The sequence below is a fragment of the Argopecten irradians genome, chromosome 11 (assembly GCF_041381155.1).
Source record: "Argopecten irradians isolate NY chromosome 11, Ai_NY, whole genome shotgun sequence".
In the NCBI taxonomy this organism is placed as follows: Eukaryota; Metazoa; Mollusca; class Bivalvia; order Pectinida; family Pectinidae; genus Argopecten; species Argopecten irradians.
Window position 1 is genome coordinate 34,209,445 of NC_091144.1, and position 121,896 is coordinate 34,331,340.

General features: G+C 34.9%; 3 protein-coding genes and 1 long non-coding RNA gene across 4 annotated transcripts; 2 read left to right on the forward strand and 2 right to left on the reverse strand.

The window, feature by feature from the left end:
* The first annotated feature begins 30,634 nt into the window (after nt 1-30,634).
* Nucleotides 30,635-33,108, forward strand: LOC138335809 (uncharacterized). Its single transcript, XM_069284971.1, has one exon. It carries the CDS (start codon nt 30,635-30,637, stop codon nt 31,565-31,567), a length of 933 nt encoding a protein of 310 aa, XP_069141072.1. The 3' UTR covers nt 31,568-33,108.
* Nucleotides 33,109-60,101: 26,993 nt separating this feature from the next.
* Nucleotides 60,102-70,586, forward strand: LOC138335381 (uncharacterized). The gene is made up of 4 exons (XM_069284439.1): nt 60,102-60,283; nt 62,564-63,269; nt 66,171-67,763; nt 69,330-70,586. The coding sequence occupies exons 1-4, from the start codon at nt 60,116-60,118 to the stop codon at nt 69,539-69,541; spliced, it is 2,679 nt and encodes an 892-aa protein (XP_069140540.1). The 5' UTR covers nt 60,102-60,115; the 3' UTR covers nt 69,542-70,586.
* Nucleotides 70,587-81,497: 10,911 nt separating this feature from the next.
* Nucleotides 81,498-85,488, reverse strand: LOC138335382 (uncharacterized). Its single transcript, XR_011210272.1, has 2 exons — nt 85,055-85,488; nt 81,498-84,968 (listed from the first exon to the last, which is right to left on the reverse strand). It is a non-coding gene; the product is annotated as an uncharacterized lncRNA (long non-coding RNA).
* A 153-nt stretch (nt 85,489-85,641) lies between these two features.
* On the reverse strand, nt 85,642-104,350 carry LOC138335383 (disintegrin and metalloproteinase domain-containing protein 10-like). The gene is made up of 13 exons (XM_069284440.1): nt 104,235-104,350; nt 101,650-101,794; nt 101,111-101,415; nt 98,756-99,015; nt 97,776-97,904; nt 97,024-97,204; nt 96,311-96,467; nt 95,170-95,274; nt 94,305-94,386; nt 93,133-93,257; nt 88,484-88,586; nt 86,734-86,868; nt 85,642-85,812 (listed from the first exon to the last, which is right to left on the reverse strand). Exons 3-13 carry the CDS (start codon nt 101,349-101,351, stop codon nt 85,684-85,686), a joined length of 1,647 nt encoding a protein of 548 aa, XP_069140541.1. The 5' UTR covers nt 101,352-101,415; nt 101,650-101,794; nt 104,235-104,350; the 3' UTR covers nt 85,642-85,683.
* Nucleotides 104,351-121,896: the final 17,546 nt, after the last annotated feature.

A 121,896-nucleotide genomic window follows, 5' to 3' on the forward strand; every position in this document is an offset into this window, starting at 1 on the left:
TCCGTTGTTTGCATCTTTTATACTAAAACCAGTCAAGTTAGTGGGGGAAAAATTACCGAGGAAACTGAAAATTTGTTGACGCCGTGACGTCACGAGGTTTAATTTTATAGGTAGCCATGCAATACAGTCTCGGGCGGCATGAGTGTATTGCCCTAGACCAGCCAGTATTACACCCGTAGGTATGAAAGAAAAATTATTATCATTATAGACTACTAAGATATAAGTAAAAAGCAAATATTGTTTCGAAGCCCAGGTGACAGAATATGTCAGAACATATGAGAGTGAGAAACAGAGAGGAGAAAGAAAATAAATTAATTATACATTAATTATAGCAAAACAAGTATTTCCAATTTTGCCATTCCTTTCGAAATTTCACTACATAAACATTACCTTTGTTATAAGCCAAACATTTTTTAACATTATGATAGTCTTGAATAGCAATAATAAGATAATCTAAATTTAAAGATTTGTGAAGACAACACATTTTACCACACTTTATATGATTTTTTCCCAATTCAAACCAACCGTCTTAATTGTTTGGCATGTCTCTACTGTACGTATATGTTGCATCGTGTCAAGACAATGGTCGTTTTCGCTAACCTCGGCTTTGAACATACCAAGTTACTGCTTCTGGTTCTATTGCAGTTGTCTTTATCACATGAGTTATTTACTATCATTTTGTGGTAGCATTTAAATAATCGGGCGCTTTGCCTGTCTTGTTGTTGGGATTTCATCTGGTTATAAATAATCTGTTCACTTTGATTGGTTCGCCATAATGATGCAGCATTCGGCAAACCTCGGCCGATTCCGGTACCCTCCACAAGAGTACCGGAATCTATCGAGGTTTGCCGAATGAATGATCCAGCTGAAACTAGTATATCTAATTCTCAGATCCCTGTGATCAATAGTGACGGGAACAGCTATACGGATGAAGAAAGATAACTCGCACACCTTTCGAATCTTGATATTCGATTGGCATATATTTGTACCAGAAACATTTATCAGAAACATGTATTAGAGACATTGGCAACTCCGCTAGGCACGTAGCTACCAATGTACCATATACACCTGTATTGCCGTGTATCCACATCATTTTCATATTGAAAAAAAGATAAGATTTCTAACACATAATCTATGATAAATAATCTTTTCACCTACATCGCAATTTCTAGTGCCATTTTATTGAGAATTCGTATATATCAAATATAATGCAGCGACAAAAAACAAATTGAATGAACCCGCTAAAACTTAAACGCCGCCATAATCGCAAAAAAATGTCTCCAAAGAATGGGTATAGGGTGTATAATTCCCCGCTGATTCTTTTCTTGACTTCGTCCATTAAATTCCATTAAATATAAATATAAAAGTGTGCATGAAAAAGTGTTTTTGAAGAATGTAATGCATTACATGTTTTTGTGTTTTTGAAGAATGTAATGCATTACATGATTTGAAAATCAAGAATTTTCTAGACTTTGGAGATTACAGAAAGAGCGACGGCCAAATCCAAAGCCGCACAGTCAACCACAATGGACCGTTATAAAATTCAAATGATCAAATGACCTGTGTCTTCCGGCGCCTTCATTTTTACTATGAGATATTCCAAGGATGTATATGGCGTCAGTGATAGTAACCCCTTGAGTATCGAGGATGACATAAGATGAGGTGTTGCACCTGTCATTTTGATCTCATAAATATACTTATTTTTGGTAGCTGATCTATCTTATATGGCGTCAGTGATAGTAACCCCTTGAGTATCGAGGATGACATAAGATGAGGTGCTGCACCTGTCATTTTGATCTCATAAATATACTTATTTTTGGTAGCTGATCTATCTTATCTTGTCTGTGTTGAAGTTCTGCTGTTGTGAAATTCTTGTGTTGAATAATTTTGAATCGATTAAAGGGAGATAATATTCCTGATATACTAAAATTCCAATGGTATTATGCTCAATATTCCTGTTCTGTGCTGAATATCACAATAGTGTTCAATATGCTTTGTTGCTGTGTTCTATATTCCTATTTGTGTTCATTATTCTGCTGTGTTGTATTTTAGTCCTGTTTTTGTGCTCAAAATACCTATGCTATCGTGAATAATGCACTTCTGTTTGTTGCTCAACATTCCTGTTTAGTAATAGTGTCCAAGAAATATTTGTTCTAGAACTCACTATTCTTATAATAGCGCTCAATACTACCACGGAATCTTATTCTACTAAATATTCCTATGCTTTGAACAGTTGTATGTAAGAGTTACGTCCCTTCGTTTCACACAGGCAATATTGAGATATTAATGTATCTTATGGCGAATTGAAAGATCTTGTTTCGATTTCTGTAGTTTAACTCGTTAAAACGTGTGCACATATATACATACAAAGTGTGTGTTTTTTTTTTATCTTAGACAAAAACCGTATCTCTTTAAGTTATCTATTTAAATTATCTATTTAAAATTGTTTTCTCAGTAAAAATATCAGGTTAAAATAAAACGTTTTAGTGAATAAGAACAATATGTATCGTGAATATGTTTGTAACGAACCATCCTGTCTCTTAATATTTCATGTTCAATAATGTCACCTCTTGCTACAATGTAATTGTCTCAGAGTGTAAATAACACTCTTAAAATCTTGAAAATCTTAGAAAAGATTGACACCCATATTTAAATAAATATGTTTAACATGGACTGGCGCTTAAAGAGCTTTATGTATGCAATGCTTCAATAGTTGATGTGACCTCAGTCTAAAAAATGAATAAATAAAGTGTGAATCGGAAGTTGAATCATATGCATGTTTCACAACGGGGATAACGTCGTTGTGATGTATCTCGATTGAAAGTAGGAATTCCAAATATGCTGAATAAATTTCCAAATATGAATTTATTAAATATAACTATTCCTAGAAATCGGAAGGTGATTTTCGGAGTTTCTGGACATCGACCCGAACCGTTCGAGCTCTAGACCCTAACTGATTACAAAGTATAATACATATTAATATTATATTAGGAATTGACACAAAAGACCAACAGATGACATTTAAAACTTTCGATCGCCTCACTGATCAGTGTTCTGGCAGGTGAACTCAATAGCGTGTTCTGAACACTTGCTAATATTATACCATAAATATAATTACTACAGAGTTGAGCCGACAACAATAAATAAAAGAATTACGAATAAAAATGTCAAAGGTAAAATGAATTGATCATGTGATTCCAGTACATTAATATTACATATTAAATGATTTAGCGAAAGTTTGTTAAAAGGGACAATTCAGTCTAAGAGAACATTAAAATTTGTACATATATCGGAAAAAACCCAGTTCTAATTGAAATAAGATCAGTCGGTTTTACTGTGATATGCCAGAAAAGCCCATGGTGGTGAAATGGATGTGAAATGTTCAAACTCGCTCGCTGTTGTCCGCCATTATATATTGTGGTCGAAAACTTGTTTGCCGAACTCTGTCCCATGCTCGTTGAGTAATGCAACTTTTGTCTAGAACTGCTCAAATCGCTCTGACAGTAGTATGTTTACCTTATTAGGTGAATTGTCTTGCCTAAAAAAATCACCTTCTCTTTTATCACCTTCTCAGTTATTATGTAGTTCATTTGTTTAACGTGTGTGACTTTGGCTCGGGTATAGGTATAGCGCACATATTATACAGGTTTAATCGTATTGATCAACGATTTGTAATTTCAACGGTATCAATTAAAATACTAAACAATATATCCATTCTACTTTCAGTTTACCGTTTGATCTATGTTAAACCAGATGGGCAATATCACGCTATGAACTCCAATCTGGTCAAACGTATGAATATTTAACGTTTCCGCCGCGTCACTGACAATATATACAGTGTATACTTACGCCTATACATAACGGTCAAATAATTTAAAAAGTGGTTTTAAAATTGTGCGGTCTTTGAAATCTAATAGTATTATCGTGTTGACAAAATAGCATTTATTAAAAAATATCATCGCATAATTTTCATTTGTTCGCTTGTTTTAAAACGTTTTGTGTTGAACTATATTCAGAATCTGATGCTATGGCTGTTCCGTTTATTAAACTTAGTGACGTCAACACTAGCACAAGCGGGAAATTCAAAGGATATACATGCACAGTTTTGAATTTGAATGATCGTAATGGAAATATAAGTAATAAACTGTTACCAGATTGAACATACAATTGATATGAAGCCCATCCGTCCGAAAGATAAATATTCGTTAGGGCGCCATTCTATTTATCTTCCTTCCGGATGGGCTTCATATCAGCTGTATGTCGAATCTGGTAACAGTTTATTGCTTAAATGACGTGGAATTTTTCAATATTTTTGCTATATGTTTTGATATGCGTGTGAAATGTTCAAACTCGCTCGTTGTCCGCCATTACATATTGTGGTCGAAAATTTGTTTGCCGAACTCTGTCCCATGCTCGTTGAGTAATGCAACTTTTGTCCAGAACTGTTCTTGAAAATCGCTCTGACAGTAGTGTGTTAACCTTATTAGGTGAATTCTCTTGCCTGAAAATCATTTTATCACCTTCTCAGTGGTTATGTAGTTCATTTGTTTAAAGGGACAATTCAGTCTAAGAGAACATCAAAATTTGTAAAAAATATCAGGGAAAATTAGATCAGTCGGTTTTACTGTGATATGCCAGAAAACCCCATGGTGGTGAAATGCGTGTGAAATGTGCAAACTCGCTCGCTGTCCGCCATAACATATTGTTGTCAAACATCTTGTATGCCGAACCCTGTCCCTTGCTTATAGAGTAAAGCAACTTTAGTCTAGGACTGCTCAAATCGCTCTGACAGTAGTATGTTTACCTTATTAGGTGAATTGTCTTGTCTAAAAATCATTTTATCACCTTCTCAGTGGTTTTGTAGTTTATTTGTTTAACGTGCGTGTCACTGGCTCGGGTATTGGTACAGCGTCCATATGGATATTAATTAAAATACTTAACATTGTCGTGGAATTTGTCAATGTTTTACGTTATATGTTTCATAAGAAATATAGAACAATACATTTATGCTATATTTTGCTTCTTGGTTACGTAAAAGAATTAGCCTAAGTGAATTGTCCCTTTAAAGGAATTCTGTATGACATTTAGACGAAAAATGAAATTACTTTGAAGATCACTTAATAAGGAAAATAAGTTCTTCTACTATGACGCGGTGAAACTGTCTCCATACATTGACATTTAAATGGCTTCGGTGAGTCACAATTTGAAGTAGACTCTAGTTATTTTGTGTTTGACTTGCATACAATGTACATATATTTTCAAAAATAAAATATTTGACATTGAATTGGAAAAAGGAAAAGACAAACTTCTATGTACATGTTTGTTTAATTTGTATTTTCGTTCTCAGTACACATGTAGTCAAGGACAATATTTGTTGTGATAGTCACGTGGTAATGTAATAATGAAACTGCTGTCAGCAAAGAAATGTATTTCACCAATTTCTTCATAGTCTGAATGATATAACATTGGAGTGTTCCACCAATAAACGGCCGCCACACCAATCTGCAATTTGAATACCAAATATCGTTAAAATATGATTTAAAATATCCATATATGAAACAAAAAAACTTGGAAAATACATCAAAGCAGAATAATGAAAAAAACCCATCATAGTCATCATTCAATGTTGTCATTGTAACTATACTATCTTGTGATAATAAAATAGAAGACATATCGTGGAATAAATAGATAAATAAATGTGCTTGGACGTATTGATGCGTATATGAAAAAGGAGAGTATTATATAACAAGTAACTTGAAATGCCTTACAATAAAATGATGATCAAATAGTTAACATTAAGTTCCATGCTGATCTTTCAGTTAGAACGTATACACGTTTCCCGCGACACCATTATCTGTCTTTAAAGTTACAGTTTCAGTATGCGTTAGATTGTGGTTATTATGTACATGCACTTAATACCAGGGTTTTCTGTCCCACTCAAGTTAAAAACGTGACCAGACAATACGACAAGAAGACATGACACAATATATATACTGTTACCTCTAAATGTCCAATAGGTCCCGGGGGATTTTCTGCTCGTCGCATGTCTTCAGCCTTTTTAGTTCGTGCTGAAAACAAATTTGTGAATTTAATTGTCATTTCTTCGTGACATCAGACAATTATTTCGTTTTATCAAAACTGGGTATTTTCCACAATCCTTTCTTCAGTATAACAACTCTCCCTGTTTAATTGATCCAATTATAAAGGAAGAGTGCAACAGGTTTGGTCCGTCTTTCGTTCAAAAAGTTTTATTCACGTTTTTGATGATTAAAAATATCAATATCATGAATCAGGCGAAAGTGGTTACATGTAACACGTCTAAATGTATAAATGTACTAAAAGTGTGTACTATGACGTATATTAAAAGTGTGTACTATGACGTCTAACAAAAGTGTGTACTATGACATCTGCCAAAAGTGTACTATGACGTGTAACAAAAGTGTGTACTATGACGTCTAACGAAAGTGCGTACAATGACGTCAAACAAAAGTGTGTAGTATGACGTCTAACAAAAGTGTGTACTATGACGTCTAACAAAAGTGTGTACTATGACATCTGCCAAAAGTGTACTATGACGTGTAACAAAAGTGTGTACTATGACGTCTAACGAAAGTGCGTACTATGACGTCTAACAAAAGTGTGTACTATGACGTCTAACAAAAATGTGTACTATGATATTTACCAAAAGTGTGTACTAAATGCATGGCAACTACGTATACGTTTATAGCGAAAGCAATGCATACGCAGGTATGACATCATCAATGCATGATGCACTTCGATATAAAACCTACATTCATTGGGAGGTAAATGTACTTTACATTAATTGATGGACTTTAACTGCATGTTTTATATACAATAGAACTTTAATGTCCGTCTCTGTTTGTGCTATTCCTTTTATTAAAGCCACACTATACGTAACTATCAACAAAATTTCAAGTTAAATTCGACTCCGATATTGTTAGTATTTGTAGATGTAGTTGAAATTAAGATATATTAAAGAATATTTGTAATGATTTTTTAATAACTTTAGTACAGCAGTTGTTGAAAGTCGATACATGTAAACATGCCTTCATTTTAAACTGGTCGCCATATAAGTTACGATTATTACCGAACGGAAGTCGGAAAGTTCATGACCCGTTTTCGGAAGAGTTCGGACAGACGTTACGTAGTAACGGTAGTCACATGACGTTCTCGGCAACGACGTTACAATGTCGGCTAACTTCGGCTTGTTTGACTAAGTGGGACCCACCTAGCGATGTTTAAGATTTTTATCAAAGTATTCCGAATCATAATCGCTCATCTTGACTTTGATTTAGTCCTGTCTCTGCGTGATTTACAACAGGATTTTTTTTTCAACATTCTCCTAAATCATGAAAAAAATAAGAAAGATGCGGATATTGGGCCTTTAAACGTTCAATTTTAGAAATCTTCAACAGTACGAAATACACGTTGAACCGGCGGTAGTAGTTTTCTTTCGATCGATGATATTTGCTTGGGAACTTATGTTTTTAGCATACAGTTTCTGACACAAAAGATTTTTTGTGCATTATACTAGATGTTTTTATAACAATTTTGGCGGTACGAATTATTTCAGGTATTTCATTATTAGAATTATAGTAATCAACCAGCTGTATAGTCTATTTCACGACCTGTTTATTATTGTGACAATCTCAAGGTTGATCAACCTTCTAGAATATTCAAAATGTTAATTCAAGTTTACCTCATCCTCCGTTTTTTGTTTGAAGGTTAGAACGTATTGCACATGTGTAAGTGTTGAACATATGTGTAGGCTTACATAGACTAGTCCTTCTGTCATTAGTATCATAAAAATGAATTTAACTATTTTTTTTTTTTTGCAAAACTGTTGCATATATCGACATCTGCTTACTTACATGTAAGTCGATATCGACATCTTAAATAGTTTTGTTATGATATTTTGTCACAAATAGTTTAGATTTCAATCATACCTTTAGCTCAGCTCATTCTTTTTACACTTCGAAATCATTTTATTTTAAGTGTCTTACGGAACTAACAAAGACTTACATTGAATATATTTTTTACCGAGATTATACAGACTAATTATCGCACCGATATGTTTGTTTGAAATGACTCATTTAGACAAAACATTCCCTTCCGTTATGTACTGTGTTCCACAATATCTGCTGTTATATAACTTGATCGAAGTTGCGTAAATGATTTAGTTCAATAACAAAGCGGATACTCGTAGGCGCCTGTCACAAATCAAAAGGTGTGAATGCACATAAGCAGGTCATATAACAGCCAGGTCGCTAACCGGTATATCATTTGGTCCTGTTACAAGGCTACGTTATCTCAACAGTTTGACTTGACCTCAATTTATGAGAATTCGGTTAATGAAGCAGCGATGTCTATTCTCAATAGTCCAATCGCATTGTGTTGTTCCATAGGAACAATATAAATATGATTTCGTGGTGTTTTTTTATTGTTTTCATTCAATTTCTAATTAAATTAAATATTGCCTCATTATTCTTTATTCTATGCTAAATTTGAAATGGTTGTTTTATGATTTTTTTTAAAGGTAATCTACAGACAAATCTAAAATAATCAACTTATTTATAGATTTCATAGTATGGGGATTAATAACTCCCTGGACTCAGTTTCATGACATTCCTTAACTTTAAGGAATTCCTTAACTTAAAATTCTGCATAGGAAGCCTTACAGATTTTAAGGAAGGCTCCTTAGCTTAAAATATTTTCCTTAACTTCCGTAATGCTTTCATATGGAGAATTTTAAGTAAAGGAATAATTTACAGTTAAGGAATGTTCATGAAACTGGGCCCCGGGAGTTATTCCTTGCAATAGACATAAATTTTAGTGAGTGTCATTTACAACTTTCCAGAAAAAAATCACTTGCGAGTGTAGAATAAGCACCATATTCAACAACTACATACCCAACAACTACTCGTTATAAACCTACTTCTACCACAATGAAGACCCACTTCAATCATTATTCAAAAGTCATCATTTGATAAATATATTGACACTAAACTATTGTAAAGTGGAACAGCTTTTATGATAGAATGTACTTTCCATGTCTTTTTAATTGAAAACTTAATGCTGTTTGCACAATATATTCACTTGTCGGCTTATACACAATCAATGAATAAGCATGCGGAAGGCACGGTATTATATATTCAAGGAATAGATTTTTTATTTTGTTGAGGTTATGAGGGTATAATGATAATGGAGCACGTGTAAACTATATAATTCCAGCGAAGCCGGGTTACATAAAATTTACACGGACAACATTATCATTACACCCTAATAACCTCAACAAAACAAAAATCTATTCCTCATATTTACATTTTTTCACGTAAATGAATATGATTTATTCTCGCGACATTTGCATAATATTTATTAAAACACCCATATTTTTTACTCTCCCGTCATTGTCAACGAATTCGATTGAACAGCTGATTGGAATCGAGTCATTCATATGTTCCCACTAAAAGTGAGGTCATGACCCCACGTTGCTACGCCAGCGACTATTTCCGTAACAATGGAATCGCATTAAACACTGATAATGACAATTGTAGAAAGCATGGTTATTGAGTCAATGTCAGTGCAAACTATAAATTTATGTTATTAAATAGTCATCAACCGTTATGTTAAACGTCTGGTCTAGGTTCGTTAAATCTATTAAACGATTCGGTAGAATCGCCGTACGTTAAGACACACCATTATTTAGTAATAATTCATTTTTGCTTGTTACGAACATTTTTTATTGGCTTAAAAATTTACTTTATGAGCCCATTAAGGAAAAAATGGCGTCGCCGTTTGTAACGTCGCTTCTGATTGGCTGAGATGACGGCGTAATAATTTCATAGACAAAAGAGTCCCAAAATGAATTTTAAATGTTGAAGAGATTATCTTTAGTAAATTGAATTATAAGGATTAATTTGAATAGATTTTTATGTTATGGAGATATAATACAAAAATCTGAGTGTACTCTCATCATAAACCGCTTCGCGGTTTATTTAGAGTACACTCAGATTTTTGTGTTATATCTCCATAACATAAAAAATCTATTCAAGTTAATCCTTAAGTATTTCGGGTGGATTTGATACGAAATATAGATAATGGTACTGATTTCGACACTGTTACACCTTCGATATTGTATATCAAGTGAAAGCTATATTGATTTTGACAGGTTAGCTAATTCCTTTGTATTTTGTTAGCAGAGGCCCTATAAGCTTGTTTTTTTTTATATTAAGATATTGAACGTTATGTTCCAAATTTTAATTGATGTGATGAAAGTAGCCATTCCGATATCTGTTTAAAATTTTGTTCATAGATATTGTTGTAGCAAAACCTCTTTACATAGATACTAATATATATATATTTCCTTTAGGAGTAAAGGATCATGGGTAGAAAACAATTTTCAATGCGCCATTTTGATGAGATAGTACGAGCTCCAATTTTGAATTTTAGCAATTACCCACCCTCTTCCACCCTAAATTTATCGTTTGTGGAAAAAAAAATTCTCTTATATTTCCATCCGAAATTTATCGTTTTCGAAAACAATTTCTCTTAGATAAATTTACATTTCCAGCCATGATATTTTTTATTTTACTGCAGTTAGTTATTTATTTATGCTTTTTTGTTTTGTTTTTATTTTAAGTTTTATGTTCGGCAGAGTTTTGGTAAACCCCACTCAAGCCTTGCTTTATTATACAAAGTGTCTCCTATGTTTGATATGTATAATGCTATGCCTTAGTATGGCTTTTTATTTGTTTGTCTTTATATTTTGTGTAATATTAAATGTCACTATCCGGTGGCCATTTCACACAAAACTATTTTTTTGTTTATGTGAAGAAGGATGCATAAATACTAATATATATTTCCTTTCGATGAGACACCGATTTTTGTTTCACAATCCGAACAAAAATCGTACTTTGCCTTTAATTAATTTATTTCGTCGGATTATGAAAAAGCTGTGAAAATCCGCATTTGCAAGCAAAATTTCAAAATCATAACTCGATGAAATTTAAAAATAGTGACATCAATGTTTACACGAATTCTCAAAACATTTTCTGTCAACAGAGGTTCTATTAGCTTTACTCTGCTGAGATGTTTTACATGATAGATTCCGAATATATTTCTTTCTAAAGTCAGTAAACAAAAAAGACATTTTTATGTGAAGTGGAGCTAATCTTCAATATCTTCTGACTCATATCAGATACACAATTTTAATACTATTCATGTAATCTTTATGTAAAGGTCTGTCTATGGTGTGACAAGGTGACAACACGACAACACGAAAAGGCGAAAACACGAAAATACGACAACACAACTAGGCATCAACACGACAACACGAGATGGCCGTAATCCGCCAACATACTTAATTATTAGTTGATGTGATGAGAGTCGAAATTTCGATATTGTCTAAGATTTTGAGAATGAATTGTTCATAGACATTGTTGTAGCGAAACCTCTTTACATAGATATAAATATATATTTCCCTTTGGAGAAACATTTTTTTGTTTCATAATCCTGAACAAAAATATATCAATTTCAGCATTTACATTTTTTTTATTTCGCCAGGTTATGAAAAACTTTTGTAATCAAAATTTCTTTCATAACTCGTTGAAAAAAATCATTTTACGCGGATTTTCACAAAATTTGGAAACAATTCTTTTTCATAACTCAATAAAATAAAAAATGTCTATAATTACTTTTGCAGACTATAGGTAGAATTCTGTACGTCAACTATTATTTAATTTATTTGCAATGGATATTTCTCCAAATTAATTCCCATCGTCGATGTCTATTGTGCTGTCACGATAACGTCGGTTTTGTTTGTGCCATCCTCAGAATTATTCTTCATAGAAGTATGTTTTTCGCATTCATGTATGTAGATTTTGACCCTCAACCTGGTGCATTTTCCTCCTTAACAGTTGTTAAACACCTTTTATTACTTTCCATCACATCTTCGTAATTAACTTGCAAAATGCAATTATAGGAATTCATCAACAGCCAATATATTTAAAAAATTATTAGAACCTAAGGGTGGTTACAGAAACGCATAGTTTTATTCTTTACACCGAGGAGCATTTTTACAATTTTTATACAGTATATGTATAGTACCTCAATTTCATATGGCCTGTGAAAGCCCCATATGTCTCCACAAGACAAAATATGCTACCGATAAAGGTATCAAAAACAGATATGTGAATTCAAAGTCAATATTCTATTTTATTACATTAATTGGTGATAGCAAAAATTCAAATACTAACAACAAACAAATGTTTTGAAACTGTATATCACCCTAGATTTCATCATTTTGAAATATACCTACCTTGACATACCTGCCTATTTGATATCTTATGTTTTTTATAGAAGAAGTCATGTTGGGTATAATTATGTTCCTGCTCATTTTTCCTTTTCAAGAATGTTAACACATTATTTAATTGTTCGTTGTATCCTTATGCATATGTTTCGGGGCGGATAACTCTTTGTTCCTCTCACCTTTGCCTACATGTACTTACTTTTATAGAAAGTTTATTTTATGATATATAACATCAAAAGCAAACTGTAATTTTGTTGTGTGATTTAAAAAAAAATCAATTCAATGAGGAAGTTATTAGTCAATTATCACCCTCTTCTAACCCGGTAGTTAGAGTGTACACGGAACGGTTTGGCATATAAGGTTTCATAAATGCGTCATTGGATAGAACTTTGAATGGCGAAGGTCCAAGTTTCATAACGATTACGGTATTAGAGATAATGCGACTTTTCTCGAAAACATACCCGAAGCCCAAAGTTATATTTACCCCGATTTGGTGACAAACAGAGCTTCACATCTGCGGAGATACTCGTATGTAAATGCAGTAAGAGGTGAAGCTTAGAGTGCATGACTGACAATTCTTACATTAATTAGTAATTTTGCAAAGAAAACACAATATGATTGGACATATTAGTGATTAAAATACAGATCCTTATTATCAATACGTTTGATAAGAAGATCTAACAACATCTCATTAGGGGTCACGTTCTGGTGACCTTTAAAAATGACCAATCCTATTGCTGCTACCAGAATCTTGACTTGGGACAAAACTGTTTGAAAAAGCTGTCAGAATTATTTTTGTGAACGTAGTCATCTCGTCCAAAGAGCACAACAAAGCTAATTGTATATGTATACTGGGGCGAACTTGGTGTTTACAATTGATATATTGAAGCACAGGTGGTATAAAGGTCACCCGAACAAGTCCCCCTATGGGATTTGTCAGATTCTCTAATTAACGAAGTGGTTAAAACGATATTTATTTCAATTTGATTGGATGATTTGAAAGCAATTCCATAATTCTACCGGAGGAAAAAAGAGCTTTATTTCCTTGAGCAGAAATCTTATGTTAAAAATGACATAGGTACATTGTATATTACCTAATTAAATACTTACCTGTATTAAAGCTGACATAAGTTTTACTAATTGTAGATCCATGTTACAAGCTGTTGGGTCGTTAATGTCACTTCTTTTCCCATTTCCGGCACCTCCCCATCCAAACGTCTGGGCCCACTGCGCATGTCCGAGATTGCAATGACAGAGCAGAAGGACGGACACAGCTATATATGGTAGAACGTTCATTCCCCGCTATAATATAGAAACCAATAATAAAACTTTATGTGTCATTTCCATGTCAATATCATATTTGAAATAATATCTATTACATGGTGATGGTTACTCACTTTTGCAAAAGGGAAAAATAAAAAATAAAATAGATAAAAGATGTTTCGCACACAATAAGGCTTAGCAAAACCCCACACATTCTCGTACATTCTTCATTACAAGACAAAGTCGTTACCAGGCATGTTTTCGTTCAATTTTATTTAGAAATCAGAAAATGATTTTGTTAATTTTCCTTTAGTACTTTGTCGACGTCCAAAGCTCATGCCGGTGAATTCTTTAGACTACTTCCTCGTTAGTTTTGAAATGAATCCTAACGGAAGCCTTGTTCAACTAATGCATAGTGTCCATGGATATATGGTAAGAACTAAAACAAATTTCGTCTACAAAAATACACGCATCAACTGAGAAATTATAAGATCACTTTATAACTACATCTTATTGAAAGGGGCCGAAGATTACGTGATGTAATCCCACCACCTATTTTGTTGCTGTATTTCACTAAAGGAAAACAGATGTACGCTTGAATTTCAGCATGTGTGCCGATTCGACTGACGTGTAAGGCGATGTTTTGTTTGGTAGACGGACGTTGCAACAACCTTTGTGGTCTTTAATCTAAAATATATCGTTTTTGATAATTGTTGCAGGATAAAATGTAATTTTGGGGTGTGCCTTAAAAATATATGCTGTAATTTTGGCTGCGGCCAGAAGAAAAGTATGTGTTGCTCATCAAAGGCTCATTAACTTTGTCTTTCATCACCTTTACTAATACAGAGCTTATTTCTAAGACAATGACCATGTATTTTATATACGATTGCTTTCCTTATTTTTTATTTTCATCATTCTAGATATGATTTCTTAAGTGGAAGGTATGAAGTTCATATTCCATGTAAAGCCTTGTTGGCAGTGTAAGTAATATATATAATGAAATTGAGATGTTTACTCCATTTATTTGTATACATTTTACAATAAAACAAACATCAAACCAACTTATTTGACATTATAGATACATATGTACAGTATTGATGATAATCGTTTCTATTGCATAAAATTGACAGTTTTTGCGTTCCGTACATTTTGTGTTATAAACAGCACGTATTATGTTTTTTTCGATTGATTAACTACATCTAAATTGCAAATACCGTGGTAATCAATTAAAACCTATGTTTGATTGTTGTCATGAACTGATCGATGTTTACATGATTTCGTACTTTTTCGCGTATTTTTTATTATTCCTAAAAATAATTTTAACTTAATTGATATTTAGAGATATTTCAACACAAGTTTATATTGTTGAAGTAGATAATCCAAATAATATAAATCACGATAGTTGAGCAATACTCTTTTAAAAGTCACAACGTTTTAATTGATCTTTCAAGGAAATTATTGATAACAAATGGATGGAAATATGTTAGTGCCGCTAATAGCACGTATGTATGTCTTTATGTATCATTTACACATTGTATTCGATGTCTTGTACGAATTATAAAATAAATATAAGGTTCCTTTGTCTTCAGACTAAATCCGACTTTTTGATTGGCCGATTATTTTCTTTTATACCTCCATGAAGAAAAAAATTCAAAATGGCGCGAAAACCCAACGTTATCGTTACGTCAGAAATAGGGACACTCGCGTTGCCTTCTTGAAGTGGGAAAAAATCTTAAAGGCATTTTATTTCATCAAGACTTTTAGAAAATTCATTTTAAGCAATGTTTCATTATTTTTTTTAAAATTATCGTGTTATAAAATAAAACAAAATGTCGTTCATACCCCGATGAAATTAAAATAATAGTGACATCATTGTCTGAATATAAAGTAGTAATCAAAAACAATTATTATATGACTGGTGTTTTTACTGTATTTTGAATGGCCGATACGTTTCTTAGAAGTATTCATCAACTGCGATAACAACCCCGAAATCGGCGGCGAAAAGCACGCGAGGTTACTGGACTCAATCCAGATACCTTTCGCGAGTCCAGTAACCTGTGTCAAAAATAGATTTAGAACTACCTTTAAATGTGAAGTCATAATCACTCTTAACGTCGAGTCTTACCCAAATATAGCGTAACAGGAGTTTCCTGATATAATGACGTTGGATTAATCTATTGTGACGTCATGTTATATACTCGGAAACATAAATGGCGGAAGGTAGCAAGTTTACTGCAATCAACGATGATCAATTGCAAGAATGCCAGACGGGAAGTTGATGCAGCGATAAATATATTCCGATTCTACCAGTCTTAAACATTAGCAAGAAGCATTTGGATATTTACCATATACTACATTTAATAGATAAACTACTTTTGTAAAAGGAACATTTTCAAATATCATCCTGTTAATTGTAGCAAAGTCTTTTTAAAGAACTAGGTTAATATCCTGTAAATGTCATATAGTAAAACAGTTATCGACCTATTTTCAGGTGGATACGGCGTATACACCTGAAAATAGGTTGATAATTGTATAATATTTAATAAAAAATGTCAATTAAGGTTTCCTAATGTAGTTTCCCCTGCAAGCAATTATATTACTACTATACTGCCGTATACTCATTATTGGTGTATGAACGCCATTTGTTACGTATGCACTCAAGAATAAACACACTCTACTTAGCAATGAAACCCAGTCACCATCATGTTTTGAAATGCATGATATATCAAATGTACATTAGGCACTGTAAATTATACCTGATACTAGAACACGTTCACCGAATACTGAAAGTGAATTTGGAACCCATCTTTTAACAATACTCTTTTAAATGTCACAACGTTTTAATTGATCTTTCAAGGAAATTATTGATAACAAATGGATGGAAATATGTTAGTGCCGCTAATAGCACGTATGTATGTCTTTATGTATCATTTACACATTGTATTCGATGTCTTGTACGAATTATACAATAAATATAAGGTTCCATTGTCTTCATCCTAAATCCGACTTTTTGATTGGCCGATTATTTTCTTTTATACCTCCATGAAGAAAAAAATTCAAAATGGCGCGAAAACCCAACGTTATCGTTACGTCAGAAATAGGGACACTCGCGTTGCCTTCTTGAAGTGGGAAAAAATCTTAAAGGCATTTTATTTCATCAAGACTTTTAGAAAATTCATTTTAAGCAATGTTTCATTATTTTTTTTAAAATTATCGTGTTATAAAATAAAACAAAATGTCGTTCATACCCCGATGAAATTAAAATAATAGTGACATCATTGTCTGAATATAAAGTAGTAATCAAAAACAATTATTATATGACTGGTGTTTTTACTGTATTTTGATTGGCCGATACGTTTCTTAGAAGTATTCATCAACTGCGATAACAACCCCGAAATCGGCGGCGAAAAGCACGCGAGGTTACTGGACTCAATCCAGATACCTTTCGCGAGTCCAGTAACCTGTGTCAAAAATAGATTTAGAACTACCTTTAAATGTGAAGTCATAATCACTCTTAACGTCGAGTCTTACCCAAATATAGCGTAACAGGAGTTTCCTGATATAATGACGTTGGATTAATCTATTGTGACGTCATGTTATATACTCGGAAACATAAATGGCGGAAGGTAGCAAGTTTACTGCAATCAACGATGATCAATTGCAAGAATGCCAGACGGGAAGTTGATGCAGCGATAAATATATTCCGATTCTACCAGTCTTAAACATTAGCAAGAAGCATTTGGATATTTTCCATATACTACATTTAATAGATAAACTACTTTTGTAAAAGGAACATTTTCAAATATCATCCTGTTAATTGTAGCAAAGTCTTTTTAAAGAACTAGGTTAATATCCTGTAAATGTCATATAGTAAAACAGTTATCGACCTATTTTCAGGTGGATACGGCGTATCCACCTGAAAATAGGTTGATAATTGTATAATATTTAATAAAAAATGTCAATTAAGGTTTCCTAATGTAGTTTCCCCTGCAAGCAATTATATTACTACTATACTGCCGTATACTCATTATTGGTGTATGAACGCCATTTGTTACGTATGCACTCAAGAATAAACACACTCTACTTAGCAATGAAACCCAGTCACCATCATGTTTTGAAATGCATGATATATCAAATGTACATTAGGCACTGTAAATTATACCTGATACTAGAACACGTTCACCGAATACTGAAAGTGAATTTGGAACCCATTTTAATCGCGAATAGAGTTTAATGCAAAAACACTTCATTGACCAATGTTTTTCGAATTTTCTTTCGATTTTCCACGACCAATTAGCTAAAAGAATAACTTTATACTATGGAAAATATATTACCAAACGCTTCATTTTACACTCGACGGTGATGACGTAAATAAGGGTATGTGTAGAGAAAAAAGGTAAATATAACACTAAGATAACACTTCTTAGTTTTGCAGAATTCCTTCAGCGTTATAAAATTTAGTGACAAATATTACTTTTACTTTTATGAACACAAAACATGAAACTAAAAGTAGTATTGAAAAACAAATGCAATCGATGCATTTGGGACAAAACACGCAGATTTGTGGAAAAGATTATAAAACTTCATTTAACTTTTTAAATCAACATTAATATCAATATTAATGTTATATAAAATACAATTGTCATATTTATATTCCAAAGTCAAAATATCTCGGTTTGTATGTTTCTGTAACAGCAAACCCAGTCAAACAAACGCTGGTAGTACCTGCTATGAGTAAACATAGCAGCAATATATTAATCGGTCTAATGTAAACATAAGTGTATGGTTATTCGGTGACAGTAATATGTTTCGAATTTTGCGGACTTTCCCTCTGAAATGTGTATTTTTTCATATATTTTGTCAAAATTTACAAGCTATACAATAAGTTACAAGTCAAAAGTAATAGTTGATGTTAGCCACGATGCATACACATTTTTGTTCAATTTAGTTATGTTCAAGTTCATCTAATCGAGATATATCAGCTATAGGCATACGTTAAGCAAGTGTTAATATTCATTAACGAAGATTTGTATCTGTTAACCATTAACACAAAAGAGTCATGGTTTTAATTTAGACCGACCGGGTCTGTAATTATTTCATGCATACGAAATATGTCATAATAATATATTACCTTCAAAGGAAAACAGATATCAATTTCTTCGTTCATATCAAACCACTACAAATATGGCATGGCGCCGTAAATGCTCTATACTATCCACGGAAAATCCTTCTTTCCTAACAAACCACTACTAAAATGACATATCATAATATTCTATTACCAGAGGAAAATCCTTCATTCTTATCAAACCACTACTAACTTGGTATATCATAATACTCTATTATCTATGAAACATTCCTTCTTTCCTATCAATGAAATCACTATTAATATGGTATATCATAATGTTCTATTACCTACGAAAACTTCTTTCTTCCCTAACAGATCACTATTATTACGGCATACCATACTATTCTATTATCTTCTTTTCTATCAAATCATGACTAACTTGGCAAATCAAAATACAAAAAAAATAGATTAATGAAGAAAAAATAACATGTTAAAATGTTCGCCCAGTTATGGCACATATACCTTTAACTATTAACTATGGATTCCTTTTTCCTTATTACTACAAATGTGGTATGTTCACTTACGTTGTATATGTTGCGTTGGTTATACAGATACTGTTCGTCTATATCATGTCCTCTCTGTGTCCTTATCCGAAATATCACCGTACTGCGTCTTATATACCCCGCCTCATACACACGTCAATCAATGACGCCTTTAATTAGCATCGCTGTACAATAGAAGTATCTCCCATGGAGCACTAGCTTAATTTATGGTGTACGTGGAAGCCATTGTTGGCGCGTGAGAGATTCATAAAATGGCCCACTAATTGAGATTATTGCCAGAACAGCAGAAATTATATTTAGATATACATGAACGTACTTTTGATTGTGTTGGCCCCGATAGATCCTCACGGGCAATTACATTCTAATATACGTAATGTTCTATTGTTCAGAACATCTATGATTTTCTATTGTTCATAATATATCTATGATTTTCTATTGTTCAGAATATATTTATGAGTTTCTATTGTTCAGAATGTATTTATGATTTCTAATTGTCCAGAATATATTTATGATTTTCCATTGTCTGGAATATATTCATGAATTTCTATTGGTCATAATATATGTATGATTTCTATTGTTCAGAATATATATTTTGATTTTGTCTAGAATATATTTTCGATTTTCTATTGTTCAGAATAAATATATATGATTTTCTATTGTCCAGAATAATCGTTCATAATATATAAACGAATTTCTATTATTCGAAATATATATATATATGATTTTCTATTATTAAGAATATATATATGATTTTCAATTGTTCAGAATATATTTGTGTTTTTCTATTGTCCAGAATATATTCATTATTTTCTATTGTTCAGAATATATTTATGATTTTCTGTTGTCCAGAATATATATATAAATAAATTTTATTGTTCAGAATTTATTTAAAACTTTCTATTGTTATAATGTTCATAAAACATAAGTATATATTTTTTTTACTGTATCGTTCAGAATATTTTCACTGTGTAAACCTTTGTTACGAAAATGGGCATTAACTTGAAATTATATGACATGATATATTTGGCCTGTCCCCTGTATGAATTAAATATAGCTCAGACGAAAACAAATGTTTGTTTAGGGTTACATTGGCAAAAACATAGGGTCAGTAGGTTAGGGGCACTGTTTTTTTCAGTGTCTTTCATTCTAAAATATGGCCGGAACCGGAGTCTGATATCGAAATCCCGACTTTATTTTTTTTTTCGTAGAAAAAGTGGTAAAAAATTAGGATCGGGGGTAAAAAATTAGGGTCGGTTGGGTAACCCTAAACAGACATTTTTTGGCATCATCATCCATCAGACATCTTCAATTCTAGGTTATGATATGCTGGGTGATGTTGTAACTAGTATTTGTTCAAATTATCTTACATATTACCATAAAAATAATTAAATAAGTAATACTACAAACCGTTATATTCATATTGTATATATTTTCACTGATATAAGTAATTAATTAATTGAAGTTTTATTAATTTTCTCTTTATCATTTAATCTCTTGATGTCATAACATTCAATGAACGTTCAGATAAACGCCTCACCCGTTTCACAAAATGGATTAACTATATGCCCATATAAGCGATTTATTCTAGAATCAAGTCGGTACTAAGTTCGACTTCATCAAGCAGTAGGACTAAAATTGTGATTGGAGATAATCGAGGCGTAAGCATGCGCACTGCTTACTTTTAGTTCAATCGCGTGCGCAATTTTGTTGTTACACACATAATATATATATGGTATAAAGTACGCTGGTAGACTGTAGTGGAACTTTGTCTTAACAGCTTTCCAAATACCTGGTTAGTAGCATTTAGTTTGTCTGCCAAATACAACAGTAGAAGTGAAGAAAGGAAACAATTTTCGACCGCAATAAAGGTTCACTCAGTGGGACTAATCCATGTACCATGTGATACCCGATAACTTTTTCCGGGACTATTTCTCTAATCTTCCCGCTGAAATAACGTTAAAGCGGTAATTCATCTTTTGATTTCAATCAATCACAAATAGAAACAATTGTCCCGCAGGAACGTTTTCAGGTATCACACAGTACATGCATTAGTCTAATTTCCTTGCAAGGATTATAAATGTGATAATTATAACATCAGTCAGAACAGATATCCATAGTCTGAACGTAAGTCGTGTTAGTCTTGACTAAGCTTAGATTCAGACTTAGGCCAGTTAGTGTAATAAAGCTCAGGGAAGGTGTTAACATTCATGTTAGATTTTGTTTTTGTCTTTTCCTGATGATTTTGCGAAGTCTGGGTTTTCTTTGCTGATTTCTTACGTTACATATTCTTCATCTGATTTCTTACGTTACATATTCTTCTTTTTTTATATCGTAAAAACATACTTCTTCCGCTTAACATTTCTAACTAAAGGTTTCAGCTGGTACAGATATCCGTCAGTAGCAGATTATTTCAGCGAATGGAAATTGATTACATCTCTGAATGTTGCTCGAAATCTTAAACTGTTATTTAGAGTCATTACATAATAATATCACTTTTCTGTGAAAATGAAACAAGTTTTTGACACTTCAGGAAGTTTAATTCGAGATGAAAATGGTGGATGTTTACAAAAATAGAAAATAATATTGAAATAAGTATTGGTTTTAAAAATATTCATTTACCTTTAAAACCTTTAAAATGACCGAATAATTCACATACGTGTGTGCCAGCTAGCCACTTTATCTCAATGTGTTGTAACTCCGCGATAATTTTTACAAGTTATTGTTTCCTCCTCAGTAATGCAATGAAACTGATCAGGTTTGATGAATAAATTATATAAAGCATTCAAATGGACTGACAATCATAAACATATATAAACATACGTTACAATACAGAATTAATGCACTGTGAAACTTTTGGTTTTCATACCTTATGTATGTTAAGATGAAAATATACTTGAAAAAAGATCTCTTAACAATTACTATTAATAATATAAAAATGGGAAACGATATGTAGACCGTAATTTGACTTCATGGTTTCACCGTATGTACTCAATTCACTTCAATGTAGATGCGAATACAATGATTTTTTGCAGTAAATGCCGAAAAAAACTTTTTAGACCTACTTATGACCTATGCATTCTAAGTATCAAAATGTTGGTTTTTTAGTGTGAAATGAATTATTAATAACTTTATTCGTGACCATGGAAAACAGCACATATTCAGTAGAGGAAATGTAAACGGAAACATGTTTTATTTAAATAAATATCAATAATATTTATCTTTTATTTGAATAAGTGTCAAGACCATATAACAGTGACATAATAGCTACAGTTTTGTCATTTTCCTTTTTGTTTGAATGAATACATATTTTTATCAGGAGCGATCTGATACTACCGGAATAACTTTAACATATTTTTCTTAACTTTATCTCCGATGATGAAAATCCCAATTCATAGTCAGTCATTGATAACCAAGAGCAACAGCCTTTGCATTTTATTAACTCATTCACCCCCGAAGATACATTTTGACTCTTCTTAATCAAAGATTGGGCCAGTCCATTATGATATTTCAGGGATGAAAGAGTTAACATTTTATTGTACATGAATACATTATTCTTAAGGCTTCAATCACCTGACTAAAAAGCACCAAAATAACATTGTATTATAATTTTAATTAACAAGTCGATAAAATGAATTATTATAGTTCGGGTTTTGGTTGAATACCAAAAGCATTTCGCTTCAATCACCTGACGAAAAGCGTCAAAATAAATATTATCTTAATTAGCATCAAAATAATTATTTTCATTAGCATCAAAATAATTATTATCTTCATTAATAAGTCACCAAAATGAATAGTTATCGTCAGGTTGTGTTATTCTGGTCACAAAGAAATATACACTTACCAAATTTTGGTTGGAAATTCTTGTCATTGACCTGTGGAGACAGACAATGAAGGTGTGTTGGGATAAGTCTATAAGATATTTATAGGTAAATTAATCACACAATCTCCGAGTGTGGTGGAGGTATAAAATGCATTTATGGTAGTTTAAGTGCATTGGTACTCGTGTATATGTCGGCCTATTCAGGGTTGATATGGGAAATTAAGTGAATAGAATGACCAGTCCGTATAATACACAAAACGCCCACATAAAGCTGTCTTAAAAATACACGTACATCAATTATAGATGCCGCATTCACAGTGCAAATAAAACCAGTCTCACAACCTCACAAGTATCAGTCAGTCATGGCCTTAACTCATTATTTCATCATTCAAAGCATTGTGTGAATATGACACATTGATAAATAAATACAGGTTTATGTCTAATAATAGATGTTGACATCAGGTATGTTTAATCAACGGATAAATTGATACAGGTATAGGTCTACTCAGCAATAAGGAACAGTTTTTTTTTATTAATTTCATTTCTCTGTATATTACTTAATTAATTAACAGTTTCTGAAAACCATATGTTGAAAAGCTACCAAGTCTAGGTAATAAATTAATTATAACTTATTTTCGAACAATGAAAGTAATATTATTTTTTATAACAAAATGGTGTATTCCGTGTTAAAAACTGACAAACGTTTTATATTATTATCAAAAACTAATCACAACTTTAAATACAGGAAGCGATTCAAACAATTCACCATACGGTATTACATGAAATGTTTGATTGTGCGGAAATTTTCCACCAATATTTCTATTCGCGAAATAATTTGAACACTCCACACCACCGTGGAAAGAGTCCACGAAAAATTCGCGTTATGCAATAAAAATTTTTTTCATTATTTCAATATATACAAGAAATAGGTTCCATGACTTTGTAAATTAAAGTTGATAATCATCCGTCCAAAAATGTACACATTGGTATAAGGTATACATCTACAGATTGCTTTTCTATAAATCTGTATAGATATTGTTGCTGTGCTCCACCTTAGACCTTGCTAGCGTTTAACGAACTATATCAGGGACACAGATGTAAAATCATTAGTCACAACCCCCCCTTGATTAGAGTTGTTCCGGCTCATATCTACGACATCGATTTCATTAGAACTTCTGGGCTGATTTTCTAATAAGGTACAAGTATGAAACAGAACGTAAATACATGTGGGTCGTATACAATAATTCATTTCCAAGGTTGCCATCCCATGGGTGGTAATCTGCGTCATCAATCGGTGGCATTTTTTGGTGAAAAGGTGGTCATTTTGTATCGTCTCTTTGATATGTATAAATGCTATATTAATCATCTTTAATGTCAATCAGAGTGAAACAGACATGCAACCCAAAAACATGAAAGATTTGAAGCTACGTATAATGATATCAAATTAGATCATTTCGTCCACGCTATATAGCCATGTTCTTGTGCATTATGGAGTCGTGTACCTTTGCATGATGGAGCCGTGTACCTGTGCATTATGGAGCGGTGTACCTGTGCATTATGGAGCCATGTACATGTGCATTATGGAGCCGTGTACCTTTGCATGATGGAGCCGTGTACCTGTGCATTATGGAGCCATGTACCTTTGCATTATGGAGCCGTGTACCTGTGCATCATGGAGTCGTGTACCTATGTATTATGGAGCCGTGTACCTTTGCATGATGGAGCCGTGTACCTGTGCATGATGGAGGCATGTACCTGTGCATTATGGAGCCGTGTACCTGTGCATTATGGAGCCGTGTACCTGTGCATCATGGAGCCGTGTACCTGTGCATTATGGAGCCGTGTACCTGTGCATGATGGAGCCGTTAACCTGTGGATAATGGAGCCGTGTACCTGTGCATTATGGAGCCGTGTACCTGTGCATGATGGAGCCGTGTACCTGTGCATGATGGAGCCGTGTACCTGTGCATTATGGAGCCGTGTACCTGTGCATGATGGATGCGTGTACATGTGCATTATGGAGTCGTGTACCTATGCATTATGGAGCCGTGTACCTGTGCATGATGGATGCGTGTACATGTGCATCATGGAGTCGTGTACCTGTGCATTATGGAGCCATGTACCTTTGCATTATGGAGCCGTGTACCTGTGCATTATGGAGCCGTGTACCTGTGCATCATGGAGCCGTGTACCTGTGCATTATGGAGCCGTGTACCTGTGCATGATGGAGCCGTTAACCTGTGGATAATGGAGCCGTGTACCTATGCATTATAGAGCCGTGTACCTGTGCATTATGGAGCCGTGTACCTTTGCATGATTGAGCCGTGTACCTGTGCATCATGGAGTCGTGTACCTGTGAATTATGGAGCCGTGTACCTGTGCATTATGGAGGCGTGTACCTGTGCATTATGGAGCCGTGTACCTGTGCATTATGGAGCCGTGTACCTGTGCATTATGGAGCCGTGTACCTGTGCATTATGGAGCCGTGTACATGTGCATTATGGAGCCGTGTACCTGTACATTATGGAGCCGTGTACCTGTGCATGATGGATGCGTGTACATGTGCATTATGGAGTCGTGTACCTATGCATTATGGAGGCGTGTACCTGTGCATGATGGAGGCGTGTACCTGTGCATCATGGAGCCGTTTACCTTTGCATTATGGAGCCGTGTACCTTTGCATATGGACCTGTACTGTGCATGATGGATGTACGTGTACCATGTGCATTATGGAGCCGTGTACCTGTGCATTATGGAGCCGTGTACCTGTGCATTATGGAGCCGTGTACCTGTGCATTATGGAGCCGTGTACCTGTGCATTATGGAGCCGTGTACCTGTGCATTATGGAGCCGTGTACCTGTGCATGATGGAGCCGTGTACCTGTGCATTATGGAGCCGTGTACCTGTGCATTATGGATGCCGTGTACCATGTGCATTATGGAGTCGTGTACCTATGCATTATGGAGCCGTGTACCTGTGCATGATGGATGCGTCTACATGTGCATCATGGAGCCGTGTACATGTGCATTATGGAGCCGTGTACCTGTGCATCATAGAATCGTGTACCTGTGCATCATGGAGCCGTGTACCTGTGCATCATGGAGTCGTTTACCTATGCATTATGGAGCCGTGTACCTATGCATTATGGAGCCATTTACCTGTGGATAATGGAGCCATGTACATGTGCATTATGGAGCCATTTACCTGTGGATAATGGAGCCATGTACATGTGCATTATGGAGCCATTTACCTGTGGATAATGGAGCCATGTACATGTGCATTATGGAGCCATGTACCTGTGCATTATGGAGCCGTGTACCTGTGCATTATGGAGCCGTGTACCTGTGCATTATGGAGCCGTGTACCTGTGCATTATGGAGCCGTGTACCTGTGCATTATGGAGCCGTGTACCTGTGCATTATGGAGCCGTGTACCTGTGCATTATGGAGCCGTGTACCTGTGCATTATGGAGCCATGTACCTGTGCATTATGGAGCCGTGTACCTGTGCATTATGGAGCCGTGTACCTGTGCATTATGGAGCCATTTACCTGTGGATAATGGATGTACCTGTGCATTATGGAGCTGTACCTTGCCGTGTACCTGTGTATTATGGAGCCGTGTAGCCCTGTGCGTTTTGGACGAGGCAATCTAACAAATACAGTATTACATTATGATAGGTAACTTCGATATATCTGTCTGAGTTCCGTGATTTCGATCTTTTTTTTTACACCAATGGCCACTAAAGATGATGAATATGAGACAATTATCAACAAGGCGATCCAAATGGCCGACTTTTCAACCAAAATATAACCGATTAATGACGTAGAATGGTACTCCTGCATCCGCAACGGATATCAAGTTGGGAAATCTCGCAGCAAAGCATTGACTAGTGGAAGATGCCACCTGCAATTAAACAATGTCATTAGCACCAAACAAATGACAAAGAACATAACACAGATTGAATCCAAACAATACGGTATAATGAAACAGTTGGTAGTTTTACAGAGGTGGGTGCTGAGTCAGTTATTAGCTAGTTAAATCAATGATTTCATTTACCGACTAACGCGCACTTACTTCTGAACATCAAATATTTAGTATTGTTTAGAACATCTGCTGAACAATGTTTTCCTAAATATATGTATCATTTTTATATACATCATCGTCAAATTACTGAATGAATGATTCATGAATACTAGTAGATTGTGGTTCAATCACGAAAAAAAGTTCATGAATATTCATCAAATGACCCTTTGAACTCTTCATGAAGTTTTATGAATCCATGAAAAGATTGTTCATGATCAATGTGTCAAGAATTATCCATGAAGTTTTAAACATAACTGATATTCATTAAAATTCTTAAAAATGAATGAAACATCTTCATTCATTTTTAAAAATTTTAATGAATGTCAGTCATGCATAAAACATGTTGATGAATTTTAATGAATATCCACTGAAGTCATATGACTTTTCACATGACCACATAAGTCACATGACTTCTATATATATTTCCCGCCAAAACAGTCACAATCCAAAATGGTTGCGGTATCAGCTGGTATGTGGAAGGGAAGCATTATTCATCTTAAAATGGAAGTTTTGGCACATTAGTGAACGGAGTATTTCATTCTTTGATCTCTTTAAGTACAGATGAACACTTTCAGTAAGTTTTGATTTATCTGCAGTTCTTTTTCAGCATGAAATTGTTGCACACTGATATTGCTATAGTGTTTTTGCAAAGATACTGGTTTGTGACATTTTGTCAAATGTTATTGATCATGAATTGCCCATACAAACTATCATGCTTTACAACTATGAGTTTATTTTGGACATATACTAATTTACTTGGAATGTATTATGAAATTGTTTGCTGTGTATCACTGAAAACATATTTTGTTAGCACTTATCTGTGGCAGTATGATGATATAATGGACACAGTGAACTGGTTTTTTTTATTTCATGTTAAACTCTAATATATGGATTATACTTATTGTCATAGGAATTTGTTTCATCAAATATTAAATTGTTTCCAATAGAATTGTCATTGGTTTGATAAAAAAATTCAATTCTGAACCCAGTAGAATTCATGAAATGTAGATGCCGCTGACTCCAACTTCCATTCATTAAACTCTTGAACACGACTCAAGTTCATGAACATTCATGAGTTGCTCCAGTTCATGAAGATTTATGAATATTCATGAATTATTTGTACATACTGCTGCGAGTTGTATTTAACATTCATGACCATTCATGATGGTTTTAAGTTCATGAATATTCTAAAAATATTCATGAACTTTTTATGAATTTTCATGAATGTCTTGTTTATGAATATTCATGATTTTATGAATAAAAGAGATTCATGAAGGTTCATGAATTCATGAATGAAAGGATTCATGAAGTTCATGAATTGCATGAAAATATTCTTGAATAGTAGAAGAATATACATGAATTTTATCCATGAATAATTTATGAATTATTCCTGAATGTTCATGAATTATTCATCAATGTCTCCCAGGAGGAAATACCGCCAAGCTCGATATATTGCCAAAATCTAAGAAAACATAAGGTAACGATATAACGTGGTTAAACTGTATCTTATAAACATTGATTATGTGTTGATAAAAAGTTAGAATTCTGTTTGGTCCATGAGGGATTAAACAGTTGATAAAATGTCAGAATTCTATTTGGTTCATGAGGGATTGTTCAGTTGATAAAATGTCAGAATTATATTTTATATTTGGTCCCCGAGGGATTGTTCCAGGAGGGATAACTCAGTTGATAAAATGTCAGAATTATGTTTGGTCCCCGAGGGATTACTCAGTTGATAAAATATCAGAATTACGTTTGGTCCTCGATGGATTATTCATTTGATAATATATCAGAATTATGGTTGGTCCCCAAAGGGATTGTTCAGTTGATGAAATGTCATAATTGTGTTTGGTCCTTAGAGGGATTGTTCAGTTGATAATAGGTCAGAATTTTGTTTGGTCCCCAAGGGATTACTCAGTTGATAAAATGTAAAAATTGTGTTTGGTCTTTAAGGGTTTCTCAGTTGATAAAATGTAAAAATTGTGTTTGGTCTTTAAGGGTTTCTCAGTTGATAAAATGTCAGAATTATGTTTGGTCCTTATAAGGGTTTCTCAGTTGACAAATATGTCAGAATTCTGTTGGTCCTATGGTTTAACCAGGATAAATTGCACAGAAGTTATTTATATTGTATGCATTTGAAAGAATGATGTCAATGCTTTAACAGAAAAATGTTTACCAAAATCTTCCACTGCATGTGTATTTATTTCTGCGTATTACCCTCACCGGGGTATAGCCCGAGGGAAGCGAAATCGGGTATTTCCTATGATTTTGTAGATTAAATTCCATATAACCGGCACCGACAGATTGCACGTGGGTTGTGCGTTGATGTTATCATTGAAAACACATTTACATTATATATGAAGTGAATCTGCATGGTATAGAGATTTCATTTCGAAGGGGAAATAAGTTTATTCAAATACAAATGTACATGTAGAGTTATCAATAGCATAACTTTTAATGAAAGAAATGTGGCTCATGTGAAAAAACTTAAGCATATTTAGAGGGCTACTAGCTATTCCATGTATATCTGAAATAGCTTACAGCGTATTGACCGCATATTTAGCAAATTTGACAATATTTTCCACATCGGTAGATACCCCGCAGTACGTATCTTCTGATGTAAAATTCATAAAGCCAACGGGTAAGAAGCAGGAAATTATGGTAACCATTATTGTCTAATGGTTCAATATTTAAGTCCATGATAGTAGTTTATGGGAAGTGGTTTACAATCAAATTATTGCTCGGTGATGGTATCGTCGAGGACAAAGAGAACGACAACAACAATGACGATGATGAATATGATGATAATTATGATGATGATGATGATGATGATGATTATGATGATGATGATGATGATGATGATATGATGATGATGATTATGATGATGATTATGCTAATTGGACAATATCCAAACCACACATGGTTGGTATATGACGACTGAAAACTGTTTAAAATGTCTTCTTCAAGTGTTTATTAGCAGCTTTCTTTGAGTACGTCAATTCCATTTTGCGCAAGTTTATAGCGTGTTTCAAGCGTTGTTATTCACGCATACTATGTATATATAAAGTAGTCTGTATGTCCGAAACCTCACACAGGCTTAGGCAGATCCCTGAACACAAGTAAGTAACATTTATCGTTTACAAAAACATATCGAATATGTAATGTTCAGTTTCTTTCAACATCGTTTTTGTTTGTTATACTGACATATTCAGATATGATTCAAAATGTGAAAATATTTTATATTGAATTGTATATTCTCAAAAGTAGCAAAAATTCCACATACGCTGTGAGACCGGTTCAGATCACCAATACATATGCTAAAACACTAAAACACCGTCGGTTTCATTATGCCATTTATTGGAAACAAACCGAACGCATAAACATATTCATACGTTGTAATTACTAATACTTAAACCTTTTAAAATAAGGTTTGTGCACAAAATTGTTTTCGTTGACAAAAGAAAAAGATAAATTAACTTCTATATTACAGGTATCCGTATCTATGTAAATATGGCTAGTCGCGTCTATGTCAACTTGCTGGAGAAAGCACACACTGTATATGTTGAAAAGTATCCTCAGGAATATCAGGATTTAGTCGTGTTTATGCCGGAAAGAGAAGGGAAAACTGGGATCCAACGTCAAGTGAGTTTGGATTGTGATGACCATCGCTACTGTTCAGAGATTCGCAGATCCAAGTCGACGGAAGGTATTGGGGATTCTTCAACCACGATGCAAGGTCATTCTGTGACGTCCGGTAATAGCAATAAATGTTACGTCTATAAGCGAGTAAAAGGTGACATATACATCAAGTGCGACGATGAGACGCGTGGTCATCACACAAGGAGGTCGCATACATTGCTACCAAACAAGGATGGCAATGATAACAAGAGCAAGACTGTAAAAGTTGTTATAGAGAATCTACAAGAACTGCCAACCTCGGGAAAGCTGGAAATCATTCTGGAATTGCCACAAAGTCTTTTTGACAACGGCAAGTCGGATACTCACGAGGATCAGTGTACTGCACATGAAAGTCACTATGAACCTCCACCGGGTCAAAAGACAAAGAACTGCACGTGTCGTAATTTAGCCGCCTCGCTGTTTGACATTAAAGTGCCAGTAGGTAATTCAACAAGTAGTTCACATCATTTAAACATACCAGAAATGCGTCCGCGGTCTTATTCTGATTCTAAAATCCAGGTCCGAAAACCGCTGGACAAGAAAAATGTAGCAGCAATGACAGAACGTCGCAAAATAAGACTGCAATCGCAAATGAGTTGTCCAGTACCACAAATAACAGTGCAGGACTTTTCGGATCGGCGCAAAGATCTGCAATCGCGTCTAAAGGACGAATCTGACGAATTGAAGAGAGACTTAATTGACAGTGCTGGTTTTGTGAATCAGATTAATCATTACAGAAAAAATTCTAATAGTAACGATGCATGATACGTCCACCATTTTTCTGAGGCTTACTGACGTCACATGGGCCTAACAACGGGCCAATGAAAGGCTGCTTCAGCAGGCTATTGATCGGTTTGCTCGGTACGTGTGAAAACTGGTAGCTGGGAAGTGCTAACAACAGAGCATCAAAGCATTATACAAAACACTCAGCTTAGCAGTAGCTGCAGGATGTGACTTTATCATTTCGAGTGTAAGACCTTATTATAAGTTTGACATGAAAGTTTTCCAAAATTATTCAAGAAAATATAATCCGTTATATATTTTAGTTTGATTGAGATTTGCTGAATAGGATTTTCTTAAAATACAATACGCCTTCCAACAAGGTTTATTAACTGTTTATTTTTTCACCAACATTTTGTTTATTAATTTTGAAATTCTGTAGCCATTAACAAACTTAAATAGTGGACCTCCACTGTTACGCCCTACTCGAAACTCCCATCCTCTCGCATACCAAATACCGTACTGCAGAACATATTATCGCAAACACTTTTCTTTCCCGCACTATCCAAGACTGGAATGCGCTTCGTCCAGATCTTGCATCATCAAAATCTCCAGACTATTTTAAATCACATATTTCATCTCCCATTTAAACTTTTTTTCTCCTTTCCATGTAGATAAACGCACATATCCAATATATTGTTGTGAACCGCAGAGTTGATGACGTCACCTATGTGTGCGGAAGCGGTCACGTGGCGCTCTCTCTCTCTCTCAATCCGACTCCCAAACTGTTTCACTACTGTGAGTAAACTTGTCAAATATAACATGTATTGTTGATTATTATTGTAATACTTTGTATGCAGATATATATGTATTGTAGTAAACCAGAGTTTACAATAATATATTGACATGATCTTCAATACGATGAAGTAGGTCAATTACTAGGTAGATGATGGTGGATGTAATTTACATTCATGCATTACAGAAGATTGGGACTTATTTTTACAATTAAAGCGCATTAATGTAAAGAGAAGGCGCTATGTAGAGAAACACTGTTGGAGACAAAAATGACAGAATGGTTTATAAAATGACAATTCATTGGTTTAACAAAATATCTTATCATCCAATAACGGAAAAAATGGCGTTGCCTTTTGTAATCTCTAATTGGCTGACATAACGGCGCAATGATTTCATAGAAAAAAGAATCCCTCAAAAAATTTGTACATTCCCAGGTTTAGATCGAATTATAAGGATTAACGTAAATGTAGTTTTCATGTAATGGAGCTAAAACACAATTTTGGTGTTATATATCCATGATATAAAAACCTATTCCTTAATGCTTCCTTACATATATTTACATAATTAGTATAATTAGTATGTGAGTACTGGTGCGTGTCGATGACTAGTACCATATATATATAATGTTCTGACATAGTGTTTATTACTCAGAAGATTACCTTTGAACCTATGTTTACTTATGCTGCCTTGTCTTTTGTCTGATGAAGGTGACATCGTACTAGTCATTTGTCTGATGAAGGTGACATCGTACTAGTCATTTGTCTGATGAAGGTGACATCGTACTAGTCATTTGTCTGATGAAGGTGACATCGTACTAGTCATTTGTCTGATGAAGGTGACATCGTACTAGTCATTTGTCTGATGAAGGTGACAGGGTACTAGTCATTTGTCTGATGAAGGTGACAGGGTACTAGTCATTTGTCTGATGAAGGTGACATCGTACTAGTCATTTGTCTGATGAAGGTGACAGGGTACTAGTCATTTGTCTGATGAAGGTGACATCGTACTAGTCATTTGTCTGATGAAGGTGACAGGGTACTAGTATTTCTGTCTGATGAAGGTGACATCGTACTAGTCATTTGTCTGATGAAGATGACATCGTATTAGGCATATGTCTGATGAAGGTGATATCGTACTAGTCATTTGTCTGATGAAGGTGACATCGTACTAGTCATTTGTCTGATGAAGGTGACAGGGTACAAGTCATTTGTCTGATGAAGGTGGCATCGTACTAGTCATTTGTATGATGAATATGACAGGGTACTAGAGTTGTCTGTCTGATGAAGGTGACATCGTACTAGTCATTTGTCTGATGAAGATGACATCGTATTAGGCATATGTCTGATGAAGGTGATATCGTACTAGTCATTTGTCTGATGAAGGTGATATCGTACTAGTCATTTGTCTGATGAAGGTGACATCGTACTAGTCATTTGTCTGATGAAGGTGACATCGTACTAGTCATTTGTCTGATGAAGGTGACATCGTACTAGTCATTTGTCTGATGAAGGTGACATCGTACTAGTCATTTGTCTGATGAAGGTGACATCGTACTAGTCATTTGTCTGATGAAGGTGACAGGGTACTAGTCATTTGTCTGATGAAGGTGGACATCGTACTAGTCATTTGTATGATGAATGTGACAGGGTACTAGAGTTGTCTGTCTGATGAAGGTGACATCGTACTAGTCATTTGTCTGATGAAGATGACATCGTACTAGGCATTTTGTCTGATGAAGGTGACATCGTACTAGTCATTTGTCTGATGAAGGTGACATCGTACTAGTCATTTGTCTGATGAAGGTGACATCGTACTAGTCATTTGTCTGATGAAGGTGATATCGTACTAGTCATTTGTCTGATGAAGGTGACATCGTACTAGTCATTTGTCTGATGAAGGTGACAGGGTACAAGTCATTTGTCTGATGAAGGTGACATCGTACTAGTCATTTGTATGATGAAATGACAGGGTACTAGTCATTGTCTGTCTGATGAAGGTGACATCGTACTAGTCATTTGTCTGATGAAGATGACATCGTACTAGTCATTTGTCTGATGAAGGTGACATCGTACTAGTCATTTGTCTGATGAAGGTGACAGGGTACAAGTCATTTGTCTGATGAAGGTGGCATCGTACTAGTCATTTGTATGATGAATGTGACAGGGTACTAGAGTTGTCTGTCTGATGAAGGTGACATCGTACTAGTCATTTGTCTGATGAAGATGACATCGTATTAGGCATATGTCTGATGAAGGTGATATCGTACTAGTCATTTGTCTGATGAAGGTGACATCGTACTAGTCATTTGTCTGATGAAGGTGACAGGGTACAAGTCATTTGTCTGATGAAGGTGGCATCGTACTAGTCATTTGTATGATGAATATGACAGGGTACTAGAGTTGTCTGTCTGATGAAGGTGACATCGTACTAGTCATTTGTCTGATGAAGATGACATCGTATTAGGCATATGTCTGATGAAGGTGATATCGTACTAGTCATTTGTCTGATGAAGGTGATATCGTACTAGTCATTTGTCTGATGAAGGTGATATCGTACTAGTCATTTGTCTGATGAAGGTGACATCGTACTAGTCATTTGTCTGATGAAGATGACATCGTATTAGGCATATGTCTGATGAAGGTGATATCGTACTAGTCATTTGTCTGATGAAGGTGACATCGTACTAGTCATTTGTCTGATGAAGGTGACAGGGTACAAGTCATTTGTCTGATGAAGGTGGCATCGTACTAGTCATTTGTATGATGAATGTGACAGGGTACTAGAGTTGTCTGTCTGATGAAGGTGACATCGTACTAGTCATTTGTCTGATGAAGATGACATCGTATTAGGCATATGTCTGATGAAGGTGATATCGTACTAGTCATTTGTCTGATGAAGGTGATATCGTACTAGTCATTTGTCTGATGAAGGTGATATCGTACTAGTCATTTGTCTGATGAAGGTGATATCGTACTAGTCATTTGTCTGATGAAGGTGATATCGTACTAGTCATTTGTCTGATGAAGGTGATATCGTACTAGTCATTTGTCTGATGAAGGTGATATCGTACTAGTCATTGTCTGATGAAGGTGATATCGTACTAGAGTCATTTGTCTGATGAAGATGACAGGGTACTAGAGTCATTTGTCTGATGAAGGTGATATCGTACTAGTCATTTGTCTAATGAAGGTGACATCGTACTAGTCATTTGTCTGATAAAGGTGATAGGGTACTAGTCATTTGTCTGATGAAGATGACATCGTACTAGTCATTTGTCTGATGAAGGTGACATCGTACTAGTCATTTGTTTGATGTAGATGACATCGTACTAGGCATATGTCTGATGAAGGTGACAGGATACTAGTCATTTGTATGAGGAATGTGACAGGGTACTAGAGTCATTTGTCTGATGAAGGTGACAGGGTACTAGAGTCATTTGTCTGATGAAGGTGACATCGTACTAGTAATATACCTGATGAAGGTGACAGGGTACTAGAGTCATTTGTCTGATGAAGGTGACATCGCACTAGTCATTTGTCTGATGAAGGTGACATCGTACTAGGCATATGTCTGTTGAAGGTGACATCGTACTAGTCATTTGTCTGATGAAGGTGATATCGTACTAGTCATTTGTCTGATGAAGGTGGCATCGTACTAGTCATTTGTCTGATGAAGGTGATATCGTACTAGTCATTGTCTGATGAAGGTGATATCGTACTAGAGTCATTTGTCTGATGAAGGTGACATCGTACTAGTCATTTGTCTGATGAAGGTGACAGGGTACTAGTCATTTGTCTGATGAAGGTGACATCGTACTAGTCATTTGTCTGATGAAGGTGACATCGTACTAGTCATTTGTCTGATGAAGGTGACATCGTACTAGTCATTTGTCTGATGAAGGTGACATCGTACTAGTCATTTGTCTGATGAAGGTGACATCGTACTAGTCATTTGTCTGATGAAGGTGACAGGGTACTAGTCATTTGTCTGATGAAGGTGACATCGTACTAGTCATTTGTCTGATGAAGGTGACAGGGTACTAGTCATTTGTCTGATGAAGGTGACATCGTACCAGTCATTTGTCTGATGAAGGTGACAGGGTACTAGTCATTTGTCTGATGAAGGTGACATCGTACTAGTCATTTGTCTGATGAAGGTGATATCGTACTAGTCATTTGTCTGATGAAGGTGACAGGGTATAACATATAACCCGTTGATATTTTCACTTGTTCCACATTCCATATCATCGATAGTGCCCAGTGATTTTTCTCGTACGAAGTCCTTTAGAATATTAACTGCTGTTTTAACAACTTGCTGTGTATTTCCACTGTCCCTACCGGTCAACAATTTTTCGAGAGATTCCTCGTCTAGGTTGATGAATCTGGAGACCATGTTGTAAACAAGTTGTCGTCTGCAGCGTCAAATCTAGATCACCTAAGCGCTTTGTGTTTTTTCCTTGGAAGTGAGATACAGTCAGAGAGGTTCCGAATGAAGTACTCCCATCAAATTCATGATTAAGCAAAAGTCCGCGAAAACTTGAATGCAGGTAAATAGCTCATTTTCAGGTAAATAGTTCGAATGACTATTTACCCGGTAAATAGCGGTTTTAAACGACTGGATTACAATTGGATTTGAATAGCATTTCTATTCTCTACTCTTTATATAGTGAAAAGGAAGCAAAGGTATAATAATAACAAATATAAAAAACACTGGTTGTAATGTGTAACAGTATTATCACTGTAACCTGTTACCTACACGTTTAGCGATCACATAATGGTGTAGATTCATACGATATATAATAATTTAATAATTCGTTGTATCTATGTTTTTTTTACAAATCACTCACACTCTGTGTAAAATAGTAAGATTATGATTTCATCTCCCTTGGTTGTCTAAATTTACCCACATTGTGATGATGTGTTGTCGGTAGTTAAACCATGTGTAAGTAGAGCGATTATTGGTTTTGAAAAAGTGTTATTACACACGTGTCTTACGATATTTATGACAAGGCCGTATGACATGGCGGTTATATAATAAAATGTATTGATATCAAAACTTTATTCTTATCGTCAATCATGTCGCGTTCACTGTCGTCGTACTTTTTATGAGTGAAAATATTATATATTAAAATTGCAAGTCTATGAAGTGTAGTTTTCATCATATAATTTATGAGCTTTAGTGTCGGAAGAATTGTATATTTTTGTCTTGTAAATATAATACCAGTCGTTACTGCCTTCATACATTTTATGAATGAAAATATAAAATATTTACATTGGAAGTCCAGATAGTATAATTTTCTTCATAATATATATATAATTTGTTAGCTTTAAAGTCGTCAGAATTGTACATTTCTGTCTTGTAAACATAATGGTTGACGTTTATTATTATACGAACATCTTAAAGTATTTAAAAGTGGTCCATCTCACATTTGTATATATGTAAAATACAAATTTATATAGACTATCACAATGCCCTGTCTGTATTGTGTGTTTGTGTCATATTGATTTTCTTAATCATAAAATAAATCTTTTCGCAATAAAAACGAGTTTGATTAATAGATAAAAAGTCCGCCTCGCCCATCTAAAGAACAGCATATTATTTCCACCAATCCATATATGGATTGAACAGTGTTTTTATTGCGTGAAAGGTGGTATGAACGCAATTGGATACAGACATATTCAATATAGCGCGTTAGCGCAATGCATGTAGAATATGTCTGACTCCAATTGCGTTCATGCCACCTTTAACACGATCAAAATACAGTTCAATCCATACACATAATTTGTGTACCTCTACTTGTTCGTCGTCAAATTCAAAACGTTATTGGTTGCTAAGTTGGGAAACTACTGTAGTCAGAATGACCAAAGACACTTATTTTTGACCTTGCTTTCCATTTGCACCTGTTGTACTATATTCATACGGCACCGCCAAATGGAACGCGTTTAGATTTTTTCCATGATGGTGGTATCCATATGAAAGATACGTTTCGAATATAAAAGCTACAAATTGTCGATGTTACCAAAAAATGGATATCCTTTGGACGCGCAGTCCCACGCGCAGGTTTCTCCCTCCCATGACCCGTGCGTGGTGACCTTTAGGGGACTTCCGGTGACTGTTTTTGCTTGTTTGTAGTGTGTCCTGTTTGTTATCATCGTGAAAATGGCATCAAACCGAAATCTAGATGCAAACTGTTTTCATAGATGGCATTTGTTATAGCCTACTATCAAAATTGAGTCAAGTTCGAATCCTGCCGGCCGTCGAAAGGATATAGAATTAATAACAAAACAGTGTCAGTATACATTGAAATAAATCATCCGTGTAATTTCATTAGATATTAATACTCTATGTATTGCTTCCGTCTGATTCGTATTGATACAATGGTACGAATCTGCAAATGGAACGCAAGGTTATATTATAGTTCCGCTTGTTGAACGTCAGATAACTGTCAGATGTTTTAAAAATCAGTTTTGTCATTTTTTTCAAAATTTGATCATATATTTAATGGGACAATTCAGTCTAAAAGTACATATAAAATGTGCACATATTTCGGAAATAAACTAGTTCTAATTTAGTTGGTTTTGCTGTGATATGCCAGAAAAGCCCACAGTAGTGAAATTATGTGAAATATTCAAACTCCCTTAGAGTCCGCCAATATACATAGTGGTCGGATGTCTTGTATGCCAAACCCTGGCCTGATGTCATATATTGTTGTTTCTGTACTTTTACTCCCGGATTATGGGACCATTACCTGTAACTGTCCTATATGTTACCTTTTACTGTCTTACATGTGACTCTAATATAAGACAGTCACTTATAAGACAGTAAATTTACATTTTTTATGTTACACACAACACACAACCTGCTGGAATATTCCATAATTTTTAATCCAAATTACGAAAAAAACCACACAATGAATATGAAGAGAATTTAATCCTCTATTGATGCAGAATTAAACGCATTCACTGAATTTCTGTATATATCCCAGATCGAGTTTTCCTCCTTAATATGAATTCACCATTTAACACTTACAATGTATCTACAGAATTAACTTTGTTTCCGCTTTCTGAAAACCTTGTTGTTTTTGTACACCAGTTTTTGATTTTAAATTTCCAAATCATCTACACAGTAGTTTTACAGTTATTTTGATATTGTTTCAACAATATTTCAGAATTTCACCTAGATCCCATTGGCTTGTTGAATGAAATTACACATGGTATAAATAAATCCAACATTGTCCATAGAGAGATCGAAATTTTAAATCCTCTTAATTCAATGTAACCGTTCTGTGGGCCCCGACTGTTTTTGGATTAGCCTGGATTCTTCTATATGCCCATGTTGCTAATTTTCTTGTTACTCCACCTTTGACTGTATGCTAGATTGTGACATTCCTGGGTAAGAACCAGAACTGAAACCAACACTTTCTATCATTTCTATATAGCTTCTGTAGGTAAGGCGCCCATACGGGGCAAGCATAGTCCAAATGAGACCGAACTAAGCATTTATATAGCTTGATTTGATGTCTAAAATGAAAAGTTCTTTCAAAAGTCCACATGGAATGCTTTTTTTACTTTCTCTGATATATGGGTGTCGAATAACGTGGAATCTAAATCCTATATCCTTTTTCATATGTTGCACATTGATGATTGTATATGAAGAGTGAGAAATTCGTGTCTGTCTCTTTACACTTTAAACACCACGCGAGACGCTTATCCGTTTTTTTCTCAAACAAATATTGATGCATATGTAAAGAACGTTTTAAACTTGCTTTAAAGATGGTAAGATTTAGAAGAAAATGTCACTGTTAAAAAATACGAATGAAATTCTGTATAGACGGTAACATCGCACCCCCAGATCGGTGGATATCAAAGAAATCAGTTTCCTCCTTAATGCGCCTGCGCTGTCTTTAGTGTGACTTATCCTTGACGTCCTTGCCCTCTGTGTTCATTTATCTGGGTGCATTTTTAAGAAGCCATTTAATTTCGACATTGTATCTAACACTTATCTAAAGCAATGTGCCATAGCCTTGAATATTTTAGTATCACAGAATTAACTTTGTTTCCGCTGGAATTTCTGAAAACGGAATTTTTGCCTTTGTTGTTTTTGTCATCTCTGCTGGTTGAAATTATATGAGTTTAACACCAGTTTTTGAGCCTTTTTGATAATCCATGTATATTCCAAATCAGCAGTTGTCCTACACTTCAGTGTAATGTTGTTGTTTTACAGTACTTGTTTTTTCCTTATTTTGATATTGTTTTTTCAACAATCCACACTTATTCAGACTCGAGCCCTTTTTCATCCAGTTCCCTTCGTTATTGGATAGATACCCCGGGTGGATTGGCATATGTCATTTCTTTACGCCTAAAATTGCAAGTGTTAGTTTCATTGTCATTTTCTACCACATCAGACATTGGAAAGAAATGTCCTTTTAGCAATAAAAGTCACTAAAGTCACCTTATTATATCGCTTAAATTAAGGAAGTAATATCCCTCCATCACTGTCGGTGGACATGATGAAAGTGAATTTACAGATAGTTGTCCAACCCAAAAACATGCTTCATGCATTCCGTTCATGAATGTTATTCATCACATGTAACAAGGGCAAAGGTAATTCTATGTTGCAATTATCTATATCGGATTTGTTATGGTTGAATATACATTGGTAGAGTTACCTGAGCTCATAGACAATGGCAAAAAACTGACTTGTATTAAAAATAAAAGTGTACTTTATTAACACAAAGACTTGCTATGTTTTAGAAAGAGAGAAACCTCAAACTGTACAATATGTTGGAGAGAGAACAGATCTCGGTCTGACGGGCCTCGATGGAGTTCTCTCTCCAACATATTGCACATTTTTTTTATTTATCTCCATGACATATAAAGTAAGTACATGTACAAAGTTTATTTGGATTATCCTATTTGTTTGTTAAATTGTATGTTTGGTTGAAGTAGAAACAGTCCGGTTTTGGCACTGGATTGTATTCATGCGCGTACTCAGAAACGATAGCGTGACGGCACGTAAAACTCTTCACTTCACTTTGTATTCATACGACACTGCAATTACGCTAATTTGAACGCAACACCTCTTCCACGGACTATACCACTCGAATGTTAATGGTAACCATAACACCCGTATACAGCACTGTGTTGAATCATTTTAGATTAATGCTGACCAAAGATGGTGACTATAGATCAGACTTCATCTTCTATATTCCAGGGGTTGCTATCACTGTCGTTATATCCACCAGTGGAACATGTCACGGAAAAACTGAAGGTAACAGATCTAGATGAATCTGTTTCCATTTCATCCCTCACTGGAGTTGCTGCTCCCGAAGACATATTTGATTTTTATGTAGCCTGGATTCTTAATGCTTTTTTTCAGTTTTTCGTTGGTTTGGAAACGTGTTTTGCAAGTGGTACACTAGGATTCCGATAGTTCCCAAGATAAGTGTGTCTCTATATCTCGCCTTAATCCTTGTTTGGTGGTTAACTTCTTTTCACAAACTTCACAGCTGAAGGTCTTGCTCATACTGGTGAAAGTTCGGAATGGTCGCTTGGTTTTATAGTTAAAGATGCTCCACCGCCGACAGAGCATTAATGATATTCATTATTTGAACAATTTTTGGTGTTCAATCGTGTGTATTTATGTCTAATTAACACAAAAAATAATATAAATATTTTTATTTTGCCCTTGGTGCATGCGCAATCAGTACTTCATTCCATAAAGGATATAGTGCGTCGGAATTTTTTCGGGATGCAATTAATTATTGTTCATATTTTTAACTTTACGTTGAATTAGAAGCTCAAACTTTTCAATAGTGGTAATAGTGTAAAGTAAGTAACTTTTGTAACTAAAGAAAAATACTAAATCGTCTGCTCCTGTTTTTGGTAGTGAAAATATACCATTTGTCAGCGGTGGAGCATCTTTAATCAACAATTTTGTCCATTTTCCTACATTGCTCATACAGGAATACAGTTCTACAGAATATGCTAATTACTACACACTTATATATAATGACTATTGATTAAAAATTCTACACTATCACAGTCGTAACATCTACCAGTGGAACATATCATAGAAAAACTGAAGGTAGCAGATCTAGATGATTCAGGTAATTTGTGCTTTTGTTGTAAATCAAAAGAATCTAATAACTGAACAGTGAGGTTGAGTGTATGGCGTTGAAGTTGTGCGTCGCTCTCTTCATAATATTCAAAGGAATTCTTTGCAGGCTAATGATTTGTCTAGTTTTTTGCCTGAAATGCCGTCAGTTTTACTATGACATATTCTATGGTTGGATATTACGACAATAATAACACAACCACACCCACCCACATATACCCATCCTGGAATATCGGGAATGTTGGGCCAGAAGACAAAACTTAACGGGTACATGAAGGACCTGTGTTATGTAGCCAAAGAAGTTCAAGACGCACCCATATGTTTGTTACGTGATGTCCACAAGTAGTTTGTGACACAAAACGTGTTACAGTATTTAATTAAGTACCCAGGAGGAGTACAATTATTGAGCGTACCTCGTAAACTTGCTAGGTGGAATTTTAATAAAAATAAACATCAAACGTATTAACTATTCAATGGCTCCAGATGCTTAATGAATGTTATTCAATTATTCCTACTCTCCAACCGTGTTTATGTTGAAAATTTAAAAAAAAGTTTAAACTGTAGTTACAGCTGGAAGTCATCATCTTTAATAGAAACCGAAACAATCAACGTCGTCGTCGTCTGTCACATTTTGTGCTTACGCTTCAAACTCAGGTCATCAAAGCGTTTGTTTCAAAACGCCAGGAACACGAAGCATTTTGGTAACGTAGACGATAACGTTATCTAAAAATAACCGTGCAATATACTTTTTGTATAAACTACTTCCGGGATAATCGTGCAATATAGTTTTTTATCGATGATCACGTGGCGTGTTTTTGACCAATGAGAAGTGACAAAAAATCAAGAAAAAATAATAAATATAAATATAGATGATTATATAAAATCACAGTGTTCGCATATTTGTTGCATATGTCAGGTGTTTATATTACAGTGAAAGGCATACATATGATGTGTTTCAGTATTGTGTTTTCAGTATTACTCGTGTAAATTTACACTATTGACACTAGAACGAATATACGCACCCGGCCTACAATACCTTTCGGCCGTCTCCGATTTGATACAAGCTCTCTGATTGACTCCTCGGAGCGAGTGGACCAATCAGAGAGCTTGTATCAAATCGGAGACGACAGACAAACAATGGCCGAGATCGGTGATCATCTGTTCTACATGACAATAAATGGAGCGTGGGGATCGCTGAGGAATACCGATGTGCAATTTTTATAAGTAAGTGAGTTTATATAGAGGATCTGCACTTCAGGATGCATTCGTTGAATGGATGGCGATTTTATTCGGTCTGTGCTCATTAGGGAATCGTGACCTGGGGATGTAGCGTGTACTTTTCCGACTAACGATTTTTACACGAATCCTCGTAATTCAACTTTCGATATGAAATAAAATTCGCCCATAATCCCATCATATCATATACCATAGTGACCAGTAAGAAATGGTCTTTAATGTAAGCTAAACAGTATTCAGATCGGATGTTTTTTGTGGTGTCCAGAGCATTTTAAAATTAATTACCCCATTTTCTGGAAATGGGATACAGGACTAAGTAAATAATTAACTTTTCAGTACTTTTAGTTTTTTTTTTTTTTTTTTTTTTTTTTGCGCGTCGTAAACCTGTGCTTGACCTGATCATTCTCTCTGACGCGTGCACTTTTAGTTTCGCTGACAGTGATATTTCTGATCATAAAGCGACAACGTTTGAATTGACTATTAGAACCAATTTTAGAACTTCATATGAAAGAAAAGTTAGCTGTTATAACGAGGCAAATTATGACTTATTCAACACTAAATTAGATGATACGGACTGGGTAGACTTATTTTAACTGTGCACAAATGATCCAAATGACATGTGTGAAATTTTTACATCACGATATTTAGAGATAGCTGACGAATGTATACCGACTCGGACAATAACAATTAGACCAAATGACAAGCCATGGTTTGACTCAAATTTAAGACGAGAAATTCGGAAAAGAAATAGACTTTTGAAATTATACAAAACAAACAGAACCGACAGAAATTTGTCAAACTTCCATAAACAACGTAATCATGTGAACAATGTAAAGAAAAGAACTAAAGAAATATTCTATGCTGATATTAATTGAATTTTAGACCGGTTTTCAAATTCTAATCCCCGTATTTTTTGGAAAATAGTTCGTAAATTAATTAAAACATCAGATGGTTCTAATAGTATACCTCCTATTAGAAATATACATGGCAATATTGAAATGACTGATAATGGTAAAGCTAATGTTCTCAATGATTACTTTGTTTCCATTTCTACGATTGACGACAATAATACTGAGTTACCGAGGATAGAACTGCGAACACAATCTACTATTTCTGACATACAGTTTGAATTAAATGACGTAATCGATATTTTAAAATCATTGAATATAAATAAAGCTGTAGGCATAGATACTATTAGTCATAACATGTTAAAAAATACAGCATTATTTGTATCTTTCCCTCTGTCTCTCAAATTTAGGTCTTCTCTGGAAACTGGAGTTTTTCCAAAACTATGGAAACATGCTCTTGTAACACCATTATTCAAAAAAGGGGATAAACATGAGTTTACTAACTATAGACCAATTCCATTACTTAGTACAGTCGGGAAATTTTTTGAAAGATTATTTGTAAAATATCTGAATAATTATTTAATTCAAAACTCATTAATATACCAATTTCAGTCTGGTTTTCAGTTTGGTCACTCTACAGTTCATCAACTCATAGAAATGTATCACACATTATGTGAAAACCTTGAAAATACGCATCCTACATGTTTAGTTTTTTGTGATATTTCGAAAGCGTTTGATCGTGTGTGGCACAGTGGACTGGAAGTGAAATTAGCAAACAATGGTATATGTTGAAATCTATTGAATTGGTTAGTTAATTACATAAGTGATAGAAAACAACAGGTTTGTGTTGGAAATTCTAAATCGCGTGTTAAAAGTATAAGTGCCGGTGTTCCACAAGGCTTTGTTTTAGGTCCTATATTATTTATCTTGTACATAAATAATATATCCGATAATCTTCGAAGTCTCTCAAAATTATTTGCAGATGATACATCGTTGATATATTCTAATCCATCCCCCTTTAAATATCGAAACTGTAATTAATAATTATTTGTTACACATTCAACAACGGGCGCAAAAATGGTTAGTTAAGTTCAATCCTTCAAAAACTGAGGCATTACATATTTATAATTCTGAATTAGATTATGCTATAGATCTTAAATTTGATAACGTTAGTGTAAATTTTGTTGATAATCATAAACACTTGAGAGTCATATTAGACGGACAATGTAAATGGACAAGTCATATTGAAGATATTTGTAAAAAAGTTTCAAGGCAGATTAGTATTCTGCGATAGCTAAAATTCATTTTAAATCGAGGCGGGAAGGGTAAAAAAGATTCTCCGTTCTCTGCGGTAATTCAAATTTTGTGAAGAAATTGAGGATGAAACCCACTTCATTTTTAAGTGTTCCGTTAACTCTACAGTGAGAACGATTTTCTTTAATATTCATAAAGATGTAATTAACCACCATTTAACAGATTTTTAAAATTTTCAGATACGACTCTTGTCTTCTTATGATCTAAAACTTCTGCAGGATTTAGGCCTCTTTGTTAAAAAGTCATTTGAAATGTTTAAGCTGATGTTTTGATCTACTGTGTGTTATGTACATGTATGTTTTGTAATCTATCCCTTTTGTATGGATGTAAGGAAGCAATAAAGTTTAATTGAATTGAATTGATATCTAAATGGTGTCCTAATGATGAATTTCTGTATAAGCAATATGATGTAATATTCAGAAAGTTTTAATTATATCTGACTTATTTCTGAAAGATCTGAATTGATTTGAATGGTGGATTGATTGTTTGTTGATTGTTTTAAGTTAAGATTTAGTTTACAAACTCTACTCGAGACATCCCCTCCTCCTTTCTCAACACGGGCTTGGGACCGGCTAAAATATGGCATGATGGAATTGCACAAAGTGTCTTTCATGCGTCGGCCCATCCTCGATACTTCAGGGTTCCCTTCACTTACGATCTCTACACCCCTGGGCCATCACATAGTAAAACTGGGGCAACAGAACAGAATAGGTAATTTAGTCCTTTGATGTACATCAAAAGAGCTGTACAACGGTACACTGTGGTCGACTGTGTGGCTTTGATGTTAGTCTCCAAGGGAAATTTTTGCTGGCCTGTGATTGGTCAAATGTTTTTCGCTGAGCTGCCTTCAATTTTACAATGAGATAATCCATGGGTGTAGAGATTGTAACCATCTTTCTTTCTTTAGTTGTATAAAGCCAGAAAAATATGTCTGTTTAGGCCGACCCTAATTTTTTATCCTCGACCCTATTTCTTCAACTTTTCTACAAAAAAATAATAAATAAAAGTCGGGATTTCGATCTCAGACGCCGGTTCCGACCATTACTTTAATTTAGAGTAAAAGACACTTAAAAAAAAAAAAAAAAAAAAAGATCGCGACCTACCGACCCTATTTCACCCACGGTTGATTAGTCCGTAGTGTATAGTGCAATCAACCGAGGGTCATCGACGATGAAGGAGCTTTAACCTTTACTATATTCAATAATTACATATACATGTTTATTAAATTAAATTTGCTCTGATTTTCCGCAACATACCTTATAAAGAAATAATAAGTACCTTTGATTCGATCCATATGGTGTTGTATCGTCCGCTAGAATTCAATTTTAATAAGACATGTACATATGGTAATTTTATTTTACCAGAGATTTAATTTATAGACACTGTATATATATCTAAGTCTCTACCGGGGTTTTATAACACCATATTGACCTTAACAAAAGTCCTAATGATAATTACGTACAAAATGTGCCCCCCCCCCCCCCCATTTTCGCCGAGTGAAATGTTCTAAAAATGTACATTTGAAAGAAAAAAGGGTTCCCATGCACATTTTTGTACTTAATTTTAGAAAATTTTCCGCTGCGCGACGCGTTTCCTAAAACGTTCAAGCACGTAATGTTCATACCTTTAATAATGAAAATTCAATACACAGGAACTAGACTTAAAATGTCCATTAAGGGATTATACTATTTAAAAATGCTTCTTAAAAGATTAATTTGTTTATATGTCTTCAATTCATTATTACTTTGAGTTACACAACAATGTGCCGATGGTGTGAATCCGGTATGTTCAGATCGAGCAGGGTTGCATAATGATATGACGAACTCACAATTATCATTTCTAAATGCAGGTAACTTTAAATCGAAAAATTACCGTGTTAAGAACGCTTTAAAATCAGCAAAATACATTGTAAAATTCATCTCAGCCATTCCAAATCGTAATATTTTATCCCGGGGGAGACCCTCGGACCCCTCAAACAACAAAATCTCGCGCCTTCGGAGCTCGCACATTCATCAAAACACACCGTAAAACTCATCTCAGCCATTCTAAATCTTAATTTTTTCCCCGGGGGGAGACCCCCGGACCCCAAAACACCAAAATACCGCGCCTTCGGCCCTCGCAAATTCAACAAAATGCGTCGTAAAACTCATCTGTGCCATTCTAAATCGTAATTTTTTTCCCGGACTCCCCATACTCCAAAATCTCGCGCCTTCGGCGCTCACAAAATCCTCAAATTCCATCGTAAAACTCATATCAGTCGTTCTTAATCATAATATTTCCAGGTGATACCCTTTATTTGCGTATTCATTAATTTCCTGTTAGTGACACCACTGTTTATAGTAACGTACAAGGATTATAGGTAATGATATATGGAAAAAAGTATATCAATTACCTCCTGTGGGTGCGGGGCGCCCGAGGGGGGGGGGGGGGGTTGTTAACGAAATATTGAGGACCTTGGCCCCCCCCCCCCTCCCATTCAGGGGTGTACAATTCCACTAGCCTGACGACCGGGGCTAGTGAATTTCATGTCAGGGCTAGTGGCTTCATAATCATTACTAGCCCGTGGGCTAGTGAAATTTTCTGTTAAAATCCTATATCAGCAGTTTAGCCTTTTATTGCCGTTCAGAATTCTACTAGCAGTAAATGTGTCGTCAAAACTGAAGCAAACGATATCTATGCATACCACAGGTGGTTCCCAAACGTAAAAAACATTCTACATCTAGATGCATCAAATGTTTTGTTATGTAATTAATGAAAGTTAAGCGCTTGAGTGACCCAGATGGCTATGTATTTGCCGAGGTTGCCGACAACCAGGGAATGGGAAAATCTAGATTTCTTGACTCTAGATAAGAATCAATTATGATTTGACATTTTTATTATCTAGCATCTTTATCATTTTATTGTTATAAATTTTGAGTATATGGGGGTTGGATTCAGAAAGTACTACTGCTGTGAGATGGATAGCGGATAATTTTGAAGTAATTAAAATACACGGTAAAATTTTGTCATGTACACTTGCAGATACATAGGTATGCTTAGTTAACACAGCTGACACAAATAAACCCACTGAATGTTTTTCAAAATAACTTTAATGGAGGTTTCATAATTATAGGTACAATATTTTTGCATATTTTTCATCTTATCTTTCGCATATTTTTATGATATATTGAAAACTTGTAAATGAAAATCAGCAGTGCTAATTAATAATCATTTACAAAATATTTTTATTATAATAAATTGTAAAATTGATTTTGTGTAGTTCTTGGAATAAATCTATATGAAATTTGCATCATTTTATTCAAATACGAATGTATCATTCAAAAGTTACTAGATAAAGTTTTTTTTCAATGCTCAGAAAATTAGGGAAAATAAGTGAGTGTTCAGTAAAACAGTTAAAGATTTTTTACATAATTTTGATGAACTGTACTATTTATTAAATTCATCATACCTATAAAATGAAAACAGCAGGTAATAAATACTGATTGTTCACTTTACATTTTCCTTCTGACTTTTAATATCAAAGTTAAACTTTAATAAATATACTGATTATGTGTTCTTTCTAATAATAGTTTTAAAGGAAATATCTGAGTAAAATAAGAACCATAATTTCAAATCTAAAGTATTTTGCATGCGATGGCATTGTTGCATTATCAATAAAGACTCAAGAATGTTTTTACTAAATGAAAACCTGGTACCTATGAACAATCGGTGCGATATCTTTATTAGCAGATATGGTATTTAACACACTGTTTAGACATGTACTTGTTCTGTACAGGTTTGTAAAAAATTCAGATCGAGTAAAATGCACATATAAAAACGAAAAAAAAATGGGGCTAGTAGACTTCTGATCAGGGCTAGTGAAAAATTGATGCTACTAGCCCTTGGGCTAGTGCAAAATTTTCAGAATTGTACACCCTGCCATTACGTTTTTTCTTCCTACGCCACTGACCAGTCAATGCAAGTTCGGCAATGAAATCAAAATAACATGATTAATTGATCTCGTAAATTGGTCAGGTGGATACGGTGAGTGATCAACCCGAGTAAGTGATATATCCCGAGGCTGGGAGGCCGAGGGTTATATCATTTTCGAGGGTTGATAACTCACCGTATCCACCTGAAAAGAGGTAGATAACTGTTTTATTATATGACATTTACAGGATATTAACCCGGTTCTTCAAAAAGACTTAACTACAATAAACAGGATATTTGTAAATGTTCCTTTTTACAAAAGTAGTTTATCTATTACATGTAGTATATGGTAAATATACAAATGCTTCTTGCTAATGTTTTAGACTAGTTCAACTTCCCGTCTGGCATTCTTTGAACGTTTTCCATAAATTGAAGTTAGCAGTCGATCAACGTTGATCGCATTTAAACTTGCTGCCTTCCGCTATATATGTTGCCGACTATGTAAAATGACGCCAGAAATATATTAATCCGACGTCTTTGAATAAGGAAACTTCCATTACGCTATATTTGGGTAGGACTCGACGTCAAAAGTGATTATAACGTCACATCTAAAGGAAGTTTTACTCAATCTATTTTTGAGTAAAACTTCAATCTATTTTTTTTTGTCTTTTTTTTGGCCGCGGTGGCCGAGTGGTTAAGATGTCTCGACATATTACCACAAGCCCTCCACCTCTGGGATGCGGGTTCGAATCCCATGTGGGGCAGTTGCCAGGTACTGACCGTTGGCCGGTGGTTTTTCTTCGGATACTCCGGCTTTTCTCCACCAAGAAACCTGGCACGTCCTTACATGACCCTGGCTGTTAATAGGACGTAAAAATAAACAAAAAAAATAAACAAACAAATCAATCTATTTTTGGCACAGGTTACTGGACTCGCGAGAGGTATCTGGCCTCAGGATCATGTACAATCACAGGACCATGTATAGTTTCTATATGAAAAAATAGCCAGAAATACATATAAAATTTTATATGTATCATCTGGCTATTTTTCATATAGAAACTATACATGGTCCTGTGGTACAATTGTAGACTTAACCAATCAAAGATGACATTACAAATTGGCTAAGCCAAAACTTAAAGGATTTGTACAGTCAAAAATGATAATTTCAGTTTATGCTGGAAATGGCTTTATTGGCACGTGTAGAAACCTCTCCGTGCCGCGCGCGACCGGAATAACCCGTAAGAAGTCAATATCGAGGTCCAAAATTCTGGCCGCCCGATTATGCATATTTTCTAGCTCTAAACCGTGTGACGTCACAATAGGCCGTGGTTTATAGCTGTACTATAACTGGTGTGCTATCACTTACATCGACGGTCACAGGAAAAGCCGATCAACGATATTTTTATGATTACTTTTGAGTGAAGTTAATCGTACAATAACTATGTAAATAACTAAAAGAGTGAAATTCGATGTTTCAAATACTCTAATTTATGCTCTAATAGCAGGTATCTTCATTTAATTATGAAATAAAATCCACACAGAAATAAAAGTTTCGGATTTTTTGTCGAGGAGTTCAGCAACGAATAAGCTTTAATTAGATAATATTTTCCTATAGTCTGTATCTTTGATACATTGTGAATTACAAAGATTGTGACTGTAAAATGAAATTTTACGTACATGTAGCAATTTAAGAAATCCTTAATTTAAGTATTGATGTACGTACACACCGATGATTGATTACAAACATTGTGTTGTGTGTTGTTAACCGAGGAAATTGAGATACATTTATTACAATACCGTAAAACTTTTCAACATATGGTAAATGATATTATAAAAGATCTAAATATTGAGATATTAAACAAAACAAACTATTTTTTCAGACCGTGCGGTCGCTTTCAATTTTTAATCGATATACGAGTAGATACTCCGATATAGATATATAATTAGCCATGACTTTAGTTTGATGGTTATGTAATACCTGGACCAGGATGTTGTTTACCTGTACGCAACGCCATTCATCGAACTCACCTGTAATTACCTGGCCGCGGGCAATTTGCTATTCGGTGGACTATATCGGGTATTTGCTATTGTCTTACTGTCAATCAGGTTAGGACATCCGTTAATTGGATTGTGATTTGAATTATGGAAACCCCGTACATCTATGCTCTAGGTTTTTTATTGTCACCTCCATTTTTAAAATGAAGATGTGAAAGCAAATGGAAATAAAATATCCCTGATCATACCTAGGATATATATGTCGCACACAGGTAAAACAATAATGGAAGTTGACTTATTCAGAAACAAAAATGGTTCTAAGAACTATTTCAACTAAAGATTAAACTTTAAACATTATTCCAGTCTAATACTGTAATTACGGAATCGTGGCATATCTATATAGCAATCTACTGTATATAATTTCTAAGGTATTAGTAAAACTTCTAAGCATGTATTTTCACCGTTTCGAATCTACATGTATAGTCATACAAGAAGGGTTACAGCATTACCACACTAATCATATATAAATATACTTATTTTAATATCACTTAGTATATTTTTGGAAAGGTACAAGATATTATATCTATTTATAATGTCTGTATACAAGTAATTTCATTTTTCATTTGAACACTATATGTTGTAACTTTTTGGATTATACGATAAATGCTCATATATCATACTATTAAATTTCGGTATGATATACAAAAGGATCGACAATGAATATACTATTTTAACAATTTAGTATGATTTTGAAAAAATGAATTGAAATCTACACTTATACTGTAATTAAGAAACATATATCAGAAATATCTTTGATGTATTTCTACTTTTTAGTAAACGTTTAAGTTTCAAAGGCAACAATATAGATATACATATTATTTTCGGTATAAGTTCGGTACTGTTACTCCAATATCACATAACTGATAACCGTCCAAATTTTATTTTACTCAAAAACTGTGCCGTGTTTGCATCGTTGTGGCAGAAGTTTGAAATAAAAACATGGATTCTAGCTATATTCATGCTAAATTTTGGGATTTTGCTCGTAAAAACATAGCGTTACATTATACTGTTTTTTATTACACAGAAATTTACATAATATGCTATCTAAATCTCAGTACAGACTGATCCGAACATCATATTGATATCGCTATCGAATTGGACTGATTATCTAATCTAAAGTTAGATATATTCTTGTTTGAATGTTTGAAATGGTGTGAATGGAATGTTTTGAAACTGAAAATATCTTCATCCTAAAGCTAGAATAACCATTATTCGAAAAACTCAAATTGTAGATCTAAACGTATACGTGTATGCTGTATAGATGTAGTACCTTGTGTAGCCGCGGACTACTGTGACATCACAAGACCACGTGACCGCCTAGCTCATTATCTCTGAACCGTAGTCGACACTACCCGTAAATCACGACCAAAACCAACCGATAGCGCTAAAAGCTAGGCGATTCGTTGGGTGGGGCTTAATTTTTCATTCATCCAAAGCAATATCCTGACGTATTATCAAAAAAAAATTTTGGCTGCACAAATCCTTTAAGCTAAGATTCTTTCGTGATCCTGGACCCTGGACTGAGTCCAGTAACCTCGCGTGCTTTTCACCGCCGATTTCGGGCCGGGGTTGATATCGCAGTTGATGAATACTTCTGAGAAACGTATCGGCCAATCAAAATACAGCACAAACACCAGCCATATAATAAATGATTATAATAGCTTAGAATTGTGTTTTTTATTCGGCTTACGGCGATAATCCTCTAGACTTCGGAGTTGTTATTAATACCGAATATACACGTACAAAGTTTGTATACATGTCACCTCCAGCAAATTACACTTACCTGTAATTAACGACATCACACCTGTAATTACCAACACTACATTATAGATAATCACGCACCAGCTGATGAGAGACACTTTGATCACCTTCATTTTATTGACAGGTGGCACTTTGATCATTAATGTATAATTAGATAATTACCTATGTATACATGTATATCGCTGTCCTGAAATTTTTTTAATATGGCATATATATATCCCGAGATTCCCAAGGTTGTTTTAGATTAAAAAAAATAAATCCAGAGAAGACTTACGCTTATATTTGGATTTCCCTGGTCAAATTTACTTACCTTAAATTGGTTTACAGATAACGATATACACATGTACATCGAAAAAAATGTCAATGTAATATACTGTTTAATATTTTCTACAACAAGAAATATCTACTAAAAACATCATTTATAATATTTAAAATATTGAAATGGTCATCATGCCGTCGACATGTTACAGATGTGGGTTAAGATTTGGACCAAACCATCTAAGTTACTGCAAGGCTGTTTATGCTATGTGCCACATTTGTCGAAGAATCGGGCATTTTGCTGAAGTCTGCTTCAACGCCAATCGGTTTAGGACTATTATAACAGTTCCTTTAACGAATCCGAGTCAGTTTACTTCTGAATATGAACCGAAAAGACAGACTGAAGAATCGCAAAAACGAGAAGGCAAAAAGAAAAAGAAATCAAACTGGAAACGGAGAAGAGATGCCGAACGGAGGAAAATTTTCTTGGAGAAAAAACAGGTAAACATATTTATGAAATTCTTCGACAATAGTTTGTTTTACAAGTGCATATATAATGTATACTTTTCATTAAATGACAATTCAAGCTTGCTACACGGATTTTTATCACTGGAAAAAAATTACATAACTCTATAAAAAGACGTAGCTAGATTATATATAATTACTTATAATTAAGTTGTGGGTTTTATTAGTTAAACGTCCTTCATATTAACAGCAGTGCCATGTAAGAACATTCCCAGTTTGTTGGTGGAGGAAAACCGGAGTACCCGGAGAAAAACCACCGTCCAACGGTTATTACCTTTACATTATATAATTACTTATAAATAAGTTTTGGGTTTTATTAGTTAAACGTCCTTCATATTAACAGCAGAGTCATGTAAGAACATTCCCTGTTTGTTGGTGGGGGGAAGCCGGAGTACCCGTAGAAAAACCACCGTCCAACGGTCAGTACCTGGCAATTTACTGACTCACATGAGATTGGAACACGCGACCCAGAGTTGGAGGGCCTGTGGTGATATATTAAAAAAGCTGTTATATCGTTATATATGTACAGTCGGTAGATTTTGTATTTACATTTCATCACAGTATTCAAGAAATGTGAAACAGTGCCCTCGTAAACAGCGTCATTAGCAATACTTTTAAGAGTTCAAAAAAGAAGTCGATTCTGATCCACCCAAATTCTTTCCAATCGTTAATTCACACTGGCAGACCAATGATTCTCGTGACTTTTAATTCTTTGTCAGACGGAGATAATACACTGTATGGATGGGGATCATACACTGTATAGACGGGGATCATACACGCCCCCGAATCAGACAAGAAACTTCGGCAAAAAAAAAAAAAAATATATATATATATACATATATATATAAAAAAGCCAGATAATATAGGCAGGTTTAGCGGACTAGTATCAGGTTAGTAGAAATCGTATCAGGTTTGGACGATAGAGTTATCGTTCTTTGCCCCTAACGTCATTAGCAACAAGATGGCGGTCAAGTAACGCTTCGCGACGACGGCACTCAAAAAGATGGAGACAAAATGTTTGAATGATAGCACTGATGACCATTTTCAAAGCAAACCGAAATCGGCAACACTTATTTAGGATTATTTAACAGAAATGGACTATGACAACGTATTCCAGTCTTCAATGAGGTGAAAATTGTTTAAGTTTTGAGTCGTTTTGGTTTCCATACTCAGTACATAATGCATTTTGCAGTTACTTCATTGAAAGGGTCTTCGACAGGATAAATTCGTTACACAGTTTGTTAGTGACCTAATACGGAAAAAAAATATTGGGTCTAAAATAAACTTGTATCGGGCGAGGCGATGTTGCGAAGAGTATGGTCGGAAATCATACACTTTATGGACGGAGATCATACACTGTATGGACGGAGATCATACACTGTATGGACGGAGATCATACACTGTATGGACGGAAATCATACACTGTATGGACGGAGATCATACACTGTATGGACGGAGATCATACACTGTATGGACGGAGATCATACACTTTATGGACGGAAATTATACACTGTATGGACGGAGATCATACACTGTATGGACGGAGATCATACACTTTATGGACGGAATCATACACTGTATGGACGGAGATCATACACTGTATGGACGGAGATCATACACTGTATGGACGGAATCATACACTTATGGACGGAGATCATACACTGTATGGACGGAGATCATACACTGTATGGACGGAGATCATACACTTATGGACGGAGATCATACACTGTATGGACGGAGATCATACACTGTATGGACGGAGATCATACACTGTATGGACGGAGATCATACACTTTATGGACGGAAATTATACACTGTATGGACGGAGATCATACACTGTATGGACGGAGATCATACACTATATATGGACGGAAATTATACACTGTATGGACGGAGATCATACACTGTATGGACGGAGATCATACACTTTATGGACGGAAATTATACACTGTATGGACGGAGATCATACACTGTATGGGCGGAGATTATACACTGTATATATGGACGGATTTCATACACTGTATGGACGGAGATCATACACTGTATGATTATGATTGAGTGCTAATTTCTTTGTTGATGTACAACATAATGATATATGACAGCTCAACTAAAGGATTGGCTTCAACATGACCTCATGATTTCTGTAGATAACCGTTCTGCACATATTAGCCCAATCAAGTGACCATGCGCCATTTTTTATCACATCACAAGGCTAGCTCGCTATTAGTTGGTACTGTACATGGTTATATGAAGAATGTGATTTATGACCGGTATACAGTGTATATCACCCTCGATACTCCATTGGTTCCGATCACTTACCATCTGTACACCCCTGGAATATCTCAAAAGAGCCGTATAACGGTACACTGTGGTTGGCTGTCTGACTTTGATGTTGGTCGTCGCTCTTCCTGTAGTCTTCAAAGGCTTGTGATTGGTCAAAGTGTTCCGCTGAGCTGCCTTCAATTGTTCTATGAGATAGTCCAGGGGTGTAGAGATCGTAAGTGATCGGAACCCCTGGTAGTATCGAGGATGAGTGTGTATGAAGACTCCTATGAAGCCAGAAAGGCCATTGAAAAGAAGTATTGAGTTATCTTTTATATACATATATATGTGTTCTATGTACTCTGAAAATCTCCATCAGAAATAAAACTAATGTGAAAATTTGGAAAAATAAAATTATAACTTTATCCAATCTAATTAAAATTAGACTTGTAATTCCGCTCCACTACGATACTCTACGTTACGCTCCATTGAACTTTATCTGGCACAAACCCCACTAGTATAACTAATTATAAACAATCAAAGCTGTAATTGTGTTATAAGCTTGTTATATATATATATAACCAGAATCACAATGTATCTACATTTTGTACGTCCTGACAGACTTAGCTCGTTGACGAAGCTACAAACGTACGTCCTTGCATATATATCTGATATATGCACCTTCAGAAACATTTCTGTTACCACGGAGAATGTCAAATCAATAACATCAATTACACCGGATTTATATTTAATTTTTTCATAAAACATGGAATACTATACACACTACATTGTATGTACTTGAATAAACATTATTTACATTTGTATGCACTAATATAATTAGATTACAGTAGCTTGTTCAGGGGAAATTAGTTTATAAATCCTTTAAAGCGAAAACAAAACAGAGGAAAATAAGCCAAATTAACAGGCTGCTGACATGTCCGAACAGGGTTATGTCCCTGGATACCAGACGTGGAAATCCCAAAATATTATTTTAGGACATGTTGTAACAACCGGGGAATCCCCCATTTCGCCGACAGAGCAAATAATTAACATATTTTGCTTATTGCTGTCATTTCACGACCCTCAATTGCACCTTTTATACACATAACAATTGTCAAAGCTATGCAATGCATAATCGATATCGATTTTCGCAATATTAGTATGATTTGTCCGTTTTCCATTGGTTGACATTAATATCGGTAAGGGTATATAGTGGGGAAACCCCATCACGTGGTCTAGAGATTTACATTCGGAACTCCTCGTACTTTATACCATATTTACACTTATCAGGAACTCGTCCCAAAGTAGGACCTCACCAATATCTTCCAAAGTCCTTTATATCTCCACTTGCATATATACAAAACATTTCTTCACTTGCATATAGGCCTATAGTTAGGCAATTGTATCTTATAGATAATACACTTAATTTTTGTGTGGTTTCCGAAACAGAAATGAACTGAAAAGTTGTTCACTATGGTATTACATGTAATTATATAAAGCTACAATATTAAGAATTAAAAAAAAATGTATACACATATATATATACATGTTTACATATATATACACATTTTCTTTTTGATGACGCTGTTAGCTAAGCACAAGGACCCGGGACTGTTTCGTCAGTAAACTAAGCATGAACAATTTGATATGCTACTCGCCCAAAGGCTCGTGGCATATCAGATTTTTAACGAGTTTGATAAATTTCATATCACATAGCCAGTCATGTAAGATCCTCTATTTAGTTTGTATATTTTCATATCGTAAAATAAGAAATATTGACTGAAATTTAAAATATTTCATACACCGGTCAACTCCTATTTCCCAACATTCATGGGAAATATGGAACTACTAGAAAACGTCACTTGAAAAAATACATTTAAATTACAACATACATGTACATTTTGTATAAAGCATATCGTCTCGATCGCTATTTCCATATATTTTTTTAAGAAATTTTTTTTTTAGAAACTTCATTACGCACTACTATGTAAAGATTGTCTAGAAGATGTGCTAAGGTATTTTTTAAATACAGTTTTAGTTTTCTTATAAAGTGGTCATTTTCATTCTTTTAAAAAATCATATAAATCATACTAATCGCGATAATAGTTTATAACAAGCCATGCTAAAATGTTTAAACTTTGTATTGATGCAGAAATATCACACGTTCAAACGGAATGTAATTAAAAGTAGTTAGCCAAGGGAAAATACCTATAAATCGTTCCTCTGCCTGTCAACAAAGACAAAGAAGTAGTTTGAAATCTCTGTATATCGCATTTGTTTCTGGTTTTACCTCCAAAGTCGGGAATCACGCTGGATTTAATAAAAATACAAACGAAGTAATTTAAGTCACGTGTGTATACCTCATTCATGCCATTGGCCGAAATATAGAATAGTATTATGGGTAACTAGTGAACACGTGATTGTGTGCTTACTTCTAAATATGGTGATAGTTTGCTTGCCATTTTTCTGGAAAAAAAATATTTATTTCAAAATAATTCAATTTTGCTGTAGCGAGCATTTTCATTGGCTTAAAAATTTACTTTATCAGGCCATAAATGAAAAAATGGCGTCGCCGTTTGTAACGTTGCTTATGATTGGCTGAGATGACGGCGTAATGATTTTATAGACAAAAGTTTTCCCAAAATGAATTTTGAACATTGAAGAGATTATCTTAATAAATTGAATTATAAGGATTAATTTGAATAGATTTTATATGCTATAGAGATATAACACAAAAATCTGAGTGTACTAATCCGAGTACACTCAGATTTTTGTGTTATATCTACATGCATCCTCAATACTCCAGGGGTTCCGATCAGATATGATCTCTACACCCCTGGACAATCTCGTAGTAAAACTTGAGGCAACAGAACAGGTAATTTAGTCCTTTGGTGTACATCAAAATAGCCGTATAACGGTACACTGTGGTTGACTGGGTAGTTTTGAAGTTGGGCGTCGCTCTCTCTGTAGTCTTCAAAGGTAATCTTTTCAGGTCTGTGATTGGTTCAGATCTGTTCACCTGAGCTGCCTTCATTTTTACTATGAGATAGTCCAGGGGTGTAGAGATCGTAAGTGATCGGAACCTCTGGTGTATCGAGGATGATCTACATGTAACATAAAACAAGGACGTATATGAGACTCGATAAGACAAGTATGCATAAAAAAAAAACTATTCAAGTTAATCTATTCAAGTTAATCCTTAAATATTTAACTGTTAGACTCCAAAAAAAGCGAAGATCGGCTACTCCCGGCTGCATTCGTAGAATTCTAAATTTATATTTACTTACTACGTTTAACTACAAAAAACGTGTGTTTTGTACCATTATCGGAGAAAAGCCCCGCGGATCTAGGTTTCATTAGCAACATTTGAAATCGCTAAGTCGCCCGCTAGCTTTTTGGGAAGCTAATACTAATTCGAGTTACCTCCCTTCGTTCACTCGACTATGGCGAGCTGAATGGGTCGAGCTAGTAATAGATACTCCAATTGGGGCGAGCTGACACAGGAGAGTTCCGAATGATCTCACATGCTACAAACAAAATGGACCCTATCATCGTAATATCAGACGATGAATGCACAGAGAGTGAGGAAAATGACGAAGAGAAGCCTGGACGTACAAGTGATACTCAAACACTCGATTTTGAGCGTGATATGGAACTGGCTATCAGACTCAGCTTGATGCAGGTATATTAGCAATCAAACATTGAAGATGAACTTTGAATGATAGATACGTAGATCTCAGGGGGTTACCTACCGAATAGATAGGCCCATCGATACATTAAAAGCCTACTTCAGAATCGTACTTAGACCTTCATAGGATCGGCGTATCGTCATGACCTGGTTTTATGATATTGTTATAAGGACTAACTCCACGCTTTGATGATTGATCTAGACTGCCCAGTCTTGAAATAGTCGATACAAATACCAGGGTTTTTTACAAGAGTACAGTAGCCTAGCAGGTATGACATTACCTATCTGTGTATCTATCAACACCTAGAAACCTACATAATTACCAACCCACTATTGAATTAATATACCTTGTCTGATACGAGTAAGAAAAAGTTGTAACTTTCATAAAACAAATTTCAATACCGATACTGCTTAAAATTATAATGTAAGACCATGATGTAAACTACCATAACATGAGAGTTGACTGGCATGGTCAGCCGTTTTTTTTTATCGGACATTACTTTACTGACTGTCGAAAAAACATGACGTAATGTTCCAATTAAAAAGTGTCTTGTCGTGCTATACCATTAACATTGTTGGAGTAGATGTAAACATGCATCATTGAACAATTACAAGGTACCCCGAACCTATAGATGCTCCACCGCCGACCCAACATAAACAATACTCATCATTTGAAGTACAATAATTGGTGTTTATACACGTAAATATGTCTAATTAACGCAAAATAGAATAATTCATTTTGCTTTTGATGCATGCACAATCAGGGTATAATTTGTAGTGCCACAGAATTTTTTTGGGACACAATTAATTGTTTTTAAATATTTTTTATCTTGAAGTAAAATTAGAAGCTCAAACTTTTCAATGGTGGTAATTATGTAAAGTAATTACATGTAAGTAACTTTTGTAATTGAAGAAAAATATTAAAATACTGATTAGTCTGTTCCTGTTTTTGATAGAGAAAAATATTGTTTGACAGCGGTGAAGCATATCTTACTTAAGCTTTAACATTAGATTTTAGAAAAACTTGTTTCAATTTTGATGTAAATTGTATCGAATTCGAAGATGAGTTATTTCCTGGAGGGGAAGTGCATGTGTACATGTATAACCCTGCATTACAGTGCATGGTCAATGCTTAATTAATTGATATAGCCACAGTATAAATGTATAATAATATTCCTCTCTTCTAGAGAGATTAATGTTGAACATCAGACAAAATATTCATGACCTAGCTACTCTGTGCTAACTCTATGGGTAGCATTTTGGGCATTTTGCTAATGGTAGACACTAATTGCTAAAATAAAAATAATCATTTAAGCATTTTTTGCTAAGCCATTTTTTTCGCTGAAGAAAGAAAATAGATTAGTAATTTCATTTTTTTCATTCTGAATACCTGAGCTATCAAATTCATGATTCAAGATGGAATTTAAAAGCCTGAACATTTGTCATTCCAAGTGTTACGCTGAAAAAATAAGGCCTGGTTATGGCCTTGAGGAATAGGGAGGGATATGTGGAGGAGTATGAAAATATCATGTTCTTTTTTTATTTTCTAAGTTTACTTTTAACAATTAAAAGCATTGCACATTTTGCCCTATGCGCTATTGTAGATATCACTCATATTTTTAGTAATTTTTAAAGGACAAAAAAGTGACTTTGTGGAACACTAGCTTTGTTCTAAAAACATTTCTTTTTTGCTAAAGAAAAAAGAAAGGTTTTAGCAACTTTTGCTAAGGTGTTTTCTGATCTAGAGCTACCAGAGCTACTGTAGTTATCAAGTCAGATCCCTGACCGAGGTCATACTTATAATATGTTTATATGTAAATCCTGCGATTTGTTATACATATTATAATTTACATTTTCATTCCAGTCCCACTATGTAACCTTACCAAGTGCAGCTGGCATTCATCAGTCAATGAACTGCCATTCACTTATTATCATTTTGGCACACATTAATTATTGTGCCAGCGATCACAGCATCTTCTAGATCTGAAATCCACGAGTCACAGCTCTACGTTTGTGACCGGGTCACTGACCGGGTCACAAACATAGAGCTGTGACTCGTGGGTTTCAGACGATGGTGATCACGTAAGATGTCAGTTATGACTTTGACAATAATGAATATCACAGAATGTTTTTATTCATTTTAAATGCAAAATCCCTTGGAATTTCATCACAAAATTGTTATCAATTATATATAAGCATTGAACGTCTTTCAGTCGGTATTCATAACCAATATAGCAAAGTATTAAGTGATAGTTTCATTTTACATTATTACAGCGTAATAATAAGCCTGGGTCATCAAGTTCAGCATCACATTCAGAAAACCCTGGATCATCAAGTTCAGAAGTGCAGTCAGAAAAGCCCTCCAACTCCAAGAAGGCTTCAATGCACAACAGATCATGGTGCAAAATACGTCCAAAATTGAAGAGAATGAAGCAAGGATCAGAGAGCCCCAATCAACAGATTTGTATTGAGGACTCAGACGAGCTGCCAGACCTGAACAGCGATGAGGAATGTATTTATGTAAAAGTGTTTGAGGGAAAAATAAACAAGGATAGTGACTGTAAGGTAGTTGAGGAAGATATGCACAATGATAGCGACTGCAAAGTGGTTGATGGGGAAATAAACAACGATAGTGACTGTATGATCGTTGATGAAACAGATACAGAATCAATTAGTGGCTCAAACACAGTCCAACCAATGAGTATTGAACCAACAACATCCACGTTTAGTTCATCAAACAAACCTGACGGTTCAAAAACATCAGAATCCACTCAAGCTGAGGAAGCCAAAAGCAGTAAAAGTGGAAGAAAAATTCCTTTTCTTTCGTCTGAAGGATGCGCCAGATTGTCACGGATCCTTAAAACTGTCCGTCATAAGAACTTACAGAAATCAAAAAGTGTGGAAGAAAAGAGTAAAGAAGAAAATAGTCCTTCGTGTACTCCTGAGACATGGCCCTTCACAATAGAGCGACATTTCTCTGGTAAGATTTTCACGTCCTTCAGATCATCAAGGAATAATTTTATAATAAATCTTCTAAATTATATTACATACAGGTACAAAAGACTAATCATTATATTTCTCAGAGTAGTTATTAAAGCTGCAACATTTAATTTTTTACCTGGAAATTGAGGGTGTGCAAATGTGCCTTACTTCATCTTTGCATATATTGCAGATTTATCTCCCTTGCAGGAAGTTATCCATTGTGGCGTCATTATTTTATGAGTGAAGTTTTGTTTTCTCTGAAAAGTATGATGTTGCGCTCACAAGCACAGGCCGTTATAATGATCAATACCTACCTACGAGGGCAGATAACAATGTCATGTGGATATATATACAGAATACTGAGATGTGGCATATATACTAGCTATAGTTGGACAGAAACTGAAATCAAGCTTGAGTTTGAAAATTTTTTTAAGTGACAACAAGCTTGAAGAACTGAATGTATTTTCTATATGTTATATTTAGTGCGCTTTCGCGTATGGTCCGTATGACTATTCGCAGGTCTTGAATAAGCAGTGCGACACGATCGTTGGCATGCGCGCGCAGAAAAGGCACATGTGAGTGAGAGCGATGAGCAATGAATGTGACGTAACGTGTATGTCAATCATATTTGTGTCCTTATATGGTATTATTCTATTGTCTACGTCAAGTGAATGTTTGGTAGTTTATTTGGGGTATTGGTCACTTAGGGTTTGGATGACCAAGCGGCAACATCGATCTCTAGATGAACTGATTGCAGAAGCATAGGGGATTATAACCAAATAAATAATTTTGTGTAAAACAATTGGTTCAAGCTCATTGGATGACGGTCCGGTGAAACCCTCTTCACACTGAAGAGTGTATTTCAATGATAAATTGATACTCGACAATAGCATCAATGTCTTCCTTGTGAAACCCAGAGCTACTACAATGTCACCAATAGAATTTATTTGTGTAATTGGCAAAATGTATTTATAAGATAGATCAGCTAAGGAATTATAAAGGGGTTTTGTTTTATCATCTCTTTGGAGAGGCGATACAATTTCAGGGGGTACTTTATAAACAATCTGTATGATATCTAATATGTAATTTAGCCCAAATCAGGCGGTACCACAGCCAGGTTAGAAACCTGCAAAAAGTACTGTGTACCGCCCGATATTGAAACCCTGGGAATAATGTTTTTATATGGAATACTGCAGTATAAAAGCTGAAACTTGATTGCATGTGCCACACATTTACATCTGGCCGTACACTTCTAATCAAAGGTCATTACATATATAATTAACAGAGCTTTCTGTGACATCTTATGAATTGGTTTTGTTTTTAAACCGTTCAAGCTTGTTTAAAAAAAATATAGTTTATTTTTACAGATAGGATTGTCAAGCCATATATGTTTGTATATAATCATATTTGTTGTTTTTTTAATTCAAAATTCAAATAAATATCTACTTTTGAACACACTTTTTAGCTTCAAATGGGGAATTTTTAAATCTTCAGGGGAATTTTAGGACAGAGGGGAATTCATTCCTTGAGGGGAAATTTACCCATAAACGGTAATAAATCAGAGCTAGATTGATCCCAGAAACTTACAACTTCAAATTCTACTGAACAGTTAAATTTCCAGCTTGTATATACAATGCATGCGGAAGAAAAGTTGAGCATTTTCACTTGTTTTCAGTCTATTTGACTCTTTAGTTTTTTGCTGCTACAGTATACTTTGAGTCTTTGACTGTGATAATTATAGGACCTTTAACTAATTAAACTTATTAAACCAAATGTTATTAATTATATAAGCTGTCCTTCATGATCTATAATATGTATCCTAGCTAAAATTACAGTGATTTTTCTCCTTATATAACTGGGGTCGTTTACGGTAAACGACCCCATTCCCAATGCCAAACCCCCCTATATTTTTCCCAATTACAATGAAAAATTCCCAAATTGAATTGCTGAGAATAAAAAAAAAGCTGTCCTGATAAAAGATTTTTTGCTGATGCAATACAGGTCCATGTAAAAACAGCATGTAACATCAAATAAAACAGTTATACAATACCCATGGTATTTCAATACCTATAACAGCTTTTGTTCAGTAATGGGTAACTTTTCCCTAAAACCGCTCTTTTCGCGATTAGTAATTCCCAATTCATGTCAAAAACTTTTTCCCCAAAAATACCCTGATCGATGAAAAATCACTGAATTATATACCCAGAAATGCCGTATTTATACAAGTCCCTTTGTTTTCCTCAAATCACGATATTGAATCATAGTAATATGCTATTTATAGCCCAGTGGGCCGGCCGGGAGTCAGATACAGGATATCCTGTACTGTAGCTAGCAAGGGCCAGGGACAATATCCTACAATAATAGGAAGTTTTTACTTCACTCCATGTATACGTATTTGTAGCGTAGTCTGAGGTATATGGGCCTCTTGTATTATAATAAAGCTGAAGAGTATGTTATATATTTATCAATTATGAACTTTTGTTGTGGCCTATATGGTGTTATAACGCATTGGTAGAATTAAAATTTTAAATAATGACTGAGGGCGTGTAGTCTGAGTTCATTATTTTAGATTCTACCAAGGCGTTACAAACACACCATACAGACCAAATCAAAGGTCCTTAATTTCTATATTAGATATATGTAGTTCTTTGGACAAATTATGTGAAAAGAATTATCTGATTTATATATTGATGACAGGAAGACTGATGGCTACAGGATGTCACCCTGATGAACTCAAAGTGGGTAAGTAATGACGTCATAGAAGGTATATTTACTTGATGTTCTAAAAATGGAAACACCGAGTCAATATGCTTTATATTGAACATCACATGACCATGTATTAGCCAATGAGAAAAGTCAGAGCATATCTAATATTCTAATGTATCAATTTGTTTTACAGACATTCTGAGTGGGAATTCACCAAAGGGAAGAAGTGATGAGAAAAGGTCACCAGAGACAGTTCAGGCTCCGGCTTCCCCGACTCTCTCTGTCAACATTCCTTCTGAGTCATTCCGACCAATCAAATGTAGTCCAATTCTAGAACATCATGGTATTGAGCCACAAAGTGCATTCTCTGATTACTTACCAGCTACATCAACACCTGTAACTTCTAGATCGCCAACACCATCAAAACGGCTCAAGTTATGCAGATCTATTGGTGCTAAACCAACTGAAGTGAAAAACCCTTTTGAAATTGTGAACATGAGGTTAGGAAAATCTGTAGAGTTCACGATTCCAAAACGTCGGACTTTGAGACTATCAGGTGATACTCTGACAGCATCTTCTAATCCGTCAGATATGAGGAGGTTTTTCGAACCCATTCCGTCCTCTAGTCAGGACGTGACAGCATTAACTGTAAATACACTGAAAAACTGGCAAAACAACAAACCGTTCAATGCAGAGTTCCCATCCAAAGACAGCACTGAAGATTCCTTGTCCCTCAAGTTATCTAGAATGCATGTGGATGCAATAGGCATTAACTTCGAGGAAGAGGGATCCTATTGCCTCCGTCAGGCTTTAAAATTCACACATGACTTTTCGCTGAAATACATTCCCACAGTAGACATTGTTAGGCAGCTACTTTACAAAGGTATTATTGAGAATAGTGAGCTCGACCTACTGTTCAGTTCCCACAGAACGCTGCGGTGGATCCAACAACGATACCCAGATACAGTTCAGATTGACTGGGACATGCTCAAACAGGTGATGGATAGTGTTAACTTTGGTGTTGGCTTCGTACAGCAAGACGTAGTCGTCCTTCTCAGAACGAGCCTTTTCCTGCAACTGACTGTTGCATGCTATGAGGACGACTTGTACAATCGGGATGTGGTCGACCCGAAAGGCCTGCGACAGTCAATGGCGTACAAAAGTCTGACATTTGAGAACTCTTCATACACAGGAGGTGTTAAGCAACTAACCAACTGGATCGTATGCTGTTTAACCTACGGTGAGTTTCAAGAAGCACTTGACATTTCCTCTCCGTTTTTTCATGAGCAAAACCAAGACATTGACCAAAATCAAGATGTGATTTCACGACAGGAAGTTGGTAAAATTCTACCACTTCTACAGAAGCTGCTGAGGATTGCTGTAGAAATAAACCGAAGCTGCTCTGACTGTGCTCGTTACTGTGCTTCAGAGCTCATGAAGAGCTTCGTTTACCTAAGTCAGGGGTATAAAAAACTACTGCTACAGACGATGGAGTCTAGTTTACTACAATTCAAACTGCTTTCCATGATGCTAGAGAATCACTGTGATTGTGACAGCTTCTCCTACTATGAATTCCCGTCTAGTGTTGGAGAGGTCGTCGAGAACCTACTGCTGGCCCACCCCCCAAGGATGATGAACACCCCTCCCACCACCCCCCAGTCTGAGGAGGAGGAGGGGGGTGGGGATAGGGCCGGGCGGTTCACTGCCAAGGTGTCATCAGTAGCTTTAGAAGAATTGGCAATGCTTGAGTATTACACTGTAAAAAGCTTTTTGCAATGCTCAAAAGGTAAGTTTGTTTCTTAGGTAGTCAGTCATACTGCGGTCTAACTCATAACTTTCAGTAGATGTCAAATCCGTGATTTTCTTACTCGGTAATTTCAGAGGCCTGTAATTTTTCAATTGGAAAAAAATATTTATCTTATTAATTTCTTTAGATATGTATACCGTATTCAACCCAATAAGCGCTCCTCCCCCTTTTTGAGGCCTCAATTTCAATTGCCAAGGCATAAATAAGGACCAAAACTACATAAAACGGTATAAATTTGCAATAATTTTCACTTATTAGCACCTTTTCATTTTTATCAAATTTTTAATTGGGTCAAATACGGTATGTTAGAGATTTTTTCTTTATTTGGGAAAATTTTACATCAAATTGGGAAAACAAAGCAAAATTTCTAGGGAAGAGGCCTTTATTCGGCCCCCCCCCCCCCCCCCCCCCCCCCCTCCCATAAAAAAAAACTTAAAAAAAATCACTGGTCACATACAATGTTTTAACTATAATTTCTCGGAAATTCAAAAATTAAAATGGATGCAACGTCCTCTACATTCTTAAATCTCATAAGGTTCACTGTATTTAGTAAATATGTACCTGTAATTAATATCAATTTACACTATATACTCTATTTGACCCAATAAGTGCCCAGGGCACTTAAAAATTGAAACAATTATTTATATATCTTAAGTGCTATCAAATGGGCACTTTTTTAATTTTTAGTTGAACCAAAGTTGGACAAGCTTACTATATATAACCTTTCGTAAATTATTGCACAAGGTAAGTTGTGACTGAATTCGCATAGAAATCATTTTTACATTAATGTCATTTTGATGTAAATGCCAGGGTCTAAAAGATGGCGGTGGGGGTTGGGGGAGGGCACTTATTGAATTGGGTGAAATACGGAAATTAAGTATTGTTCTACATATCCTGACATTGAATCATGTACTAATGTTGAGCATATATATCATATGTTTCCTATTTCTACTCTGACTTAAATTCTCATAAATCTTTTCATTTTATTGAATTACATTTCATTTTTGTCTACTTTTCTGCATCCTTGATACTCCAATGGTTACTATCACTGGCTTTATATAACACCTGGGGTATCAAAGATGCCATACTGGTGAATTTGCCTTGATTTTCACCTGCAAAAGCTGAAGCTCCCTAGCCTCTGTATACGTAATATAACACGGTTATAATGACCTTGTTTTGACACATTTACATGTAATTAGCCTGAATTATAATTAAGAAGTATTGGTTTTCTTATCGATTTCTTTTGCTAATTGATTCATGTGTTATTTTGTAGAATAATCTTATGAAAGGCAAGTCAATATTAAGCGCCCACTGAGTTGCTATTTTTAGGGCATATGTGCTCTTATCGGTTCAAATATGGTGAAAAATACTATAACCATATAGAGATATTCTCTATTTATTTCTTCTTTTCGTTTGAAATCCAATTGGCTGAATTTAGCATGTCAGTCATCACTTCTTATATGATGTAATTAGCAGGTTTATCTAGATCTGTTAACAAGAGTCAGTATAATGTATTCAATAAAAACATTGTATTTCTTACTCCAGCAAAGAGCCACATCCCATTGAGAAGAAGAACTCGATTGCCGTCTAAAGAATTCGGCAGCCTGTCCCAAGAAAGTTTGAAAGACATAGAGAGATTACCCTGTTATATAGAGAAACTTCGTGAGCACTACCTGAAACTTGCCATTGACCTAACACCAGATACAGAAAAGTACTTGTGGATGATGCTTTGTTTGAAGGACGTGTCAGTTAGGTAGCGCTAATTACAGATTGACACGTCAGTTCATCGTCACTAGTTACTGATGATGCTTTATATAAAGGATGTGTCAGTTAGGAGTCGCTAGTTACAAATGATGCTTTGTTTGAAGGATGTGTCTGTTCGGCTTCACTAGTCATGGATGATGCTCTGTTTAAAGGATGTGTCAGTTCAGTGTCGCTAGTTACAGATCAAATAGATGGACATGTTAGTTAAACGTCACTAGTTACAGATGATGATTTGTTTGAATGAAGTGTCAGTAAGGTGTCGCAAGTTACAGATGGACACGTCAGTTAAGTGTGACTAGTTACGGATGATGCTTTCTCTAAAGGATACGTCAGTTAAGTGTCACTAATTACGGATGGACACATCATGGCACAGCGTCACTAGTTACGGATAGACACATCAGCTCAGCGTCACTAAATACAAATGATGCTGTGTTTGAGAAGTACGCATCTGTTATTAACACTCATTAGTCATTTAAATATTGTCGTTGATGTCATATACTGTATTTGCATATTACAGAGTTATCTACCCTTGCAGGTAGATATTGATTGTGACGACATGTGCTTGTGAGTGTAACGTTATACTTTTCTGAGAAACCAACGTGAATTGCGCTCAAAAACTAATGATGTCACAATCAATACCTACTCACAACGGAGCTAACTCTGTATTATATGCAAAGATGAAATATGGCAAGTTTTTATGACATTGTGATATTCGCGAAACAATCATTATATTTATGTTTTAATGACTGCCAGTCTGGCTTCATGAAAATCATCAATGATTTATTGACATTGGATTAATTAAAAGACATTCAAGAAATCAGTGTTGAAAATATAACGGATCAATGACATTGGTTTGAAGTGCTACACATGTACATTGGATTTAAGTGCAAGACATTAATTTAAGTTTAAATACAAATCATGTTGACTTTGAATACAAGACATTAATTTTGATTACATAGGTTTTGAATATAAACAAGACATTGATTTTGATTACAAGATGTTGATTTTGAATACAAACCATTGATTTTGAATATACAACATTGTTTGTTTTTGTATTTGCTTATTGATTTATTTATTTATTGATTGATTTATATTTATTTCCAATTTAATATATCATAAAATGCACTAAAAGATTGGATAACGTTATACAATATACAGTGGACCTTAAAGATGCTCCACTGCAGACAGACCATAAACGATACTCATTATTTGAATTTGTGTTTAATCGTGTATATATATGTCTAATTAACACAAAAAATAATATAAAATAATTTATTTTGCTTTTGGTGCATGCACAATCAGAACTTCATTCTATATAGAACATAGTGCCACAGAATTTTTTTCGGGGTGCAATTAATTATTTCTAATATTTTTGTCTTTAAGTAAAATAAGAAGCTCAAACTTTCCAATGGTGGTAATGGTGTAGAGTAACTTTTGTAACTGAAGAAAAATTCCAAATCGTCTGATCCTGTTTTTGATAGTGAAAAAATACCATTTGTCAGCGGTGGAGTATCTTTAAAGATACTCCACCGGTGACAAATGGCATTTTTGTGCTATCAAAACCAGGAGCAGACGATTTAGTACTTTTCTTCAGTTACAAAAGTTACTTACTTTATCGAGTTTACTTGAAAGCAAAAGTTTTTTCATACTTTTACTGTTACATTACCATATTATTATTTGTGCCACACAATTTTGATCTGATGAATAAAAAACAATTTATGGCTGTGAGGCCATCTAATATATTACAGTTTTGAATCCCCATTTCAAAAATTTTGAATTTTTTTCGCAAAATTTAATTTTATGGTGAAGGGCCCTTGTTGTGCATAATTGCATTTTGGGACAATTGGTTAACAAGATGACAGTGAGGCAAATATTTTGAGATTTTGATAAAAATTTTTATGGCTATTTCTCTGATAACTGAAGACATCTGTTTTGTGTTCGTATAAGACATTATGCCCCTAAGTGACCTAGTTGTGCATATTGCATTTTGGGACCGATCGTTGTTTAACAAGATGGTTTCGGCAAACTTTTACATTTTCGTTATTCAAAGTTTGTTATCACTATTTCTCAGAAAGTACTGAAGGGATCTGTCTCAAAATTCATATGTAGGTTCCCCTAGGGGCCCTAGTTGTGCATATTGTGATTTTGGGACCGATCGGTCAACAAAATTGCTGTCTGGCAGCCATCTTGGATTTTTATATTCAAAGTTTGTTATCGCTATTTCTCAGAAAGTATTGAATGGATCTTTCTCAATTTCACATGTAGGTTCCCCTAGGGCCCTAGTTGTGCATATTGTGATTTGGGACCGATTGATCAACAAGATGGCCGCCAAGGAGTCATCTTGGATTTTGATAGTTGAAGTTTGCTACCGCTTTTTCTCAAAAGGTACTGAAGCGATCTGTCTCAAATTTTATATGTACAGTTTAAAAAGTAGAGAAAAGATCCATCTTTCCTTTGTCAGATATAGATCATTCTTTGGTGGGCGCCAAGATCCCTCTGGGATCTCTTGTTTTGGGATGCAATTAATTATTTCTAATATTTTTGTCTTTAATAAAATTAGAAGCTCAAACTTTCCAATGGTGGTAATGGTGTAAAGTAACTTTTGTAACTGAAGAAAAATTCCAAATCGTCTGATCCTGTTTTTGATAGTGAAAAAGTACCATTTGTCAGCGGTGGAGCATCTTTAAAGATACTCCACCGGTGACAAATGGCATTTTTTCGCTATCAAAACCAGAAGCAGACGATTTAGTATTTTTCTTCAGTTACAAATGTTACTTACTTTACACCATTACCACAAATGAAAAGTTTGAGCTTCTAATTTTACTTAAAGACAAAAATATTTTGAAAAATGATTGATTGCATCCTGAATAAAAATCTGTGGCACTATGTCCTATAGAGAATAAAGTATTGATAGCGTGTGTACCAAAAGCAAAATAAAGTATTCCATATTACTTTTATGTTAATTAGACATATATATATACACGATTAAACACCAATCATTGTTATATTGATGAATATTATTTATGCTCTGTCGGCGGTCGAGCATCTTTAACAGAAAATAGTAGATAAATAAAAATAACCAATAGTAACTTTTGTTACATTTTTCGCAGTGAAATATAAGGTTTTATGATGAAGATGTTTTCAGTCACTTTTGACCAATTGGGATGCAGCATTGACAGTGAAATATCATTTTGAGTGTAACGTCATTAGTTTTGTCCAAAAAAATGACGTAATATTTTTGTGTAGAAATAAGACGTTATGCGACGAAGTCTCAAGTGACCTATATGTATTCTAATCGCCTTTTGTCCGTCGTGTGTTCGTAAACAATTTACATTTACGACTTTTTCTCAAAAACTGCTGAAGCAATTTCAATGAAATTTTGCACAAACCTTCTTAGGCATAAGGCCAATCAAAATTGTGAATTATATGACCCCCAACCCCAGGGGCTGTGGGAGGGGCCAAAAGGGATAAAATTGACTAAAATTTCAAAAATCTTCTTCTCCACTCACAGATGTGGTAGAATCAAATACTCTTCATATATAGAAAGGTCTCAAGGCCCCCTACAAAAATTGTGAATTATATGACCCTGGGGTCTTAGGTTTCTCCCATGGGGAGAGTGTAAGTTTACTTTAGTTTATATAGTGAAAACACATTTGGGAGCATTATTTGGTCATTTATAATAGAAAATTAGTCAAATGTTGTCAAAATTATCCCTATCAGATGGCCATTGAATCTCATTAACAAATTTTCCATAACTGAACCCAAGGGGCCTTAGAGGCGCGGCCAAAAGGGATCAAATAGGCTAAAACTTCAAAAATCTTCTTCTGAATTCACAGATTTGATGGAACCAGATACTCTTCATAGATTGGAAGGTCTTAAGGCCCTTTAAAAAAATTGTGAATTTCATAGCCCTTGGATCTCAGATTTTCCCCTGGGGAGGGGGCCAAATTTACAATAGTTTATAAAGGAAAAATAAATTTATGAACATTATTTGCTTTGTTTCCATAGGAAATCAGTCAGGCCAGAGGGGCATGCAGGGCCAAAAGGGGTCAAATAAAAATGGCTAACTTTTCAAAAAATTTCTTCTGAATTCACAGATTCGATGAAACCAAATACTCTTCATAGATTGAAAGGTCTTATGGCCCTTTACAAAATGATTGAATTTTATAGCCCTGGGATCTCAGATTTTCCCAATCGGGAGGGAGTCAAATTTACTCTAGTTTATATAGGAAAAACACATTAATGAACATTATTTGCTTAGTTTTAATAGGAAATGAGTCAAACTGGGAAAGAATTATAAGCCTGAAATAGCATTTTAACACTGCATATCCAAATTTGTCCTGGCTGACCCCCAGGGACCAGAGGGGCGGGGCCACAATGACCAAAAGGTGATGTTCAAGCTAATGTTAAAAGTCCCATAGAAACAGCCCACAGCCCGATTTTCTTGAAACTTTGCATATATTGAAAGTACTACTAGTTGTCCTTTTAAAATGACACTTCTTTTTCCTTTGTGATTTTAAAAAGGCCCAAAGGCCCTGAATTCTTTGTAGTCATGTTCATTAAAACTACCTGCACAAACATGCCAAAAAAGTTTAGCCTTTGTTAAATATTCTACATTTTTTATTCATAAATCATTTGAGCAGATCGTATACTTTATATTTCAGTCACTTCTTTTAGACTTTTAACAGAAAATTTTGTTTGAAATAATATTTTTTACGAAAAAGTAAATTTTTTTGGAAAAAACGAAAACGAAACATTGCTCTTTGTCATCTCATATCACCCTGTTACTGGTTTTGTCCACAATTTTACCTCCAATTAAAATACTCCCATGACATTTTCTGTCTATGTGTAAAGTAGTTTCAAAATTACAATCCGGAAAAACCGTTTTTGAGTGACTTAAAAAAGAGAGTGCATGTAGCAACGGACTACTTCTTTGTTAGTATACCTAGTTATACATTTCCAGTTTATGATTCCAGAGTCCGATATACGTGAAAATGAGAGTACAATAATAATTTAAGATGCTTAATATCATGGTTACACCTTTTAAAATATTGGTTGCCATGGTAACAAAACGGAGGCCTCTGATTGGCCGAAATTTAGATATTGTCAGAATTAAGTGAAAATTAGTATATAGGGGTTACGAGGTATGCTGAATAACATGGTATCACTTTCAAAATGATTGGTTGCCATGGAAACGAAATGGGGGCCTCTGATTGGTTGAAATTTAGATATTGTCAATTTTTATTAAAAATTGGTGTATATATATAGGGGTTATAAAATATGCTGATTAACATGGAATCACTTTTTAAAAGATTGGTTGCCATGGAAACAAAATGGAGGTCTCTGATTGGTTGAATTTTAGATATTATTAGATATAAGTGAAAATTGGTACATATGGGTTATGGGGTATGCCGAATGAAATAATAACAGTTTTAAATTCATTGTTGCCATTGTTTCGAAATAAAAGCCCTCTGATTGCTAAAAATCAAGATTGCAGCCTTTGTGGTGCTGGTATTATTTTTAAATTATACATATTTTATTTGAAAATCAAATATAACTCTGTTTCTCTCTATAATCATTTTTAATTCAATTTAAAACAGTTTTTATCTACATAAGAGAGATGGATAATCTTATTTGTACCTTTTGCGTTTAAGTTGCTGGAAAAAACCCACCTCTTTCCAATAATTATTTTACTTCTGATATGTAAAGAGAAACTATTTAGAGCATATCTAGTTGTTAGGTTTTTTTGTACTGTTTGGGAAAATGCTGGAATAAAATGCAATAATTTTAGAGTACATGTTAGTTAACAAAAAAAAATCTATCACTAACTGTTGTTTTATTATGGTGTCTATGATCAATTTTAAATTTATGGTCAACTAGGGCAAATATTGATTTTTTAGAAAATTCCCCTCGCTACATTTCAGCCAATGAAATGCTATTTTCCCGGATTTCGATTTTTTTTTAAAAAGCATCTGTTATAAGATTATACCTATAGCATGTTTTTGAAATGGTTTAAAAGTATGGACAAAATCGATAACATGCCAAATATTTCGAGCAAACCCAATATCCTCAATTTTTATCCTGACAAAAAATTGAGTTTTTTTGCTTCAAAATCAATTTGTCGTAAAAATAATTCGTAAATATCATTATAAATGGATATTAAATAAAGAATGAAGTATCTTTTATCATCAAAAATAATTAAAAAACTAAAAATATGTTCAAAAGATGGACACAAGGGGTCCCCTTGCCACATACCCAAAGTAATTTTAGAAAATATCATTTCAGGCCCTTTATGCCTTTTTAAAACATACAAAAGAATTAAAAAGCACATAAAAAGTAGTTATATACCTAGACCTTTAACACTGCAAAATTTGAAAAAAATTCGACGCGTGGGCGGATTTTGTAACCCCACCTTTCAAAAATCTTCTTCTGAATTCACAGGTTTGATGGAACCAAATAATCTTCATAGATTAAAAAGTGAAATTTATAAAATCACTGACATTGAATGACTTCTAGTTTGGTTTTGTTGTTAAATGTTGGCAAAGCAAATAGGAATTTTAAGCATAAGGTTTGGTAACATAATAACATATTACACTTACTATCAAAATGAAAACAAAAATAAAATTTCTAATACGAAGGTTTAACTTAAAAGTTTATTCTAGTTCTTAAATACCTTTTACAGATTTGAACCAACTTTGCAATGTCTTTTTTAATTTCTGTATCAGCACTCAGGTGGCCATCAAGGCCTCTCAGGCCTCTTGTTCTTGTTGAATACCAGTTATATTTCATCTTGTGAGGTGGAAACTTTAATATTTTTTCGGAGTTGCCTTCAGACAGGCTTTAAATGATTCAGAAGACAAACAAAATATATTGCAGTCTCAGGTGTACAATTTAGACAATTAAAGTTGAATTCCATCCATAAAAAAGAACTATATTCTCACATTGATATATTTTACTACACTGGCTATACAACTTAACTTAATGTCTTTAATGTACATTTCCAATTATATAAGGGACTAAACCACGTTTAGTTTACATCGACGTAACACAAGATTGGTTCACAGGGACCTGACACAAATTTATAACCAACAGTATATATATATTATATACTTATATACATGTATATAGTGAAAAATCAATGCTTACTTGTGAAGGTATATATATATATATATATATATATAAGTAAAAAAGAACTGTGTCCATGTGATGGTTTCCATATACATAAAAAGAAAACACAACTATAAAACAGTTTTTGTGATGGAACCAAATATCAAAACGAGGCAGATTTATTCTGATATTATTATTATTATTACATTATTAACTAAAAAAGCTTACAAATGGCAGTGTAAGACATAAGATTTATAAAACAACTAAACAAACTTGTGTTGGACAACTTCAACTTTGTGAATTAAATATGTTTTGTAAAGATACCATGCCTAACAGTAATTTGTATTCTGGACCCTCTAACTAATGTACAAGTCCATTGTAATCGAAGCAAAAAATGGTGCAAAATTGGCTCTACTCAAAGCGAAGAAAGACACATTTTCAAACTGGCTACCAAATGAACCATTTTTTAAAATCTCGTTATCATATATTTAATTTGAAAATTTTGGAACTTTTTTGATATATGTGTGTTTAGGTTAAAAACAAGACTGAAAAAATTAGATGTGTGCATGTTTGATTAGGAATTGTGTTAATTATGAATACCACTGAACTCAACAAAACTCCTAGGCCTGCTTTGTGTGGCTACTGTCGACTTTCAATTTTTAGGTCAGGATTACCTATTGTCATCGTGTTTCGTCCGTCGTCGTGCGCCATGCGCCGTGCTTAAGACTATTTATACAATAGCCTACTCCTCCTAACCCATCATTGGGAAAGGGTTATCATATTTTATATAAATGAGCCTGCTCCGACCCCTAGGGGCTAAGGGATGGGGTCCCAAAAGTAGAAAATTTTCTAATTTTAGTTCTAAATTCCTACTCCACCTTAACCCTTGCTTGGATTTCATCCATATTTGGTGTGAAATATCATTGGAAAAGGGCAATCATACTTAATACAAATGAGCTTGCTCCAACCGCTAGTGACTGAAGAGTGGGACCCCAAAAGGGGGATTTTTTTAAATTTAAGTTTTAAAATCCTACTTCTCCTCAACTCTTGAGTTTTCATCCATATTTGGTATGAAACATCATTGGAGAAAGACAATCTATTTTGATATAAATGAGCCTTGTCCAACCTCTAGGGGCTGAGGGTTGGGGCCCCAAAAGGGCAAATTTTCTTTATTTTAGCTTTAAAATCCTACTCCTCCTTCATCCTTGGATGAATGGCAATCAAATTTGTTTTGAAACATTGTTGGAAAAGGCCAACCATATTTTATATTAGTAAATTAGGTCCAACCCCTAGGGGCAGAGGGGCGGGGCCCCAAATAGGCAAGTTTTCTTGATTTTAGCTTTAAAACCCCACTCCTCCTTATACTTGGATGGATGGGAACTGAATTTGGTTTGAAATATTGCTGGGAAAGTGTAATCATATTTCATATAAATGAGCCTGCTCCGACCCCTAGGGGCTGAGGGATGGGGTCCCAAAAGTAGAAAATTTTTCTAAATTTTAGTTCTAAAATTCCTACTCCACCTTAACCCTTGCTTGAATTTCATCCATATTTGCTGTGAAGTATCATTGGAAAAGGGCAATCATACTTAATACAAATGAGCTTGCTCCAACCGCTAGGGACTGAAGAGTGGGACTTCAAAATGGGGATTTTTTTAAATTTTAGCTTTAAAATCCTACTCCTCCACAACTCCTGAGTTTTCATCTATATTTGGTGTGAAACAGGGAAGGACAATCATACTTTATATAAAGATTTTAGTAAGATGGCCACTGGCCCACTTCCTGTTTTCAGGCTTCAGTCTCCGATCTCAAATGAAAATTGGTCTGTAGGGGTTTTAAGGGATAACAAACAATATACAAACATTTTTGAAAAATGTTTGGTATTCCAAGATGGCTGCGGGCCCCAAGTCCTGTTTTCAGGTTTTGTTCTCCGATCTCAACGAAAATTAGTCTGTAGGAGTTTTAAGCGATGGTGAACAACATGCAAACATTTTGGCAAATATTTCGTATTCCAAGATGGCCGCTTGAGTGGATTTCATCCATATTTTGTGTAAAACATCGTAGAGGAAGGACTGTCATATTTTATATAATCAAGTTAGGTCCGACCGCTGGGGACAGAGGGGCGGGGCTCAGAAGGGGGAATTTTGATTACATTTTGCTTTAAAAGCCTTCCTCATTAACCCTTGAGTGGATTGATGCATCCATATTTTGTGTGAAACATCACTGGGAAAGGACAATCATATTTAATATAAACGAGCTAGGTCGGACCCTAGGGACAGAGGGGCGGGGCTCAGAAGGGGAAACTAGGTGAGGACAACCATAATTTATAAAGGACGAGGTAAGACCCATGAGGATAGAACGGCAGGGGTCCAAAATGGGAGCTTTGTTGAACTTTGGCTTTAAAATCTGACTCCTCCTTCATCTTTGAAGTGGTTACACTCCTATATGGATGAAGGGCTACCAAGTTTGTTCAACAACAGACCTTTAACTATTTCAGAAACTTACGTATTCAAAAAAGGAGTTCCTTGTATTGCTTATATTAATTGTTAACCACTACTTTACACTGTGACTGTTGTTTTGTGCCATGAGTCAGGTGACCGTTACTTAAAGCACATGGGCCTCTTGATGTTTGATATTGTTTACATTACTGTGATCACTTTGTAAATGTACATAATTTACTATGATAATCCACTTTCCATTCTTGCACTCCAAACCTCACTATACAAGCTTTTCTCCAATATAACCATGTATTTGACGCCAATACAAGCCTTTTCTATAATTCATTGCATTTTTATGCAAATTACGCTATATACTAACGGGAAGATTGAATGAAATATTTTATTATACACAGCTTGTCCACGTTGTAAAATCATTAGTGTTTTATCAATAATGTAAGCCAATTAGTAAGACCCACAATCTTTCCAAAACAAACAAAAATAAAGTTTCTTTAAAACAATATTAAGATAAGAAAATATTATTATGTATATTGATGGCCTGAGATGAGGTAACAACATCAGACAAAAGTAAGATTTCCTTCATGAACAGTGAATATATTGTTTAAAAATAAATATCCATTTCGCTGTTTTACCTTCTGGCACAGTTTCGGAAAGGAAGTTGGCCTTTATATTAGCTTTGGTTTAGTTTATATCATCATAATTGACAAACAAGATCAGATACTGCGGGAAATGCTTTGACTAATAAAATATGACACGGCATATTCGATAGTCACGAATAATCACGTTTGTCTATCACGTCCTCCTGCGCTGTCTCACGTTGTGTCACGACCATCAGGAATAGAACGTAATTATCCTGTATGAAAACAGTCATTATATACTACGCTTCAAATTAATAACTCTAATGCAAACTGCAACAGACCAGTGTAGGCAACAGGAATACACATTTCGTCGCCTGAATCTTCTGTTAACTCGTTGGTTTCATATTCGATAAAGACTTTCCAACTGGGTTTAATGACTCTGCGAGTCATATAAACTTTTGCATGCATTTCAGAATGGCTGTACCATTTGTTCGACACTGTAATTATAACCACATCTTGACGTTCTGTAATGCTTGTTTGTGCTTCTCCAAGCTTTGTGATTACCTTTATGTTTAGTTTGAATTGTTCCTCATTACCTTTGTGCTTAAAAGATTAAGCATTTTATTTCATTTATTCAATTTTGGATATTTGGCTTCAGATAGTTTTCTCTGATATTCATTTATAGATATCTCGTTCCAAAATAAGTCCAGGTTGTTGGTAAGCAGAAATTCAAGATGGCCTAACATGTCGTGCTGGGATGCCTTTATGCTTGCCTGAATTTGCTTTTCGACGATTGCCGGGTCAATTTTGTAAGTCCGCGCGCAAACAGACGTCCACGACCAGAATGAAACACCTCATGTGTCCAAGAGCACTTGCCCACACTTGCACGTATTTTTAACGTCGCGCTCTCCCACTGGACAATGTAACGAGGTACGTCACGGAAACATCCGAATGAAGAGCCTGTAGGGCAATTATTTTCTGTTATACTTTGAAACGCAGAAAACATATATGCAGATGAAAAATTTAGGTAGCTGATAGGCTTAATAGTACAACATGATTTATATTTGAGATATGTAAAATAGAAATTAAATAAGAAAATAAATTTCAAGACATATGCATAGATTTTTTAATTCAGTTTAACAAAGCATATTGGTATGACAATACGATGTGCATGTATGTATTGAATTATTGATTTGATTTAGTTTATCCTAGTTTCAATTTTTTTTTTATTAAATACGTGGATTCTAATCAGTAGAATTAGCATAAAATTTTATATACATACAAAGAAATTAAGCAACTTTTAAAGCATCGTATGACTAAATAGAAATTTTCTTTCATTTACTCAAATTTGCCAAAGCCCATGAACAAACAAGATTGGAAGAAAACTTGAAAGAGGTCTCAGAGGCGGGAAGCTACGACACACATTTAAAGGGTATGCAACAGTCGCAACCTTTGCACACCTGGCGATTAGTCAAGAATTAGAAGCACGTATTGTTTTTACGAGGACAATCAAATTACTTAATGCATGCTTAAATAGATAGTTAGGGCCCAGTTTCATGAACATTTCTCAACTTTAAGGAATTGTTATTAAAGATGAAGTTAAGGGACCATTATTAAAATCTGTATTGCTTTTCTATGGAAAATTTGAGGGTTAAGGGTTAAGGAATGAATGTTGAATCTGAACCCAGGTAATAAATAAATTTATTAGATAATTCTTATGAATTTATCAGGATGTTAGTTAGTTAGTTACTATTGCCCGACAGTGATATTTTGCAGGTAAGCAATGAACAAATTTACGAAACAAAAAGAAAAAAATATCAAAACTTGTTTATTATTTTCTCACATTTAAGAGAGTAAAATGATAGCAGTACCCTTCATTTGATTATAGTAGATGTCTATTAAGGTCATATTTCATCATTATATAAATTTTGATATAAAGAGGGTATCTTTGTGTCTTTTGAATATTATATAATTTCGCATTTTGAAATGCCTAACAATAATTCATAACAATGCAAAAGATGGATACTATTGAATATAATTCCTTATCGAAAATGCTTAAACGAGGTGATATATTATCATAAAAGTAGTACATTAATATACCTTATTGTCCGATCGCTTACGATCTCTACACCCCCATGGTAGGTGTCCATTGTGACGTCATTAGTTTGTAAGTTAACCTCACGTTGTTTTCTCTCTGAAATATGACGTTTCGTTCGCAAACACACGACGTCACAATTAATACCTACCCGGGATGGGAGATAACTCTGTGATATCCAAATACGGAATAGACAGGTTTGATTGTGTAAGCATTAACCACTATACTCTATAATGTCTCAGTTCAAGCTCTTATTTTTAACAAACTTCTCAGATTCTAACTCAGGAGGACTTAAACTATTTTACAAGCTATATCATACGAGCACCTTCCGCAAGATGATATCACTGACATACATGTAGGAAGTGCATATTCACGGTCAATGAAAAATACTAAATATAAGTATTTTGAAAAACTTATTAATACAATGGGACTTTTTTCACGTACCACGATACGCGAAAATGTTTGTGCGGGACTAGTATCTCCATTGGTGATGGAACGTAACTTTTTGTAATCTTCTCGCTGAAACGACATTAACGCGGGATATAATCTTATGACGTCATTCCGTCACTAATAGAAACAGTAGTCCCGTACAAACGTTATCGGGTATCACGTGGTACATGGATTATTCCGATTATGATAATATGAACATATTTTATCATCAGTGGAACTTATCACAAATAATTTCATACAAAAATATGTATTGCATGTAAAATTTATAAAACACACACATGTCAATAAAGGGAGCAGATCAAAGTACATACACGGTGTCTTAGAAACACGATAGCAAAGGGTAATATCCTTAATAAATACATAAACCGGTGACTCATATTGCTCATACATAGCGTATTAGCGGAGGCTTTAGATAATAAAAAATAGATGTTATTGATTTCCAATGGTCGGTTAAATGTTTGGACGGAATTTGCAAAATGTTTGAAAACAATTGAGTATGAAGAAAATAGAATAAGTGAATGAAGCATCTTAAAAAGAATAAGAAAATATACTTTCATAGAAACTCCACCCTCGTAATATATCGGATGCTACATACAAAAAATCTTGTAATGAGACATCTATACAAATTATTTAGCTCAAAATGTAATCGATCGATTAATGTAAAGGCGTTGGTGATCGCAATACGAGGCAATGAATGTTTTATTATGTAACTTAAGATATTGGATACCTTTTACATTTTGTGAACATGTTGTTTGACTCTAGACTTTTCTTTGTGAAATTCGCTAAATAACATTTTGGTTAAAGATGCTTCACCGCTGACAGAGCATAAACAATATTTATCATTTGGACAATTATTGATGTTTAATTGTATATATTATGTATAAATACATATGAAATACTTTTTTTCTGCTTTTGTTGTCTACACAATCAGTACCACATTCCATATATGGCATCATGTCATGGATATTTTATCAGTATGTAAATAATTATTTTAGATACCTTTATTATGAAGTGAAGAAGGGGCTCAAACTTCAATGATGGTAATACAACATGTAGTGTGAATGAAGTAACTTACTTTTATTACTGGAAAAACACTAATTCGCCTGGATCTGTTTCAAATAGATACTAATTACCATTTATATCAATTTTAATTCAGTTATATAACTGTACAAAATTTGTAATTATTAAGTATTGATGATTTCATTTTTAACAAGACAGTGACGTCATATTCTACGATCCCCATAGTTAAGTTATTTTAGCAACATATTTTGAAATTTATCCTTGATTTTGCTTTATGATATTTTTGTCACATCAAAATAGTTTTGATAAATTTTAGTTTTAAACTTTTACTTTTTGTTCTCAAATGATGAAAAGAGGTTGCTTAAGTCCCGATTTAAATGCGCGCGCATAATAAACGATAACGTGCACATGGCTATATAAATATATAAAAATATGAATTATTGTATCAAACGATAATTAACAAATTGTTTTTGTGACAACAGCAAGTATTCGCGACGTCACAATCACTATCAAACGTACATTATATTTATATAAATATTTAAATGCATTTTTATTAATATAAAGATACACCACACAATAACAACTTGGATGACGAAAAATAACATTCAAATATTATCCTCGAAATTGTCGATGGTCAATGAAAAAACATGAGTAAACATTGAGAGAAAATGAAATTATGACTATACGAACATAATTTAACATATTAAGATGATTTTATCACAAATTATTTCATAAAAATATGTATCACATGCTTTAGTATATTTTATAAACCACACAGTCATATCAATATAGGGAGCAGATCATGAATACATAATGTATATATACGGTTTCTTAGAAACACGACAGCAAAACAACATTACAGACAATAAACTGCCGTGGTTGATGTTGATTCATACCTAGTGCTGCGTTACATACACGTAGAGGTCACACTAAGGACACGGCTATTTGATATAGCTCTGAAAGTCATTCATCGCGATTAATTATTTTCCTCAATGTCATTAAATATCATATACACACAAAGCATGCATTGATTGTCAATTATTGAGTACACGACAAAAGGTTGCTATGGCAGAGTGCTCTTTGGTATACATGGCGACCAAAGAGACGCGATGACGTCGTCGGATGCAATGATGTCCAAAGTACACTAGTGATGAATGGCATGATTAAGACATGGAATGAAGTTGTGAAAACGACAGCAAGTCGTCGGTTAGGAATGAAGTCGATGGACGGAATGAAATAGGGACCGAATGCAATCATTGGGACGGAATAAGGTCGTTTGGACTGGACATAATGAAAAAGTAGGGTCGGAATGAAAATTGTACATATCGATATCGCTGATGTCCCACATCCCTATCGTCGCCTTAACTTGTACATATCGATATCACCGATGTCCCATCCCACCCCCTATCGTCGGCTTAAGTTGTACATATCGAGATCGATGATGTCCCATCCCACCCCCTATCGTCGGCTTAAGTTGTACATATCGATATCACCGATGTCCCATCCCACCCCCTATCGTCGCCTTAAGTTGTACATATCGATATCGCTGATGTCCCAAACCCTCTATCGTTGCCATAAATTGTAAATATCAATTAGTCGATGTCCCACCCCCACTCCCTATCGTCGTCTTAAGTTGTACATATCTATATCCCCGATATCCCACACACCCTTTTTCTTCGCCTTAAGTTAACATATTGATATCGCTGATGTCCCACACCTCTTATCGTCGCCTTAACTTGTACATATCGATATCGCCGATGGTCGCCTTAAGTTTTACATATCAATATCGCCGATGTCCCACACACCCTATCATCGCCTTAAGTTGTACATATCGAGATCGATGATGTCCCAAACCCTCTATCGTTGTCATAAGTTGTAAATATCAATTAGTCGATGTCCCACCCCCACCCCCCTACTCCGCTGATGTCCCACACCCCTTATTGTCGCCTTAAGTTGTACAAATCTATATAGCCGATGTCTCACACCCCTGTCGTCGCCTTAAGTTTTACATATCTTTATCGCCGATTTTCCACACCTCTGTCGTCGCCTTAAGTTTTACATATCTTTATCGCCGATTTCCCACACACCCCCTATCGTCACCTTAAGTTTATATATCGATATCGCTGATGTCCTACACCCCCTATCGTCGCCTTAAGTTGTACATATCGATATCCCGATGGTCGCCTTAAGTTGACACCCCTATCGTCGCCTTAAGTTGTACATATCGATATCGCCGATGTCCCCACACCCCTATATCGCCGTCGCCTTAAGATTGTTACATATCGATATCGCCGAGTTGTACTATCATATCCGATTCCCTACCACCCCTATCGTCGCCTTAAGTTGTACATATCGATATCGCCGATGTCCTACACCCCCTATCGTCGTCGCCTTAAATTGTACATATCAATATCGCCGATATCCCACATCCACTATCGTCGCCTTAAGTTGTACATATCGATATCGCCGACGTCCCTCGCTGACCTGTTATCCTCCACTTGGTTATGACGGGCACTCTTTGGAGGGGCGTGGCTTTTAGAACAGAACTTTGCCACCAAGATCTGCAACAGAATAGAAAATGGTAGAAACTACGAAAAATGACATAAATATATACAATAAATTCCATTTTCAAAATCTGTCTGCATGGTTTCCAGCTTCCTTATAATGTTAAATATGTAACTAGGGTATTTTCATCGGCTGTACTGGGCAAAATTCATTTCGATTGTGAGGTCAACATGGTGTTTATGACGTCAGAGAGACGATATAACAATACAATGGCAGTCTCTATTTGGTTATTTACATTCACTTGCTACGTCTACATATGTACTACATAAACTAACCAAGGCAAAATGAAATCTATGGGCGTATAACTGACACCCAAAACGTGAACATTATGACGTCACCACTGTTGACATGGAAAAGACATTTAGACCATGATCAGTTTACGTCGCAAATTCACTCACCATTTTACTTTAACATGATAATTTACTATGAAGGAAACAATGTTTTATTATAAAATGCATCGAAACATGATTTGAATAATGTTATATTAATAAAACGATCTCTTCTTTATGTCGAGGATAGGGATAAAAAATCATAGTAGTCGTTTAGTGTTATAAAGCGACTGTTGAGATAGGTTTCGATTCTCTGTGCACTATTTTAGCTCTGTAATATTATCAAATATCAATACGAGAATACATGTATAACAACGTTAGTGTACGGCAACAGTACGGCCGTATCCAATACTTTTTTGTAGGATGATCGTATTATGATACAATTTAAATTTTTTGATTAGGATTAAAAGATTCCTAAAGTTCCTTGATGGTTCGTTGATGCACTTGCTCGCTTTCTCCGTTTTCAACACGTTTAACCGATTTGAATTGATTAAGCATGATCTGAAATTTTAAATTACATTCTGCTTCGATTTAACAAGATAAACATGATCAACACAGAGTTATCAAGTCATTTGAAGATATACCCACCAGGACTATAACAAGAAAAACACCAGCACATATACCAATGTACCAGTGTTCTGTTAAAAATGATTTCAGTGTTTGGAAAATTTCTCCGTCCAACAGTAGTTTCTTCAAAGCCAGCAGGGGGCCCGTCGGGTCAACCTTGAAAAATTTAACAAATACAGTCAACCAATCAAGGGATATAAATCAAAAAAAGTTTTTTTAATTATTATTTCAACATGATTTGCTGAAAGGACAAAAGAGGACTCAGTATTGAATTAGAAAAGTTTGTATGGTTTCACGAACATTCCTTTACTTTAAAGAATTCCTTAACTTAATGTTTCACATAGGAAAGAAATACATTGAATAGATTTGAAGCAAGGCTCCTTAGCTTGAATTGTTTTCCTTAACTTTTCCTTACAGTTAAAGAATGTCCAAGGAACTGGGCCCAGAGATTATTAAGTCATGCAAGAAGTTAGAGGTATATATAACTCGTACAGATGATATGCAGTGACAACACAAGGCGCAAATGTATTATATTGTATGGAAGACTATCTCGACGATAATTGGATGAACATTAGTAACTCTCGCTCAGAGGCCAGCGTCCCTCCCCAATTTTTTAAAGTTTTTGGGAATAGAAAAATACATTAGTGCACACCCAAATCCATTCTTATTTGGTGTTCACCACATATGTATAACATACAATGTATATGAATTGTGTTAAAGCAAACAAGTGGGATAACAAACCAATGACTTTTTTAGGACTCATTTTTTTTTCAGAACACACTGGTGAATTTGGGGCGAGTTTTTCATCGGATCCGTGTGATTCACAGATAACTTTCAAATTTGAGCTGGGCATCTATAAGAGGTATTGTTTGTGTAAACTTGAAAATAAAGAGTGAAAATGTAAAGGGGAAAAATTGGCATGGACTGTATATTTATAAAGGGGAGTAACTCTGTACATGACGCACATTACGGAGCATACAGTAGAAGGCCCACTACCTTTCCGGAGTAAAACATAAAGGTTTCTTTAAAACATTTATAACGTCAGAAAATATATATCGATGGCCTAAGATGAGGTCACATAACCAAACATATGCAAGATTTCCTCCGTAATATATGATAACAGTGGCGAGTCATTTCGCTGTTTTGCCGTCTGGCGCAGTGATATTCAACAACCGCGCGGTATTTAGGACGACGGCGGGAAATATAAAACGACCCGCGTTATGAAAGTTAACATTTTATTTATAATAATGAAATTGTTTAGAAGGTGATGATGCGTGTAGTATAAGTAAGTTGATAACTTTTGTAACTCTTCAAAATTATCGATCTCGATTTACATTCCCACTTTAAAAATAACATGCCGTTTCGGAAAGGTAGTGGGCCTTTATCAAAATGTTCTTTAATTATAATATAAAAACATGTTTCCCGATTTCCCTTTTTAAATAATATATAGATTATATTTCATCGGCTATTTTCACTACATTGGAATTAACAAGTGCGATCGAAAGACTTCTTACTTTTCAAATAATACCAAGTTTCTTATGAATGATAAAATGATAAATAGTCTCATAGAATGTTAGTCCGCTTAACCTGCCTATATTATTAGGTTTTTTTACCTAATATTAGGCAAAATAAAAGCTTAATTAAGGAATAGAGGAAGGTTTAGCGGACTAATAGAATGTAAGCTGTATTTTGGCTCGGGACAAAATGAAAAAAAGCTCACCTATGGCGTGCCACTTTTGTGTTTTTTCTATATACAAAAAAAAATACCTACCTGTCGGCACTCGTGGAAAACGTCACAATATCCCTTATAGTCGTTACAAGGACTTCCGGAGACAGCTTTGGTTTTTGTTATAGCCGGGATGTCGGATGAAGGCCTAAAAGAAATTAAATAAGACAGCACAAAACCTTAAGTGATGTTGGATGACGGTTTGTAAAAAAATTGCATGAGACATAAAACATTATTTGTTATTCCCAATGCGAAAGGAGTTTCATAAATAAATTCTGAACATTTGAACATTTACTATCAGAACAACAGTGTTGCTCATACTAGCGGACAGCTGAGTGGTTCCGGGCTGGGACCTGATCACCCCAGTCGGCGCACCTCCGAAGGTTGTAGTGAACAGCGCCGAAACAACCAAGGAAGGAGGATTCACCTGACGACGGGACCATGACGCATCAGTACCATCCAAGATGTATATAGGTAATTGCAATCTGGTTTCAACCAGTGACCGCCAGGAAAGTCTGGATGACGGCTGCGAATAGGGCAGTGACAACCTGGATAGACAGGAGACAGTCTGGAAAGACAGGCAACCAAGGGTGTGGAGGCTTAGCAGGCTGAAGCACATCTTCCGCGAGGAGGAACCTTTGATTCCGCTATAGACAGATATATGGAGAAATACCCCCAAGGTCGCGCGAGAGCGGGGGAGGATGAGCGACCTAATCTGGAGGACACAATGGATACGACACCGGATCGACCAAGGACTGAGAGACTGAACAATGGCAGTACTTGTAGTTGTGGTAAGACCTTGAAAAATGAACGGGGACTTAAGATCAACATGGGGAAGATGGGGTGCGCGCCTATTCTGCGTTTGACACAACGCGCAGGGCAACCATGTCATACAATGAAGAGGACAACCGGAACGATGAGTCAACAACAGAAAACCGCAGTCAACATACCCCCGAAGTCAGGTTACAGGAACCAAACCTGGCTGATAGCAGGAAAGCAAAGATCAAGTGGCCATCAAGTGCAAACAAGTCAGAGTGGGAGAAGTTTGATGTAGATGTAGATGCAATTTTAAACGCATCTTTGGCAGGAGGAGTCGATAGGAAGATCGAAGGCATGACATCAATAATGTATAGCGTGGGTCTTGATAGATATGGTGCAGAAGAGAGGAAACAACCAAAGAAGACTATCACTAAGAATAGGAGGCAGCAGGAAATAACAGGCATGAGGAAAGATCTGAGACGGCTTGCAAAATCATTCAGATGTGCTACGGTAGAAGAGAGACCTGCATTGGCAGAACTTCGCAAATACATCAGAGAAAGGTTGAAACTTTTAAGAAGAGCTGAAAGGAGTAGACGAAGGAGGAAGGATAGGGAAAGAGCACGCGCAAGATTCACAGCCAACCCTTTCCAATATACATCACACCTTCTTGGCAGCAAAGGGTCTGGAACATTGAAAGCAGAGAGGGAAGAGGTCGAGAAGCATCTGCACGATACGCACAACGATCATAAGAGGGATGAGGAGCTTGAGGACAACGAAAAGCTCATTCGGCCAGATGAACCAGAACATTTGTGTGATGAGTCTGAACCAAAGTTGAAGGAAGTAAAAGATGTCATCAGGAAAGCAAGAATAGCATTATCACCAGGTCCCAATGGCATAACTTATAGAGTATATAAGAATTGCCCGAGATTGACAAAGCGATTGTGGCAGCTCATGAGAATAGTATGGAGAAGAGGAAAGCTTGCCATGGATGAGAGCTGGAGTTAGACAGCCCCCAGTAAGGGCATTTATAGATGACATGACCATCAGCACAAAGACAGTCATAGAGGCAAGATGGACTCTTCAGGAAATTGAAGACATCATCATTTGGGCCCGTATGAAGATTAAACTATCCAAGTCCAGAAGTCTAGTTCTGAAGAAAGGAAAGATCAAGAATGAAACATTCAAGACTGCAGATGAAACCATTTCAACAGTTTCCGAGAAGCCAGTTAAGTGCCTGGGGAAATGCTTTGACGACTCACTCAGCGATATTGGCAACGTTAACAACACGCAGAGGCAGCTTGAGAAATGGATGGACACTATCGACAGAAGTGGCTTAACAGGAAAATACAAGACCTGGATATACCAACATGGAGTATTACCAAGAGTTCTGTGGCCACTATTAGTCTATAACGTACAAATGACAACTGTCGAGTCAATGGAAAGGCTGGCAAGTAGATACCTAAGGAGAAGGTTGTCTGTCCCACGAAGCTTCAGTAGCATAGGACTTTACAGTTCTGGAAGTAAGCTGCAACTTACTCTCACCTCATTGAAGGAGGAATTCAAGGTGACAAAGGTCAGGCAGTTACTCATGCTGAGGGACAGTCGGGATGCCAAGGTTAGAGAGGCAAGAGTAAACATCAGAACAGGACGTAAATGGTCAGCAAAGAAGACTATGGAAGAGGCAGAATCACAACTTCAACATGGGGACATCGTTGGAACAGTAGCTTTGGGTAGGCAAGGGCTTGGAGTGACAACAGGGAAAAAGTGGAGGACATCAAACCAGGAGGAAATGAGACATCTTGTTCAGAAAGAAGTTCGTGCAATGGAAAAACAGTCACGAATGGTTAGAGCCACTGGTATGAAGAAGCAAGGAAATTGGCTTAACTTGGAAGGCGCCCGCCAAAAGAATTTGTCATGGAATGACATTTGGTGCATGGGGCCTCAGAGGCTGCAATTTCAACTAAATTCTGTCTACGACGTATTGCCGACTCCATCTAACTTGGCAACGTGGGGAATGACGGACGACCCAGCGTGCAAACTCTGTGGAAGACCAGCCAATTTAGAACATATCCTTTCTTCTTGCTCAGTGGCCCTAGCGGATGGACGGTACACCTGGCGTCACGACAAGGTTCTGTCTGTACTTGCAGACACTCTGGAGAACAGGAGAAAGAGACCAAAGAGGGACATACGCGGCTTGAAATTTATCAATTTCGTCAAGGCCGGAGAACAGAGTGTTAAAGGCAGTGTGGAAGGCAGTGGAGTGCTAGGTACAGCAGAAGATTGGCAGTTGAGGGCAGATTTGAATGGCCGGATGACTTTTCCACCAGAAATAGCAGTAACCAACCAAAGGCCAGACATAGTAATTTGGTCATCATCGTCCAAACAGGCTGTGCTGGTGGAGCTGACAGTGCCGTGGGAGGATCGTATCAACGACGCCTATGAGCGAAAACAGGCCAAGTACCAAGATTTGGTATCAGACTGCCAGCAACGAGGATGGAGAATGTGGTGTCTTCCTGTGGAGGTTGGTTGTCGTGGTTTCGTTGGGCAGTCTATGTGGAGGGCCCTGCGGATCATCGGCATCACTGGCATAGAGAGAAGAAGATTGATAGGGCGGCTCTGCAGAGAGGCTGAGGTGGCATCAATGTGGCTGTGGAAGAAGAGAGAGGAACAGTGGAGAGGACAACACCAGTAACATCAAGTTGTGTATGAACATTTACTATCAGAACAACAGTGTTGCAACATACTAGCGGACAGCTGAGTGGTTCCGGGCTGGGACCTGATCACCCCAGTCGGCGCACCTCCGGAGGTTGTAGTGAACAGCGCCGAAACAACCAAGGAAGGAGGATTCACCTGACGACGGGACCATGACGCATCAGTACCATCCAAGATGTATATAGGTAATTCTTATCTTCGACTACTGGTACTAAAACAACTTGAAATGTCCCGAAATAATTTGCAAATATGTTACTTCGGTATTAATATTTGATAGAATATTTAATTAATACATATGTATTGATGCTCAACTGAATTCCCGGACATTGTAGAGTTATAGTACGTAGAGTAAAACATGTTTTAATGAGCACGGTTACGATGAATTGATGGTTATAAGTTAGAATTCCTCATCAGCCATTACGGTTTGTTTGCAATCTAATATCTATAGATAACAATGCTCCATTCAGGGTCATCTCAGCATTACCCATGACCTAGAATCGGAACACCTCGGAACGTACTTTTAGCCGTTTACACTTTAGAATGAATCAACAACACCGATCGCGAAGATTCCGTAAAAGAGACGCTGATTGGCTAGCCACAGAGGTCAGGCTGAGGTGACTCCTAACGGGCCACTGTTATATGTTAGATATTGTATTGGAGCGTTACGTAGAACATCGTAGTGGAACGGAATTACAAGTCTAATTTTAATTAAATTGGGTTCGGTTCCTATAAGATGTTTGCAATGTGAATAACGAAGCAATTCTTTGGTCCTCAGAGGTGTAGTTATAAAAATGATTAAACTGTAGACAAATTGTTCAAAAATCTACTCTATCCTGATATCATTGCGTTTCGCCATTGTCAATATTCGACGCTCTATTCAATTTATGGCATTCGTGACTACATTAAAGAAATTTTATTAATTGATACCGTTTGTAAAGCTTTCAGAAATGTAATCATTTAATCCCGAGAATCACCTACTGGTGGAGATACACTTTTTTCGGTTTTTCGATTTCATTGGTTTTTCAAGGATTTTTCCCAAACAATAATGCACGTCAATGTTTCATTGTAATGTCATGATAACGTCGTGTTTTCGTGCGATTTCAATATGTTGTTCATAGTTGTGTGCAAAAAAAATGAATTGGTCATTCAGAGAGACAGATTTAGTATGGAAACAAAAGAAAAAAATATTTATGTTTTGTTAAAGTTGATCATATGATACGTACGTGCAGGCGGAATTGTAGATACAGCAGACCTCACATAACTTTTCATCATTGTAGTCGTCGGCAACAGAAGGACTACATTGGCAAGACTCGAGACTGTGGGCGAGGCAAACAGATCCAGAACATTCCTAAAATATCCACAAAGATAATCTTTGGTAAAGGTTTACTACCATCCGGAACTTCTCGGGGAATAGATAGTACATAGATATTACCCGATGAGTTCAGGATGGGTTTACTACGACATCAATGGCAAAACAATAGAACCAAAACCACAAAACTTCTCGGCTTATTTAAGTTTTTTATCGCTGAAAAATAGATTTTTTTCACTATCAAAAACAGGAGCAGACGATTTAGTATTTTTAATTATAAAAGTTACTTACTTTACACCATTACCACAATTGAAAAGTTTGAGCTTCTGATATTATTTCAAGTTAAAATATAAAAAAACAACAATTGATTGCATTCCGAACAAAATCCGTGGCACTATATCCTATATGGAATTAAGTACTGATTGCGCATGCACCAAAAGCAAAATAAATTATTTTACATTAGTTTTTGTGTTAACTGAACATACATATATACGATTTAACACCAATTATTGTCAAATGATGAGTATCATCTATGCTCGATCGGCAGTGGAGCATCTTACACCAGGAAAACAATGAGATTAAGGTTCGGAACAGGTGTTGCGTATTTAATTTGTTTGAAAACAGTCTCACGCGTGTATAAAATTAATTGCGAAATTGCAAAAATGAATAATTTTTTACAATTTCTGCGGAGGATAATTATTGTTGAGTGTTTGGTTGTTTCATGAATTAATGAATAAACAGTCAGAACAAAATGTGATAAAATAAACAAATAAGTAGTAAATGTTCTTAATAATGATAAAATGTCTTCACTTTATGCATTCTTTTGACCTCACGTCAAAGAAACGAAGTATATGCCATGGACGTGTCATGGACATTTCAGTAATATCTACATTGTATTTATATTCATATCTAGGGATAGGTGCTTCCAAAATAATATGTGTAAATTGAAATATTTACTGAAATGAACAAACTTTCATTGTCAGGAGAAATGTTTTGTCCCTATTTTGACCTATTTCATTTTTAACATCAAAAGTATTTTACATTGCTAAATGTCATTTTCATTAATGTTCACAACGTGATACTTACCCCTAAGAAGCAGACCTGACCCTCTGCGCAATATGTGCCGTTGGCTACAGAAGTGGAATCTGGGCAAACCGCTGACGATCCGGTGATAATGGTTAAGGGAGATAACTTCAAGCATTTTCATCATCACCATAAAAGTGATAAACATTTTGTGATCCCAAGGGTAGAATATCATATGTAATATGAAAGGTTTTTTTCTTTCATACCTCGACGTTTTAATGCAATTTTACAGCTATGATATCCTGTCATCTTGAAATAAGTTCGAAAAAATCTGCGGCTGCAAATAATTTCTCCATACATGAAAATATATGATATTTTCAATCTTGAATCCCGTTGTTTGTACGGCTAGCCATGTAATGCAGTCTCAGGCGACATGAGTGTATTTTATTAGACCAGCCAGTATTAAAACTGTAGGTATGAGAGAAATATAAAATAAAGAATGACTGTGTGACACGCTGTTACCGTATATCATAAAACCAAAATGATATATGTACATATCATTACATTTAAATTCGTAAAATATAAAGGGTCTTCAATAGGTGTTGCGTAATAGTACATTAAATTCATTTTATCAACCTATGTAAAGGTTCAATTGTCTGGATTACTGTTTGGTTGTTCCCGAAATGTACGACCAAGCAGGAATGTATGTCACGATAAATGTCTGCTTTGCACATGGAAAGATGTGGTAGAAAATGGCAAATATTGATGAAAGGTCTTAAAAGCGGATTATATTCGCCTGATACGGAAAAATTATAACATAAATGGACCTCCTCCTGTTTTGGGATGCACATGTAAGTAAAAAAAAAACGAAAGAAAACGTAAATCGCATGGTAAGTTTGAGACGAATCCCACGTGATAAAAAGGATATTCACACTTTGCCTCAGAGAGACAGGAACTGTTTGCTCTACAGACATGGTTATCTCCTGAGCTATAAAGTGCACAGGAAGAACTGCAGCAGGGGCCTTCGCTTGGACTGAAAATAATAAAAAAATCTTTTGATAAGTTCATATTAGATATAACATTGAGAGGATTACTCACTATTTTAACTCATTCACCCCTTATGACACATTTAGACTATTTTTAATCAAAGACTTGAACAGTCCATTTTGAAATTTCAGGGTCGAATCGGTACAGGAGTGAATTTTCAAAGCATTTACTTACACATGACTTATTCAACTTATAACTATGAATCTCAATCACAGTATGGAAACCATACACACTTCAAGTAGGGACCCCTTTGGAAATAAGCTTTCTTTCCTGGTTTTGATGGGTCATCCCAGGTAAAGATTCACATATATGTTTGTTTACTTGGTAATGTACGGTATCGAAATGCACATTGTGTTGTACAATGTATCTATGTATTATTATCTTTATGTACAACCGAACCGCCAGGTATACAATTGGTATATTATCTGAAATTATTATCATTAATTGCTTCTAAATATTCAAGATGGGTCCCCTACATATTTACACCCAGAATTTCCGTAATCAGCAATCATACCCGATTTTCCCTTTTTCGGTATTTGCTTGGGTTGCATGACTGATGATCTGTGTTTTGATGCAAAATGAACTTCCAATAAAAGTACGCTATAAGTTACTTTTAAGTTAATAAATTTTGTATTAACGCAAAGTTGATATGTTATGCAACCTAGGAAAATCTAATCAATCTATCCCAGAGTTCATTGCGATCCCCTGAATGAGAAACAGCAATGCACATTGGGAGAGATTGGAAAACAAAAAGAAAAAAAATGTGTTTGTTGAAAATGAGATTTAGTGCGAACATGCGTTGACCCTTCTTTAATTACATGAACATAAATGCCATGACAACAATAGCACTAGAGTTTGTGCTTCAGAATTCTTATTGAGAAGGGATCTAGAATGGGAATTTTTCACCACAACTCTGCTTTGAAGACTCGGTTGACCTGCCAAGGAATATAATGAAGTTAATATCTTTGACTCTGGTGACCGACCGAGAGACATAATGAGGTTAATAAGGCTACTTATGATACCTGCACGAGGAGGGCAAGTTGACCTTGGTACAGGGTGTTGCTGAGGGGTTAGATGATTGGGGATTACAGCAAGTCTCATTACAGGTATCTTCCCAGCCACAGTCGCACTCCTCTCCGCTCTCAACTACGTTATTACCGCAAACAGGCTGACCTGGTTCTGTTAGCATCACATTATAATTATAGAATTAGAACTTCGTATGTGTATTGCGCCAAACACAGTAGATGATAAACCATAAATATAGCTGCTTCGTGTCGTTATAGAACAATTATGCAAATGTGCTTTAGTGTCATTCGAAATCTTAATATTGTAAAGATTAACTATAGTTAAACTTGCTTGAATTTGTTGCCCGTCGAATGCAGAAATGAATGCTACACATTATATATAACGAACCTGCAATCAGCGACGTCGTGTCTCAAACGGGTTTACCATGATCTTGTCCAAATTAGTAAACAATTTATTCAAACATCAGGTTATTTTAATTGGTCATTCATTTCATTAACTTATTTTAGTCGCCTTCTATTTATCAATACTGGTGCTACTTGGCACCGCCTGTGAGCACTTGAGAATTGCAATGCCCATTAATTTTAGATTTTGTTGTGTATATGTAGTATACAAAAAGCTTATATGGCTTATGTTTGCCTATTTCATGTCTTTCAGAGTGGATATTACTTTGGGTTATCTTCCGATTCAATTGTAGTTATATGTATGTTACCTATGAAGCAGCCGTCCACATCCCGTGCCTTTGCTGCCAGAATAGGATGCATGTACCCAATACTGCATGAAGAAAACATCTGGTTATTTGCTTCGTTTCCGGATGTTGCGCTGGGAAACATGATGTAGTTACCTCCATTTCCGCTTCCGGGAGAACATGTTCCTTGAGTTTCTGGATCGTGCTGTAAGGCATTTAAAAACTATAGGACCAGAAAGTAATAAAAGATGCTTCATGAAATAAGTGGCATGTGCAAATATTGTTTAGGCCAAATTAAGAGTCCTAACTAAAATTTAATTCCGTTTAAAAGAATTTGCAGCGCAAATAAGGAAAGTCGTTTAAGAAATATCTAATTTGTGAATAGAACATTACGCAAATTAAAACCAACCCAACACACAAATGATAACATAAATGAAAGTGTCATCTAGGGTTCCAAATGATATTAAGGTTTTCATTTCTTGAAACGAAAACGACCGAAATTATGTAAATTAATTTTAAAATAAAGTCCTTTTCGAGAAATCGTTCACTTGGGATGTTGCATCACGTAACAAACAGTGATAAAACCATACCTGGACATTATTTTGACATGTACATTCATTACAATCGAGAAATAAGATGGACTATGTGCTGGTCATGTGAGCATTAATATAATCTTACATGGGTCTGTCAAGTGGGCAGCAAAATTTCAACCCGAGTGAAAGATTTTGGCTGGTCAACCAATCTTTCATGATTTTAAGTAAGATGTCGATGTTTACCTTTGATCCGAAGTTGTGTCCAATTTCGTGGGCGAATGTGGCGTGAGACACAGCCGAGGCAACATCGCGCCCGTAGTTGATCAGAGTCACCAGACCCGTGTTGAGATTTTTTTCCTGACCATGGTAAGTCTGAAATATCAATATGTCAACCATTGTTTTGTCTTCAAGAAATTAGGATTTTACAGAGATTTGATTGAAAAAATGTTATTTAAAACAATTTAGAGAAAAAACTTATTTTTTTATAAATGAAGTAGATTTTAAACACTGATACCTGTATCATAACGATTCAGTCCTTCAATAGAAATCGACTACGTTTAAATATTGACCAGCCCCAAAAAATGAAAATACAAAAAAAAAAAAAAAAACACACAAAAAAACTGTTATAATGTTTATATCAGTAATGAACAAAAGCTATTTACGGAATAATTAAACGATAGTGAGAAAACGACAAATCATCGTACGTTTTTCCCGAATGAGTGTAGTCGTATTACAGCTTGACGATATTTCAAAGTGAAAGTGGTTGATTCACAAAGTAATAGAGTAATAGAAATGGGCTACAAATGAATGAACCGTCTATCTAGTCCTAGATCATAGGTTGTAGCATATTCTTCTTTACATTTACTGGATATTGCCGCCTTCTATTTTCTTTAACCTTACGAAGTGAAAATGCTTTTCTTCGGCGAATCACCCAAACCTAACAGGGCCAAGAATGGATGACTCCTTTCCACATAAACTACTTTGCATGACAATGCCTGCAGTAAAAACGTTTATAACGAATTCGTGGTTATAACGCAATAATTTTTATTCTCTGTCTAGGTTCCAGTAAGATTTTTTTGCAATGTGTATATAACTAACTGTTTATAACGAAGTGATTTTGTTGGTCCCAGAGATTCGTTATAAGCGTGTTTTACTATATTTTATTAATAAAGTGACAAATCATCTCACCCCTTGCCCAGATTCAACAAAATATTTTAACGTACCCCTCTCTTTTCACATACTCCTCCAGCGTATCCGATTTCAGCTGTCCATGCCAGACCAAGCACCCCTTCAAAGTCCCTATAGGTGAAGAGGGTAGACAAACAGTAATCGTCATAGTTCCCGAGGGAATGTCTGTCCAGTAGACTCTCCACACTATATTGGGGTTTAGGAAAAGGATAGCCCGGTACCGTGTTGTCATCATATATTGTGACCCGCTTTATCTGGAACGAAATATCGTCCGCAGTCCCGTCACCGTCAAAGTCTGAAATGTATTTTAACAACAATTTAGGATAATAGATTATTCATATGACACAAATATCAGAGGGTATTCTAAATTAATCGCAATGAAATTCAATATAATCCCGTGAAATTTCAATTTTTGAGGGACTATTTTTCCCTCTGAAATCATTGCGCCGTTGCTTCCGCCAATCAGATAAGGCTTTACAAATGACGACGCCATTTTTACGTCAAGAGACGATGATGTATTTTCTAAGCCATTGAAAATGCAAGCTAGATTAATTTATAATTCAAATATTTCTATTTCAAGTGGCCGTTGATATCTAATAGGTTAGGTGTCCAGCATTCTACCCTTACGTAATTTTTCTAGGACTCCGGGTTTTCCACATCATCACAACTTTTACCGCTTTTATGGGAGTGTTAAACAGAGGAAATCAAAAAGTATCATTTGAAGGAATGATAAATAATTTAGATTTAAAAAAAGATAAAATAAAATAAAAATACATTGTTGAAGAAACATTCAATTCCTGCTAATTAACGAATATGTCTGTTCTTTCTGCAATTAGGAGCCAAGGCCGGCGTGATATACTCCAGGGGAATCTAAATATGGTTTGTGGGTCGACATTTACCTGTTATATTATGACAACAGGATATTGTACAGGTAACACTAAGATAAAACAACTATTCTAATTCATAATGTAGGATGGCAACCAGAAATAATTCCCTTGTCATGCCGTGTTCATGTCGCTTTGTGATCACATTTTCTCTCGAGGGTTTTTTACTATCTACATATAGATGATTAAAATCATATCAAAATTCAATGGAAAATATCGACCATAATAATTAATAAACAATGACAGACCAAAAATAGAAATAGAGACAGACTAGCAAGGTGTCTGGTTATCTTTGTTTCTCCAGTATTCGTTTTAAATGATTATCAATGAACTCTTTACATAAACCACATGTATTTAAAGTATATCGTTCTAATAAATAATTAGTGTAACCAATTGATATTTTGTTAACGACATTAAACGTATATTTAGCAATTATGATAAAAGAGCATTGATGAACTATGTAAAACATACAGAATGCTTTCTCTTTTTCTCTTTGCTGTTGCTACTGTCTCGATACTCCAGGGGTTCCGATCACTTCTCTACGATCTCTACACCCATGGACTATATCATAGTAAATTGCAGGCAACAGAACAGAACAGGTAATTAAATCGTTTGATGTACGTTAAAAGAGCCGTATAACAGTATACTGCGGTTTGCTATGTGGCTTTGATGTTGGGCGTCGCTCTATCTGTAGTCTTCAAAGGAAGTCTTTGCAGGCTTGTGAATGGTTCAGCTGTTTTCCGCGGAGCTGCCTCCAGTTTAACAATGAAATAGTCCAGAAGTGAAGATATCGTAAGTGATTAGAAACCCTGGAGTATTGAGGATGGGCCTTGGAAGGCGAGTGGTTTAGTTGTTCCAACATATTACTACTAGCCCTCAACCTCTTGGTTACGAATCCGAGTCCAACGTGAGGCTGTTACTAAGTAATAAGTTTAACAGTAGATCAGGTTTCTTTTCGAGAAATCGGCTTCCCACCTACTAAATCTAGCACGTCCTCAAGTGACACTGGCTGTTTAACCACTGGCCAGTACTGGCTGTTTAACCATCGGCCAGTGGTTAGGATCTGGTTATTATACTACATGGGATTCGAACTCACGACTCAAAGTTAGTGGAAATGTGGCAATATCTTAATCATTGGTTTGGTTTTATTAGTTTTACATCCTATTAACAGCCAGGGTCTTGTAAGGACGTGTCAGATTTGTTGATGGAGGAAACCTGGAGTACACGGAGAAAAACCACCAACCAGTGGACAGTACCTAGTAAATGTCCCACATGGGATTCTGACCCGCATCCCATAGTTGGAGGGCTTGTGGTAATATGTCGGGACATCATAACTACTTGGCCATTGTAGCTCTTTTACAGAGCAAACAATTGCAACAAACATTTTACTAAATGAATAAACCCCCCCCAAAAAAAAAACCGTCAGAAAAAAAAAAACCGACAGAAAGAAAGAAAGCATAATGAGGACCAAACACATATATGAATGATATCTATAGCATAGCTTACCTATGGCTCTAAATATGTTATTAGACGCTTGAACATGATTGGTCATTTGATCCAAAACGGCGTCGTTTGTAAGAAACTTGTTGTAAAACGTGTGGTCAGCAACTAAGTACAGTTCACAGACTGTCTTATTTGCGATGATAGACCGTCGTTTTCGCTCTCGCGGCTGATACCTGTCCGACCATTTTTCTGATGACTGGTGAAGCTGCTCACGCATTTTCTCTGACTTCCGGTATTTCATCATCTTTCGGTGGAGTTCATCAGACTTGCACTTTATTTCATTTGTGTCTATTGAAACATCCGATGACCTATATTAAAGGGATACGGAATGAAGACGCAAATCATTGATTATTTGGTTAATAATAATTATGCAAATAATTTTAATTTAATCCATTTCTAATGAGGTCAAATAACAGTTCCGCATTGAATTTACAAACATGAATATATGATGTTTTACTTATTTATGATCAAATTGGAAACCATTCCTTCGTTAGCTTCAATAAAAGGGGTGTCATACTGAGGATATTTAAATCAGGAAATACCTGTAAATTATTGAACTAAAGTTTGTGGCTCCTTGGAAATGTCGCCGGGATCCCTCGATGTTATACGTCTCATTCGGATAGATTAATTGTCCCTCAAAATGACCACGTGTCGTAACCACTCCGAATATCCTACTTCCGGAGTCACCTAATACATAAAATATAACCTAATTTCATTATACATCTCTAAGGAATGCAATTTTTCTAAGAGGCGATCTCACTACATACATTGCATCTACTTACGGAAGTGTTAAGATCTTGATGTAAATCAAAACTACATTGTAATTATAACAACAACAAAAAGAAAAAAAAATGTTCACCTCCATTCGTATCCCTACTTCAGTATTTGTTATTTCAACAAATTTTATTTCGAATAACGAAAAAGGATAGTTTTCTCCTAGTAACAATGAGTATATACATATGATTAAAAAAATTCTAATTTTGAACATATTCATGAACATATACTGTAGCAATTGTATTGATGAATAATGTTGGGATAAGGACAGTATTTAAGATATCATCTCCAATATACTTATGTGCGAAATTTATTGTTTTTCAAAATATATATAATCATAATTTAGAGATTAGAATATAATATAAATGACTGGATCCATCCACACATAGGATACAGACCTAAATGTCCATAATGGCTTATTTGCCAGTGGTCATCCACCTATGTATTTTTGGATCCAATCAAGGATATTATATTCAAGTTTTAGTATTAAAATAACTGTACTATCATTGAAGATGGAATATATCATTAATATCAATGGATTTGAATGAGATGAAGTTAATTTAGATTCAAGATATTTTGAATAAATACATAATCTTGATATTGTCCTTACTTATTTCATAAACAAACCTTACTTATTACATAAACAAACAGTTATGTATTCTTTCATATGTGATAATTTGAATATATCATTATAATATGTTAAACAATATAAATTAGGTGCCATAAATTACATGCCAATCAGAAAAGAGGGGGAGGGGGGAGAAGGTGGAGTAGAGTAGGTGACCATAATCAAAATAAAGTGTGCTATCTATTAATGCTATTTTTAGTAAGGAAAAATATAAAAAGCAGATCGCAGATCAATATTGAGATGATATCGAGATCTATACAGGTAAAAATCGATTGGTAGCTCTAATGAACTCAATGACACTATCAAATATGTTTAAATTGGTTAATTTATTACAAGTTTCACAGCCAGACAAAAGCATATTTAAGTTATAATGATTATGATTTTGATTTAGATCGAGTAATTTCTCTCTTAGTATTCTTCGGGGTTCATCATATTTACTACAAGATAAGAAGTGTTCTACTGTTTCATGGCCATTACCACACGTACATGCTGGAGATTCAGTAAGATGATCTCTGTGTAAGTCAAAGTTAAGATTGCCGATATTGTTTCTTAACTGACAAAGGAGTATATTGTTTTTCCTGGTGCCAGCATTAAAATAATTATAATTAACATTTTCTAATCTGATATCACTTAAATACATTTTTAAAAGTTTTTTAAACTGATAGATTGATGTAACACTGGTGAGGTCATACCTTGCTGCAAGTTCATTATAATCTTTCAATGTGGCTGGAATGAAACTTTTTGCATAGATATTGGTTCTGCATAGTGGAATAGTAAACATTCTATCATTACGTAGTAGATACGGATTGGCATTATTAAAGTATGGCTCAATTAGTTCATTAAGATAATTTGGTGTTGTTCCAAAGAAATTTTTATACAGGAGTATTAGTCTGTTTTTTCCGTCTTGCAGCAAGGGTGTCCCAACCAAGTACACAGTAAAGTTTAAATAGTGAGAGGTTCCCTTACGCAGTCCTGTGATAATGCGGGCAGCTTCAATTTGTATCGATTCTGGTAAATTTGCTTCTTCTTGGGTACAGTTATCGAAAATAATATCACCATACCATAAAATAGGTCGAATATAAGAGGTATACAAAGTGACTAGTGTTTTACTTCAGTATACTACAAAGCCATTCCGATACATTATTAGAATGAATATACAATGTACCGTACCCGGCTTACTATACCTTACGGCCGGGTTCAAAACGGTGCCTATGTGTCTTTATGGAACACAGCCTCAGAAACTCACTCGGGCACAATTTTCTAAACTTTTGTAGGTTTCCAATTATCTTATGCGTATACATGATTTATCTATCATTTTTGTCCAAAACAAACATACAACCATTCAACCGTACCGCTCAACATACGTCAAGTTCACCGTTTGTAGACTCGCGTTATAATTTTCTTTCGGAATAAAATTCATATTGATATGTGGAAAAAAACTCTTTCTCTGTGCATTTGATGTTTTATACGGTGCAGTTTTATTGCCTAGTAGGTAAGCATTATAAAGCAAGTAAGATAAAATGCATAAAAACGTTTTGATAACGGTTTGCATATTTATTACTTTTCTCCATTAGCGGTAATAGGCACCAATTGTAACTCTAAAGACGACACCATTATCTTCTTAGTCTTTCAAGCTACAATATTGCAGTTAATACATTATGTACTAGCTTTTTTGAGAGGTAAGTTTGGGTTTACGTTTTAAGATATTGTAAAGAAATTACAAACCTTCGTCGAAACCAGAATAGGAACAAGACGTGTCATAAAATATTCTTCCGGAAGAACTCTCGAACACTACATCGGTTGAAAACAGTTGTGTAGTAGGCTGGAGATTAAGGTTAAAATCCCTGAAAGAGTAAATGAACATGTTTTAATCCAAATGGTATCATCAAAAGACGCTATCTGACACATGCATGTCATTTTTTTTGTATCATACAGAACAAAACATCCTTATCTTGATTTGGATTTTTCTCCTTTTTGAGAACAGGATTTAAGTTGTGTTTTATTACACTGAATAAAATGATGCGCTGTATGAACAAAATGGATTTTAGGTTTTTGTTTTAGTTTAAAACTAATGAACCATGTTATACCTGGTACTATATAATAAACAGCAAACTCAGCATTATTAACTCCTTCAAAATACATTAATTAGGTATATGTTTAGGTGTCAAATTCAAGTATTTTTATCTATTTTTCAATGCGATTATTTTTTATGAGACACTTGTCTTTGATTACATTTATTTGATATCACATATATAATTCAAAATATCTATTTGACATGACAAAACAAGGGATTATTATTGCTTGTTTAAATAAAAAGAAGACCTAGTGATGATTCGAACCCTGAACCCTTAGAACATGGTGGCAACGCCCCAACCATCTGAGCTATACAGACACACTACTCTGAATTGTTCTGACATTGATTCATAGGCATTTTAGCGTACATTGAATTATCCACGTTTTTCTCATTTTTCGGCACCAGTGCAATGTAGCAGAACCCCTTTTTGAGAACAGGATTTAAGTTGTGTTTTATTACACTGAATAAAATGATGCGCTGTATGAACAAAACGGATTTAAGTTTTTGGTTTTAGTTTAAAACTAATGAACTCTGTTAAACCTGGTACTATATAATATCTTTGTCGAGGAAGATAATTAATTAGTTTCCTCTTTTATTAAGGAGACTTAAAATTAGAGCCATATTTGAACCTGATGCATTTATCAATAAAATACTATTCATTGTATCGTTTTACTTAATATTACCTGTACTTATCAAACATTGTCTATTAACAGCATGTCAATTTACACATTTTGTCATTAACTCTTCAATCAGTATCCAAATGTATTTCTATATTTTGATCTCTGTCTCTAGGATATATATAGAGAGGACAATTTAGGAAAGACACGTTTTACAATGGCTTATTTACCCGATTTTTTTCTATCATTTATGACCGATTAATGAAAATGAAGGTTATTATTCATTAGCATATGTAAATTGCTCATTTAAATGTGACATACAATTTGGGCATAGTAACGACTAATTTTATATCTGGTGACATGTCCCCCACCATCCACCCTTGGGTAATCTAGCTATAAAGTACTTCTGAAATTCAAGAATCGGATGGATTTTAATTTGCATATATTATTATAACACGAGTTAAAATAAACGTTTTGATCTGTTACATTCTAGTTTTATCAATGTGCATGTCGTAAGGAATATACGACTCCAATTTTGTTGTGGTATTTGACGTAAAAAATATATGTTAAACAATGTATTTTGAAGAAAAACATGTTTTGTATCCTAACGTATCGTGAACGTTGCAAAGAGAATGAATAGGAATTTTGCTTAATTAAACGAGATTGAACGATCCACATTTACAAACACACAGAAAATGTTTTTTAAATGTACAAAATATAGACCAAAACATTCTAATCTTGATTTTAATTTCCGGTGAAATTTATGAAATTGTGTACTTTAAAACAATATTTGTCTTACACCACCATATCACACAACTCATCGTAAATATAACGATGCCGTCGATTGCTAGACGATTGAAATTGCTATCAAGACCAAGAGTGATATTCGTAGCCAGTCTATATGTTATCACTCGAAACAAAGCTCCCAAAACAGTACCCTATTATCCAATTCCACGCCCTAATGACCTTTTATGTATTTGAACCGACCTCTCTCTTAACGGTATCACCACTCTGAATTCTGACCAGTGTTCGATGATATATAACGCTTCATTGAAACGACATCTAGTAAACGAGACAGTATTCTTTGACGGTGTTATCACAATATACATGTATGTTGTTAAAAACTAGTGTCCCGGTAAACCTGATACAATTTATATATTTTCCGCTTTCCGCTTGCTACCACCTAGGCCACATACAACTCTTGCTCGAGCTAAAACATACACCACAGGTAAAATGTCACTTGACGCATTTTATATCTCCTATATCCAAAATAGATTGTCATGGACTATTGAATTGTTCGCATAATAAATTGCAAACTCAGCAGCATTTACTCCTTCAAAATACATTAATTAGATATATATTTCCGTGTGAAATTAAGGTATCTATAAAAGAATCACTAATCCATACTGATTCTCCCCCATCAACGTTGACGTGACACATTGTCTACAATTTACATGGTATCGTTTATTATAAGGACATTTTAATGCAGTTATTTTTTTATCAAACACTTGTCTTTGATAACATTTATCTAATATTACATATATAATTCAAAATATCTATTTGGCATGACAAAACAAGGGATTAAACGGCAAACTCAGCAGAATTTACTCCTTAAAAATATATTAATTAGATATATATTTCCGTGTCAAATTCAAGTATATTTATAAGAATCGCTATTTTTCAATGCGATTATTTTTTATGAAACACTTGTCTTTGAATACATTTATTTGATATCACATATATAATTCAAAATATCTATTTGACATGACAAAACAAGGGATTATTATTGCTTGTTTAAATAAAAAAGAAGACCTAGTGATGATTCGAACCCTGAACCCTTAGAACATGGTGGCAACGCCCCAACCATCTGAGCTATACAGACACACTACTCTGAATTGCTCTGACATTGATTCATAGGCATTTTAGCGTACATTGAATTATCCACGTTTTTCTCATTTTTCGGCACCAGTGCAATGTAGCAGAACCCCTTTTTGAGAACAGGATTTAAGTTGTGTTTTATTACACTGAATAAAATGATGCGCTGTATGAACAAAATGGATTTAAGTTTTTGGTTTTAGTTTAAAACTAATGAACTCTGTTAAACCTGGTACTATATAATATCTTTACCGAGGAAGATGATTAATTAGCTTCCTCTTTTTTTCAGGAGACTTAAAATTAGAGCCATATTTGAACCTGATGCATTTATCAATAAAATACTATTCATTGTATCGTTTTACTTAATATCACCTGTACTTATCAAACATTGTCTATTAACAGCGTGTCAATTTACACATTTTGTCATTAACTCTTCAATCAGTATCCAAATGTATTTCTATATTTTGATCTCTGTCTCTAGGTTATATATAGAGAGGACAATTTAGGAAAGACACGTTTTACAATGGCTTATTTACCCGATTTTTTTCTATCATTTATGACCGATTAATGAAAATGAAGGTTATTATTCATTAGCATATGTAAATTGCTCATTTAAATGTGACATACAATTTGGGCATAGTAACGACTAATTTTATTTCTGGTGACATGTCCCCCACCATCCACCCTTGGGTAATCTAGCTATAAAGTACTTCTGAAATTCAAGAATCGGATGGATTTTAATTTGCATATATTATTATAACACGAGTTAAAATAAACGTTTTGATCTGTTACATTCTAGTTTTATCAATGTGCATGTCGTAAGGAATATACGACTCCAATTTTGTTGAGGTATTTGACGTAAAAATATATGTTAAACAATGTATTTTGAAGAAAAACATGTTTTGTATTCTAACGTATCGTGAACGTTGCAAAGAGAATGAATATGAATTTTGCTTAATTAAACGAGATTGAACGATCCACATTTACAAACACACAGAAAATGTTTTTTTAAATGTACAAAATATAGACCAAAACATTCTAATCTTGATTTTAATTTCCGGTGAAATTTATGAAATTGTGTACTTTAAAACAATATTTGTCTTACACCACCATATCACACAACTCATCGTAAATATAACGATGCCGTCGATTGTCAGATGATTGAAATTGCTATCAAGACCAAGAGTGATATTCGTAGCCAGTCTATATGTTATCACTCGAAACAAAGCTCCCAAAACAGTACCCTATTATCCAATTCCAGGCTCTAATGACCTTTTATGTATTTGAACCGACCTCTCTCTTAACGGTATGATCGCTCAGAATTCTGACCAGTGTTCGATGATATATAAGGGTTCATTAAAACGGTATCTAGTAAACGAGACAGTATTCTTTGACGGTGTTATCACGATATATGTTGTTTAAACCTAGTGTTCCGGTAAACCTGATACAATTTATATATGTAATTAATAAATTAGTGATTTTAAACAAATGTTACATAACTTTATATCCTAATATTGCCGTCGATTGTCCGCTTTTGCTACGACCTAGGCCGCATACAACTCTTGCTCGAGCTAAAACATACACCACAGGTAAAATGTCACTTGACGCATTTTATATCTCCTATATCCAAAATAGATTGTCATGGACTATTGAATTGTTCGCATAATAAACGATAAACTCAGCAGCATTTACTCCTTCAAAATACATTAATTAGATATATATTTCCGTGTGAAATTAAGGTATCTATAAAAGAATCACTAATCCATACTGATTCTCCCCCATCAACGTTGACGTGACACATTGTCTACAATTTACATGGTATCGTTTATTATAAGGACATTTTAATGCAGTTATTTTTTTATCAAACACTTGTCTTTGATAACATTTATCTAATATTACATATATAATTCAAAATATCTATTTGACATGACAAAAGACAAAAGTTACCAAGGGATTATTATTGCTTGTTTAAAGTTAAAAAAAAAGAAGACCTAGTGATGATTCGAACCCTGAACCCTTAGAACATGGTGGCAACGCCCCAACCATCTGAGCTATACAGACACACTACTCTGAATTGCTCTGACATTGATTCATAGGCATTTTAGCGTACATTGAATTATCCACGTTTTTCTCATTTTTCGGCACCAGTGCAATGTAGCAGAACCCCTTTTTGAGAACAGGATTTAAGTTGTGTTTTATTACACTGAATAAAATGATGCGCTGTATGAACAAAATGGATTTAAGTTTTTGGTTTTAGTTTAAAACTAATGAACTCTGTTAAACCTGGTACTATATAATATCTTTACCGAGGAAGATAATTAATTAGCTTCCTCTTTTATTCAGGAGACTTAAAATTAGAGCCATATTTGAACCTGATGCATTTATCAATAAAATACTATTCATTGTATCGTTTTACTTAATATCACCTGTACTTATCAAACATGGTCTATTAACAGCATGTCAATTTACACATTTTGTCATTAACTCTTCAATCAGTATCCAAATGTATTTCTATATTTTGATCTCTGTCTCTAGGTTATATATAGAGAGGACAATTTAGGAAAGACACGTTTTACAATGGCTTATTTACCCGATTTTTTCTATCATTTATGACCGATTAATGAAAATGAAGGTTATTATTCATTAGCATATGTAAATTGCTCATTTAAATGTGACATACAATTTGGGCATAGTAACGACTAATCTTATTTCTGGTGACATGTCCCCCACCATCCACCCTTGGGTAATTTAGCTATAAAGTACTTCTGTAATTCAAATATAGGATGGATTTTAATTTGCATATATTATTATAACACGAGTTAAAATAAACGTTTTGATCTGTTACATTCTAGTTTTATCAATGTGCATGTCGTAAGGAATATACGACTCCAATTTTGTTGAGGTATTTCACGTAAAAAATATATGATAAACAATGTATTTTGGAGAAAAAACATGTTTTGTATCCTAACGTATCGTGAACGTTGCAAAGAGAATGAATAGGAATTTTGCTTAATTAAACGAGATTGAACGATCCACATTTACAAACACACAGAAAATGTTTTTTAAATGTACAAAATATAGACCAAAACATTCTAATCTTGATTTTAATTTCCGGTGAAATTTATGAAATTGTGTAGTTTAAAACAATATTTGTCTTACACCACCATATCACACAACTCATCGTAAATATAACAATGCCGTCGACAATTGTCAGATGATTGAAATTGCTATCAAGACCAAGAGTGATATTCGTAGCCAGTCTATATGTTATCACTCGAAACAAAGCTCTCCCAAAACAGTGCCCTATTATCCAATTCCACGCCCTAATGACCTTTTATGTATTTAGTTGTATTTTGATGTAGTACACCTGAGAACTATGCAACGTGTTAGCGTGCATAGTTGGTAAATGGTAACAGGTAACGAAGGGAATGTCAAATGAAAACCAGAAACCGACGACTCTCTGGTCGAGTGCGTGTGCTGTCTCACTGACCTATAGTCATAATTTATTCCTTTATGGGTATTTCCACGTATATGTAATCCACAACCAATCCCTGCCATTGCTGTCAAAAAAAGCCAGACGCATGCGCAAAGGGAAGCCAAGTTACCATGGAACGACAACAGGAAAATCGGGAGGGTGAGCACATAGTCTGTAAGACACAGAGCGTCTATCCAATTTCTCAGTTTTGTATGCACCAAGAGAGGCACAACAAGTTAACTACTAATAAGTTTCTGAATCATACCTAACGTTATGACACAAAAGCCTTGCGCCCAATGTCGACCCACATAGTAAGCCGCCCAAGGGCAATAACTCCTTATCACTAATTAACGCCCCGGTTTATGAGCATCATGAACCCCCAGCAACCAGACATCAGAATTCTATAGTCTTAGTACCTGCAAAAGTGCTCGAATCAAAAACATCAGTCCGTTCACCTTTCCCTCTATCCGCACACGATGAATGTTCTGATGCATTGGCATGACTGGTCGAAAAACTTCACCGCGCTCAATAATGTCGGATCAGCATCGTTCAGTGGAATGGCTAAAAAACGAAATAGGGTTAATTTATATCCTTGACACATATTTATCCATTTTGTCTGCAGAGAATATCTGCAAAGTAACTTAAGGTATTAGACTAGTGATATTTCGTATGCTTATATATCACTTATTGTTGATAAAAAGTGTGTATGCGTCGGGGCTATTATGAAATTTTACTGTTGACTTGCAACTCGTTGTGAACTTTGTAAATTTTGAAAAATATACATTTCAGGAAAACATGTCCAAAGGGTTCGGTTCATATTGCTGTCACCTCAAAACCCTGTCACTATGTTTACTAGTGTCTACAGTAGGTACAAGGAGCGGTTATTTGACCGATTTGACTTTAGAGAAGCATACACATCATTTTTTCTTTTGGCAAATGGAGGTTGTAACTTATATCATGCAAATATGGCAACAGGAGTACGGAACATAAAAGGTTTATTTTCAACTATTTTTTTCTTCGTGTATATTATTATATGCATAGACTCATGCTTGGGAACCCCATACACGATCTTACCATTCCCATTGTGTTCTGTTATTGTTATTTTGATACCTTCGCGAAGATATGACCGAAATCGCGGAAATTTTGGAAATGTATTCGTCATTTTGTCCTTTGATGGAGTCTTTAGACAATGGTCCCATTAAAAAATGGTTTGGTTTGGTTTGTCATATGAACATCCTATTAAACAGCCACGGTTATGCAAGGACGGCCTCCCGTGTATGTAGTACGTAGCGTGTGTGAAGTGCGAGGTGCGTGTTTTGGGAGACTGCGGTATGTTCGTATTGTGTCTTCTTGTATACCACTATCATAATTTTTGCCCTTTTATATGTGCTAGATCACTGAAGCTTGCTACCGAAGATACCAAGCATCACACCCCACTCGCGGTCACATGATTATACTGACAACGGGCGAACCAGTCGTTCCACTCTTTGTATGCTTTAAGCACTAAGCAGGTGCAGAAACCACCACTTTTATAGACTTTTTTGTGTCTCGGTAGGGGACAAACCGAACTGTCGTGTGATTGAGAGGTTGGTAAATACTGTATTGGGGAACTCGCTACATCTTCGCCAGATATACGATAACACGTCTTTTTTTGTTCCATGTCTATCTTTATTCCCTCAAAACGCAGAGATTCAGCAAAGGGGTTAAACCATATACAGTAAGGGTTATGATTATCTCCCTTAGACCGTACAGTGTGTAAACTAGCTACACCCATATCACCATATACACAACAGAACCCTCGAAAGGGAAACAGCGTTGATGAGTGGCGGAAGGTGGAAAGACACAGAATTGTATTCCTAAACATGTATACAATATGTACAGTATAATATTTACATGAAATATTTGCTTGTACCTTTTTTCTTGATTTGGAGCTTTTATATGCTTTCGTGGATAGAAAAATTCTTTCTTTATAGTCGATGGAGATATAGTGACAATAATATAAAAAATCATTGTTTTTGTCTTTATGGCTTCACAGCATCCACAAATCAACAAATGTGTTTACGAATATTTAATGTTATACTGATTATGTATAAATTTCCATAATTTAACTTTCTTCTGCAATAAAACAAATTAAGTCGTGGCGCAATGATATCATATCCAATAGTTCAGTTTGACAAAAGACTGTGCCGCTTTTAAAATATCCCGCGAAAACGTTGTGTATGAATGACGTCATAATACTTGATTTGCAATTATTTAGGTCTATGGAAAAATAACCTTAAAGATCTAACCAATACAAACTAATGTAACTTTTGAAATTAAATTACATTAACCTAAACATAACGGGAATGTGTTACTCTAACATTAAGATAACATACTTGATGTGGATTTGTTAATGTCATATATATATATATAGCTAAACGTTCGTCAATTAAGATAATATATATATATAATCTCTGGTGAGTAATGACACGTCATGGTTCTAGAACTGCTACAACCAGACATTTTATTTATATATCGCCATGGTTACAGTATCAACAAAATATTTAAATATGTACGTCAATAATTAATGAAAGAAACACGACATCGTATCGATATTTCTTATCAGTGGTACCCGTAGGATATCCGGCATACAGTCTGATGCGTGCATTTATTTTATTATTTTGCTTCAACCAAACCGGTATTATGAAAGATTAATATGGGTCTAGCCTGATATATTATCATTTCATACATGTTTTGATATATATACACTGTAAGTGCATAATAAACGTTGTTGAAATAATAAACGCATAATTGTGTACTGGGGTTATCAATAAAGAAATAAAACTAAATTAACGATGCGTACAGAACAGACCAGGCGTTTCGGAAGCGATTGGTGTATCACTGATGAACTCCGCATCAGAAACTAGTTTGATAATCATTTCAGATCAGAAGCTGACGGTAAAGCCGTAGTAAGCACACGCATTTTCACACGAGATTTAATTATTTGTATTTAGCGGAGGATCAACGTTCGCGAAAATTTCTTACCGCGAAAGAGAGGATTTCAATATGGGACTAATTCACGTACCACGTGACACCCGATAATGTTTATGCAGGACTAGCATCTCCAGTGGTGATGCAACGTAACTCTTTCTAAGCTTCCCACTGAAATGACACTAGCGAGGAATATTATTTGTCAGTATAATGTGACCGTGTGGGGTGTGCTGCTTGGTGTCTTCGGCGGCATGCTTCAGTGATGTAGCACTATAAAAAGGGCAACAGTTCCACTATACAACAAGACACAACATGAATACCGCAGTCTCCCACATAATACCCGCAACACACCGCATACATGGGAGGCAGTCATTACATGACCATAGCTGTTAATAGGACGTCAATCACGTCAATCAAACAAACAAACACTAGCGAGGGATATTATCTTTTGACGTCATTCCATCACGAATAGAAACAACAGTCCCGCTCAAACGTCATCGGGTGCGTTACAGATTTTCAGCATAAATTGTGAAATTAAATCGTCCCGAAAATGTTAAACAAATGGCCATATATATTTCTACAATACTATTTTAGTTTATTTATGTAAGTATTAAATATTGTCCACAATTTCTATTTCATATGCGTTGCGTGAACAAAACTACTAAAGTTATTAAAACACTGTAGGCAATCATCCTAGATACTCCAGGGGTTCCGATCACTTACGATCTCTACACCCCTGGATTATCTCAGAGTAAAATTGAAAGCAGCACAGTGGAAAACACCTAAACCAATCACAGGCCAGCAAAGATTCCCTTTGCAGACTAAAGAGAGAGCGACGCCCAACATCAAGGTCACACAGTCAACCGCAGTGTACCGTTATACGTCTCTTTTGATATACATCAAACGACTAAATTACATGTACCTGTTCTGTTATGTTGCCTCCAATTTTACTATGAGATAGTTCAGGGGTTTAGAGATCGAAATTGATCGGAACCCCTAGAGTATCGAGGATGTAGGTAATGGGTACATAATCAATTGAAATTAGAAAAAAAATTAGTGTACATTTACCGACTAATATTTAGAACCCATAGCGTTTAAATGTATTGAACACCCTATAAGACATCACATTCCACGTTGCCTGAACGATTTTTATGAAAATTAACATCCCAATCAGGCGAGTCGAGAAAGCGTCTAAATAATAAATGTACACTATTTATGTTTCCTTTAATAGATATAGATATATAATCATTGGTGTAGAACGGACACGGCTGATGATCAACTGTATGATAAATATACAGTGACTGCTTAAAAGAAAACAGAAAAAATAATGACATTATAAAAAAATCATTGCACACAGTGAATTTACATAGACACCTACCATAAAAGGTTCACATTATTTAATAATTTCTATTCTGAATGGCTCTATTTACCATGTTAACTCCTTTATATAAAGTCTTTTGAATAAAATCAATTTAAACTGTTTGATAACATGCCTTTTCAGCATTAGGAAAACACTCATAATAATTGTTTGTTTGTTTTTTGGTGTTTTTTTTATTCTGTTTTGATTTCGTTTATTCTATATACATTACACTATTTTATGAAATCGATTCTTGTTGATTTTTTTAAAAATTTTTATTAGTGTTTGATAAATGGTTCAAATGCCTCTTAAGACTGAATTGGCCCTTTAATTTTAAATCTTAATTATAATCTTATCTGACATACACTGCCGGTACAAAGCTCCGTATCCGGAAAACTATGAAATTAATGGCCAACTGGCTGCATGCGGTTGCCGACAGCCCCTAATTGAAAGGTTACTGCACGACGTTAATGTATGTACTGCTTGACCTTTAGGGTCAGCTGTTCACTCTTAATAATCATTTATTGATATATATATATACTAAAATCATGTTGATTCATAGAAGTTATGACATCGTTGCGACGGAAACATCAAAGTACCGATATCGGGACAACTCTGACCGGTCATTCTGTCTTTTATCTATATTTATTGCCGTTAATTCAGAAAACAAAAGATAAAATAATTTCCATAATGCTCGTTCAAAAATATTACACCTAAATGCTTGTGATATACGCCTAGTGTTGACGGTTAAACTGTACTTTCTTACTAGTAAATTAATAAGACTGAAATTAACAGACAAAATTGACCAATTCGTATTCGATATATTATTGACCGTAGATGACTCACCTCTGATGACTCGAATACCATGCTTTCTCGAAATATTGAAACTGTCCTCAGCTGTACGAGTTAACGAAGTTTATTGTATATCGATTGGGACAAAATATAAATCGTTACAGTGTAAATCGAATGAAGTATAAAGATGTAGCTGTTCGAGAACTAGGTTGTATAATCAAAAATTCATAAGCTATTTTAACACACGAAGAGTACATATGTAATTTAAAATAAACACAATATCGGCCATTTAAATTAAATTACGTATTCCACTTTAACACAGAAATAAAAAAAAATCAATTTAAAAACTAATATCTGCCAAGCTAGGTTGTTTTAATTTGCGGAATACAATGGATGCTACACACTCGGAGATTAAACAAATATTTTCCTATGAACATTTCTAATTTAAAATTTATGTCTTTCATCCACTAGGAATTCAAAAGGATGGTATTAACATTTATTCGTGTGCTTTATATATATTTATATCTAAGAGTTGGTTTCCTATAAAACTCACCCCTTTTTGTTCGAAAACGAACAATTTTAGATTAGGGAATACTAGACCAGTCAAAACAATGTGACTTTTGTTTAAAGTGAATAGTCGGGCAAAGGAAACCAGTCTAAATGCGTTCTTTGGCCTTCCAAAAGTCATTGTATACCATAATGATGGTCAAGTTCTGCTTACGGTGTCCAGTTTTGACCATTGAAATTTTGGGGAAGCCCCGTGTAAATTTAGCACAGTTCTAAATATAAATTCGCCAAACTCTTTGAAAACGAGGCTGCGTGGAAATGTCAACATGGACATGTGTGTTTCTCAGTCGTGTCGGTTTCGTTTCGTGTGATAAACCACTAATGCGGTATGCAAATTGTTGTTTTGAGATGATACATTTGATGCAAATGAAGTATTCTTACATTAATGACAATGCTTTGTAATCATTTTTCGATAAAAGCATCTTGTAGAATTAAAATCAAGTTTCAAATATGTCACATAAGGTAGGGGACCTTTATACTGGCGCCTATCAATACCAAACATGAGGCGATGGCAAGGGAGACGATAGTACAGTTGAAACTCGTTAAGACGATCTTAAAGATATACAATCTATAACACGAATAATGTATAATTTGCCGGTATAAAAGTGACTGTTATCTATATTCTGATAAACAGAAATGCTGAAATATTTAGTTCGTGTTAAACTCGGTTTGTCTCTTAAAACAACAATTGAAATGGAGAAATTATGTAATGCGAGGTACAGCTATGTGGTTTGGGATGGACATCGATGTTGCTTATCGTTAATATGATTGAGAGAAATGGGATGCAGAGGGAAACAATTGTCATGTATTAACGTACGATAAAATTACTTAGACTATGCACTTTCTAAGTTGTAATGTATAATATTCTAAAAAAAAAAAGATTATCAGAGCAGTCAATTACTAACGTTGTATTCATCACTAATTTTGAAAGTTTATTTTAACTTCTAGTCTGACAGAAATAACCATCGGATAATAGTGAAACGACAGAAGTATTGTATTCCAACGAGCTATACAAAGTTGTCATAATAATTCATGCGCAGAAAGACACGGATCAAAATAAACATCTTTAGTTTATTGTAATTATACTCTTTCTGGTAATAACATGCTCATAACGGACTCTATTTAACATTTATAAATAAATGTTGTTAATTTGGTTTTTACAAAACTATAATACATATTGAATGAAAAACTCAATTTAATATAAACGGTTTTGAGTAAGGTTAAAGTGATATGTGCCGTATTTTTCATAGTCACGAATCAAGAGGAGCTTTTAATGTGTTATTCAACTCCAAAAGTTACCAACATTTTGAGAATTACAATACTTTCAATATATAGGTTTTAATTTTACAAGTACAAAAAGGACTGAAAATGATTTTTGGCAGTACTGCCAAAAATCATTATATTGACATCTTTTGTGTAATGAAATGAGTACATACGGCCAGACCATGTTAGTGTCCACAATTTCATTGCACATTTTTAGAGTATTATTAGCAATTGTAAAGTGATTTCTGAAGATATATTTCCATCATCTAAACATGTAAAAGCCTATAAGGCATAAAAAACAAGAATTTCACAGTGCATAACCAATGTGTTCTAACTAACGTTTTTAAGGCATTACATATGATTGTCTGTCCATTTGAATGATTTTCACAGCTTTATTCATTAAAACTTATGGTTTTAAATAGATAATTGAAGAAAAAATAACATGTCCAAATTTTCGACCAGTTACGGCACATATAACTTTAAGTGAGGATTAAAGGTAGTACTCGGATGAAAATCGCCACTGTTCTGCCTAAGACTCGAAATCGCTGCACAATAAGTGGAGTTTTGGTATATAAGTGAGTTTTAGTTTCGGTAGGTAAGACTGGGATACAAAGTGGAATGAGATATAATTTTCTCTGTATTAAATTCTGACTGTTTATTGAACAGGCGTCGGCATCACGTGTGTCTTCTGGGAGTTTCTTTTGAATATTATCTGCTTGTTCATGGGACCTGGTAGCGATAATGTGTCAAGAAGGAGGTCACATTAAAGGACTTTGAGTTGAGTACACATGTCCTACACTTTCAACGTAAACAAAAAATATTCGACAAGCTCCATTTCTGAAGTTCAATAGGTTAGACTGTCTGATAATAAGGCTACAGCATCAATGATAAAACTCAAATAAACATGGTGTTTCAGAAAAATAGTCCGACTTAATTACGTTAGAAAACCCTAATCTCAAATAAACATGGTGTTTCAGAAAAGAAGTCCGACTTAATTAAACATGATGTTTCGGAAAAACAGTCCGACTTAATTACGTTAGAAGTTTCAGAAAAACAGTCCGACTTAATTACGTTATAAAACCCTCATCTCAAATAAACATGGTGTTTCAGAAAAACAGTCCGACTTAATTACGTTAGAAAACCCTAATCTCAAACAAACATGGTGTTTCAGAAAAACAGCCGACTTAATTACGTAAGAAGTTTCAGAAAAACAGTTCGACTTAATTACGTTAGAAAACTCTAATCTCAAATTAACATGGTGTTTCAGTTAAACAGTCCGACTTAATTACGTTATAAAACGCTATAATCTCAAATAAACATGGTGTTTCAGTTAAACAGTCCGACTTAATTACGTTATAAAACGCTAATCTCAAATAAACATGGTGTTTCAGAAAAACAGTCCGACTTAATTACGTTAGAAGTTTCAGAAAAACAGTCCGACTTAATTACGTTAGAAAACCCAAATCTGAGTTTTAGAAAAGTCAAATATTACCTATACAGTTCCATTTTTGAGTATAACTAGCTTGAGCTGATAAAACTCAAATAAATCTGGTGTTTCAGAAAAACAGTCCGACTTAATTACGTTAGAAAACCCAAATCTGAGTTTTAGAAAAGTCAAATATTATCTATACAGTTATATTTGAGCTTGTGAATACAATGCTTTACATAGAAAACGCTTTTTAGTTGATACTGTGTCAGAAATGACGTCATTTGTTTATATTTACATTTTCACTGCAGTCCCACTATATAACCTGACCAAGCGCAGTGGGCAGTCATATCCAATGGACTTCAATCGCTTATGATGACGTCATTATCATTGTGACGTCACAATTGTCGAGCTAGCGACACGTAAAACGGTTGTTTAAATGGCTGTTCCATTCTTAACGATAACGAATGATTAATTCATAATAGATTCAAAATCCCTTGGTATGTCAGCAAAAAATTGTAACCAAATGTAAATATAAGCATTGAGTATCTTTCAGATGGCATTCATAACCAATATGAATGCCAACTGGACAGAGGCAAATTCAACATGAAGCGATAGCGCGCTTCATGGAATTTGCCTTTGTCCAGTTGGCATTCATATTGGCTATGAATGCCAACTGAAAGACGTTCAGTGCTTAAATAAATGTTAGCTGGATATTTGATTTATTCAGATGTTTACGTTATTGTATCCGTAATTGCTACCCAAAACTTTGGCTTATTTGACCGTAAAACACTGTTCCCGTTTTTCTGAAATTTTCGCAATATTTACTTCTTGTAATGAACCAACTTTTTAGATAATATTTTTGGTGCACTCAAACCAGACCTTTGGTAATAACTGACATAGCCGAAATAGCATCCAAAATTTCGTCATTTTCTTTCTTAAAAATGTAGCCTAAATTTGTTGCATTTTGCTTAAATATGTGTGATCATAATATGTAATTATTTATACTTTTTAGAAAATTATATAGTTTGACGACATATAACATTATTTTGATACCGTTTTGGATCAAAAATAGAACCCTGTCATACACATCTAATAGACAATAATAATTTGGTCGGAGCACATATAGACCCGTTGGACCTTTTAGATATTTTAAACGTATTTCAAGACTTTGTATTAATATTGCTTCATATAACATTTAATTTTAATAAAATTAGTTCGTGGGGAAATTTTCATTATTCGTGAAAGAGGTACATTAAAAAGGAATAGAACTTCTTATTCTCCGTCAATGTTCCTGTAAGATATTTTATATATATATATTAAGAAATAATGTATCCGTTATAACTTTTGTTTTATTGTATATCATGTTTTTTATTGATCTTTATTTCTACCAAAACTTCACGTCTATTTCGAAGTCAGTGTTGGAGTAATTCTTTATCGACAGTTGATATAAAAAAATCTGTCACTGAATGTACCTCGGCAAAACCTAGATATCCTTATTTATCTAAGATGACGTCGAATGGTATTGATGCGTGGTTAATGTAATTTCTATTTCATGGATTATAATGTATTATCAAAAAAGTTTCAACTTTGACATGGTTTCATAAGCACCTTGTACATATTTTATTACCATTAGGATCCGACTCAACATTACAACATTATCAAAGCCTTCTCCCAGTACAATATACAATATAAGGCAAAGAAAAGTAAAGGTCAATATAAATTATCATAACTGTGGCAGCATTGTTCTCCGAGTCAAAATACCAATATTTACAATCCTTCTCAGTACGAATATTAAAATCTATCGCTGGTCTTAAAGATGCTCCACCGCTGACAAATGGTATATTTTCACTATCAAAAACAGGAGCAGGCGATTTAGTATTTTTCTTCAGTAACAAAAGTTACTTACTTTACACCATTATAACCTTTGAAAAGTTTGAGCTTCTAATTTTACTTCAAGTTAAAATTACAAAAAAATAATTAATTGCATCCCGAAAAAATTCCGCGGCACTATATCCTATATGGAATGAAGTACTGATTGCGCATGCACCAAAAGCAAAATACATTATTTTATATTACTTTTTCTGTTAATTAGACATATATATACACTATTAAATACCCATTATTGTTCAAGTGATGAATATCATTTATGCTCTGTCGGCGGTGGAGCATCTTTAAAAAATAATGCACATTTAAATTACAATATTTAAATCTATAGGTAGATTTTCATCTCCCAAAAAAGTAAATTAATATCAATATTTAAATCTAAATCACTGAACCTGTCATTATTAGTAATATAGTCAGTTACTGACCCCCTATAAAGGCATAGAGGGTCAGTAAGATTTATAGGGGCGGGGGCGTAGCAAGAGCCTCCTATACTTCTTACTGACACTCTATGCCTTTATAGGGGGTCAGTAACTGACTACATAACGAATTTATCGCATCGAGGACCATTTGTTTGTTTCATTCATTCTTTGTTTCCTATTTCATAGTATTTGTTTGGTCAAGAATATGAAATCAAACTTAAATCATACTGGCGAATGATAACAAACAATCGACCCTTTTAAAATAATTGGCCTACTTCAGTAGGCTATACATTTATTTATTCATTTATTAATTTCAAGAATTTTCAAATACACTGTATAAGGAACCTGCAGAATAATACTGAATAATTCATAAACCAACAATAAATTCGACATTTCTATGTACACAGTAGGCCTACCTCAATACTACACCAGACCGTCTGTATATTGAAAGCATCGCAAACAAGAGTGACACAAACATCCATCTAACATTTTAAGCACAATCTCCTTGATCATCTGTGCATTCTTGCTGAGATAATCACTGAAAAGTTATGCCGATAAATTGGTTGTATAGTGAGGATTGATCTGTGGATCCGAACACCTCCATTTGTTTATAATCACAGTCTAGAAAACGCTTGAATTGTTACGTTTGACTTTCGCCGCGTCAT

What these genes read in the sequence shown, in the direction of transcription:
- LOC138335809 (XM_069284971.1), top strand. Translation starts at nt 30,635, where the DNA reads ATGGCTAGTCGCGTCTATGTCAACTTGCTGGAGAAAGCACACACTGTA.
- LOC138335381 (XM_069284439.1), top strand. Translation starts at nt 60,116, where the DNA reads ATGATCTCACATGCTACAAACAAAATGGACCCTATCATCGTAATATCA. An exon ending in AATAGAGCGACATTTCTCTG is followed by an intron (nt 63,270 to 66,170) that starts GTAAGATTTTCA and finishes TTTGTTTTACAG; the next exon opens with ACATTCTGAGTGGGAATTCA. An exon ending in CTTTTTGCAATGCTCAAAAG is followed by an intron (nt 67,764 to 69,329) that starts GTAAGTTTGTTT and finishes TTCTTACTCCAG; the next exon opens with CAAAGAGCCACATCCCATTG.
- LOC138335383 (XM_069284440.1), bottom strand. Translation starts at nt 101,351, where the DNA reads ATGATGAAATACCGGAAGTCAGAGAAAATGCGTGAGCAGCTTCACCAG. An exon ending in GACACAACTTCGGATCAAAG is followed by an intron (nt 97,205 to 97,775) that starts GTAAACATCGAC and finishes AATGCCTTACAG; the next exon opens with CACGATCCAGAAACTCAAGG. An exon ending in AACTTGCCCTCCTCGTGCAG is followed by an intron (nt 95,275 to 96,310) that starts GTATCATAAGTA and finishes TATTATTTTCAG; the next exon opens with TCCAAGCGAAGGCCCCTGCT.